This window comes from Chelonia mydas, chromosome 11, assembly GCF_015237465.2.
Source record: "Chelonia mydas isolate rCheMyd1 chromosome 11, rCheMyd1.pri.v2, whole genome shotgun sequence".
Classification (NCBI taxonomy): Eukaryota; Metazoa; Chordata; order Testudines; family Cheloniidae; genus Chelonia; species Chelonia mydas.
In genome coordinates this window covers 8528208-8672386 of record NC_051251.2, presented here as the reverse complement: position 1 = coordinate 8672386, position 144179 = coordinate 8528208, and the positions used below count along the sequence as shown (strand labels likewise).

Here is a 144179-nt window from a genome sequence, read left to right as displayed (position 1 = left end):
GCTGAACATAAAATATAAATCAATACAGGTGACTTAAAATCTTATTAATATATGTAGAATCTGTTTGGCCCACACAAGATTGCGCTTAGGTTTATGTGGCCCTCCTGTATAATAAATTGGGCACCTCAAAGGAATCCTGCACAAAACTTTCAAAAGACAAACCTGTAATTCATTACTCTGCTAGACACTAAAAGTCATGGACTGAACAGAAACAATGTATTTATGGTTTATTACTATGAAAATTTGTAATACACTAAGCCCCTCTTTTTGTTTTATGGCTGCAGAGGTGTTAAAGGGCCATTCTACCTTGAATGGTCCCTTAAAATATGTGCTAACTATTTATGCTAAACAATCTCTTGCACTTTGTTGTGATGCTGAGAGTACCTTCCCCCAACCTGAAGAAGAGCTCTGCATGGCTCGAGAGCTTGTCTCTCTCACCAATAGAAGTTGGTCCAATAGAAGATATTACCTCACCCACCTTGTCTCTCTAACATCCCGGCACCGACAGGGGCTCCAACTACAATGCATACTAATCAGGCAGTAAGGCAGTTAGCATGAAAGATGTGTTTTCAGGGCAAGTGAAACTTTTCTCTAGGGTTACCACTACATCTATCGGAGGACCCAACTGTCTTGTAAACAGTTGGGTTGCTGGCTTAATTAAATCTTGCTTCATGCACAAATTGTGAATGAGAAACTTTCCACTGGGAACTAGCTAAATGATGCACACAGACACAGGGAGGGAAAAATACATATGTTTCCAATAATGACGAATGTGAACCAACATCCCAGATCCAAAAACTCCCAGAACTTTGGCACAGCAGTTCAAAATCTGATCTGAATGTTTCTATTAACATTTTAGATTGAAGACACACACGCACACACACTCTAAGTCCCCATTCTTATCACTGTTTAGTACAACAGATAAACTTGAAAAGACAACATTTAGTGTTTTCCCAAGAGAAGAACGTGTTGTTGTGTTGGAGAAGATTATACTGTTATGTCTGCAAACTAGTAACCAGGCACTGGCGCAGACTTAGCAAAGTCCCCCAATCTTTTGCCTCAGATTCTGAGGTGCATTTTAACATGTTTCTACAATTGATGTCTGATCAGCTGCAGCCTATGTGGATTCCTGGCAGCAACCATACCAGGTGACCCATGTGGGAGCCTGTCTATTTCCCAGTCAGTAGGAGCCAAGCTAAACTTGTCTCAGCTGGAAATCTCTCCCTGTATGTAACATATGCATTTATTATATGCCAATTTCTAAGGTACCCTGATGGTACAGGGAAAGGTGCAGACAGACAGGCAGGTCTAAATGGCATCTGCCGTCTATGGATCTCAAAGCATTTTTCAAACATCAAGTCTCACAGCCTCCCTCTGAGGTAAGCCCTAGGTTCTACTGTTTTTAGTTACATTTTTCACAGACTTTATAATTCCACAGGGAGCCTTTTACAGAGCTGGAATAATGTGAGAATTGGTCTTCTGGAATTTCGGTCTTCTGGAATTTCAGTCTCTGGATGGTGAAAATACCATACGGCCCAATCTCCTGTTCTCTTTGGCCCCATGCAGGGTTCCCCAAGGCACTAAAAAAGCACCAACCCAAATGTCTACCAAGATTCAGGCTTTATATGGGTTTGCTCTGAATACCCTGTTTCAGCTTTATTTGAGTTCCCCCAGGAGCCAAGAACATTGCATTGCCAAGCTAGTTTTACAAATGGGGAAACTTAAGCACAGAGCAGTTAATGGATTTGCCCAAGGTCACAAAGGTAATCTGAGGCAGAGGCTGGTATCAAATCCAGTCCCCCACCACCACTCTGCTCTGTCACTAACACCAGCCTCAGTCCCCCCTTCATTTATGTATCTCACAAACATCTCTGTGCCTTCTCCCATGACTTCTCTTATCCTTGGAACACCCATCTAAAATCTAGTGACCAAGCATCACTCGTCACCTCAGACAAACCACTCCCGAGAAATCCCTTTGCCAGCAAATATTGAGGGCCAGATCCTCACATGGTATAAATAGGTGTAGCTCTACCCACTTCACTTGAGCTACACTGATTCACACCAGCTGAGGATCTGCCTTCTGCATTTACACAAACACAGAAGCCACCCAAGATATATATATACCTATGTCTAAACTCAGTGAGTATGTCTACAATGGAGTGGGGGAGTATGAATTAAAGCTAACTGAGACATACCCACACTAGCTCTGATTGAGCTAGCAAGCTAAAAATACAAGTGTAGCTGTGGCAGTGCAAATGGTGGGAGAGGCTAGCTGCCTTGAGTACATACCTATGGTCTCAGACAGGATCAGCTAGCCCCTCCAATACTCATACCACTGTGGCTTATGCTTCAACTTTTAGCATGCTAGCTTGATCAGTGCTAATGTAGGTATGTTGCTTTGAGTTGAATTAATACCTTCCAGCTCTCAGGTAGACATAACCTAGAGCCCTCCTTGCCCCTTAACCCATCATCTGGATCCCTCCTCTGCCCTTCCCATCCCTAGTGGCTATTATATCCTCTCTGTCTCAAGTCCATTATTTAGAAAGTAAGCAATCCGGGACACGGACCCAACCTCTGAGTGTATCCTGTGACATACCAGGAACATAGGCATTATGCAATAAAACATCAGTAATCCCAGTGGCCAGCTCAGAAAGCACAGTAATAGTTTCAGACAGAGTGACTAAAATCCTGCGAAGGCAAGAAAGCAAATGGAAACATTCTGTTTTGAAAATATGATGTCTGGGCATTTTCCCATGGTTGAACTTATTTTTCGAAAGGGTGTTTGTCTCAAAAGAAGTTAAGCTTTCTGAACCTTTCCCAAGAATAAAGAAAGCATATCAGTGCAGAATTCCAGACGTCAGTGAAACTTGTATTTTTTAATTCTATCCCTAGCCTGTCTGACCTCTTCCCTCAACTAAGCCAGTTTGTCCTCAGCTGAATCCTCTCCAGCAGTCCAGTCTGTAGAGATCAGAGGTACTCCATGGTCAAAGCTACTGTCGTAAACTCTGCACTGGATTTTTAAACATACCAAGAAATAAAGGATGGGTTCTTCATATTGGAAAAGTTAATACAAGGAATAATACAAAGTACTCTTCTCAGATTTTTCACTGTCCTTGGAGGAAGCATACAATGACATAATGTAGAAGTTCACCATCATTCTCAGCTAACCAAATGGAAGGCCTCAGCACTTCTATTTGTCTAGCACAAAGAAAACTAGAGAAAATGGGTCCAGTTCATCCCAGGTGTAACTCCTCTAAAGTGTGCTCCTGGAACAGAAATAATAATAATAAATGAGTAACTCACTAGAAATACAACAGGCTGACAATAGTTCTTTTACCTTATTGAAATACAATTTATTTTTTGCATTATTGCCTGAGTTCCCAACAGAGTTCAGAACCCTATGGTGCTCGGTGCTGTACAAATACAGAGAGGAAGGGACAGTCCTTACCCTGAAGAACTTACAATCTAAAGAAACAAGACAGACAAAGGGTGGGAGATAGGAAGTATTATTATTCCCTTGCTATATACAGTAGAACCTCAGAATTACGAACACCAGAGTTACAAACTGACCAGTCAACCATATACCTCATTTGGAACTGGAAGTACGCAATCAGGCCCAAAAAAGGCAAATACAGTACAGTACTATGTTAAATGTAAACTACCACAAAAATAAATGGAGAGTTTAAAAAAAAGATTTGCCAAAGTAAGGAAATGGTTTCTGTGCTTGTTCCCTTTAAATTAAGATGGTTAAAAGCACCATTTTCTTCTGCATAGTAAAGTTTCAAAGCTGCATTAAGTCAATGTTCAGTTGTAAACTTTTGAAAGAACCACCATAACATTTTGTTCAGAGTTACAAACAACCTTCATTCCCAAGACGTTCTACTGTATGTGGAACTGAGGCAAAGAGAGACTATGGATGTGTCTACACAGCCAGTGGCAGCAAGCCTCCAAGTTCAGGTCAACATACTCCTGTCTCACACTACAGCCCTAAAAATAGCTGTTTAGACATAGTGGCTCGCCCAAGCCACAATGTCTGCGCAGCTATTTTTAGCCTTGTAGCACAAGCCCCATGAGCCTGACTCTGTGAGGCCACAGGTTGTGTAGACCGACCTTAAGTGACTTGCCTCAAACATTTCCTGTGTGACCTGGAGCAAGTATTTGCACCATATGATTGGACCTGAAATTTTATTTCTGTGCTGTGACCTAATGATCTACACAAACTAAATTTGGTTTAATCATGAAATGAATACAAGTTTGATCAGAAGAAACAGACACATGATTGGAGCATTGCTATTGACAAGAGTTTGAATTTGAGCCTTCAAAAAAAAAACCACATTGTTACGCAGGACCACATAAACTTCACCAGAGATCTTAGAAACAGTGACACTTAGCTAATCATTTAACCAGCCCTTCTCTCAAGGTGCTAACTTTGGTCTCCAGAATCTCAACTTTCATTTTTTAAAAAGAGTTTATGGAAAAAACATGAACAGAGTGTACACAAATGCAGAGATGCCTACATAAGTCTGTAGAATCTGGAACCATACCTCCAAGAGGTGTGATCTATCCCATTTAACTCAGAGACTCGTTAAGTCAGATGCCCAGTGGTAATTAAATTTAAATGTCAACACTGTTAACGATTTCATTACGCATGTAGAAAGGAGAGGTTGGCTTGCAGATCTGCACAACTGGCGAGGGCATTTGGGTAGTGTTTGGGAGCTATCACCATTTATTTTTCCCACAATTTAAAAGGAGCCACACCCAAGGAGTCTAGAAGAACCCATAGGCATATTCAATCCAGACAGCCGACCTCAGGGAGGCCAGAGAGTGCACACAACCAGGCACTGTATTGCTCTTCTCATTAAAGCAATGAGAGCTTGTATTGAACAAGTTCACATTTTTAATTAAAGACCACCACAGAAACCAGAGCCCGCAGCTCATTCTCCATCTCTGCAGTCCAGGGCTGGCCTTCCAATATGGAGGGTGACCCTTCTGACCTCCGTAGCCATGCCTCCAGCCTTACATAAAACAGCTACTCCTTTACTAATGTACTGTGAGCCGCAGCTCATTTTGGCAACTCCTGTAGACTGAGCTTATTTTGCGGCTGGAACTAGAGTAAGAGTAACACCACCATTCTTTTCCCAAGTCTGACCCCTTCATTTAGTAGGTGATTCACCATTACAATTCCTATTGCAAGTGATGGCTAGTTCAGTAATTTCAGACCCATCCTGCTCTCTGCTGGACAACGGTCTTTGCTTGTGAGATCTATGCTGGCTGCATTAAACACTATTTGTAAACCAGTTTCCCAACACAGGTCCACAACCATTTCCACGACTGATGATCCTCAGGTATTTGCCTTGGCCATGGGCTCCTTGAGGCTATGTATATAAATGACCCAGGGCTGGCCTGAGCCAGCTAACTCAGGCTCATGGGGCTTGGGCTGCAGGGCTATAAACAGGTAGACTTTCGGGCCCAGGCTGGAGGCCTGGCGCTGAGACCCTTCATGGGCACAGGGTCCAAGAGCCCAGGCTCCACCCCAGGCCTGGATGTCTACACAGCCCTCAGCCCAAGCCCCACAAGCCTGAGTCAGCTGCCCCAGGCCCACTATGGCCTTGCCCCAGGTCTTTTTTCGCAGTGTAGATGTACCCTAAGATTAAGCAATGTAAGGCTGATGCTTGCTGACTCCTCCTGAAAGAATGTGCTAATCAAAGCAGAGTAAAGCAGCATGCAGAATGTAGAAGTGGCAGGGCTGCTGCAGCTGAAAGTGGACACCTGGCCTCTCCAAGCATGTGCATCAAAAGGTGGCAGATGTTTGCAGGGAAGGGAGGTAGGTGATCATGCAAGTTGTAAGTGCTAAAACCATAAAACAGCCTCCCTATGAATTAGCATGACGTGTCCAGTGACCTTGCTAGGGACAGACTGCCAGGGAAAGCAGCAACATTGGGATAGTTATATGAGGAGCAAACTTGGTGACCTTTGCAAATCTTTGTTCTGCTCTTCTCAGGTATGATTTGATTACCTCCAGAATGGGCCTGAGTCACAAATTTCAGATCCCGAATCAAGTCTCCATCTGAACACCACTAGCAACGAGAAGTGTGCTGATTTGGTGTTCCGACTCAGTCCATGACAGACATAGGTCTGAGTCATTATGTTCAGATGTGGATGGGAACCTTCCTCTAAGCTCTAACAGGAGAGTCAGATCTGGTGTTCCAGACTCAGCCCATTTCTAATTTCCTCAAGAAAAAGTAACAGCTCCAGAACAACCCAGTTAAGCCTGTCCTGCCTGATACACTATGCCCAATGCCAGCTTTCTGTGGCATGATTTGCAAACAATGCCTAATTCAAATGAGCCTAATTTAGTGCAGGAAGCCATAGGCTTGTGCTGATGTGTCAGCATGCCAAAGTGAAGGGCCCTGACTTACAGGAGGGAGAAGCAGATACTCATAAATGCTATGAATATTATACCAGCACACCCAGGATGCATCTAAGAATCTGAAGCTCTATTTAACACACGTCTGGGTGATTCTCCAATACCATCACTATAAAGCACATGAGAGCCTCTGACAAAGGAATGTCAAGTCACCCAAAGAACAGTACACACAAAAGAACAAAAAAAATCCACAACCATTGCTGATAATCTCTATTAATTCCATAATGTTTTTTCATTTCAAAGGCTCTTATATATCCATTACATGCAAAAAACCATTCAAAGAATATTACTGAAGTTGCAAAGCCAAGCACTCACAAGTTAGGAAGTGCCAGAATTAAGGCTGCCTGTACAACCTTAATTTAGCCCAGTCATGCATAATGCTTTGAGATACAGGTTTTAATAAATCTCATCATTCATCACTACAACTGAGTGAAATTTTTCAGCAAATAGTAAATTCACTGAAAAATGCAGTTTCAATACAATCAAAACTGTTCACGAATTTGGGAGAAATTTGGTGAATAGTTTCAGCCAAATAAAAAAATTAGGAATTTTTTTTTCAAAAAAATCAGAACGGTTCATTTTAAAAATGATGTTTTGTAGTGACATTTCATTTAGAAAATGTTGATTAGCTCGACCCAAACAAAATCTTTCAGGTTTTTGTTTCAACAAGAAAAAGAGGGAAAAAAACCAGTTTCAGTTCCAACAGAACTATTGTCCCTCCTATCCACTTTGGCCACCTAACTGGAAAAAAATAAAATCAATTATTCGCTCAGTTCTATTCAAAACTGAGATGCAACTACCTCTGGGGTGGAATGCAAAAACTATTTAACAGTGCACAGCAAGACTAAATGACTGTTTACAGAGGGAGAGAAGAAAACTGTATGTAACTGAAAATACAGAGGGAGTTTATAGCACATTGGCACTATACAGCTACCTAAACTGCAATGTGAATGGAAGCTTGAGATTGAAAATACACTTTCAGCAGTGTCTCCCCCCCCCTCCCCCCCAACACACACTTTGTAGTGGGGGAAAATCTGAAAGATGTAGAGATAAACCTAACTTCTTTGGACTCTCCTAGCAGAGATCTAGTGTCTTTGACTATGATTTTGAATAGTCACAGCTTTGCCAGCCCAAAGCATTCAACTATCATAAGTCAGGCCCTAAAAAATCATGAGATTGGCTTAAAATCATCAAACTTCAAAATAATTAATAGTGGGATCTTCTTCTTTACTTCCTGATATACGAACCTTTAGGATGAACTCTGGTCACATTTTCAAGCTTCTCTCCACAACTATGAGAGCTAGAAACTTACTTGTTTTAAATGAAAGCTGAGATTCTCGTGTAATATCATGTCAGGAGCTGACCCTTTGGGGAAAAAAAATGTTGTGACCCTAATAATTAATATAATGGGAGTTGGTAACATCGGAAAAAACAACCAGAAAAAGTTGTTCTATTTTCTAGTACGTTGTCCTATCTGATTTATATGCCTCCAGAGAAGGGATTTCTCCAACTTCCCGCAACAGACTGTGTCACAGTTATTTTGATTTCACTTTCAGAAAGCTTTTACTCTGGTTCTGGTTCTTCCCTATAGGACTGGTGCTAAATTTCAAGATCCAGAACTTCAACATCCTTCTTTGTTTACTTCCTTGTTTGTGCACCAACATCACTGAGTCTACTTAGCTACTGAGAGAGCGGTTCTTAATTAACTTATACTCCCTCTGCTGGAGAAAGGGTGGTGTAGCAAAAAACATTTAAATTGTTCTGGGTTCTTTTAAGTCTCTTCGCAAGTAAGTGGGGGGGTTTCTGAGTAGTAGTTCGGGTGGTGGGTTGTTTGTTTTGTTTTGTTCTCCCCTACCTCTCTAAGCAGAAAATTAGAATCCAGATGAGCTTCCTCATCAGATTTTAGCAAGTTCAAGTAAGGGCAAATTTTTAGACTGAAGCAACTGGACAGTGTCAGTGATGTACCTCTGTGTTTAATTACGTGTCCTGAACAAACCAAAGATAATTCATGGTTCTTGTAGTATCAGCATAATATATAACAGCAGACAGCTGCTCATTCTTCCCAGAGACCTTGATATCAGCAGCAGCTATGGATTGCACATATTCCAGCCTCGTTATATATACACTGTGTTGCACATTGCCTGATCTGGTATTATACAGATGAGTTCACTCTGTACCTAGGAGATGTTGTGGGGGAGGGGAGTTAAGGCTGTGCCTGAAACATTTGAGAAATTGTGAGGCATGAGGATTTCAGAGACTCCTAGAACTTGGGTATGAAAAACACCCATTAGGTCACCTGCTCCATACCTCTTTGCAAGATTTTTCACTGCAGCACATTTCCTAGTGTTTCTAGCCTGGCTTCAACATCCCACTTCTCCTGCGAGGTTATTCCTGAGTCCTAGACTGATTCCCCAATTGACAAGCTTTCAAGAGCTTGAATTTCTCTCTATTTCATCACATTTCCCCGAGATACACCTTCTCGTATCACACTGACCAGTTCCTCCCCACTAGATGTTCATGTGGAGAAGTTTGTCCCGCACTAGACAATGGTCAGCCACCTATTACCCAATTTTGCTCATTTCCATGTCTTCTCCTCTCTCTGTAAGCCTTCTGACTATGCATTCTTCCTTGATTCCCTCTTCTTTCTCCATTTAATTATAATCTGATATCCTACCGTGAGATGCTGTGATTCTCTAGAATTCCAATTAACAAATGAGACATGTGTGGCCCATTCCTAGTACAACACAGTTGTGATTCAGCCAGTGCTTTCAGGACATTTTGAATGAAACTGAGTGAACAGGGAAGAAAAAGGTTTCTATGGATATTTGTTTGAGTTTGAAGGTGAATTTCTGGTTCATCATGTTCCTGACTTCTCCTTCATTTTCTGTGAATATCTGAGCACTCATGCTTCATCCTTATGAATATTCTTGTGTCTGAAGCTTGAATGTACAAATGTTTGCCTGAAGTGAATTCCGGATTGTTTTTAATGTGCAGTGTTGGTTAGTTATATAAATCACATGGTATGTTTCTGTTCCCTCACTGGATACCATAATTAATTAACAAAACAAATTGCCAACTGCAAAAATTACAAATGTACAATTTGAAATTTATGTTGAAATTTATGTGGCTTAGTTGATGACAATAGTTATTTAAGTTACCACAAAGATTGCCTATGGCAAATGACCTACAGATCAAGAAATTATTCACTGAAGAAATTAGTGAATAATTTCAAATGACAAACATTAAAATTTCACAATTTGCCCCTGGACAATTCACAAAGAGATAAAAGGTAAAATATTAATTTAGTAAATTAATTATTTGTTGTGAATTAGCCAGTTGGAGCTGTGAGTCTTCATCACCTCTGAAAATCAAACTGTGTGTGTCTAAAAGAAACACTTCTCCCCCAGGCAAAGTGGGTCTACCTCAAACGTCAGATGTTTCTATTAGTTAGAAGGGTTGAGAATACAATTAAAGAAATGGGAGTAACAGAGCATGCTAGATGGGCTTTAGACAACTTGTGTTCACAGCTTGGTTTTGGAGGCTCTATATAGCATGTAAAAATAACATAACTGAAGGCTTGTAGAGCCAAAGAGTTCATATATAGAACCTCTGCATATAGACTAAGCCAATAACAAATGCAACTTCTCATCTTTAACCATAGCATTCTCAGGCCCCAATCCTGCAACGACTACTTACACAGGTAAAATTACACACATGCTTAAGTCTTTGCAGGATCCAGGCCAGGATCATGTCTTTGTTTAGCACCTAGAAGAGTGGGGCCTTGATTCTGTTGGTGCCTCTGGGTGCGACTGTAATCACTATTATTACTAAAGCCATGAGACAAAACAAATAAATGGAACTAACAAGGTTTATACATATCACTGCCCCAACAACTTGCTTGTACCAGTATTCCTTTCCCCCAGCCTTCAGCTGTATTTTGATTTACTAGACTTCAAGTTCGTCTGCTCAGAGACCATGCATTCCTTTAGGCACATTTTGGATGCTAACACACACATGTAACAGATCACTCACAATAAGATCCATGAGGTTTTCTGTACTGCACTACACAATTATGACCACAGCAACAGGTAGCCTTTGAACAGTGTTACATATCTAATGACATGTACCAGCTATGTGTCACGCAGCTGTATTTTTATCAGGAGGATTTGATGACATTATAAAGCACAAGAGAGTTAATACAGTGGCTTGTTTGCTCGTGTCAACAGAGCCCCAAGATAAGAAGCTACCAAGGCCTGACAATGTACACTTTGGGTGGTGTCCAGAACATGTGGGCAATGAAAGGCCAGCTGCTTCCTCCTGCTGAAGTGGCATTCCCTGGTTTCTCACCAGCACTAGGGTACCACTTGACTGTACAGTAACTACAATTCACTTGACGACAATACTCGTTTTCTAATATTTCCAGATGTGCCATTACTATTGGGAAAACACACATGATCCAAAGGTCTTTAAACCAGTTACATGACTGAACATCTTCACAACACAGCATGCTGCCCTAGCCAGGTACCTGCACATGCCTGGGGTGTATCGAGAGATATGGAGTCATCAGCACCTGAAACACTGTGGTTCTCCCAAACACCTGTATCTACACACCATGACGACAGCTGCTAAATATCTATAGGTAGGGGGACAAGAATAGGAAGGGTGCTGTGAAGGGTACTGAAAACAGAGAGGCAAGAAAATACAAGGAGAGCTTGAAACGATTCAGACAGCATAACTTAAAGAGAAGATGAATAAGCCGAGATATAGGTATATAAAATAATCACTGGTATAAAACATGTCATTCAGGCCCTCCTATTTGCCCTTTAAACCAAGACCGACTATCTTTCAGAGAGACAGACAACAGCTCAGACAAATTGTGGGCTTGGTGCAGAAATTACTAGGTGAGGAGGTCAGAACAAATGATCACAATGGTCCCTTTTGACCTTAAAATCTATTAGTTGGCCCTCTCATGTAACTACTAGAGCAAGAGGACAGAATAGTATTTGAAAGGCAGCACATTTAAAAGGAGAGGGTTAACATGGTAAAACAAAACACCCCTCCCCCCCCACACACACAAAGTTGACCAGTGGAACCCACTGCCACACAATGTTATTGAAGCCAAAATCTCACTAGGGTTCAAAAAAGGATTAGCCATTTACATGGCTAATAAAGATCTCCACAGACACATTATCCAGGATAAAGAAAGCACTAAAGGTTATGAAGTCATCATTCTTCAGGGCATAGGCCAGTTGCTAACTGTCTGGAGTTGGAAATAAATTTGTCTATGCCCATTATCAGATTTCTTGGACCTTCCTCAGAGGTGTTTAGTGCTGGGCACTGTTGGAGATAGGGATGTTGGACTGAATGGTTTCAGCTAGTTTGGCAGTTCTTCTTTTCTTATGGTCTGTATTATTCTATTTAGAAAATGGTGAGTAGTTTGTGTGAAAAGGAAGATTAAAGAATTTAAAATAATGTAATTTAGAGATGGAATCAGATTCCAGGAATCCAGCTAGTGCAGGATTGTTACCTATAGCATATCTGAATAATTCTAACCACATGGTTATTTCAGGTTTCAGAGTAGCAGCCGTGTTAGTCTGTATTCGCAAAAAGAAAAGGAGGACTTGTGGCACCTTAGAGACTAACAAATTTATTGGAGCATAAGCTTTCGTGAGCTACAGCTCACTTCATCGGATGCATCCAGTGGCTATGGTTATTGTCACTGAATTGCAAAGGTTGGAAATTTAACTAGATAATCAGATGCGTGCCTTCAGGCCAGCCCATTTTCTTACCCTGCACTATCTAAGCAATGGGAGCAGCACTGTGCAAGGCAGTGATTTACTTTGGATAGCATCATGTTTCCTTATCTTGTTTCTAGATTAATTTCCTGACCAAAGCACGTAAAACCAAGCTAGTTAGCCAACATGTGGCAGGAGCCACGTGCCCAGTTCAGACTTGAAAAAGAGAAAAGCCAAACTGACCTGGAGACTGGCTTGTTTTGTTTTGTTCCTACTTCTCTGGCTTCCCACCTTCAACCATGCCTGGATTAATGCATAGGCATAATAAACCTGTGCCTAGGGCCCCAGCTCTTGGATTCATGCCATTACACATCAGAATCTCTGTTTTCTTTCTTTGTTTTTAGTGCTTCTAGCCTTCATGGATGCAGAGAATGGATTGAACGTGCAACCCAAGTATATCTGGCACCTATCTGAATATGCAGATAGCCTAAAACAATAGGCTGAAACAATAGCTCCAATAGGTGTGAACTTACCTTAACTCTGAAACCTGTTGCCATCCCAAGAAGGGGCAAGGTCAAGGAATGAGGGAAAAGCCATGAGGACACCATGTGGGGTGTGCAGATGGCCGCAGGTTGCCTCCATCTCCAGTCCCCTTAGGAACGTTAACACTTTTTGGTGTGTGTGAAGGAAAAGGAAAAAAAGCAAAAATCTATCCCTGAGCCAGTTCTAGAAGGTACATCAGAAGAGACAAGAATTGAGATCACTGAAGGACTAGAACCAGAAGGAATAGTGTGACATAAACCAAACTAAAATGTCAGGTGAATATCCAGAAATGTCTCCTAATGGCTTGATAGTCTAGAGAGTAAGGTCTCGTGGTTAAGGCCTGGACTGGGACTCAGAAGATCAGAATTTTACCACCATCTCTCCCCAGACTTTCTGCATTGACCTTGAACAAGCCACAAGCTCTCTGTGCCTCAATTTACCTTCTGTAAAATGGGGCTAATAGTACTTAAGCCTGACTCTCCGCTGCCCTGCACCTTGTGTTGTATTTACACCTGTGCAAAGTGAGGGAAAACTGTTGCCATATCAAAAGTATGCTAATGATTTACACAAAGTTTGCACGGGAGTATATGACAACACAAGGCAGTGGAATATCAGGCCACGTGTTCTCACCTGCAAGGCTGTGCACAGCTCTGTTTCACCTAGATCTCTTTACTCCTCCACTCTACCTACTTCTCCTTCTTTGCAGATCCCTGCCTCTCCTGCACCACACAACTCCACTTTTCCCATGCTACTCTGTACATGGGGAGCGGCCTCCTTTTTCTAAGCAGACAGGGGCACCCCAACTCCTTCCTTCCAATCCCTCCTCAGAACCCCCGTTGCTTGGCTAGCTTTCCACTCCTGCTCTCTGTTCCGCTCTCTCCCAGGGCCTGACTTTCCTAAAGGAAGTCCAATTATACTATTTAATATAATGTTTAAAAGCCTCAGTGCCATGGTCTGGAATTCAACATATAGAACAGCTACAGATTGCTAGACCTTAGCCCCATGCATTAGGATCTCCCTGTGACATTGTCTCTGATATTCTCATTGTTCCCCATTACGTTTAGGTTCTGAACAACCTGGGACAAAAATCATGGGTGAAATCTTGGCCCCCTTGAAGCTGATGGGAAGTTTGCCACTGACTTCAGTGAGGCCAGGATTTCACCCTGTATCTTCTTGCTTGCAAATATGGTACCATGCACTCCGATTACACTCGTAACCATATATAACAACAATGAGCAGGGGCTAGCAAGAGATCAAGCTACAGCGGAGAATCTCTTGGCAATGGCTGAGAAGGTGGACAATCACTGAACTGAGCCACATCAAAAGAAATGCAATACATGAACTGCACTAAGCACAAAATGGAGAAAACCGATGGCTGGGACAGCCAGCAAGAGAGGGAAAAGCAAACTGCAAGCCTTTCCCACACCTATGCAATTACATCTGACCCAGCATAGAAAGCCTTACAGATCCCACAGCAGGACATTCACCCAGCAGTAGACTGACTGAGGCTATGCTTGAAATAAGTTCTATCATGGCCAACACCTGTTTACTGAAGAATATGGTGATATGTACAGAAAAAAACCCTGGCTCTCTATGGAAGTAGAACAGCTCCAATGTGCATCATAAACCTCATACAGTTAAAGCTCAAATAGCAGAGTTTTGAAAATGGAGGATCTGAGTTCTATCCCTGTTGTAGTCACGAATGTTCTGAGCTGCTATGGTCTGTAGCACAATGACAGCAATGAAGCCCTAGGCAGCCGTAAATTTGTTACAATTTTTACAGTGCCTAGAGGCTTTCATTGCCAACTCGACATATATAAAGAAACCAATAACGTTTTTTTCTTCTCAATAGCACCTCTATCTTCAGTACTGAATCAAAAGCCACATGATGGAGATGCCCCCTGAGAATTAGGAAAAAACATACCATCTAATCTTGCTCCTTGTGAAAATTCCTTTGAATTCTGCAACTATCTAATTTAGTTTGATTGGTGGTTTTTTTCCTTCCTTTTTCCCCCCTCATCTGTGCTGGCCAGAAACAGTTTGCAGGTGTTCCATTTTTTAAAAGTGATGATTTCTCAACATTTTCAGTGCAGTTCTTTCTCGTGTATCATGTTAACTTCTGATCGCCTTCACTTGAAGTCTTCTCCAGTTAATAGCTTACCAGGCATGCAAGCCCCCACTGTTTTGCGTTTGCACCTTGAATGCTATAACAATCCATAACTAAGGGGAGCTTAACCTTAAAACAGCATTTGGAAATACTGACAGTCTGAAACCCAGATCCAAGCAGAACTGCAGCAGAGACATAACAGAGATAATTTTGCTGCTAGCATTCTATCTAAGCAGAACAACAGTGGACAAGGGACAAAAACAGAATACTTATGTCTCAATATATCCAGCAGGACTTTTTAACCACCCCCCTCCTCCCCCCCTCCCCGCATCAGATAGGGCCATTGCTCATGCCATGGAAAACATATCAAGGGAGACAGTCAAAGGCCCAGAGAGAGAGCAGTTAGGCAGCAGCTTTGAATTTCTCCCCCAACATTCTTTATAAAACAGCAGCACCTAAGACTCCAATCAAGACTGAGCTTCCATTGCACTAGGCACTGTACAAACACATAGGCTGAGATTTTTAAAGCCACTAAGAATTTAGGCATATAACTTCCGTAATTTTCATGTGAGTTGGGCATCTAAATCCTCTAGTCATCTTTGAAAATTCCAACTATATTAAGGCCCTAGTCTATACTTTAAACTTAGGTCAACATAGTTATGGTGCTCCGGGGTGTGAAAAATCTGCATCCCTGAGTGCCATAACTATGCCAACCTAACCTGCAGTGTTGATGCAGCTGGGTCAACAGAATAATGCTTCCATCAACCTAGCTACTTGGGGAGGTGGAGTTCCTACAATTATGTACGAGCCCCTCCCACTGCTGTAAGAAGCATCTATACCCAGTGTGACCAAACTGTGGCTCACAAGCTGCATGTGGCTCTTTTACAGTTAAAGTGCAGCTCGCAGAGCTCCCCATCCTCCTACCATTCTCCACCTATCAAACTGTGGGGGGAGCTCAGGATCTCTGCCTTGCAGCGGGGTGGGGGGGTAGGGGCTTCTGCCCAGCCGGGAGGGGGGTCTCAGGGCATAAATAATTAGCACATATTCCAAAGGACCGTTCAACATGAAGTGGCCCGTTAATATTGCTGTTGTCATAGGAGAAAAATGTGGGTTAGTCGGTTACTTTGTGACAGGCCCAGTCCTGTGAACATGGGGGCTAACCTGACAATTCTGTTAAATTTGAATTTAAGCAGCATTAGTAAGAGTAGAGGACTGGAATCCAGGTTCCTGGGTTCTAGTCCCAGTTGGTTAAGTGACTCACTGTGCAATCTTCGATGAGTCACATCCTATCTGCAACCCACTCTCGCATAGAATGGTCATAATAAGATACTGACTTGAATATCAAGATGTATTCAAACAGGTGATAAATATTGACAGAGAAAAAAATAAACATCAATATTCACCAGAACAGGAAGTCAGTAAAGACCATCCTACATGAGAGTTAACTCACCCAAGTTAGAGTGATGGCTACCAATGAACACAGTACTGCTAAAAGAGAGCATTGGTCTTTCTCCCTTCCAACCTCGCCAGAACTGAGGATAAAAGTTAAATTAAGCACAAGACAAAGATGGAGATTTATCTGCATGAACAGTACAGCTCTGCCTTTTTATTCTCATCTGTGCTGGCCAGCAAGCAAAACCAGTTTTGCTTTCAGCCCTTAACTCATATTTCCTTCAATCCAGCAGGGACTGACTCCTCATGAAAAATATACTACTGACACCATTGTACGCTGCACTGTCTGGTACCATTACTGCACACCTTTGAATGGACAACATTTTCAGGGATGCAGAGTTTGTGTCTGATTAAACCTTTACAGCACATTTTATTTCCCCCTGCCAGTTTAGGTTTTTCAAACGTTCCCAGCAGTGGAGCAGCTGCTAAAGGAGGGAAAATGGACTCTCCATCTCCTGGAAACTGAGGCAACAACTGGTAAAACCAGCATTCCTGTCTTCCAGCATAGAATGAAGGGCTCCCTCCCTTTATACTAGTGGATTCTGAGTCTGGGGATGGAAGCACTAAAAAGCTGATCAAGAAAAAACACAAATGCAGCTAAAAAGGTTCTTTGGTCAGCCTTTTCAAGGCAGGGCCCAACCATTAGAGGCCAGGAATGGGAAGGTAGAGGGATGGAAATTGTCCCCTTATGGGAAGATTTATATTCTAGGAGTGTAAACACTTTCAGTGCCCTGAATTTGTGTTGTGCACATCACAGAGTACACACAGGTATGTGACAATATCATTTATATAACCTGAATGAAGTGGATGAGTCCAGTGGAGATGAAATAGACACATGGCCTGGCTTCCACTTTAGAAGTTCAGTTTCCCAAAGCACATGCTGTGTGAGAATTTCAGGGCCTATTCTATAATGCTGCATCAGCGCTCTGCATCACATTAAACTGAACTCCTTGTTTCAAGGTTCAGTTTTAGCTCCTGCCTGCCGCTCTACTGTTGTTTTGCCCTCGACCACATGTTCTGCAGTATTCTATTGTAATGGTCCAAAAGGCATCCTCTTCCTATAGTGATACTACACTGTGTCCTTCTCCCACTGTTGACTCCACATTTACTCCCATGTTTCCACAATTATAAAAAAAGGGGTTGTGGTTAAAATACTTGAGTGGGACTCAGGAGATCTGGAGCCAGTTCTCACTCACACCTCTGCTTACATGCAAAAGTTGCACTGAGTTAACTTAAATCAACTAAATCAACTAAGTAGTTTTTAAAACTACTGCAAGAGGCTCTGTGGGGTCTTATTTTGGTTTAAATCAGGCTTTTTTTTTTTTAATGTAGCTTAAACTCTTTTCCAGTTGACATTAGCAAAACTGAAATAAATCTGATTTAAACTGAAATAAGACTGTTCACACAGTCTTTTGCACTGATTTTTTTAAGTCACACCTCCAGTTAAAGTGGTGCAACTTTCTCCAGATGAAAAACCCTGTGATTTTGAGAAAGTCACTTCATTTCTCTGTGCCTCAGTTCCCCATCTTGAAAATGGGGCTAATATTACTTCCTTTCTCTCACTTTTTATCTACCTTATCTAGTGAGATTTTAAGCTCTTTTTCTGTGTAGGGGGCTGAACTAGATGACCTCTTGAAGTCGCTTCTCACCCTACGTTTCTATGATTCTATGTACAGGGGCCCTGACCTCAGTTGAGTCCTCTGTTCTCTATGTTAATACAATTAAATAATCACGACCACCGCCATTCTGAACTCTTTCCCTGACTTGATTCTGCTACTGCTTCTCTCCCTCCTTCTTCAAACACACTCCTTCAAAAGCACCTATAATCCCTACCATAGCTCTGCTCTCAAAAAAGAGTTCACAAAATACACCAGAGGAGAGAGAAGATAAAATAGAAACTCAAAACAAAAATTATGTAACTAACAAACTCCATGCTGGATTTTACCACTCAATCACTTTGTTTTTGGTTGCATCCCATTCCCCAAGCTTCATCTGCATGTTGACTGTAAGTTTTTGGAAGGGAGTGTGGCTGAAAACCTGATCTCACTGAAGTCAGTGGGAGTTTTGCTATTGACTTCAATAGGGCTGGGATTTTCACCCTTTGTCTTTATACGCGTCAATAAAGCATTTAGCACACCTTTGGCACCATATAAATGTTAATTAACTAATATTGGGATTAGGTCAACATTTTTTCAAATTTCAAAATTTGACAAAATTTTGTAATTCAGAAAAAGGAAATTGAGAAAAAACTGATAACATTTTAGTAATTTGATCCCCCAATCTGCTAAAATTTTGAGTATTTAACTGTGCAACCTTAATATTCTGCTAATTCAATTTTTCCCTATGGAATTACCAGGTTATTTTTAAAAAAGGAAAAAGACTGAACAAAGTAGAAAGTAGTTTCACTTTCCAGGACTGTGACGTACAGATTTGCAAAAAAGCCCATGTAAATTCCTGAATCTGAAGCAATCTCGCTAGACACCATCCGTCTGATTTCTCCTACATATCATAGGAAATCTGCCAGATAGAATCCCACTCCTGCTAACCTTAGGAGTTACACAGCGAAGGAAAAAGAAAAGGAGTACTTGTGGCACCTTAGAGACTAACAATTTTATTTGAGTATAAGCTTTCGTGAGCTACTGCTCACTTCATCGGATGCATGCAGTGGAAAATACAATGGGGAGATTTAGATACACAGAGAACATGAAACAATGGGTGTTACCATACACACTGTAACAAGAGTGATTAGGTAAGGTGAGCTATTACCAGCAGGAGAGTGGGGGGGGGGGACTTTTGCAGTGATAATCAAGGTGGGCCATTTCCAGCAATTGACAAGAACGTGTGAGGAACAGTGCGGTGGTGGGGGGCAAATAAACATGGGGAAATAGTTTTACTTTGTATAATGACACATCCACTCCTAGTCTTTATCCAAGCCTAAAACTATTTCCCCATGTTTATTTTCCCCCGCCCCCACTATTCTTCACACGTTCTTGTCAAGGTGCCACAAGTACTCCTTTTCTTTTTTGCGGATACAGACTAACACGGCTGCTACTCTGAAACACAGCTAAGGAAGACATTTGGAGGGAAGGTATTTATTATTTGTATTACACCACCACCCGGAAGTCTGAACCAATAACGAGGCCTCATTGTACTATATGTAGGGTTGCCAACTTTCTCATTGCTGAAAACTGAACACCCTTGCCCTGCCCCCATCCTGCCTCTGCCCCAAGGCCCTGCCTCTCCCCCGCCTCTTCCACCGAGGCCCCGCCCCCCACTCAGTCCTCTCCGCCTTCCCTCTGTTCCTTGCTCTCCACCCGCCCCCTCTCAGACTCCCCCCTCTTCTGGGACTCACCTGCAGAGCCAGGATGGGAGAGCTGACGCGGAGCCTGCCCGCCTGTCCAATCAGGGCACAGCGGGGGTCAGTCCCCGGAGCAGGGGGCTGGGAGGGTCGGTCCCCATAGTGAGGGGCCAGGGCAATCAGGGCACAGTGGGGGGGGGGGTCAGTACCCAGAGCAAGGGGCCAGGACGGGAAGGGATTGGTCCCCATAGCGATGGTGTAGGGCTGGGGCAATCAGGGCACGGTGGGGGCTGGTCCCCAGAGCAAGGGGCCAGGGTGGGGAGGGGTCAGACTGTTCCAAGGCCCAGAAGTTGCTCCCTGCCTGGGGTATCCTGTGAGCCCTGTGAACAGAGCCCATCAACTGCATGGTTTGGTCCTTGAGCCACACTGTAGCTGTCGCCATGGAGATGGGCCTAGCAGCCTAACCCAGCACACTGGAGACGTCTGCAGCCACTGGCCCAGCCCTGGGTGCATCCCCGGGGCCTGTCCATGAGAAGGCAGCTTGCAGACCCCTCATCCTGGGCTCAGGGCCTTGTCACTTCACCTGGGTGGCTGATATTTAAGTGGTTCAGGTTCTGTAGTTTCTGCATTGGAGTGTTGCTCTTTTAAGACTTCTGAAAGCATGCTCCACACCTCATCCCTCTCAGATTTTGGAAGGTACTTCAGGTTCTTAAACCTTGGGTCCAGTGCTGTAGCTATCTTTAGAAATCTCACTTTGGTACCTTCTTTGCGTTTTGTCAAAAATGCAGTGAAAGTGTTCTTAAATCAAACAACATGGGCTTGGTCATCATCTGAGACTGCTACAACATGAAATATATGGCAGAATGTGGGTAAAACAGAGCAGGGGACATACAGTTGTCCCCCAAGGAGTTCTGTCACAAATTTAATTAAAGCATTTTTTTTTAAACAAGCGTCATCAGCATGGAAGCATGTCCTCTGGAATGGTGGCTGAAGCATGAAGTGGCATACGAAAGTTTAGCATATCTGGCATGTAAATACCTTGCAATGCCAGTTACAGAAGTGCCATGTGAACGCTTGTTCTCACTTTCTGGTGACATTGTAAATAAAGAGGGCAGTATTACTTGTTTGTCTTAGCGACTGGCTGAACAAGAAGTAAGACTGAGTGGACTTGTAAGCTCTGAAGTTTTACATCATTTTCTTTTTGAGTGCAGTTATGTAACAAAAAAAATCTACATTTGCAAGTTACACTTTCACAATAAAGAGATTGAACTACAGTACTTGTATGAGGTGAATTGAAAAATACTATTTCTTTTGTTTATCATTTTTACAGTGCAAATATTTATAATAAAAATATACACTTTGATTTAAATTACAACACAGAATACAATATTTTTGAAAAGATAGAAAACATCCAAAAATATTTAATAAATTTCGGTTAGTATTCTATTGTTTAACAGTGCAATTAAAACTGCAATTAATCGTGATTAATTTTTTGAGTTAATCACATGAGTTAACTGAGATTAATCGACAGCCCTGCTCTGAGGTTCTACTGTAGTAGTATCCCCATTTTACTGGATAACCGAGAGACAAAGAAATTAAGTGTCTTGCCCATCATCACACAGGAAGTCTATGTAAGAGCAGGTACTTGAACTGAAAGGTATCTTGAAAGGTATCTTTCAGGTCCAGTCCTTCAATCACAAGACTCTCCTTACCCTCAAGATACTAGGCAAGTGCTAATTATTAAGTGCTAAACATTACTGGGAATATTGGAGGGGCACATGTAATATTCCCTCCCCAAATTGCTCCTGAGCTTGAGAGTAACTTTCCATTCTTGTGCAAGTCGTAGCCCCCTGTGTGGGCCTTAAGTAAACATTAGCGGATTTCTTTATCATTGCTGTGGTTTCTGTAAGTCTCCAATACAGGAGCTTTGTCAGGCTCTGGTGTTTGCCAGCAGGAACACAGTCAGTTCTCTAATCAGTTAAACCAGGTTTGGTGTGAGGGTGTTGGGGTTTTTTTTAGCATTCATAACTTCAAACTTTCTTCATTTTGCTCTCCTGTAGCTCCTTCAACCAAAGATCTGAAAGCAAGTGAATGAATTAAAACTTCCGATACCCCTGGGAGAGAAGTAAATCTGATTATTCCCATTTTAGAGATGGAAAAACTAAGGCACAGTAAGGGTTAAATGCTCAGTGTCCAAGTCCTGTCTCTTAGCCATTTCTACCGCCTGATGACAGCTTTTGAAGTGTAACATGTCAGACTGCTATCTTGGAATTACACATGCAACCGTCCTCCCTAATCTGTCTTCCCCGAACTCCTCCAATTGATGCCAGTTTTCCTCATTCCTTCAGAAAAATAAGAACAGCCGTATGCCATCAGAACAACAGACCCTCTAGCTTGGAATCCTATCTCCAATAGTGGCCTGTAGCAGATTCTTTAGAGGAAGGTATAAAAAAAAAAAAAAAACAGTAGTAGTCAATTATGCAATAACATGCCTATGGGGAGAGGCTGCTCAAATACATATTGCCCTAATTATACATACAAAAGCTTTCATCCCATCTGAGTATTTCTTTTCCATGATACTTTGGATTTTCACTGTATTGGAAAAATCATCGTGAATTGCATTGCTTTTACCATACTCTTACTACCATCAGATTATCCACTATCAAGATAATCCCTTTTCCCTCTTTTTAGACAGTCAAAGCATATAGTTTCCCTCATATTAAGTTTCAGAGTAGCAGCTGTGTTAGTCTGTATTCGCAAAAAGAAAAGGAGTACTTGTGGCACCTTAGAGACTAACAAATTTATTTGAGCATAAGCTTTCGTGAGCTCTAAGGTGCCACAAGTACTCCTTTTCTTTTTTCTCATATTAGGCTTGGGTCTCGTTACACTGGTGACAGACAGGAGTAATTCCAGTTGAGTCAAAACCAGTGGAAGACTAGTATAAGTGGGATTAGAATCAGGTCCCCTCTCTTTTAGCCCCTACATAGTTTGTTTGTTTTTTTTCCCTGCACAAGCACCAGTGCTTCAAGTTCATGGGGAATGGCTGTAATATTTCTATGTTATCCTGAGTGATGTGGCAAAAAGGTGATTACAGAGTCCAGGGAAGCTAAGCAACACTGTTGAAACAGTGAGTGGTCTAATGGCTTGAACACGTCCTGCGCACTTGTGTTCTAGTGGGAGTCCTCCAGACCCCCACTTTGCACCCTAGGTTATTTAACCGCTCTCTGCAACACTGGCCTTTTTGTCTGGGACATCTTGGCACCAGCATTGCATAGATATATCTGATTTCTTTCAGATGGTCTGCAAATAAACTTGCTCTTTATGAGTTTGTCATCAGTATCCACGAGGTTTCCGCCACTCTGTTTCAGACTTGAGCTTTATGCAGAAATATATTGAAGTTTGCAGGAGGACTTCTCCAAAGGCAGCTACTCCACCTCTACAGGCTTTTGCCCAATATAAAGCTAACTTGGGCTTCTCTCTAAGACCTACTTTTACAGTAAAGGAGCCATTTTCCATGTCTGATGTAGGGAAATACTTTGCCCCAGCACATCTGGTCTAGGCTCTCTAGAATCTATAGACCTTCAGCCAGAATTTAAAGCTGGCCTCCACTGGCAGACCCCTCATGGGAGTTCAGTAACCACACCATAGGTACAGTGGGCTGTATGTACAATTTTGTCAAAACAGAAATGGGAAACCTTTAAAAGGACAGGTCAGTTCTCTCAGTTCTATCACAGGTCAGTTCTATCACAGGGCTTGATTCCTGCTCCCACTGAAGTCAACATGAGCTACTGAGTACTCAGCACTTTTGAAAATCAGCCCACTTATTTAGGTGGCTAAATATGCACTTGGGGTCCATATGTTGTGCTGCGTTTTTTAAAATCTTGGCCTGTATGAATATAGTGATGTAGTAAACAGGGAAGCTTTTAGAGTGCTGAGTTTCCCCTGGTTGATTTTCAAGCTTCCGCTTCACCTAACTATATGGGACTCTGCTTGGAAATAGAATTGAGAGAGACTGTGGAGTAGGATTTTCTGACCTCATGTCCAGATCCCCACAAAACCTTGGCAGCATTTAAAATTAGATGGCGTAAAATCCCCATCACAGGCCCATGTCTCACTCAGAAACAAAACCCCAACCATCAAATTTGCCTAAAGGTCATTGCCCAGATAAAGAAATTACGAGGGTTTTAATTATTAATCTTTCAAGATCAAAAATTCCCTTCAGCACAGCACAGTGGGTTGCACTGGCGGTGTTCAGGGGAAAGTTTATCAGAGGCCAGTGAGCTGAATTTTGTAAGCATAGTACTACAGGCTCATTTCTACTCCCATTGAAATCAATGGCAAAAGTCCCAGCTTCCTTCAAAGATCAGACCTTGCTAAGTTTACTCCTGTGAGTCCCCCTTAAGTCAGCCACATAACTAAGAAAGGCAGGATTCAGCCCTTAAAGAGTTGCCAATGCCTAACAGTGCTGAAAAGCCTCTGAAATAATTCTGCTCATACAATGCATTGTATGTTTTCAGGGATGTGAGTGGATTTCTTGATTTAAGACTAGGGATATTTGCATGAAAACTGCATCTATCTGACTTAAAAGCTCACCTGCTCCTGCATCTGCTCATTATTATTCCTTGTCTGAGATCATATTATAGAGAGGAAGGACGATCCAGTGGTTAGTGTTAGCCTGGGACTTGGGAGATCTGGATACAATTCCCTGCTCTTCCAGACTCCGTGTGACCTTGGGCAAGTCACTTAGCCTCTCTGTGCCTCAGTTCCCCTTCTGTAAAACAGGGATAACCATACTTCTCTACCTCACAAAGGTGTTGTGAGGATAATTACATTACAGATTGTGTGGTGCTCAGATACCACACTAATGAGAACCATATAAAGAACCAAAAATAGAGCAAAACTCCCTTCCTGTGATATGGAATCTAGAGTGGCCCAAGACCTGCCAAATCATCTAATTCTTTTCCCTGCCCTTGGAATATTGTTGTTGAAGTCACTAGCATTTGGGTATCCCTCCACATTCCTTGAGGACAGAGTGAAGCAAATAATTCACAAAATTATTTATCTGAGGACTTCTACCTCCTTTTCTGCTCCTGGGCAGATTGCGATTCCTCTTCATTCGTCGTATTTATTTGACAAATTCCTACAGTTTGATCAGCACATGTTTTGCTGCAAGTATTTAAAATGTTGGTTTTGTACATCCCATGGAATGGGTTCTGTTGCCTTAACCAGGTGAGCCCACGGGCACTCCTAACATGAGGACGCTCAAATGCAAATTTTAAATTCATTAGATAAACCGTTCATTGCAAATTGCTGAGCTTCAACAGAAGATGCTGATACAGAGATGGCACTCATCAACCACCGCCCAATAGGCCAGGTCTAGATTCCCTTCAGTCATAGAAGCAGGGGACATATTCTGACCCAAGGAACTCAGAATCATAGAATCCAGAGATGGAAAAGACCTAGAGGGCCATTTAAGTCCATTCTCTTCACAGGGCAGTGTTGTACACATTCCTGTTTCAGCCAAATACCCCCAGTTAAAATAACAGAGAAAGAGAAATACAGATGACGATCCATCAGCACTGCAGAACACATTTGAGTGAGAGAGAGAGAGGGAGAGAGAGAGAGAGAGAGAGTTTCAGCATGGTCTATGAAACGCTGTTGAGTCTTTCCAGAAATGTACTCTCCCTTCCTGCTATGTACCCTACTCTAATTCCAGTTTAAAAGCTTTTTGATTCAAAGGAAAATGGATAACAGGATTTAGAAACAGATACAAATAGTAAAAGTAGGGCTTTGTACAGTCCCATAGCTACAGGGGATGGGATTGTCCAAACATAGGCTCTACTAATCCACCAAGAAAATGTCCTTAAAACCTGTTCAGAGTCAGGCTTAAACTCATAAAATCCAGGAAATTCAGGGCTAAGCCTGGATATCTGGACTGATGTTCTATCCTCAGTTCACCTTAGTGGGCAAATGCTGATTAATTCATTCATTAATTCCCTGTTATGCCTGCACTGAAATATCAACAATCAGATTTTATAGGAAGAGGAGAGATTATTTTTCTCTTCTAGTTGTGGTAGGGTCACTCAGTATCATTAGCTCCTTTTCCTGGTAATGGTTTATCACCCTATGCAGTAGTTCCTTTCAGATCTCTAAATCTAGCAAGCAGCTGCCTTGTCAGTCTTTGGATAAGAGACCTCTAGGGAAACTCCAAGCTATTACAGGAAGTGAGGTTGGTTATCAATAGGTGGCAGCCTGTCCACTGCATCAGTATTGAACTAATGTCCCAGTGTAAAACAAGCATCATCTTGTGCTTCTAGGACTTCCAGGGACAAGAGGATGAGACTAAGGGCCATATTTCTAAAGGTACTTAGACACCGAATTTCCATCAATTTCCATGGAGGTTAGGCACCTAAATACCTTTAAAAATCTGGCCCTAGATCCCCTAGTTAGAAGCTGCAGATCAGGCACACGAAACACATACAGAGCCATGAGTTAGACCAGCTTGGTGTTATTAGAGGGCACTGTGCTACTAGAGTTGCCATCTTTTGGATGAAACATTAAACCACTTCTATGTAATTTAGGTACTTATACGACCCCCCATTACCATAGTATTTGAGTGGCGCTCAACCTGTAATATATTTATCTTCAATACAATATTTATCTTCACCACCCCTGGAGGTCACCATTATCCCTATTTCACAGATGGTACAAAGAGGCAGAGAAACTATGTGACTTGAGCCATGGTCCCACAGGAAGTCTTTAACAGAACAAGGAATTGAGTCCAGGTCTCCAAAGTCTCAGGCTACTGCCCTAACCACTGGACCATCCTTCTTATCTTCTGGTAATTGAAGTTCCTAGGGTACTTTACAAGCAGGACAGCCTATTAACCCCAGCATCTTGGCCAAATTCCAGTTTGGGTAAATACATTCCACTCGGCAGCGGTTTCCAATGGATACAGTGGTTCTTACTTCTAGTTCTAAACTATTTTGCAGGGCAGCTGTTTCATCCTGGTGATGACTGCACTTCAGTGAGTGAAGGGACCTGATGGGCAAAATAAATTAGGTCCCAGCAACACTAGAAACCCCATCTCCATCTCTGAACCACCAAGATAACTGCATTCCTCTGAGACACACAAAGCCCAAATGTGCAGACACACAAATGCAGCTCACAAAGCCGAGGTCAAAGCAGACCAGAATGAAGCACAAAGCATTCTCAATCAAGAGGATCTGTTTGTGGAATGAATTTCCAGCAGAGATTAGATGGATCCACAATCTGCCCATGCTTAGAAACCTGCAAAACCTTCCTATTTGATAAAGCTTTTCCACCATACCCAAGATGATACTCACAGGATCAACCATTCCTTTCTCTCCACCACCAGAATAAACAAAACATCAACAAATGCAGCCCAAGCAGCACTTTCTATAATCTGAGAAGGCAGAGGAGCCATAGAGCTTGCTACTGCCAACCTACAGCGATGAGCAGCAGTACAAAACCTCAAGAAAGATAAGACTCAAACTACTTATATCCAGATTCATCACTGGTGAAATTGACACAATTCCACTGAAATCAGTAGAGTTGCACCAGCATACACCAGCTGTGAATTTAGCCCATGGCTCTTAAACTGCGTAAAGGACTTCAGAAAGAAAGGTGCTATATTTAGGAATCGTAGTATTGCTGTGTAGATATTTTCATAACCCCTAATTATGCGGGGGGGGGGGGGGGGAATTGCAAGCTCTGTAGTATTAACTAGATTGGATACATATATAATTAGAGAATGTTTCAACATGTAGACTCTTGACACTGGAGGCTTTATCAGCTCTTCCTACCTTCCTGATCTGTTTTGTTTTGATTTTAAAGCTGTTTCTGTCAATCATGGCAAGATTTACTAAGAGCACCTATGGCCACTGTACATACTAGCATAAAATGTACAAGTAACAAACTTGTGTTCAAATCATCCTTATACTACCGGAAAGAGAACTTTACGTTGTTGTTATTATTGTTATATAACACCCAACACATGCTAGGAGCTAAACTGATCAGACAAAAGCAACTGATCAGACAAGGTCACTGCCTAAATTGCTTATAGACTAAAGCCCTCTCCCCCACAGGGCCTCCATGAGCTCATGTCTGCAGGTGGGAAAGGGTTCAGACGGGGACTTCCTTCCCCAAACTCTCTCTCTCTCTCTGCAGAGTAGAAGACCCCTGAACCAAAGGCACCAGCTCCTGCAGAAGTGGGATTAGGCAGAAGTGCTGAGCCATGGGTCATTAGAATAGATGCCCGTTCTTTCCTGTAGATCACCAAGATGCACAAGTATCTTAGAAGATCTGTGGATTTATGGAAGATGTTCCTTAAGGTGCCAGTGGCAGGATGTATCAGGCCCTAAAACAAACTAGAGTTGGCTAATGTTTGTTGGCTAAACAAAAGTGGAGGGATTGCCTTTTGGAGGGGCAAAGGGAGAATATTTCATTTTTTGTCAAAAATTCCATATATCACTGAAGTTAGAAAAAATATTCAACCAGCTTTCTTAATAACTCATTTTTAAAAACCATGCAACTCTAGGATTTGCATTTCATTTCTGTGTATTGCTGAAGTGATTAATTCGTATTACTATCTATTGCCTGCAAAATAAAGATTTTTTTATTTTACTTGGGGGGATGGGGGCATTCTTTCCTACTCAGAGATAACCAAATGGATTTAATTGCCAGATTCTGATTTTAAAAAGCTTTTGTGGACCCAGTCTTCTCATGCCAATTTCTAGACCAATGAGAATGTTAAGGACTGGAGTATGGGTATAGGCACCCCAAAACATGAGTTAATAATAGAAAGAGACAAGCGTGTTGGTATAGTGAAATGATATGGCTATTCTAATAGTCTTGTAACCAAACCACTATTGTGGCATGATTCATAATACCCAGTGCCATGGACATCATAGAATCATAGAATATTAGGGTCTGAAGAGACCTCAGGAGGTCATCTAGTCCAATCCCCTGCTCAAAGCAGGACTAACACTAATTAAATCATCCCAGCCAGGGCTTTGTCAAGCCAGGCCTTAAAGATATTAAAAGATATTACAGAATAGACCAATAGCAGCTATCTCTGGAGATGTAGATATAAAGGAACATAATACAAGGAACCCTCGTGCTGACTGATTTAAAATAGGGTTCTTGCCTTCAAGCTAATGGGATAAATTCACACCTGGTTTAACTGGGTGCCACTCAATTGAGGATAATGGAGCTGCAGCCTCTGAAACTGCCCGAAAATATTATAGGCCTTGTTCTCCAATATCTTGCACTTTGTGCAGTCATGTACAATTGTACAAAATGGGTGTAAAATGCCTGCATGCCATGCCAGTCACATCCCCCTCCCAGCTACATGACGTGCAGACACCAGTAATTACAAGATTGCTGCATGGTGGCCACTGCTTGTGTGTGCAGCTTAGAGGGAATGTAGGTGCAGGGAAGAAAAAAAATGGCACATTTTCACCAGCAACTAGCAAAGCACTACAAAATCCACCCTGGACAGTTAAAAACCAGCCAGGTGTCAACCTTACCAGCATCCCCTGGCATCGGAAACATGACTAGGTAAGAGGTTGTGAGGCCAAAGCACCACTGTACTCTGGATATTCTCAGTCATTGCAACAGCCCCTTGGGATTATAGGCACCTAGAGAGAATATAGGACAGCCTTGGGGTTGCTCTACCCTGTCCTAGAGACTAAACCAAACCCTGACTCATCATAAAATGAGGGATAAGCAAAGGTGGTTTGCCTTCCTCTTTGGGTGCTGAGCTGACTGGAGCTCAGCCACACTTGAAAATTCATCCCATTGCCATCTCTTTAGCTATTTTATGGGCACGTACACATTATATATATATAGTGTTACAGGGGAGTACTCAAGAGTCAAGAAATGCCCCCTTGTGCAAAACCTATTATAATATTGTCACTGAAGAGAAGATCCTATGATGGCTACCACAGCATACAATATACTTTGTTCTTATAGAGACCCATACACTCTTCAAGGTACTGTCTCTATAAACATTAACTAATTTATGTATATGTGTGTTTATATACACAAACACACCATCTAGAACAACTGAAGTGAAGATCAAGCAAAATACACAAACCCACACCCATCTAAAATACAAACACAGATTCTCATGAGTCATTATTAACCACCTCATAAATTACAGGGTTTTACAAAATATTATTACTGGAGATGATTCACTCCAATGGACCTGAACTGCACATACATAACTCCCATTAGTAGTGATAAGAGTTGTTTGCTTTGCCTTCACATGACACTGGAATCCCAAGGCCTGGATTTACAGAAATGCTGAGCGCCCACGGCCCTGCCCAACTAGAGTCCGGGGAGCTTTGGGTGCACGGCACCTCTGGAAAAAAAATCCAATCCAAAGATTAGCTGGGGAGGACTAAAACATGGTTACAATATGCAGTCTGAGTAACAGGGGGTGGGGGGGCTGCTGAGGAGCGCCTCATGGCATAAGGGGTTCAAGAATCCATTTCTACTGCCATACCACAGGGATGAGAGAGCCACCCCCTGGGTTGCAGGTAACACTTACGATTCCTGTATCACTGCTCCTGGAGGGAATGACTACTTGAGCTATGCAGTTCAGGCCCCACTGTCCCCTCCCATGTTGCCCCACCAGTCTCAAAACTCCCCCTTCCCCCATACCTGACCTGGGATATAATGAGCCCCTGAGGCAATTAGTTTCTTGGCACTAAGTGAACATAGTCTTAACTGCCCTGATTCTGTGCTCAGCGTAAATACTGCTCCCTGACATGGGGAAGGATTAGCACATTTCCACAGATACCAATGAAACAAAACTCATAGGCAATGGGCTCAAACCTGCACTCTCTACTTAGGAAAAATGCTAACAGGATGCAAGAGTGGGCCCATCTGACTGATGTAAGTTCTACACAAGGTGCTGGCTTCCTTAGGCATATGTATAAGTTTGCTTTTCTGCAGTGTCTTCTTTTCCCTCTAATGAATTAGTCACCTTCATGGCACTTTATAACACATTTTGCTGCAATATGGTGTTGGACAATTCTCCTCAGAACCAGAAAATAAAACCTAGGGGCAAGGCTACTTACCAGCTGGAAGGAAGCAAGAAATGTGCAGCCAGCAGCAGCTAATTACAAAATGGCCATTTTAGGGCTGCAGCTGCCTCATCCTGCCATATTTGAAAAGCCTATTCCTCAGAAAGGCATGCTGGGGAAAAGAGGGAAGCCCTACAGTAAGATGAGGCAGTGGGGACCGGACAGTTGCTAAGAAAAGCCTTGCATCAGTGTATCTTACTGTGGCATTACAGTATTATAATTATTTATAAAGTCTGCCTGTGAAGCGTACATGGGTCATAGATGTATTTTTACATTACATTGTTTCAGTTGGGGCTGGGTTGTGCAAGGCATAAAGCATCCTGAACTTCCATGAGGTGCTCAGCGCCTTGCAGGAGTGAGCCCTTAATTGGGAGATGCAGCATGCTTCAGGCCACATAGAACAGGACTGAGACTTTGAAGCTCTGGGCTGTTGTCCCAGATGTTCTGCTAGTCTGTGTGAGCCAAAGGACGTCACATTGCCTCTCTGTGCACCAATTTCCCATTCTACCTGTCGTCTGTGTTTATGTATTTAGATTGTAAACATTTCAGGGCAGGGATGGTCTCTTACCATGAGTATGTGCAGTGCCTAGCACAATGGGGCCCTGATCTCTGCTTGAGCCTGTTGACACTACCATCATACAAATACTTCACAATAACAGCTGTGCCCTAATCCTGCATGGGCAGACCCCTGTACCCCCACTGAGCTCATTGCAGGATTCAACCCTACAACTACAAAGTATACACTCTTACCACCAGTCACTCGGGCCCAGACCCTGAAAAGTATTTAGGTACCCTAACTCCCATTGTACACCCCACACTGGAGCTCGTGCCACTGCATCTTTACTGCTATTTTTAGCTGTGCCAGCTAGATTAAAGCTAGCACAGCTATGCTTACCGGAGCTGCTATCACAACTCCAATTCCAGTAGAGATTTAGCCTTAGTCTATGAATCGGATTGATGTTTTGCCTTTAAATTTTGAGCGGTGGATAAAATATAGACAACAAAACACAGGAAATCAGCTTTAATATAAGGCTGCCGTGTGCATACATCAGGATTTTGATGGCACCACAGAGTTCTCAGCCACTGCTGCTTGTGTTTGCCATGATACCATAAAGCTTTAGCTCATCACTTTGCAAAGGGAATCCCAGTGACAACTGGGTACATTCAAAGAGGGTTCTTGCTGGATAGAAGTGGCGAAACCAGAGTAAAATAAGAAATATGTAAGATTGAGCCTGCAAGCCCTCTGCACACAGACATTCTATTGAAGACAACAGGAGTTCTGTGCATGTGATCAGGCCCTAGATTTGATATTGAAAAAAACAGGCTACAGCTCATGTCTCACAACGATTTTAAAATATGGCATGTTACACAGAGTGGTTATGTGAGTCCAAGTAATCACACCAATTATGTAATTTCATTTAATTGTGGTAATTACTGAAATACACAACAGCTTACTAAAAGTTATTCCAAAAGCTACGCCCGAAGACCATGATAGAGCCTAATTCTGTTTTCACCTATTCTGGCACAACTCAGGGATAACTCCACTGAAATCAATAGAGTTATACTGATGTAAAAGTGGTTGCTACAATTGTGAGACCAGGGAAATCCATCATTTGACTAGAGATCTTGACCACTTGAGATAATTAAAGATCCTGTGGTACTTTGCTCAAGAGGCAGGTGCTAGTTCTTGGCCAAACACCAAGGCATGTAAGTAAATAGCCCCTGTATATTCAACCTTCACTGCTTAGTTCTAAACTGATGTGTAAAGTTGTTGTACTCAGTTAAGCAGTTGCTGATTCCAAACCAAAAGGGTGGATGCATTTTAATGGTGTACAGAGTATATATATATAGAGAGAGAGAGAGACTGAGACAGAATCTGTGCTTACTTGCACTAGAGTGTATCAGTGGAATTACTCCAAGCTGACACCGTTAGTGAAAGCAGAAACTGCTCTCAGAGAAAAATCTTTTGCTTTATGAAAGAATCTTGAAATATTTTGTAAAGTGCTTCACAATCTTTTGAGCAGAAAGTCACTGTCCAAATGTAAGTTAGTTTTAAGAATAATAAATTCATTAAGCATAAAAACTGGGATTTTCAAAGGACCGTAGGGGAATTGGGTACCTTATTCCTGTTGGCACCTTTGCAAAATCCAAGCCTAAATCCTCAGTACTTAGGCACAACTGTGCTTTTTTTTTTTTTTTTTTTAACTAATATTATAGATCTGTAGCCAGTTGTGGCAAAGTATATGAAGTTTAACCCTTGTTTTTCATGATCTGTCTGTACTGACTTTCATTTTCATATGTCATTGCTGCGTGAACAGACTATACAACAAATACATTGTTAATTTCCAGTTCTGACTTCTCCTCTCTCACAAGTGACAAAGCAAAGCAGGTTAGTCTTGGATGATTTCTGAGCTATTATCTATTACCAGTGGAAATGCACAGTGTGCAAAGTCAAACCATCGTGTGTTCTGTTGGTGCACCATATTGTGACATGCCTTTCACAGAACGCTCATTAACACCAGTAGGAGTTCCATGTAGGGAACTTAGTTTTTACTTCTGTTAGAATATTTTAAATGAGGAAGGAGCATGGATTTCCAGCTCCAGAACCTCAGTGCACCAGCAGGACTGAATAATAATATGTAGCATTTACAAGGCCTAAGCCGAAGCCCACTGAAGTCAATGTGAAAGACTCCCATTGATTTCAATGGGCTTTGGATCTGGCCCACTGTGCACTTTTGCAAACATTAACTAACCTTCACAACACCTGCTGTGACCTGCGACCTTTGCAACAGCTGCAGATAAGTGCTATTCCCATGTTATAGAGAGGGCAACCTGAAGCAAAAAGATGAAGGCCAACATTTCCAAAAGTGGCCTATCATTTTGGGTGCTTCTTTTTCTGGGTGTTCAATTTGAGATACGTGGGGCCTGCTGTTGAGATGTGCTGAGCCCCTACAACTCCAGCACCTCTGAAAACTAAGCCCATAGTGCCTCAAATTGGCACTCAAAATCAGAGCCCACTTTTGAACATGTTGGTCTAAGTGATCCCTGGGCTGGGTCATTGTCAGACCCAGGATTAGATCTCATGATTTATTAGCCCCCAGCTTTGTGCTAAGACCAATAACTCATTCCACACCTAAGAGCAACAGACTTTGCCCAGACATTGGGTAAAATGTTAAAAAGTGCTTACATGACTTGGGAGCCTAAATCTTATTTTCAAAAGTGACCTAGGCCCAGATCCTCAAAGGTACATAGGTGCTTAACTCCCACTGATTTAAATTTAGATGCCTAAATAGCTTTGAGGATCTGAGCCCAAGTCATTTTTGTATGCCGTAATTATAGAACCTGCTTGCTTAACAACTGACTTTTGACTGTCCCTTAAGTGGTGCTTGAAGACAGATTTCATGACATACAAAAAAAACCACATGAACTGAAAATACTTCTTTGACAACTGTTCAGGTGCCTGTAAAGCTGGAAAAGCATAATATACGATTTTCAGGCCAGGATCGGGGCCTGACACCAGACTTTGCTGTGGTGAGCAATGTTAATACAGTCTAGGGTTGCCAAACCTCCAGGATTGTCCTGGAGCCTCCAGGAATTAAAGGTTAATCTTTAATTAAAGATTATGTCATGTGAGGAAACCTCCAGGAATACATCCAACCAAAATTGGCAACCCTTACAGTAGTCTCATGCTCCATCTTACCCACCCTCCTCACCCTTAATCCTGAGAGCTGTAAATTATATGTAACCAAGCTTCCCAGGAGGTGACATGCATAAAAGCTCATCCAGTTTTCAATCTTTTTATTTACTTAATCTGTACACAAATGCAAAATACTTCAACAGCAAATCTAAGTGAAACTTGTTTGGTTTTAAATTACTATGGAACAGAACCTAAAAGGAACTTTATTAAATAAACATAAAAAATGGATTTAAAGGATGTACATATTGTAATGTATTCTAGAACAGTCATTTTTTCACGCTACGTTCCATGTGCGTACGGTATAGAAAAGACATTGAATAGAACAAACAATCCATTTTGTACCCTGAAAGAATCGGTAGGCCTTGTGAGGGATTGCTCAGTACAACTACATGATATACGATGGCTTTGCCATCTCATAAAAATTATAACTAATACGTTGGCCTCTTTGGTTCCAAAATTTATGTATAATACATTTAAATGTATTCATTTTTGCTGCTATAAAAATAACATTTTTTTTTTCAAATGGCAGGTTTTTGACTAATCATGCAACTAAATCAGTGCAAACATTAAAAGCAATCATTCGCTTTAAAAAAGAAGCAAAAGATTTAATTTCAAGTATAAAAAAATATAAAAAAGTCATATCATAAGTCCAGTTTTGTCTAGTATGGGTCAACACTTTAAATTGCATAGCTCATGCGGCACCTGTTTACCTAGATAGTGAGCAAAGATAAGTGCACTATCAAGTACCACTTTTCAAGGCATTGAAATCTGCAAGTGCTATAATATGTGCATTCAAGCAGTTTGCAAGTGCTATGCTGTATCTTTATTTTCGGATCTTTATGGCCATCCTTGACACTTCCTGGTAAAGAAATTGAAAGCACTCTCCTCTCTCCTCCTTTCCAAGACTTGTTAAAATGTTCTTCACCTTTTATTAAATGCACAGCATTTTTCAGAGTGTCTCCACCATGTTACTGTAATTCCTTTTAGGGTTCATTGGTTTAGTTGTGGTAGCATTTGTTTTTGTTTGTTTGTTTTTTCTCCCACATTACATGTCCTTGTGGAGTCTCCTGCTGAAACACACAGATTGCAACTTTGATTTTTTGTTCTTAAAACAGCGAGATGCTAATGGTCAGCACAATCCAGATATGACAGAAAAGCCCCTTTTCAATGGCACAACAGACATAGCCGTCCATGGATTTCTAGCAGTCAGTTAAAGCATCAAATAATGCCAACCAAACGCGATTTAGAAGAATACAGCAAGTCTCAGAATTACAGTAGCTGCTTAGGTGTATCTCTCCCTCTCTCTCATGTTATCATGTGATATTCCTTACTGGAAGTGCTGTCGGAAGATAAGGATATGTGTGGTGTTTATATTAGGAGATTTTAAATTAAGAGGAAGTGATCACCTGCGTAGGCAGGTGGACTGCGGCTTCCCTTTGGACCTAAGAGGTGATGGTCATTTTTAAGTTTGGTGATTTTGACACCTGCGTGCAAGAATATATTATGTTCTCTCTTTTTTGTGTTCTTTTGTATGAGCACATAGAGCTCATTTCAGTCTGACTTTCCAGGCAGGTGGGGAAACAGCTGTTTAGCCATTCACTTGTACTGGCAGGCATTTTAGTTATGTTGTCACTGGTGATTGACTTCCTGTTACTTGTATCTCTTTTTCGTGTGTGTGTGTGTGTGGGTGTAGGTGTGTTTAAAGTATTTCATAGCATTAGTTTACAAGTGGTAGAATATTTAAATATCCAAGATCCACAAACTGCCACTGTCCTGACACCGATGTGAAACTTTTTTTTTTTGCCAGACTTTTCCACAGTGACTTAACACCGATGCCTGGATACACAGTGAAACTTCCTCCAACACCATCTAGTATGGGAATGTTCTCTTTCTCCCCCCCGAAACACACCTTAAATCAAGCACAACCACATTCTTCCACAATCATATTAGGAACGTCCCTTTTCACAATGTTGTATTCATCGTCAAAGTACAGCATTGACATTGTGCTAAGTTTGGTTGGAATGCAACAGGAGTTCACGGTGCCTGGGTTCAGCCCTCGCATGCGGTACTGATTCACTACCGCAGTGTGAAAAGAGGAAGCTGATCCTGGGACTCCAGCCAAGTAGGCTGGGCAGCTCCCTTCACAGTAATTCCCATAGTAACCTGATGGCGCTATGATCCAGTCATTCCACCCAATGAGTCTAAAGTCAATGTAAAACTGTTGCCTGCAACATAGATTGGTCCTGCCATCACACTCCAGGCCTCTTTTCCGGATCCTGTGTTTGTTATCAGCTAACCGGGCTTGCACTACTAAAAAAGGACGGTGGGATTCCTCCCCAGGGTCCACATAAATTGGCAGCACTGAATACTCTTCACAGCCCTCACACTGAACATCCAGGTTCAGTCTCCTTTCTCCTTTCTCAAACAGAGCCTGGATCACCTCGGTCATGGGAAAAGTGTGCCAACCACTTCTTTTGAGATCAACTTTCTTTTCGACCACATTCCACTTGTTGCTAGTGTCCAGGTCTTGGAAATAGATTTTGACTTTTACTTTTCGCCTGCTGCCTTTCTCTAAGACATACGGAAGCAGCTTCAAGTAAAGCCACAGGCTGGCTTGAACGACAAACAAGTTCTGGTTCCCTTCATTTGAGATGAAGAAATAGAGGCGGACTCTAGACGAGGCCATATCATCTGCAAGAGAAGGAGAGACCAGCAACATTAAGTCAAGAAGAAAATGCACTATTTGAGCAATTCTGGATTCAGAAAAATGCTAGAACATAACTGATCAAAACTGCTGGGAGAATTTATTAGCCAGGAATAATGCACTGAATTAGAGATCCAGAATTTGTATTAGAAATACATTAAAAAGTGACTTCCCAGAGCAAAAATCTAACCAGGCCATAGCTGAACATGTCAGATCCAAAGAAAGCAAGATAAATTATTCAGAGGAATGGCTGTGAAGAGCCAGAGAGATTCAAGCGGGTATAAGAGTACCCTGAAAAATACAGCATTTGTACCTTGATATCTACTAATTAGCTTAGGAAAAGGTTCAGCCTTCAGATACCTTTTGGATTTTACAGGAAAGGCTTTTTAACAACCAGTGAAGCTTCAGTGACTAACGAAGGATTTTGTTACAATTTCCCATATGCTAATCTTAACAGATAGCATCCAAAACACCAGGGAAAGTGTTCTTAAAAGCATGTCCACTCATACAAAGGGTTAAACTAATCTATATCTACTCTTCCTAAGTAGCAGGGTATCACCCATCAGATTTTGATCTCTGCCTTTCCCCCGCCCATAAATGCTAAAAAGAGGTCAAATGAAGCAGCCGTGGTCATTGTAATATCCTTCTCATTGACTGGTCTTAATGTATTTCTTAACGTCAGAATTAAATGAGTGAAACTATCACTGATATTCCACCCAATGTCTAGCTTTAATACATTATTTGCAACCAAAAGTGTTCACCGCATGAAAGGTACCAGAACTACTTGTATCTGCTGGAATCATGTGCTATGAGCATCACACAGCTATGCTTTAGGTGATAAATGTCCAGTCTAGCCTTTTTAGTGTGCATTTAATCCACATGTTCTAATTACATTCTCCTGACTGCTATTTAAAATTATTGGATGGACAGGTATTTCTAATCTGTTACAATCTGTTTGATTGTGTTCTGTATATTGCCAGGCTCAGATTTGTATCCCTTTCGGTTGCCCAGGAACCTTTCTTCTTTTTGTCCACCTATATATCTTTCGGGGGTTTTGTAAAGTCAGAGTCTTAGTGTGTCACCCCAGATCCCTTCAAAATATGTCTGTTAGGCCCAGGCAGTGCATATAATGTTTCTGGTGCCTTATCATGTTTGCTGTGTCTATGTATGTTTTATATAAAACAGATTTGGAAGGTGTTGAAAAAATAAGTGATTGTCAATTGAGTACTGAATAGAACTGCAACCCCAGCAGTGATGTCATAGCATTAGACTTTTAAGAAAATGGTAAAAAAAAAATCCTATTACTTGTCAACACACAACTTTTCTATAAACTGTGATCACAGTTTATAAAGGAAATCAACAGCATAGTGTCATTATATCAGTACAAAAATGCATATTACCTATGGTAGAAGAGCACCTAAGAGAAACATATTCATATGTAATATATAAACCTATAAATATTGATGTGATTATAAACAGACAAGCATGTATCTATTTTGTTTATACACAAAAGATACTGTAAATGTATGCTTTTGATAGATAGCTGCGTAGATGCTGTAGATAGATGGGCAGTATACATACAAATAGATTTTGTAGATGGGTGGGTAGTCAGATACCCCAGAGAAATAAAAATAAATTTAGTGATACAGCAGATTGATTGAGGGATACAGCAGAAAGACAGGCATGTACTTATGGTGGATTGACAGTGTAGATGGATATGTAAAGGACATAGATCCAGTGGATGAATGGAAGGATGGATAGATACTGCAGGTTAGATAGATAGATACAGTGAATGGATCAGATGGATGAACAGGACTGATATGGTTGATGGACAGGTATTGTGGGTGGATGGATACAGTGAACATGCGGCTGGATGGATGGACAGCCAGAGCAGATGGACAAACATTGTACGTAAAAGGCTGAACATAGTAGAAGATGGATACGTTAAGTGGAAAGACGGACTGACAGAGTGAGTGGATAGATCAATAAAGTGTGTGGATGGGTGAATGCACTAGGTAGCTGGCTGGATAGGTAACATAGGTGCAGGTGAACTATGGATAGATGGGGTGGGTAGGCAGATGGATGGGTACAGTGAATGGGTACAGTGGATACATGGGTACACTGGAGGGATGCAACAGAGGAGGCTGAAAGACATACAGAGATGGGATGATGGAACAGACAGGGCTGTAAGGCATGCGAGTGGTGTGTGGATGGATGGAGCGAGCTGAGGGCATATGGAGGGAGGAGGTGAATGGATATAGCAGTGAGGCTGGAGGGTGTGGGTGGATAGATGGATGGATGAGTATAGCAAAGAGGTGGAGGATATGGTGGTTAGATGGGTAAAATGGATGTGGTGAATGGATGGGTGGGTGTAGCAGAGGAATTAGAGGGTATAGAGAGATGGATGGAGTTGATAAGTGAGGGTTGCAGAGATTGCTGAAGAACAAGTGGAAATGGACGGGTGGATGGATGGATCTGTCAGTCAGGCAGAGGTGATGGATGGGTGACTGGGTATAGCAGAGGGGGTTGGATGGCATGGGTAAAGGAATGGCTGTAAAAGAGGAGTGGGGAATGGAGGTAGCAGAGGGAGTTGAATGGCATGTGAATAGAGGAAAAGAGGATGGATAGATGTATATATGGATGGAATAGCTTGGCAGAGGAGTGGATGCAATGGTGTAGTAGAGGGATGGATGGCATGAGGCGGGTGGATGTGATGATGTAGCAGAGAGATGGACAGCATGGGGCGAGCAGATGGAATATTGTAACAGAGGGGTGGATGGCATGGGATGGGCAGATGGTGTGGTGTAGCAGAGGGTGGATGGTGGGGCAGGTGGATGGCATAGGGTGGGCAGCTGGAATGATGTAGCAGAGGAATGGATGGCATGGGGTGGGCGGATGGATGGATAGATGGAGAAGAGGGGTGGGTGGACAGATGGATGTATAGATGGATTGATGGGTGAAGCAGAGGGGTGACTGTCATGGGATGAATGACTGGGTGAAGAATAGAGGTGGCAGGCATGGGATGGATGGAGGAATGGGTGAAGCAGAGCTGTGAATGGATGGATGGATGCATGCATGGATGAATAGGTGTGTGGGCGGGCGGGTGAAGCAGATGGGTGGCTGCCATGGGGTGGATGCATGGATGGATGTGGGAAGCAGAGGGGTGGATGGACAAATGGATGGATGGGTGAAGCAGAGAGTTGTCTGCCATGGGATGGATGAATGGATTGATGAAGCAGAGGAGTGTCTGGCATATGGGAAATGGATGGATGGACAGATGGGTGAAACAGAGGGGTGGCTGGGATGGGATGGACAAATGGATGGGTGAAGCAGAGGAGAGGATGCATGGATGGCCAAAGCGGAGGGTGGCTGGCCTTGGATGGGTGGATAGATGGACAGATGGGTGAAGCACAGGAGTGGCTGTCATGGGATGGATAGATGAAGCAAAGGGGTGGATGGACAGATGGGTGAAGCAAAGGAGTGGCTGGCCTGGGGTGGATGGACAGATGAAGCAGAGGGGTAGCTGGCATGGGATGGACAGATGGATGGGTGAAGCGGAGGGGTGACTGGGATGGTTAGATGAATGGATGGGTAAAGCAGAGGGGTGGCCGGTATGGTTTGAATGGATGGGTGGGTGAACAGAAGGGGTAGCTGGCATGGTGTGGATGGACAGATCAGTGAGGCAGAGGAGAGGCTGGGGGCGGATGGACAGGTGGGTGGGTGAAGCAGAGATGGCTGGCCTAGGGTGGATGGACGGATGATTGGGTGGCATGGAGTGGATGGATCATTGAACAAGTATGTGAAGCCGAGGGGTGTCTGGAATGGATAGATGGACGAACAGAAGGATGGGTGGCTAGGTGAAGCGGAAAGGTGGCTGGGTGGGATGGATGGGTAGGTGACACGGAGGGGTGACTGGCGTGGTGTGGACAAATAGGTGGGTGAAGCAGAAGGGTGGCTGGGATGGGGTGACTAGTGTGGGGTGGATGGATGATTGGATGGATGAGTGAAGTGGAAGGGGTGGCTGGCATGGGATAGATAGGTGAATGGATGGATAAGGCAGAGGAATGGCTGGGTGGGACGTATGGATAGGTGACACGGAATGGTGACTGGCATGTGGTGGATGGACAGATGGGTGGGTGATGCAGAGGAGTGGCTGGCGTGAGATGGTTGGACAGATAGGTGGGTGGGATGGACGAACAGGTGGGTGACACAGAGGGATGGCTGGGATGGACGGACAGGTGGGTGGGTGATATAGAGAGGTGGCTGGCCTGGGGTGGACAGGCAGATGGGTGAAGCAGAGGGGTGGCTAAGTGGGTGAAGAAGAGAGGTGGCAGGCATGGGGTGGGTGGGTGGGTAGATGGATGGATGGATGGATGAAGTGGAGGGGTAGCTGGGACAGATGGATGAAAGGATGAGTGAAGCAAAGGCGTGGCTGGGATGAATGGGTGAAGCAGCGGGATGGCTGGGTGGATGGATGGACAGGTGGTTGACGTGGAATGGTGGCAGGCATGGGGTGGATGGACAGAAGGAGGGTGACACTGAGGGGTGGCTGAGATGGATGGCCCGGGGAATGGGGTGGCTGGGTGGACCGACGGACAGATGGTTGATGCGAAGGGGTGGTTGGAAGGGGGATGACATGGTGGGAGGGCTGAGACAGATGGCTGGGTGATGGGTTGGCTGGGAAGGGCCAACGGACGGGTGGATGACACAGGGTGAATGGATGGAAGGGGTGACACAGAGGGGTGGCTGCGACAGGGAGGATGTATGGAAGGGGGTGAAGCAGAGGGGTGACTGGCATGGGGAGGGCAGATGGAAGGGGGTGGGATGGGGTGACTGGGACAAGGTGGACGGATGTAAGGGGGTTGACACATGGAAGGGGGTTGACGCAGAGGGGTGGCTGGGACGGATGGCCGGGGAGCGTGGTGAGATGGGGTGTCTGGGATGGACTGACAGACAGCTGGGTGATACAGAGATGATACAGAGGTGGGACAGATGATCGGGTGATGGGATAGGGTGGCTGGCATGGACCCATGGACGGATGGAAGGGGGTGACACAGAGGGGTGGCTGTGGGGGATGGGATGCAGTGGCTGGCACGGGGCGGACTAATGGAAGCGGGTAACGTGGAGGGTTCGCTGGCCAGGGGTGGGATGGTGTGGCTGGCACGGGGAGGACAGGTGGAAAGGGGTAATGTGGAAAGGTGGCTGGGACGGATGGCCAGGGGTGGGATGGGGTGGTTGACACAGGGTGGACGGATGGAAGGGGGTAACGCGGAAGCGTGGCTGGGACAGATGGCCGGAGGGACGGGGTGGCTGGCACAGGGCGGACAGGTAGAAGGGAGTGACACGGAGGAGCTGGGACAGGGCGGATGGATGGAAGGGGGTGACTCGGAGAGGTGGCTGGGATGGACGGCCGGGGGTGGGATGGGGTGGCTGGCACAGGGCGGACAGGTGGAAGGGGGTAATGCAGTAGGGTGGCTCAGACGGATGGCCGGGGGGACGGATGGAAAGGGGTAACGTGGAGAGGTGGCTGGGACGGATGACCGGGGGGAGAGGGTGGCTGGCCCAGGATGGACGGGTGGAAGCAGATAACGTGGAGGGGTTGCTGGGACAGGCCGTATGGGTGGAAGGGGTAACGCGGAGGGGTGGCTGGGACGAATGGCTGGGGTCACGGGGTGGCTGGGCAGGTGGGTGGAAGGAGGTGACGCGGAGCAGCTGGGACAGATGGCTGGGGGGACGGGGTGGCTGGGACGAATGGCCGGGGTCACGGGGTGGTTGGGCGGATGGGTGGAAGGGGGGGACGCAGAGCGGCTGGGACAGATGGCTGTGGGGACGGGGTGGCTGGCACAGGGCGGACGGGGGAAAGGGGATAATGCAGAGGCTTAGCTGAGATGGATGGCCGGGTGGCTGGGACGGACCGACGGGCGGGTGGGTGAGGCACAGCGGTGGGGGGAACGCGGAACCCACCTGTCTCGGCGAAGCTGATGATCTCGGACACTTGCTCGTGCAGCGGGGGCCCGCCGCTCGCCTGCCCGTCCAGGCTGGGGATCTCCACCCGGCCGTCCTCCCGCACCTTGCCGGCGTGCAGCTTGCGCAGCGCCGTGACCATGGCCGCCTTGGGCACGGCGTGGGTGATGTTGGGCCGGTCCCGCAGCTGCAGCCGGCTCAGGATGTGCCGCTTCACCGCCTCCAGGAAATCCCCGTCCACCTTGCCCGGCTCCTCTGGCCGCCGGAAGCCGCAGGACGTGCAGGTGTCCTGGGGGGCGCCCCCCGCGGTGGGTGGCGGCGTCGGGGAGCCCCCGGCGCCCATCGCCAGCCAGCAAGCCACCAGCGCGGCCAGGACCCCGCTCCAAGCCGGCCCGTCCATGGCGGGCAGCGGGCGCTGTGGCGGGGGGCAGAGCTGGGGGCCGTCCCGATCCGCTGCTGGGAGTCCGGCTAAGTCCCGGCCGCCGGCAGCTCCGCTCAGGTCGCTCCCCGGCAGCAGCGCCCAGGGCAGGGGGGCGGTGGCAGCCAAGCTGGGATGGGGAGGGGTAGCAGCGCCACTAGGGGGGCGGGAGCCAAATTGGGGGGCAGCGGAGCGTAGAGGCGGGGAACTGAGGTCTAAAGTAGGGGCAGCAGACTGGGGACAGGAGGTGCCGGGGAGCCCGGTTAGGGGGCGGCAGGCTGGGGGGGGAGAGGGTGCCAGGGGAGCCCCGGTTAGGGGGCAGCAGGCTGGGGGGGAGAGGGTGCCAGGGGAGCCCGGTTAGGGGGCGGCAGGCTGGGGGGGAGAGGGTGCCAGGGGAGCCCGGTTAGGGGGCGGCAGGCTGGGGGGGAGAGGGTGCCAGGGGAGCCCGGTTAGGGGGCGGCAGGCTGGGGGGGAGAGGGTGCCAGGGGAGCCCGGTTAGGGGGCGGCAGGCGGGGGGGGGAGAGGGTGCCAGGGGAGCCCGGTTAGGGGGCGGCAGGCTGGGGGGGGAGAGGGTGCCAGGGGAGCCCGGTTAGGGGGCGGCAGGCTGGGGGGGAGAGGGTGCCAAGGGAGGCCAGCTGGGGATAGAGATGCCAGGGGAGCCCGGGTAGGGGCAGAAGCAGCAGGCAGGTTGCAGGGGGCGCGGGTCGAGGAGGAGGGAGGCTGTAGGGGACAGCAGCAGCTGCCCCCGGGGCGGCAGACGGAGCTCCAAGCACAGGGCAGGCGGCTCACTCCCCAGCGGACATCCCCAGGGAGAGCCGTGCGGCTGCCTGTCCCTTCGCGGCGGCTCTCAGCTCCCCAGGTCCCGCCGAGCCGGGGGCAAGCTCTCAGTCTGGCGTCATCGGGGCTGAGGGGGGAGAGGGACCCGGCCGGGTTACGTGCAATCCAGCGGATACCCGGCGGGAAGGAAACCAGGCTGGTGCCCCACACCCCGCCCGGCAAAGCCACGCCAGGGGCGCTGGGTGCAGGGCGGCTCCGCTCGGTCCTCTCGCTGGGCAGCTCCCCTGCCGCCAGCTCCCGGGAGTGGGAAGTCAGCTCCACACATGCAACCCCTTCCCCTCCCTGCTGTCGGTCCCGGCTCGGCGCTAGCGTCCTGCCAGGCTGCCCTTCCCTCGGGCCCCAGGGGCAGGGAACGCGAGCCGAGCAACTCCACGGGCTCAGCGCCGCGCCGCTGCGCGCTGCTCCGGCCGCCTCTCGCGCGTCTCCATGCTCAGCGCGGCGCCCTGGCGGCGGGTGAAGCTCCGGCCCCGCGTGCGCTGCGCTCTGCCTGGCCCGTGGGGCTGGGTGGCTTTTAACGCGCCTGACGGTCCGGCTCCGAGCCGCAGCCTGCGGGGGCGGGGGGGGAGGAAAGGCTGGTGGGGGGAAGCGGCTCGCTGCTCACTTATCTGCCGCTGGTCTCCGCCTGCGCATCCCCCCTCCCGCGCCCCCCGCAAAATCACGACACTGGGCCACTTTCGCCTGAAACTTTTATACAGGCGTGAAAGCCACGTGGGGACTTCAGCGCGCCCCCGGGACGCCACAGGCTCCTCGCTCGGGAGCAGCTGGAGCCTTCGGCCGCCTAGGCTATTGCAGCCACTTCCTGGTGTGGAAATATTCGCTTTGCCGGTTCTCTAAGCACACACACACACACACACACACACACACGTCAAGCCGTGGCCAGAGTCAAAGCGGCGTCCGACCAGCCCCCCCAATGGCCAGTTTGCTGCAGTTAACACCCCCCCACCCCCCCCAGGAGCTAGGTGGGTCTGAGCCCGGGGCTCGTCTCCCTTTAACACCCGGAGTTGCGGGGAGTTTGCGGGTGGGGGTACATCCGAAGCTGCGAGCTCCTGGCCCACAAATGGGGACCGAGGGCGAGCGGAGAAGAGCCGGACGCAGCGTGGTGGGTGGTGGTCACACGGGCTGGGCTCCGGGGGCCGGCGATAAGGGGGACCCCGTGGCGGGCAAGTGTCAGGCAGCCAGCGCTGCGGAGCTCTGGGCGGGTGAAGAACGGCAACCCGGTCACCTAGCCCTGCTCAGCTCCCCGGAGAGAGCCCGGCGCTGCCTGCTGCAGCCGCCCGCCTCCCCTCGCCCCGCTGGGGCTGCGCTCCTACGGAGCGAGTCTCCTCGGGGAAGCCCCTGGCTTCGGTCTCCGCCTGGCACCCCGGAGAGCAGGACGGGGACCGCTCGGGCTGCAATGCACAGAGACTCCCCGCCAACTCTCAGCACCGGGCACAAACTCGGGTCCCACTAGCTGGGGGTGCACAGGGCGGCTGGGAGGAGGCTAGACGCAGAGGGTCTCTCCTCCGACTCAGCCAAGGGGACCCACCAGCCAGCAGATCACGCAGCAACAGGCGCTCTACGGAACTCGGCACCAAGCCGAGCGCACGCACACGACTATTAGCCCCCTACCGCGTCCACACAGCGAAACAAACCCAGCCCTCGCTCGCCAGCTCAAAGCGGCCCCACAAGCCCAAAGCCCGTGCGAATGACACACCGCGCACACTGCCCGCCACCCTCACCGACATAAGCTCCCCCCCCCCCCGCGTGTACAAAGGCCGGCACGCTGCACACTTTCACAGCCACACAACTCCCCCCAAGCCACACAAACAGGCGCACGGCATGTACTCTCACAGGAAAAACAACACAACGTGCACACCAGAGCTACGCTCCCAGCACAGCTCCACACCTGAGTCACGCCCCGCACCCGCGCGCTCCACACCACACTGCTGACCTTGGGCGGCGCAATCCTAGCGCATCCGCCAAGGGCTCACCTGCGGTGGGCAGGGCAGGTGCTTTTCCCGCGCTGGCTGCTGCCCGGTGGGTTTCACGCCGTGCCAGGGCGGGGCGAGGGCTTGGTGGAGCAGGTGAAAGCAGCGCTGCTGGGCACGGGCACGGGCACCTCCAGGGTATGGGGCAGGCAGCAGCCTCCGGCGTGGGAACGCTGGGGAAAGGGCGCCGCCTGTCGCTCGCGGCTGGAAACGGGCCAGCTGGCCCAAGGCAGCTTTCTGCTTAGCAGCTTTGTGACAGTGCTCAGGTTGCATCAAGGGGACAGAGGGTGATGATGATAAATAATAACAGCACCCAGTAAGTGTTACATTTCAATTAATTAGTGTCTTGCTCCTAGCTCATCCTTCACTTGGCCAATTAGCGCTGTTCATCTAAAGGGCTCAAAACAATTATTTTTCCAGATGAAGAAACTGAAATACAGAGGAGGGGAGGCGAGGGAAGGCTTCCCCCTCCCAGGTCCAGAAGTGGTCTCTCAATGTGGATGATCAATTTAATTTTGAGACACCTGGGGTCTGTACAGGAGGGAGCCTCTTGCAAGCCTGTCCCATGGTGGGGAAGAATCCATCTAATATTTAAAGGCTGGGAAATAGCAGCACACCCTAGGGCAGATTTTTTCTTCACCAAAGGAGCTTTGTTGTCATTTTGCCAGTGATCCAAGAAATGCCAGGTATGTGTCATGAGGTAATTGGGTCAAGTGCAGTTGCCCTCCCTGTTACAATCTGGGCTAATCTCTGCCCAGCACTGAGTCTGCTCAGTTGACAAAAACATATTAGATCACATCTAAACACCATTCTCATTGCCAGGGGATGGGCGTTGGGGCTCTCATAATGCTTACATATTACTGCATGGACAGCTAACCCCTGCAGGTTCTAATCTAGTTAATGACCACAAACCTTTTGTTTTAATTCTATAGTGTGTTTCTGGGGGATTTGGGAATATTTTGCCCAACATCTTCTTAAGTATTAACAAAATCAATAACTTGATCATCTCCTTTGCAGTTCATATTACAAATGCAAATGTTGATGTTTTAGTCCACATTTTTTTTTAATACCTGGACTGGCAAAATACTGACTTACTACACACTATTAATATTTTAAACTATAAGGAGGAAGGGTAGTCTTGTCATTAAAGAAAGAGCTGATCAGGACTTTTTCAATTCAACTTTTTTCAAAATGCCATTTAATCAAAACAAACCTTTCAGGGAAATGTATCCATTTTGACAACATTTTCATCCAGTATGTCTCTCACATCTGCAGTGGAATTTCTGGTCAGAGAGAGTCATCTCAGTGGTTTTGGCACTCACCTGAATTGTGGGAGATCTAGATTCAAGTCCCAGCTCCCTGATTGATTCAGAGCACTTAAGTCTCCCACATTCCAGGCAAATGCCCTAACCACTGGGTCTGAGAGAGAGTCTCTCTTTCAATCTCTCCTGGTGGAACTGTTCTGCTTTGAATAAATAATTATATATCAAGTAGGCCAGACAAAGTCCCAGATTTGGAGCAGGGATTTGACCCAGGTCTCTCATATGAATGCCTTCACCACTGAGCTACTGCCTAGTCTAGATTCTTGCTTTGTTTGAAAAACATTTGGAAATGTCTATAGTTCCAATACAGAACAAAAACAAATGTCAAATCTGCAACATTGTTCACAAAGTGGAATACTTGTTTGTCAGCCAGCCCTAGATTCAAGCACAGCACTGGGACACATGAGAGCTGAGTTCATGACTCTGCCACAGGTTTCCTGTGTGACCTTGGGCAAGTCACTTAAACTTGTTGTGCCTCATTTGTAAAGGGGGAGTAACAAAACTTCCTTTGTATGTCTTGAGTATTCCGGGCAGGAACTGTTTACTATGTACAATGCACAACAGTGCCATATCTGGGGCTGGTTAGAGGGCCCATATGCTACTGTATACAATTATAACAATTTTTTAGAATTTAGGGGATAAATATTGTTGTTGCAACACATGCTTTCTGCTTGTTGTTCTATGCCATAAATTAAGAGAATGAATTATAGAATCAAGTCTGACTCATATTGCAACCCTGACCACTTTGTTCATCATGTATTTAATGTTAATATAGTCTGATTTCACTCAGAGGATTGAAAACTAGGAATAAATCCATCAACAGAACTGGAATTACACCAGTGTAAAATTGGTGTGAGATCCAAATCAGGAGTCTCCTTCCCACCCCATCAATTTTTGAATGGAAAACCTAGAATGTAAAAAAAGAAATAATGTTAAAAATCCAATCACTTTAACAGCCTGTAAACTAATAAGAGAAAATGAATGCAATAAGCTTAGTCCTTCTGCTGTCAAATTAATTACAGTGGAGCTAAGGAGAAAACAACAGATCCAGCAGTAATGGCTGGTTCACAGAGATAGTTTTCAAATGTAAAATGTGTAAACATTTTTAGAAGGGTCCATTTCACATTTGCAATAGTTGAAGGTTGGAACTACAATCCCTCACAGTTTGAAAACTTACTATTGTCATTGGCCTAAGTGGAAGTGAGATGCAAAAAAGGAAAACTATATCTTCAGTGGAAATAATGAAATTCAAAGGTATGATCTCTGTCACCTTAGTGGTGTGTGATGGTGTTTGTTGTTTGCTTGTTTTATCAGTTGAGGATATTTTGCTTATTTTAATATTGAAAAGGTCCATGTTATATCGGAATTACTTTCTATATATTAATAAACAATATAAACATTTAAAATATGTTGAACAATAAATAATCTTGAATATGGGGCCTTGAACAATCAACATCCTCTGGGTTTCCTTCTAGATAAGAATGTAATTGAATCATGGATACACTCAGTCACATGATTGAAGAAAACCCTACGGGGAAGCAATCGGGGTTATAGAAAGAAAAGTGTTATTAGACTCCTAATCCCACTCAGAGAGCAATGCCTACTAATTGATTCATAAAGCTCTGTTAATTTCAAGTCTTCTTAGTTTTCAGCACTTTCCCTTGGGCATAAACTTGTTGCATATGCACAGAAGCTGAACTATCAGTAGCATGGTTTCTTCACACTGCTGAGTTCTCTCTCTCTTTATATGCTATTTGTTCTGAGCTCATCTGAACAAGGATGAATTTTCACACACACCTTCTCAAACTGGCTTGTATCCAGCTTATTCAGAGTCATGCTTTCCCATACATTAAATGCTGATTGTAATGCAAGAAAACATTAACAAAAAAGGAAAAGGATTAGATTTGTGCCGCATGGGGAAATTTGTATTTAATGAGGGAAACCTACCTTGAGAGGGTAAAATGCGTTGTTCTATGAAAGGACACTTTTTGTGGGGATTTCAAGATCACAGGTGGATCTTAGTTCCTATATACTGCTGATGATTACGGACTGGCTCCTCAGTGGGTACAAATCAATACTGATGTCAGTGGAACCATGTTGATTTACATCTGTGGAAGATCTGTCTCTATGGCAGTAAGTGACTAGTGATGTATTTTGATAGCCTGCATATGAATCAGTAAATGGACATTTTCCTCAGGCAGTGGCAAACATAAAAATCACATTTATAAAGGCTGATTAAATGCCCAGGTATCAAGAATTTCTGATATGAGGTGGGTCAAAGGACCAACTTGATACTGGATGCAAATCTGGAGCCCTCCCCCTTAAGTTTCATTCCTGGTTATACTCCTGATAACTGGAGGTTACCTGGTAACAGGGCAGCGTGATTCCAATGTGCAGCTTTAGTCACTAAAAAATGAATCCTGCGAAAATGGAAAAGTCAATTCCCACCAAACATTGATGCCTGGCTCAGTGCTATGGTTGACCTTGCAGCTAGTGAACACCTGGCAATCCACAGGCGGGGAATGACCAAACAACTGAAAGCAATTTGGGCTGACTTTTTATAGGTCTGATTAATGTAGCTCCTGAAGAGAGAAATATGGCTTCCCCTCCCCACCCTTTATCCTAACCTTCTTTACTTACTTTGTGCATGATGCTGAATCTGGTATTTTAATCTATTCATTGTATTTGGGAAAACATACAAAATATATAAATAAAGGCAGATTAAGGGCAATTCTTCACCTTTCTGAATCAGTAGGAGGTTCAGAGAACAGATACCATCACAGGGGAGCTCCTCAGGCTGCGTGAAATTGCCATAGCTAAAATTGTAGAGTTGTGACAATTCACAGCAAGTGAGAATCTGCTCCATGTAGTCTTAGCATACCTTTCATGCCAAGGCTCTCAAAGCACTAATATTCATTAATTGACTCTCCTAACTCCCCTTTGAAGTAGGTGTTTAACTCATTGTACAGGTGGGTAAACTGAGGCACAGAGGTTAAGAATGGATAATGCTTCATACTATTGCAGGCCTTGTTTACACTGGGGAAGCTATAGCTATACCCAGTATAGCTATACCCTCAGCTTATACAGGCAAAAAAAGTGTTCTTGCAGGTATCATTTTTTTCTGAATGAAATAAACTATGTTTTCAAAAGCACCTTTTTGCTGGTATAACTGCATCTATGTTAGGGATTTTACAAGTATAGAAATGTCACAGAAAAGAAGTTATGCTCCTAACTGACATTATTATTATACTGGCAAAAGCTTCTAGTGTAGAGCGGAGCTTAAAGCATTTAACCAAGATGGTTATGATGATCTTGCTGTACAGTTGAGAAACTGAGGTGGCAGAGGGGCTGGTGGTGTTCCATGGTACCTAGGAGAGGAGGGCAGCTTGATCCCTTCTCTCTCCTCACATGAAATTGTATACTTAGCCATCAGCCTTCTGATCCCCAATTGCACAGAGCCCTTTAAAAAGCAACACTGGTGGGATTTTCTAAACTGAAGCATCTGAGTGATTTAGGAGCATGAGCCACATTGAAAATCATTGAGGCACTTCTGAAAATGCCACCCTAAATGACCTGGGAATTTTCTGATTGGTCAGAGAGAACTGAATGACAAACAGATAATAAAGGCACAGGGGCCTCCTCAGTGTGACAGTGCAGCTCTCAGGGGATTCCAACAGCAACACAGACATTCCTTTCTTGCGAAAGGAGGCATCAAATCCCGAACATCTTACTTCAAAGATGAGCAACAGAAAGTGGTAACAGAAACCCAAGAGATAAAAAGGGGAATGTCTTCACTGCAGCTAAGAACAAGCAGGTGTAATGAGACTGACTCATGGGGAAGAAAGGCCAAGGGGAAACACTCTTAATTCTATTTCAGAGTAGCAGCCATGTTAGTCTGTATCCGCAAAAAGAAAAGGAGGACTTGTGGCACCTTAGAAACTAACAAAATTTATTTGAGCATGAGCTTTCGTGAGCTACAGCAATGAAGTGAGCCGTAGCTCACGAAAGTTTATGCTCAAATAAATTTTGTTAGTCTCTAAGGTGCCACAAGTCCTCCTTTTCTTTTTACTCTTAATTCTGGGCATTCCTGAGTTTTGAGAAGGTAAACATACCCTCACTTTTCTTTGGCAAGTGCTCTGAGTTAGACTAGAATCACAGCTCCCTGTGTTTGCTATAGACGGCTTGATCCTGTTATTGCTCAGAAAAAAAACCCCTCAGTGAAGTAAATAGGTGTTTGGACTAAGTAAACAGGGCAGCAGCGAGCCCTACTTTCTGCCTTGACAGGGAGACTGGACTCATTGATCTGTTAGGATCCCTAAATGACTGGGATTGTTACCCTTGTGAATGCTTCTGGACAGCTGCCATTTATGACACTCAAAAAAGCAGCCATTCCCCCACCCTTGCCTGGTTTTGTGGATGGGCCACGTATCACATTTGGAATATGGGCCAAAGACACAATCAATTTTCAATCTGATTTCCTCCCCCCAAACAGCAGCACCAGGCCTCCAGTAGGTCAAGGAGATGACTCAGATGGCGTGAGAAGCTGTGCATGCTGTATGTTAGAAGAGCTTGCTTGGTAAATACACGGTCAAAGGACAGGGTGGTAGTATTAGTCCAGGTTCACGGGAAATGCTTCAAGGGGAAGTGAAGAGGGATAATCTGCATTTAAGCGCTAAGCACACAAGCTAAACTTGCCCTTGTGTAATTTAAACACTACTTGCTGGGGGGATTATTAAAAATGCAACCCCGCTATACTTTAGCTACACTGAGACTATGACACAGCTAACAAGTCAAGAAATTCAACAGTAGGGCTGATGGTTCAGTGTTAACATTAATTGTCTTGAACGGAATGGATGATTCTGGGAAGTGGAAGCAGGATACAGCGCTTCTCTCCTTTAATTTCAAAGCCAGCCCACCTCAGAAGAAACTAACAATTGCTACCATCTCTGCAAAGGTTTATGTGAAATGCATTGGTAAGTCCCGATGGACAGCTGTCAAAAACTGACACCTAGTCTCAGCAGAAAGGACTGAACGAACCAGGGAGACTGAACTATCCTCTCTTCTCTAAATTTCTATCTCCAGGCAAAGGCTGAGGAAGTGTTTTGGTGGGGGATCCTGCACTGCTGCTGCATGTATGTATTGTGTGGCCAGATGACCTGTAGCCACTGCTGCATTCCCCCTCTCTGTGCCTCAGTTTCCCCATCCATAATGTGGGGGTGATACTAGAATTGTGTGAATAGCTGATTTGCCAGTTCATTGGCTGTTCTACAAAATTAGGGGGGAGGGAGATGGTCATTTCAAGTCAACCCAAAACAAAAGTTTTTCAAATTTTTCATTATACCAAAAATATATAGATATATATCATTTTTGGTACAGACAACACATTTAGCTGAATCTGAAACAAAATGTTTTGTTTCAGTTTTGAATTTTTTTACAATATATTTTAAAAATTATTTTTAAATAAAAGTGAAGTACAGTTTGAAGTAAAAAGTCATTTTGAAGAGAAAAATCAAAATGTTTCATTTCAAAAGAGTTTAATTTTTTTTTCAGGTTTCTCTTGACTGAAACAATTGGACGAATCTGTGAAATTTTTGATCAACCTGCATTTTTATTTTTTGACGAAAAAAGTTTCCACCAAAAAATTTCACCCAGCTTTAAATGATATTGACATCCTTGGTAAAGCAATTTGAAATCTACCGATGAAATGCACTACATAAGAGCTAGATAGTCTTAATTAGCGTTCACACACAAATTTTACTCTCTTCTTCCCCTACTAACTGATATGTCATGCATCCCTAACATAGTTCATGCTCTTTTTCACATTTTAAATTTCCCTATTTTATTTGTTTTACATCAGGTCAAAACTATTCTACACATCAGGTACTTAGGCAAAGGCTTTTTAGTACCATAAGGCAACAGATCTAACACAATGTATTTTAGTAATGTGTTCATTATTGGAGACAGAAGTACATGTAGAGAGAGCCTACCAGATGGCCTTTGGTTAGGTTGGGTTATCTGAATACAGTCATGCTCAAATCAGTCACTTTAAATGGGTACAAATTACAGAGATATAGGCGCCATATCCTCTGCTAGTGCAAAGCAGCATAGCTCTATTGCAGTCAATGCAGTTATGCCAATTTATACTAGCTAAAGATCTGGTACATATGATTTAGTAGACACTTGTCTGACCCTGTTTTGTCATGTTTAATTTCTAGCAAGTATGTTTAACCTACCTCACCCTTCCTATTTTCTACATCCAGATTAGCTACAAGCAAATTTTTCTACCACCACCCATCACTAACATTCCCATACCACTAAATCATGTCAAATGGTTTATTAATAGTGTTTGGAAATGCCTTTTGCCCTGTACTATGTATATGATTTATACACCAGAACTATTTGCCCCCCTTTCCTCCAGCCTTATGAGGAATTAACCAGAATACACAGTGGGATTAAAAACCAAATTGCAGACTGTATATGATGAGTGCTGAAATCTACCATGTGTTGCTAAGTACCAAAAACCTACATTATCATACATGCCCCACCCTTGGCTGTCCGTTTAACTGAAAAGGTCCTCAAAGATGTGTTGTAAAAATTGTATGAGTTTTGCAATCTCCAAGTGACAGCTGGTTCTTCTTGTTCTATTTACCTGGCTTTTATCTACTCAGTGCTGGATTGGTTAATTAATCTAGGAAGAACCCCAAAAACTCCCTGCAATATTTCAAAGTAATGGTCTAAATCTTAAAATAGCGTTCTTGCAATGGTTTGGATCATTACTATAGTATTTAAAAGGGTAAATAGTAGTATTTAAGACCATTACTATGAAATACTGTAGCATTATGCTGTTGTAGCTGAAAACAAACTAAGGCCCTGATTGGCCAACACTTACATACATGGCTAACATTATGCTCGTGCATAGTCTGATTAGGTAGGCATGTATTTAAGTACTGGCAGGATCAGGGCCCTAAAGACGTGCATTGCAGTAGTTTGGTTGCCTCGAGGGTGAAGATGAGTGTGATTGCCTTTGGGAGGGGACCACATGAGAACTATAAAGGGCATGTTTGACATTTTTTGATTACTTCAGATGGGTTTTTCTCACTTCAAAGGCCTGGAAGACTTTAAATGATTAAAGTAGCCAAGCCATGAGGAAAATTATGCTTAAACATACTAGACCTCAGTGTTTGGGTAGGAGGAGGCTGGGAAGCTGCCTGGCTTCCAGGTAAGTTGCATTTACTATTGTTCGTGTAGGAGGAGGCTGGGAAGCTGCCTGGCTTCCAGGTAAGTTGCATTTACTATTGTTCGTGTAAGTTAAATCGTTTGCCCAAAAAGCAAATCAACACAATGCACTTTTTTTTTTGGTTGGTTGGTTTCTTTTCTACAGAAAAGAACATTCCTATATTCTGCAATAATGGTCCAAAACATTAATGCGTATTCTTAAAAAAAGCTATAGTGCATCGACTCACATGAGTAAAAAGGTGAGAGGAGCAGATCCTATGTTTACATCAGGCAGTGAAGGAGTGGGATTGTTTTTAGTTTACTAGCTAGAAAAAAATTTTTTTTTAAATATCCTTATAACTCCTCTGGCTTTCTCAGTTAGATGTGGTATGTTTTTCTTTTCTTAAATCATAGCAATTCTTTTTCAATAACCATCGGGCAGGGAAGGGTGTGTGGACAAGCAGATAAAGATGATTAAAACATACGAGGACTGTGGAGTGGGTCCATGAAGTGATATAATCCCTGACTCCTCTCTGCCTCAACGTGTTAATGCATCAACTTTAGTACAGTGATACTTTCAGCCGTAGGTGGAAATTCACACATGAGAAAGAGGTGGTGGAGGATTTCCAGATGGTCAGACCTCAGGGAGGGAGGAAGAGGGGGGAAATTGCTGGAGGGAAAGCGGACCTGGTCATGTCAGTAATTTCCAGCTGAAAATGAAAATGGCATATAAAAATGATCCAATACTATAACCAGGTGCATTCAAGCTTTTGGACATTATGTATGACAAATCCTCACCATTTCTGGTCATTAAGAGATCCCAGGGTTATGATGATTTGTTTATTTGTAACAATAAAGGTGTGAGCTCTGTTTTCTTGGCCAGATTCCAACATGGGTATCCCACCTCAGATCCAATTAGTGACATGATTCCTCACTTCCCCTCTGTACAATAACTAGGGCAAGTACCCATTCTGCAGTGAGCACTACACATATTGCACCCCAGCAGATGCTGGATTTGGGTGTTGTGTGAAATAATGCACGCTGCAAAATGCACTGTCCCTCTGGCAGCAGCAAAGGCATTGAGGTGGAGTAAGTGTAGGATTGTGGCCACTGGTTCCCCATAATACCATTAGCCAGGCCCGTACTTCCCCTATTACACAGCTGGGCTTCTCCAAATAGGCCTCATTTATGGCAGCCTTGTGCAGGGAACTGGGATATAGTCCATGGTCTAGAGTTCATGGAGGTCTGGTCCTTCAGGATGAGAGGTGCTAGGGCTGTGTAAAGAATTAGTCTTAGATGGCACTTTCCACAGCCATAGCATATTCCGTCTGTGACTGTCAGAGGAGCTTTAAAATCATCAATGTCTTCAGCATCCCAGCACTGTTTCCCACTTTATTATCCTCCCCCCTTTACATATGAGGAAACTAAGCTGAAGAGACTTGCCCACGGTCACAGCACAAAGCTGTAGCAGAGTCCAAGAGCAGACCAAGTCCTGGGCTTTAGCCACTAGACCACACTGCTTCTCCCTGCTAACTCAGGAGCGACTAGATGCTCTGACAAACCCTTACCAATGCAGAGCCTAATCCTAGTCACATGGACTCACCCATTGACATCAACAGTGTGATTAAGGCAAGCACAAGTTGGTTCATACTGTATTTCCAAAGGGTTCCTCTGCATTTAACTTACTCCTCAGCATAGTGCATTTCCCATGGTACTACTGATGTCACCCCAATACGGACACTGAAGAGTGCAAGTGGTAAGGCAGACATGGGAGAATATACTGAGTAGCTTCTGAAGAAGTGGTGTAATACGCGTATTACCTTCATCTTCAGGAAGGTGAGATGCTCCATAGCAGCTGAGTGTGAGGTCTCACCTCATTCCAGACTAGCCTCATGAAAGTCTAGGTGATTATGTACTGTTCTCACTGTCAAATGTGTGCCAAGGTGGATCCCCCTGTCACACACAATTTCCAGTATAAACTCTCTGAGGGGTACCAATCAGGAATAAACTTGGGGAAACAAAAGTCTCTTTCTTCCCCTTCAAAACTATTTGCACATCTTAAGCTCCAAATTGTGAGAATCACTGTTTTCAGTTGATGCTGAAGGTCCATATGTTATGAATTAAATATGCTTTTTAAAAAATCTCTAGCACCAAAAACTAAGGCTCTTTTTCTGCTTTCAATACAAGTTCTCTAACAAACTACAGCCACAGTTATTTTGCATAACAGCAGACTGAGCTCCTCTGGTATCTAAATAGCTCTGTAATCATTTATACCACCATCAGCATTAATTTGTACCTGCCTACAGGTGCTCAGGTGGCAAGCATGTGTCAGGGTTGAAAACTCCCACTAAGAAGTAATGGGGAGTTGGAGGTACTTGGCACCTTGCAGGATTGAACCTTGGGGCAAAATTCAGCCGACATAACTCCCTTAGCTAGAGTATATGCACCAGGGCTGAATTTGTCCCTCACATTCAGTGGCTGTTAAAGGGCAAAAGAAGGCCAAACAGGATTAAATGTATGGTGTATTTACACATGGCATGTGATCACAAATCAGAGTTATTTAGACTGGAAAGGAAACCAGAGATAGGAGGGGAGTTGATGGAGGCATTTCCCACAATGGAAGGAGAAAAATGTTAAAGAGAGGAGGGAAAAGGTAGGATAATTTCAACTGCTAACAATGACTGTAACTATTTAACATAGAATGATAAGGAGTAATCCAATTGCATACTTCAGAGCATAAATTAATTGCCGGCACTGGTCAGGCTGGAATTCTGCCCTTCACATACCCCTTTGCATCAAGAAAAGGCCATTGCTGGACCGTAATCCAGCAGTGCAGATAAAAGCTCATAGTGAGAAGAGAATTAACGTCCAGAAACTATAAGTAAACGGGATCACGGCTCAACATATTCTGCCCTAGACAGTCTGTAGCTGGGGATATTAATGGCACCAGGGCAACCCCTACTTTGGGGTTGCCTTGCTTAGGTAAGTTATGGTCAAGATTTTCAAAAGTGACTACTGATTTTTGGTGCTTAATTTGAGACCATTAGAAAGGACTTTAATTTCAAGAAGTGCAAGGTGTCTCAAACCGGGCACCCAAAATCTTCTCCTCCCCCCAAAAATTGATATTTCCAATTGTGCACGAGGCCCTTTACAGGCAAGTATAAACATCAAGATCTCTGCCAAAGGGAACTTGTGATCTAAACAGAAAACAAGAGTGTCTAGAGATGAAATAAGGGAGTGAGTGAGTGTCCAGCATGCCTCTCATTAGTTCTACTTTTACTTTGATTAGCACTTTGTGCAAAAGGGAGGGGCTATAGGAAGGTGTGTGGTTGGAAGTGGGCCTAGACAGGGAGAGAGTCTTCCCTCATTAGTTTTACAAGGGTGAGGAGAGGGCTCCAAGCCCACTCTGGTTTTTATATCAAGGCAGGTGGACTGATTCCACAGAGATTCTTGTTACAAAGTCATGCTACGTGTTCAAAGAAAGCATTCCCCCCAGTACTGCTTATTTACTGGCAGTTGGAACACTTCAAACCTAATTTAATACACTTGGCTTTACTATATTTTGGCATGATAACAGTTATTTCCTCTCTCTGCCCCAAAAAAGTCACCATGACATAGTTCTAACTTGCTGTTGCATCAACATTCACCCCACCCAGTACAGTGTAAACAACCTGACTTGGAAAGCTCATGTAAAAAACGTGAAATGTAATCTTTACTCAGTTCTTGTTCTGCATAATCCAGAGGAGACAAGGAACAACAAGGCAAGACACGTCTCAGCTACAAGTGTGAACTTGATCCCGAAGCCACAGCCTTTTCCATGCCTGCTCAGAGGTGGGTTGGCAATACGAAGGTAGGTTACAGGTAACAAGATTAAGAACATAAAAAAACCCTGTTATTAAACCAGGTGTAAAGTCTCTAGAAAGTTCATCACAGCAGCAGAATTCAGCTCTGGACATTAAGCCCGCTTCCAGTGATCACTTGGAAGTTAACATATGTTAACTTTAGAATATCCAGTTAACTAAAGGTAGAGAAAAGTCAATAGCAGCTAACCTCACTTTCACCTCCCAGGCAACAGCCAGAATTAGACTCTATATCATTGACTTGTTACAGGTTTTCACTTTATAAGGAAAAGCACAGACTTTGATTTAATCAGAGGCCAACACAAGGTGCAGCTGAAGGGCTAAACACAACCCCCTGCTACCCTCTCGTTGTAACCACTGGGGGAGAGGAGCGCTGATGAACTGCAGGGTGCAGAAGCTGGTGCACTCAAGCACTGAGCTACTTCTGTTTGCGGCTCATGGGAGCAATGTGTGCAAACATCAGTGTGGTGCATTTGATTAAAAATGTGCAAATTTATCAAGAAATAAAGCGCATGCCTCGGGCTCCTGGCAAAGTGCTAAGGCAGCCATTGGGACTGCCAATGCAGGATTTCACTTCAGTGTTTTTAATCCTCAGGACTCCAAGGGCAAGGATATCTATCCAGAGAAAATGGGACCAGAGCATTCTGGGTACCCTAGATTTCCCCACCACCACCACCACTTTACCAACTCCCATGATATTTGGTGGTTTTATTTATAAATAAATTTGATGCTGGAATAAAGAGACTGCATGAGAATCTCCACTTTCACTTTAAAAAGTTTCTAGCCCTCATGGTTGCACAGAAAAGTTTAGAAACATGAAGCAGATGTACCCAAAAAGCTTAGAAATCAGAAGAAAAAGCAAAAGAACTCCAAAATCATTCTTAGGAACTTAACTCATGCTTTTGAAGTCGGCAACAATGCAAATGTGACCTGTATCTCTTGCCAGTAGTCCCACCCATGAGTCCTCTCATGCTTTGACTGTTCCTGTTTGAAGAAGTCACACCAGAACTTCAATAGGCAGCCTACCTCACCACCTGCTCACTGAGGACATCCTCCTCTGTAGAATGGAGCTTCGGGTAAAGATGCAGCTCTCACTGAGGGGTTAGACAGTTCAGACTTCCCCAAGTCACTAATAAGGCATGGCTGGGTAACTTCCTTCCAGCAGTCTGATCAAGTATTCAGCTTTCACTCTCATGCAGCCCAAATGGCTGGAGTTGAGGGTGCCAGCTACATCTTGACAAGTGAATGGTGTCCTCTTTGTCTTTCCATGTGATTTTGTCCCTACTATCCGACAGTCTGATTAGGGATTGGCTGTCCAAGTCACAAATCTGACAGAAATGCCAGTCACAAAGACAAGAGGGGCTAAGTCCTAACAAAGCTATTTGAAACTAAGCAGAATGTGAGAGTATAGCTAGAGTCACAGAACTAAGGCAACATATTACACCATGGCTTAAATGAAATCTGGGATGCAATGGCTTTAGAGGGTTCTGAACCCGTGTAGTTATCCTTCACACATCATCTGCGAGGGCTTTAAAGCAATTCACTGCTACTCCACAAAATGCTTTCAACATTCAAACAACTAATATTTTAAATACAAATGTAAGCTGTCCTTCTTGTTCCTTAAGATGCAAATACTATCCCTCCACAAGGATCAGCCAGAAGTCCCTTTCAAGTGTGGAAACTGTTTACAGTACAAGTCTGTCCTTCCATTTCTAATCCCAGGACCAAACGTGCATTCCTTACTCACTAGAGTAGTCCCACTGATTCCAGCAGCATGCAACTCATGTGGAGTAAGGAAAGCAGGAACCTTCATCCACAGCTGCTCTTTTGGGACAAAACCACCAAATTCTCAAAGTGCTTTTGCGACTGCTGACACCAGGGATTGAACCAGAGACGTCCAGAGCTGAAAGAATGAGTTGCTTCAGCTGAAGCGGCAGGCTTTGTAGGAAGGGCCATACACTAACATCCTCTGTGGATGGAGCTGAGCACTGGCTTACACACTTCCCCTGGACAGAGAAAGCTTGTCCCAAATGTTTCAGGTCCACAGTAGTTTGGATCAATCCTCTAGAGGACAGCTGTTCTTAACAGAATGAGAAGTCAAATTGAGATTTAATATTTTACACCCAACCCCCACCTCTTTGGCCTCAGCACTCTACAAGGTGGCATGTGGTATTGATTAATGAATAGATCCTCACTGCTTGAGGACCTTCCATGCATTGAAGTGAGGGAAACTTCCCCTTTAATCTGTGTAAGAAATAAAAATAAGTAAAAGTCTAACTTTTGGTTTGGATACCAAAAAGCTCTGAACCACATTCCAGAAACTGAACTATCACCACCTTTATTTGTAACATAACTCACTGACAAGGCAAAGATCATCAGGGTCTTTTTGTGTGTGGGTAAATAAATCTGGGTCCTATCCAAAGAGAGATCTATTCTATCACATCATCTTCCACTGTGTTGAGGGCACACACAAATACATGCAAGTTTCTGTGCATCCAGAATTTATAGGCCAATAAACACCAGTATTTACACTGATTTGTTAAATAAACAGCCTTCAGTAGTGAGTGCTTTTATGAGCTATTAAAAGCAACCCATGAATGAAAATTGCCTACACAAAAATAGAACTTTCAATCCCCAAAGAACAGTCCATTCAATGAAGGAGCTATATAGTGGATTCTTGAAGTCAAACTGGCTTTATCAGAACAAAAGCAAATCCCAGAGCAGATGGCCTCAATTTCACCCCAACATTCTGCCTCCAGTCCTCTAGAGTTAAAAATCTCAGGGCCATTAGCTGCCATTTCCTTGCTGCTCTTTGCTACAAGAATGGTACCTGATAGTTCTTAAACGGAAGATACCATCATCCCCACCACTTAGGTTTTTATATGGTGAATTAAAATCAGCACCTTGAATTACCCCTAGAAACAAATGTTTGTGAAATATTGCAGAGTCCTATTGAACATACTTCCCTCTTCACAGACGTGCAAATCCATCGGTGCTCAGTAAGCAGCACCAGTTTCCACTTTGCCATACAAACTAGTTTAATGCCATAGAAATCTTACTAAAGCCACTATCCTCATGAGAATCTGGAGATTCTGTTGCACACTGAAATACTTCAGCAGGAATTCAGTTTAGTGTTTGTATGAAAAAGGAAACTTTTAAATTGGAACAAGGACTTTTACTGCATAAGAGTCACCATAGCGCAGAACAACCAGAATAAAAAGAATCCCATTTGTATGGCTCTTTATGGATGATTCAGATAACAGATTATATACACACCTGTTATGCTCACAAGAGCAATTTCAAATAGTCTCTCTCCATGGTATTTACACATCCAAGTTCTCCTTTGAGGCCACAAGGTGGAGCCAGCTTTTTTCAGGAACTGTAGACTAGAGTGTAGACTAGAGTGTTTCCTACAGTACCACAGAAATAGACAGCACTTTGCATGCAGGAAAAATAATCACACAACAGAATACAATGTTAAAGTTGGGACAGAATACAGTACAAATAGGAAGGCTGGGGCCAGGATAAGTGGAAGATACAACAGGGCATATGAAGTGTTCATAAGGTTTTGCTCTGTTGTGCCTAGCTTACAGAAGACATTCCTAAATGTGAAGGGAGGTAGATGTATAGCAGAGATTTCTGCTATCTACTTTGTGTACAGATTAGAACTTTATATGACTCAAACCCACATACTGTATACACAGCTGGTCTATGTAGCTGGGTGTTCCTGTTCCCAGTGTCCACCCTCCCTCGTTTCCTCCAATTGTTTGACACTCAATCAGAAATGTAAGGCTGCAAAGGACCTTGAGAAGTCATCAAGTTCAGCCCCCCGTGCAGTGGCAGGACCAAGAAAACCTAGAGCATCCGTGACAGGTGTCTGTCCAACCTATTCTTAAAAAACTTTCAGTGACAGGGATTCCACAACCTCCCTTGGAATGCTATTCCAGAGCTTAACTGTCCTTACAGTTACAAAGTTTGTCTTAACATCTAACCCAAGTCTCCCTTGCTGCAGACTCAGCATATTACTTTTTGTCCTACCTTCAGTGGACACAGAGAACAATTGATCACCATCCTCTTTATAACAGCCCTTAGCATATCTGAAGACTTGTCAGGTCCTCAGTCTTCTTTTATCAAGACTGAACGTGCCCCGTTTCTTTTAACCTTCCATCATCTGTCAGGTTTTCTAAACCCTTTTTATCATTTTTGCTGTTGTCCTCCGGACTGTTCAACCCTGTCCACATCTTTCCTAACGTGAATCCAAAATTGGACACAGTCGCATCTCATCTTGGCTTGTAAACTCTAGAATTATACCACGTGTCTGGACAGTACCTAGGGCGACAGGGCCTTGGTCCTGGCTGAGGCTCTGGACACCATTGCAATGCTAATACCAGGTTCCCCTCTCACTCCCTCCTGAAGGCCTCATATTCTGATTGTCACATCTATACTGCTAGGTCAACAGACGTTTTTCTTCAATTAAGGATGACATTTGTTTAATCCACTAGGAAAAAGCCACTTTGCAGACCAGACAGGACTCTGAGCAAAGCTCAGATAAATAGGCTGTGTGCTAGTGAAATCCACAGGGACTGGAATCCAACCCATGAAGAAAGCAGAGCTGCTTTATGGCCACTACTGCAGTGTCACAACTGTGGTAGCCTCTGTGGTTAGTGTGCTGCCCTGCCTCTCCCCAGGGAACCTGCTATCCAGTCCCACCATCAGGGACCCCCTCCAGTGCCTGCTCTAGTATCTAGGAAGTCCTCATCCCCAGCATTAACAAAAGCCCAAACAGGAGATTAACTTAAATTTCTCTGCAAGGGGCAGAGTTTGGAATGAAACCTCATCCCCTCCTGACTCTCCAACCCATGCCCTATGTTGTCTTCATCAATTGCTTTTTAAACTGTTCAGCTTGTCTTTGCAGTACTTTGGCCAAAGACCCACACTACAGCCCTTTGGTCAACAAATGGCACCCACAGTTTTTGAGGCCCTGTACTTTAGGATAGACTCAAGAGGATTCTTGGAAGACCAGAGAGGAATGTCTCCACAAGTTCCTATTGTGCCACTAGTTTACTTAATCAACAGTTGCTTTTAGCCAGGTTACTATGGGAAAAAATGGTCTTGAAAGACTCTAGCCTAGGGCAAGCTAACTAGATTGATAATTGTGGGATAAGTGTTTGCCAAGGTAACTGTAAACACAGTTACATAGTTCTGTGACCTTATGGTCCAATAATGATGAGTGAAGGCAGTACACTAATACCAATAACCATCAAAACAAGCACAAAATACAGAGTATTGTACCTATTTCTCTCTTTTTTATTAACAATAGTAATACAAATCAGGTGGATTAGCAGGATAATGAATACAAAATGGCTAAAATACATTTTTATGAACAAGAAATGTTTGTGCAACATTTGAGAGCAAAGCTTTTCTTGATCTACAGAAGAAAAGTAGAACTTACACTGTGTAGCACAACATACATACTTTAAAAAGGCAATTTCTTTTTAATCCTTCCTGTCATTAGTATCACTTCATTATGGTAAACATAGTTCTTGGGGCTCCACTGAAAAGGACATTCACTTTCCTTTTTCATCCCAAAATTAACTCCTGCTATTCCTGTGCAGTCTGAAGATTACAGTGGAAGTGCTATTAGAATGAACCATAGGCCTGAACCTTGATTTAAAAGCCTAGACAACCTATGTAACAGAATCAAGTCCCATATGTCAATTGCTATTATAAAACCACTTTCCTCACCACTTTAATGTGTTGGATAGCCATTCAGGGAGGGTAGGAGGAAGTTAGGCATTGTAATTCTGTTGGCTTTTCTCAAAACCACTAACTCATAATTTTGTTTAACTTTCTTTTTAAAATGGATTTAACATGATGGTGTGTTGTGTAGTTTGGTATGACAAGGAATTACCCTCTATTACATTTGAAAGAAGATTCATGTTTTGCAATTTTAATACCCAAGGTTATTTTGATTCTATTCTAAAATGCATAGCAAACAACTTTACAGGGTAGAATGGGAACTTTTATTGGCTGCCATTGAAGTCATATCAACATATAATGCCCAGTAAATATGTAGGTGTGCTTCTTCCCACAGACTCAAACAAACCTCACGTGAATTTGTCCAGGGTGCTCTCAGATGTTAGATTAACATATCCAATATACATCCCTCCACAGAACAAGTATGTAATGGATAGCAACAGTGAAAGCTTCTCTCCACACTGTTTTATCAATGTATCAACCTGACCTGGAGAGATCCCCTCCAAGGATGAGAGGTCAGGTCAGTTTCCACATACATTTAATCCTTGGCACCTTTCAGAGACAGGATCCAAGGGTGCTGGTAGGTTGCCCTGTGGATAACTGTCTACACAGACTAGAAATGAAACCTCTGACATGGTAGACAGCCTTCAGAGTGTAACCACACTCTCTACTGAAGTGGACTATATTGGGACCATCAGCAAAGGAAAGAGATTGTGTAACCCCATTCCCATGCCATCCAGTTACCCCCCAATTTTAATATTTAAAATCACATTTTGCAATAGTAATATACTCAAGTTCTTCTGGCATTCTTCTCCTGCATGACTATCAGGCTTCCATCGATTTCACAAATACTTGTTCTATGCATCCATATTTTAAGGAGTGCAGATAATCATTGGAAAGCTCTGCCATTCTAATCTGATGGGAGAGTTTTTTCCTGTGATCCCAACCCTGCTTTAACCTGACCTTCAAAACCTGCAGGTGTATAACCTTCAATTGCTTTAATTCACACGGGTAGGAGGATACACTTGTTTGCTAGCCTACCAAGTTCTCTTCACTTTCCACACTTGAATTATGATTGCTCATCTAAACTTGGAACAGTTCAGAAATTAAAGTTTCCTTCAGCCCCTTCTTAAAGCCCCACGACAAGAAGCCATATTTCTTTCCTCCACCCCTTAATTACTACTGAAGTCTCAACAATCCTCTGTAGAGCTAATGTACCTCCAGCCAAGCAGAACTGGAAATCACTTTGAGGCCACTCTGGTACTCCCTCTGCTTGGGAAGGCAGAGAACAGCTGAAGTGTAAGGCACGTCCCAAGACAAGGGGTTGAATGCATCACCTCCATGCAACTTCCAGGCCAGGGGTACACTTTATTGCTTGGTATATTAAAATCAGACTAGTAGTTCTTCACACAAGTATTTCCAAAGAGAAATGTTGCTCACTTATGTAATTTTGTTTGAATCAAGGTAGCTACCTTGTTCACAGCCACTGAACTAAGAGACTTCCACGAAAGTTTTCTTTTCTGCATTTGTCATAACTGACAGCTAAAACTGAAAAGCTGCCGTGTCAAGTTCTTAAGTGACTTTTCGGTTTTGGAAAAGAGAGAACACACTGAAAGCTCTAACAGAATGTGCTCTTAAGCCTTCTGCCCCACTGATGCAAATGCTGTGATGTTTAGAAAAAAGCGTTAACGAGTAAAGAACATAAACCTGCTAAGCATCTTCCTCAGAAGCAAATCTAACTCAAAAGGACAAAATCATTTCTTACTACTGTTGAGAGTCAGCGTCCTCATTCTACGTTAAGAATAAGTGCTACTCTCTCTCCAGTAAGTCTGATGGGGGATTACAACACACTGGTATGCCTTGTGCAAGAACAACTCATCTGTTTTGTTTTTAAAACTCTCTCTTATCAAATACTGCAAAATTTCTAAAAAGATTAATGGGATCTTTGGGTATTAGCTCAACATACATACTCGTTTCTACATCAGTTCTAAGTGAGCTGCCTGTTTGAGACCCTTGCCGAGTGCACTCTGATTTGTGAGCAACTTGAATCACTTTCTAATTAAATCTTACACTCCAGTAAACCTTGATTTAGGCATATTTTATGTGCTTGTTTCTCCTCTCGATGCTATTAAAGAAAACCAGAGGTCAGCATGATAGTTGCACTTAGACTTGTAAGAATGTAAGATTTTAAAGTGAGGTTAGGAAGAGAGATTTGGACCAAAAATACATACGTTACTTAAACAACTTACCAATACCTGTGTTCCCATCAATCTTTCTAAAACTCCAGTGAGAACAGTTTCTTCCAAGAATGAAGCTTTACATGCTATATTTTCAGTACAAACACTGAAGCATTGTGCTTACCCATGAGAATTTGAAAGGGACTTGTATAGAGAGACTATAAACAGAAGTAAAACTGACTAGACTATATTCATTTTTCAGATCAAGAAATGCAAAGAGTGGACAGTCAATGAAAAAGTCAGACTATTAGAAATGAAAAGTTTAAGCATTTAACACACTATGAGTGACACTGTAAAGAAACGTGTTATAACATCTCACCCAACTGCATCCCTTTAAGTTATATAACATCTAACTACACCCAGTGCTCTTGCACAGGGTTTAGATAAAAAAAACAATAACCTTGTTTACAGATATTTTAAGAGCCAAATGGCTCCTACATTTTCATGTTTCTATGCTCTATAATCAAGCTAGCTTTGTAGTGCCATTCTGACCCTTACTGTCCAGTTCTAAAGGCTAACATTTTCAAACTTTTATGGGTAGAAAAAATGGCCTGCCTAGAACTATACAGGAATTTAACCTGACAATAAAACAGATTACAGCACCCTTGATTTAATACATGATTCTCCCACGCCGATATGTCGCTTGACAAATAGTAAAATCAAGATGTGGACGACAATGAATTAATGGGATAGGAAACGCAGAAGTCCACGCAAGACCTCAGTCTCATAAGGTCCACTCCATATTGAACTTTATTTTCCTTTTCAAATCTCCAAGTGGAATGCACAAGAGCAGCAATCTAGCAAATCTGATAATAAGAACAGGTTTCAGTAATCCTAGATGTTAGCTATGTTCAGGCTTGGAAGAATTAGATTTTTATTGGTAAGTGTTGATGTCACGACACAAGCACAAACAAATGAAAAAATATTTCCATTGATGATCATCAAAATCTACAGAGAGGCAGACAAAGAAAAATGCTGCTTGAGAACTTATCAGAATGTGACATAAGGATATTTATTTTGTAAATTTTAACATGTGATGTTGACAATTTGTGTCTGGTTAAAAAACTAACTTTTTTGAATCTCAGTGTCACTAAATAATTAGTGCCTGACCCGCTCCCCATAAATTCCAGCAACTGTGAACATTTAAAATAAATAAAAAATGCTTAAAAATAATTGATATGTCAAAATTATAAAAAAAGAATCAAATTCTGCCAAGCCTAGATACTTGATTAAATTTTGAATTAAGCCCTTCCTGCCTGAAACGATACTAGTTTGTTTAGTGCTTAGATACCCTTCACTACACTGCTCCTTTCCACATCTTACTCCTTTCTCATTGTAGCTGTATATGAAGTCACAAATCAGATGACAAGTTGAAAAATGATTGGTTTTCAGATAATATATTTGTCTACTTTTTTAAAATTCAAACAGGAGTTTTTCTATGATTCATTGGGAAACTGTACAAAATGTATTCCAGAAGCAGGGTAATTATAAAGGTTGACAATCTCTGCTACAGCAACGAGATGGAAATACATATTTTTGGCAACAGAACTTGATTGACACCATTAAGTTGCAAAAGGTATTTAAGTGAAATACATCTGACACAGAGACAAGAACTGCTAAATATGTTTCCCATATATTTCCCCTGTTTCTATTCTAATGTAGCTGATCATTTAGGACTAACTTCAACTGCAGCTTTAACAGCGAAACTCAGCAAAAATGTCTTCATATTTTAGATAAATGTGCAGAAGAACAGTACAGTAAAAATTAACGGCAAGTAACATAATATAGGACAGTTGCCTAACTTCATTTCAGCTTTGTTTCTGACATTTAGCAACTTACTTACTAGCCAAGTAACTGTGTCGAATTGCGAGGTAGCATAAAAGCCTCACACTGGTTCCACTTGCACAGTTTTGTGATCGGTGGCCTATGTCCTTTCCGAAAAAGAAAAAAAAAGTTTCTCTTAAACAAAACAGAAAGCAGAGATGCAGTAGTTTTCACATCTCCATGACATGAATACATGTATTACAATGTAACAAAATAGACAATCTGCACTTTAAACAGTTAAGATAATGATTTTGAGGGAAAGGGGAGTAAAGAGCAGATGAAATAGAAGCGACTGTATGAGTCTAGCCTCAATACAGAATGCTACAAATTTTCGGGTTTGTTTTTTTAAATCAGTGCCAATTTGTTTCCTTTCTAAAAAAAAATAAACACTATTGTTTTAGGTCACTTACCCACCCAACAAATAATTGCTTTTTGTTTTGTTCTGTTTTTTTAAAAAAAAACATGAGAGGAAACGAGTCAATTGGGAAGACAACTAACCAGTATTTAAATACTAAATGTTACATTACCAAACAAAGTCCGATTTCAGTCAGTAGGCTCAATTCATGAATACTGCATTGACTCATAATCAAACAGACACAGCTAATTTGCTTTTGAATGACAACTCCCAAATCTTCAAATGTTGGCATTCAAGTAGACTTCTGATAGTCTGAGAAAATATCAACAGCCACTTAAAGACTGTGAGAACCTCAAAGTCTTGCCAGGTATTGGTTTGTCTATAATTATTATTAATACAAAAATGACTTAAAGTCAGCGAGTGCACAGACACTGAAAAATGTGGCTGAACTTAAAAAGACAGCCAGAGATGTTTGGTGAGGCTAATACAGGTTGGGGGAGGGAGAGATCAGATCTGAAAAGACATCAAGAAGCTACTTGACATGACATGGGATTATTTCCTGCAATCAGACAGAAATAAAAATGCCCAAAGAACCATATTTGCTGGTAAAATTCTAGCTTTGAAAGTTGCTGGCAAGGTGAGCCCATTTCAGTGTACATGGGCTCAAATTTCTGTTGACTAATGGTTCACAAATTAATTTTTTTCATTTTAAAAAGGCGGTAAGTGAATAAAAATAGCATAGAAAGTCAATACAAACTTCCTTTCATGAATCCAGCCCTATATCCTTAGTAGCAAGTCTTATTTGTTCCATCTGTAGATATTTACAGGTCCTAAGGATCACAGTAAACAACATCTTTCTTTAAAACTTTTCTTGCTCTTGCCACTTTTCTTCCCATTCTTGTCTTTGTTTTCTGACATTTTCTTTGCTCTGATTTCCCTCATTAGATCAAAGAATACCTGGAAAGTTAAACATATGGGAGATTAAAACAACAGTTCAGCCAGCAGAAAATAAACTGGTATATTGATGCATAAACTAGAGTATTTGGCAAACAAAAATGTAACACAAGAACAAAGCACCTAATAAAATAAAAAATGAGTAGTCTAAACATAGATCCCAATGCTACAAATTCAACACCTGTGTTTATGCAGTACATGAATCAGGGGAAGGGAGAAGGACTTACCTAGCTACTAAGTCATTCGGCAGCCTGTTTCAAAATGATAAAAGCCTTTTTTAATGAGTTTCACTATTAACTGTAGCAAAGCAATATGCAGTGGCATGCACGGTTTTTATAGGGATCTATGAGATTTATACTAATCATAGGAGAACGTTTACAATTAACTCATGAAAAATGAAAACACATTAATGAATTAATACAACATCACCAGGAAATATTAACCTTATTTTATGGAAGGAAGAACTTAGGTGCAGAGAATTTAAGTGAACAAACAAAGGTCACATGGTCAAGTAGAATCCACTTCTCCCAACCCCTAAGCCAGTGGTTCCCAAACTGGGGTTCGCGAAATGTTACAGGGGGTTCTCGGGAAAAAATTCCCTAATGGTGGACAGAGCTGTCCCTAGGGACACTGGGCAGCAAGGGACCAGAAGCCCGGAGCCCCTGGACTTCCAAGAGCTAAGCAGATCAAAGCAAGCATATCTATCACACTGAGTAGATTTAAACTTCAAAACTCCTTATAAGAAATGGAAAGGGAGATGGATTTTTTTGCTGTTTTTAAAATTAAATAGGCAGCTAGTATTGTTTTTAAAGTTATTATGAAGAACAAGTTTAAGTTCTGTTGTAACGCGCGTTGTTTGCCTGGACTGCTCAAGACCTGAATGCTTGCGTAGGAGGAAGTCTTTGAGTTGGCTTCTTAAATGCCTTCATGCTGTTCCACATCTGATACTCCTCGATGAAACATAGGAGCCTTGTCTTATAACAGGCTCATTCAAAGTGATACAAGCTACGAAAGTGAGATCTTGGAAAAGTGTTGCTGTTTTCATAATGTAATAAAAATACTGTAATGATAAATAATAATAGTGTGTAATAAGCATGTCACAAAAACAAATTTTATATTCCCCAGATCACTGCTTTTATAATTTATACTCAGGTAAAGGAGAAAATCCCTGGAAATATTCATTTTTAGGAGGGGGTTCACGAGACTTGACATTTTAGTGAAAGGGGTTCACAGGTTGTTAAAGTTTGGGAACCACTGCCCTAAGCCCATATGGTATCCGGAAAAAAACATCTTTCCTCAACTAAAAATCAGAACACAGAAGGGAAAAACAACAACATTTTAAAAGACTGCCAGGGTCAAACTTGTTTTTTCCCCCTACCCTGTGTACTAAAAATTCTAGACACAAGAATATGATTTTTAATAAAGTGTAATTTTACTCAATTTCAATGTTTAGATGGACAATAAAAATACCAGCTGAACTGTTAAAACCTGGTCTATGACTAGTCTATAGTTTATAGCTAGGAAAATGGAATTCTCAGGATTATAGAAGTCTATTGGAATAATCCTTTTAATCCTTAAGAGTTAAGATTTGTGTGACAGCTAGCTCTTGTCGTTCCCCAAGAAGCAGATATTTTATTGGATTTAATAGACAAGGAACAAAGTAATTGAGACACAGCAAAAACAAGGCCTTCAGATACCGCATTTGGAAAGCACATGTATAAGGTCATCCCTAAAAGAAGAAGAAAATGCTTCACACTGCTCCAGACAAGGAGGTGTAAAATAAGACCTACTGATTCCTAACTTGCACATGTGTTGCCACTGACACATTTCAAAGATGTTCTTTATGTGGCAAATATAAAACTCTGTTTAAATTTAAGCCACTGCCGCTGCAGGAGTGCCCCTAATTTGAATGGATTTGGGCTGTCTGCACAGACATCAGTTTCCATGTAGGGAGAGTATAGTAACAATAGAGTGTAGTAACAAGTAATATGGCCAATACATGCCTATTTTCAGACTATACAAATGCCGAAAGTTAAGACTTAAAAATCAAGATCCAGGGTGAATTTACAAGGCAAGTGCAGTGTGCTAGGCACTTTCCAAACAGATGAGTCTCTGACCCAAACCACTTAAAATCTGCGATATTAACTCATTTTACAGATTAGAAAACTGAGACACACAGGTCATGCTGCAAGTCAGAGCTGGTCTTAGAATCCAGATCTCTTGGCTTGCTTTCCCATGCTCTAACTGTACTGCTGCCTTGATAACTAGACCATTGTCAAACCCAACTAGGAAGATATGGGTTATTTTAGCTTGCTCATCAAGAAACCTGACAACATTTCCTAGTGAGTGTATATGTATTTGGATGGGAATGTTAATTTAGTCTAAAAAGCTGCAGTACAGACATTGCCACAGTGAATGCGCCTCATGATTTATATGGACTTTCTAACAGACTGAACAAGGAAACACTTTACTGAGCATAAAAGTCAAAACTAGCCCTCAGATATAGTGAAGCTTCAAAACGTTCACCCCTAGAAGAAGAGCCCGAAAAGTTTTGTTCTCAGACTGTAGATGGTAAGCAATTCAACTAAGATTCAAACACTGTGGATCCACTAAGTGCCCTTTATTATTTGTTCAAACTTCTCCCAACATTGCAAGTCTTCTTCTGTGGATGTGTAAGAGGGTGTATTTTCATATTCTCCACAGAAAAAGGAAGAGAACCCTGATATCTAAGACACTTCAGGAAGCACATATGTACGTCCACTTGCTAGAAGGGTTATGAGAATCCATCTGTTCAGAAACTGAAAAGCAATTTCAATCCAAAAATGTGACAAGTGACATCAAGCTGGAGAATACAGAGTCTTAGGAAAGGCAGGTATGGAGGGCATGGGGAATCACGTTACAGGATAGGTATGCAGTAAAAAATGTGTATCTATTTTTCAGAAACTGCAGATAGTCTCAGTGATCAGAAAGTAAAGAACTGAGAGTTTGTCAGTGTTTTGGCAGATATTTAACAAAATATCAGCTGCACCACATGTGAGTTGAGGAGATAAAAGAGGGAAGAACCAAACTTCAGAAGTGCTGAAATTATCCTCATTTTAATTGTTTTATGATGGGCTGAACTACAGTTAGTATATATCATTATTAAGCATTTCAAGCTATAATTTAAATGAAACCCTGCACTTCAGTGAATTCTCAGAGCTAATAAATCTACTATACTTCAAACCATCATCTGAAAATTTGCCATTGTATAAGGGCTCACCACACTTGTATCTATATAAAGTAAGTTAATGGGATTTTCTTGACATGTTACATAGACAGCAACAAAAACCAAACGTTTGCTTTAATTTGCAAGGTATTCATTAACTGAAACATTCAAACATTACAAGTGTAGACTATGGTAAGAGGAACAAAAACCCAACCATGAATTGTGCGTGTCCCAGAAAGTAGTAAGAATTAGTCAGTCATTCTCAGTACTGAAGGACTGTGATTCTACTACTGTAAAAATGTAAGCTAGTTGCCTTACCTTATCTACATTTGCTCTAGTTTTGGCAGAAGTTTCTACATACTGCACACCCCACTCCTCTGCTTTACTTCTGGCCTCCTCTACAGGCACCTGCCTCCGCTCTTCCAGGTCAGATTTATTTCCCACCACAAGCAACGGGATTTTGTCCTCTTCAGCCTTCACACGCAGGATCTGTTCCCTAATTCATCAGATATTAAAAACAGAACAGCTGAGTTAGCTTCCTGAGAGCATCAAAAATAAAGCACTTGACACCAGGAATAAGCAAGCAGCCTTCACACTGTGCCAAGGAGTATCATACTGTACTTCGAAAAAGCCATTTCAGGATGGCCTCATGCCATCACTAATGGGTAAAGGATTCCAAATTTAGAGTGGTAACATTGCAAGCTCAGAGCCAGTACTGCCCAGTGAAGATAGGAACCCAAACTGTAAGTTACAGGAAATGGAGGTAGGTTACTTGTAACTGGAATTTCTTTCAGATATGTGATCCCAATGTGTATTCCATATGCGGGATATGCATGTGCACTCCATGACTGATACTGGAAATTCTTGCAAGTATTGTCTGTTTGTCCGTGCCTGTGCCCTGGATTGTCTTCTGCTCAGTACCAAGGGTGTAAGGGGAGATGCAGATTGACAGCATCTCTACTTCCTTCTCTACCACAAATCCAGTCATGAGGCAAACCAGAGGGGAAGGTGGTCGGGTAGCAGAATTCAGATAGGGACAACACATCTCAAAGAATCTTGTTACAGATAAGTAACTTCCATTACTACTTTGAGTTCTAGTCCTTGTGTGCATTCCACATATGGGTGAATGTCAAGCAGCGATCAAATGGGGGTGGTGGTGGTGGTGGATTTGAGGATGCAGGTGGTATAGATCTCTAACACTGCAATTCCAAAGGCTGTGTTGACAGACGAGACTTGGACTGAAGCATAGCGCTTCATGAAAATACAGATAGTGCTCCAGGTTGCCATCTTACAAAGTGTCCAGCATAGGCACTTCCTGAAGAGATGCTACTGAGGTTGCCAGTGCTCTAGCAGAATGGGCCCTCACCCCATCCGGGGGAGGGAAATACACTAACGGATAGCAAAGGAGGATATAGCCAAGAATCCACTTAGAGAGGCTGAGCACATATTGCTTGTCCCCATGCTTGCTCCACATAGCGACAAATAGTCTGGGTGATTTTCTAAATGGTTTCATTCTTAGATGAGCATTGCCATTCTACCTTCAGACGTCAACAGAGTGTAGTTTCCTCTTCTTGCTGGAGGCAGGAGACTCCGGAAAGAACCTGGAGCGAATAAGTGCACAGTAAGTGAATTGAAAAGGAGTACTTGTGGCACCTTAGAGACTAACCAATTTATTTGAGCATGAGCTTTCGTGAGCTACAGCTCACCTCATCGGATGCATACTGTGGAAATTGGCTTATGTAGAATGTGGAAGATACCTCTGCGATGAACTTTGGGTCGAGTGAAGGGATACCTTCTCTTTATGAAATGTAGCATATGGTGAGTCTGCCACAAAGGCTTTTCCTTCACCCACCTTCCTGGCCAACGTAACGGCAACCAGGAAGACGGCCTTCATGGACAAATGAGACATTGAGCACATGGCGAATGGTTCAAAAGGTGGCCCCATAATGTTGAAAGTATGAGGATTAAGGTCTCACTGTGGTGTTGACTTTGCTACTAGTGGGAAGGTCCTAGTCAGACCACTTACAAAACTGGTTGTTACTGGGTGAACAACAGAATAGCCATCTACCAGAAGGTGGAACACACTGATTGCTGCTAGGTGGACCTACAGAGAGCTACTAGAAAGACCTGATGTCTTGAGAGTCAGGAGGTAAGTCTAAAGTAGCAGGAATACCTGCTAGTCCTGATAACTGAGGCGCCCAGGTAAAGAAATGCCTCCATTTGACTACTTAACATTTTCTGGTAGAATCTTTCCTGCTGTGATTAAGAATAGTTTGAATGGCCTCTGAACATGAACGCTCTAGGTCTGACACCCATCCAAATACCCAGGCATGAGGTAAAGCGAGTCCAGGCTGGGATGCGTGATCCTGCCAGTCTCCTAAATTAGCAGTTCTGGGAAGGACCGAATGCTGACAGGCTGCTGGGTTGAACTTTGTAGGAGGGTCCAGAAACCAGAATTGTCTGGGCTAATTGAGTCAGATGAGAATGACTTGTGTTTTGTTTTGACAAATCTTCTATAGAATCTAGGGTAATAGTGGGATTGGAGGGAAGGCGTATCTCATGTGGCCTGTCCAGAACAGGAGAAGGGCATCGCCCCTGGAGTCCAGACCTTGAACTGCTCTGGTACAACATACATTGAGCTTCTTGTTTTTCTGGGAGGCAAACAGCTCCCAAGATGGTGTTCCCAACTGAGGGAAAATGCTGCCCAGCACTGAATTGTGTAAATCCCACCCATGATTGCTGGAAAAGTGTTTGAGCACTGAGTTCTGAGCACCAGGTAGGTACATTACAGTGATTTTGGATACACCAATTCCAAAAGTTGACCACCCCTATATACAGTGGGAGGAGCCTTGCCCCACCTTGTTTATTTATATAGAAGACAGTCGTGATCTACATTATCCAAACATTAGAGAGAGAAGGTGGGTGAGAAGATCCTCCTCCTTCCAGTAGTATCCTCTTCTGGGGTTAGAACGTTCCTCAGAAGAACTGGGTCTGAAAGTAAAGGAGATTGTGGGTCTGGGAAGGGGAAGATATCCTTTGGGGTAGTATATGTCTCAGTCTGTCCCAGATTATGAGGGGTCCCGGTTATTGGTTATGCCGGATTCTGTGCCACAATAACTTAGTTGTTGGCAGATCCTTGCAGATCCTTATGGGGCCAGGCCAGTGTCATTAGAGAATGTCCTTCCTGGAGCTTTTGGCTGGCAATGGTGGATGCTGATCCTTCGCCTTGCTAGAAATCCTAGTCAGCACTGGTGTTAGTATGGGGGCCGGAACTGTTGGAACTTTGCTCCTACATGCTCTCTGCTTTCTTTTTGTGGTCAGGAGGGTTAGATAGACCTAAGTCCTTGGAGCTTGTATGTGAAGACTCACCCAACTTGGAAGGCATCAGAGGGGGAAACCTTCTCTTGGAAGCAGACTTAAAGGGGAATCAGTTTGTGTGTCTATGAGAGTGTGCCTTACTCTCAAGAGAAGCCAGAGGTAATGGGTCTTTGTCTCCTCTGGCCTCTGCTCCAGAGCTTGTGCTCACAGACATGCTGCTAGAGGATTGCGACCAGTATACAAGAGGGTCTCCCAGCTTTCTCCATGATGTATTTTCTCAGTCAGAGCTCTCATCCGTCTTGGGTCTGGGGTGAGAAGGAGTGACAAATACTGCACTTTGCAGGGATATGCACCTCCCCAAGGCAGTAAAGGCAGCACTGGTGTCACTGCTGACTGAGAAGGAGTGAGGACAGGAGATGTAGTGTTTAAATCCTGGAATTCTAGGCAGTCATTGTGGACAGAGATGGTCCCTGGGGTGGAGAAATTAAGCTAACTCTGCAGATGCTATAAAAACACTATGAAACACTAAAACCATATACAATTATATTTACAGAGATGAAAACAATACAGGGATAACTCCAGACACAGAGGATTCCAACTCAGCACATGCGATGGCAAGAAGGAACTGGTGAGGCAGTCAGTCCGCACCTCCTTATATACGCTCGGTAGTGAGCGCAAGGCGATCCAGAGCACAGGAGTGGACCAATGGACACTATTTGCAAGAATTTCCAGGCTCAGTTTCATGGTGCACGTGAACCCTCACATGTGGAATATGCATAGGAAGCAGCACTTGGAAAAGGTTACATTTTGCGGTGTGTGGCTGAACACCATATCTGTCTCTTCATCTGACTCCAATAAAGGAGAGCTTCTATAGTGGAGTACAAATGGCCTTTGAAACAAAAGTCTTGTACCATATATTTATGGTTGATAAGTCTTTATGGTGATAAACTCATTTGGTTGATAAATCTAAGGGCTCTTCCACACAACAACTCAATGCGCAGCAGACTAGAGCGCTGCAAATTTACACCCAACCTTCCCTGCACTGTCTCTGTACAGTCAGGTGCTAAACAGAAAAGCTGTGATAGTATTAATAAGATCTGTCAGACATCTAATGTATATTTTTATTTATCCATACTCCACAAATGGAAAATAAATTTCTATAGCACCTTCCTCTGGAGGATCTCAGAGGGCTTTATAAATAGGTACATATCCCTCTAAATTGGAGAGTAGTATCTCCATTTTACAGAAGGGAAAACAGAGGGAGGGAAAAGTTCAAGGATTTGTGGAAGGTCACATTGACACAAAGCAAAACCCTGCTCCCTGGCTCCAGGACCTGTGACCTAACCACACAGATGTCCCTTCCTCCACGAGGAAGTATGTTTGCTTCTACTAAAAGACTGACTAGAGCACTTTAAGGCTCAATGAAATAAGTTTGGAAGGTTACAGTTCGATAACTGAAGGCATCTTTTATTACCCCTTCAAGTTGATTTACTTTAAGAAAAACAACCTTTTTAATCAATAAAAATAAGAGTTTAAGACAATAGCCAGCAGCATAATTTTCAAAGGTATTGTCTAAACATCGAGGAAGCTAGTGAAAGTTATGAGTTCCTGCCAAAACTAGGAAATCTTGTGTTAGCAGCATATGCTGGAGTCAACTTGTAGTTTCTTTATTCCTATAAGAAATGAAGTGTATCGTTCTTTTTAGCTCATTTTTCATATCTTTTCATTATGTGATGAAACAATATATAATAAACACCCACAACTGTGTTTTTTCATGCAACCAAATTAATACAATATCTCATCTATCAAGATTAGGCAGAGAAGCTAGTACAAGTAGCTGCTTGCAGTTTATTTTCCATTAATAGCTGATTGTATTTAACAGATGCTCCAATTAGGGTCACTTCAAGTGCACGTTATACAAAACTGAAAAATTATGCACTTGAACACAACCAGCTATTAGAATCACAAGATACTAACAGTTAGCTTTTCAGAGTCGCATAGGCAGGTAAAATGACAAAACAGCAAATATACATATTAACTATCAAAATCTGGATATCAGCAGGATTTCTAGCCTGACTTGAAATAAAGCTATGATAAAGAATCTGATCACAGAAAATCTAATAATCATTTACATGAATTTTGTCATGTCAGTGCTTTTCTATACAATTTTCAAAAACTCAAAAGATTAAAGAAGTGGTTGTCAGCATAAGATTTAAATTAGTGTTTTGTCCAGTGAGATGGGTAGGTAATCCTTCTTTTCAATGGTGAAAGGGGAAAATTTTCACCATATTTTCAAATTGAGGGAGTGTAGGGCAAGGTTGCGGAAGATTGGCGAGGAGCTAAGTGGTGGACTGAGTATGTGACTGGATGTAAGCGGAGGATGCAGGCAGTTTCAATGAACTTTGTCCAACAGACCCTGCCAAAAGACATTGTAGCATAGCTCAGCATATTTTGCCTGTAAACGAGTCAGTTTATATAATAAGCATAAATCGTACATATAAGAATGTAGCCAGCTGTTGACCCCATGTAACCCCGCGATAAGCGCGGAGAATATAGCGCCGCAGAGGACTCCCCCCTAGCGGAGTCCTGCCTGGTCAGCTGTCCTGAACGACCAGAGTCCCCTGCAGCCCCTCCGCGCGTCCTAAAGGCTCCCCGCACAGATTAGAGCGTAAGTTCTTCCTTACTTCAATAAAGCACAGTTTACTATTCTTAGGCCTGAGTGTCCTCCTTTTGCCGGTATCTTCCCCCACCCAGCCCTTGCGGGCACAGGGAGGTATCAAAATCTTTGAATTACCAGCCCAAACACACACTACCATTAGCTAAATTCATAATCTGCCTTATTCAACTCCTATTGAAATCAATGGGTTTCCTGATCACATTTGATAGAACATGTTGTCTCTGGGTCTTGTCTCTCATCTCCAACCCTGTTGTTTACCCTTAATCCTGTCCCCAAGACTCCACAATTAAAGCAGCCCTTTCTCTGACTGAGACGAAGCCTGGATGCATCTCCTCCAAAAGTGCAGAGTCTTTAGTCGGATGGAGAGGTCTCTCTCTGTTGCACCTAAGGAGCTTGTCAAAATTTTACCTATCCCCTAAGACAAGAAATGCACTGCCTGAACAATGTTCCCAAAGTGCTGGGTCATGGAGCAAGTACAAGGAACAATTGGAAAGAGGTGCAACAGAAAAAAAGAACCAATTGTCTTTCCTGCCTCAGAGCTCATTAAAGAAAGGACCATAAGCAAATCTGAATGACAGCAATTCCACTTGGAGACTTCCCTGTAGCGGAATTCCAACAACGCTGAATGCTGTCTGGATAGATGAATCCTTTAAGTTCCCTCAAGGTATCCATCTCATTGCTGGGCATCTTCCTTCTAACTTGAAAAGCAGGAGGGTACAGGGGTTGTAGGTTCTCTTGAATATGGATTAATTCCAAGTTTAAAGCATCCATTTCTCTTTCCCCAGGAAACACAGGGGAAAGGACAGATTAAACAAAAAAAAATTAAAAATGAAAAAAAAAAAAAAAAAAAAAAAACAAAGAGCCCCATTTTTATTATAGGTTGATGAGGTAGTCAAATTTCCTTGTTTGTCATCAGAATGCACAAGAGTTTTACTACTAACTGGATGCAGAGCTAGTGTTTTGATTTATTTCTTTATACTGGACTGTTGATGCAACAACTGCAAAAAAAAATCACAGTAGGATGGCACGCTTTGTGAGGGGCTACATTTGATGTTTTATTCAGGGCTTGTCTACATGTACAGTGGCACAGCTGCACTGCTTTAGTGAAGACACCAATATGCCAATGGGAGAGCTTCTCCTGTTGGGGTAGTTAATCCACCTCTGCAAGAGGCAGTAGCTATGTCAACAGGACAAGCTCTCCTGTTGATATAGTGCTGTCTACACCAGGGGTTAGATCAGAGTAACTATGTTGCTCAGGGGTGTGGATCTTTTTTTAATCCTCTGAGCAAGGTGTAGATGTTACACCAGTGTAAGTTTCTAGCGTAGACCTGACCTCAGAGAGCAGATTCAGTATTTCTGTAGTTCTCAAATATTTTTATTCATTGTTAAGAATCAAAGGGTCCTGTATCTTATTCCAAGTTATTGGTACTTTATTGCATATATGTACACAATTCCCATTACAGATTGTTAATATTGTTATCCACAAGGCTTTTTTATTATACACAATATAAGTATTGGTTTTCAGCTGTCTTATTTGCTGCAGAAATACCACTTTGAGCTGTAGGCAGTTATTTTTAAGCAACTATTTGAGAGAACCAAAAAATAAGATTCTGTTCTCTTTCCTGGCTCAGCAATCAAAGCTATTGTCATTTCAAAATATCTGGTGTTAAGACTATAAATTGAAGATGCTCAATAAAAGTGAGAGAAACTCTGGGGGTGATGTTCCAATGGAAGACAAAGGTCAGATCAATATCAAAATATACCACAGGCATTTTAAAGGCAAGGCAAAAATACTAACAGCTGAAGCATTTAAAGGATCATTTTTACCAAACAAGAAAAAATGAACTGACCAATTCTCTAGCAAAAATTTACCAAGGAGCACTGTCAAGGTTTCAGACCAAGAAGCATAAATTATTAGCTCCAAACTAGAAAACAGACTTTTTGTTTTCCTTCTCAGTTAGGAATATTTAAGTGACACTCCAACTTCTGAAAGCCTCAGAAGAAATAACGGGTCCACACACCTTAAAGCAATGCTGGCATCAGTGTTTCTTATGCATAGACTAAAAGGTTTTGCCATACAGTATGTTGCTACACAAGACAAAATTATCTATGTTAAATAGGAACATTTTGGGATTTGCAGCCACTCTCAGATGATCTACACCAGTCCAGATGCTTGTGTTTCAGATAGAGATCGCCCATCTTAGTCGTTCATCTGCTCGTTGAGAAGACGACTTGGTGGGCCACTTTTGTTCATGAACATTAGCCAACAACTTAGACCCAAATATTCCCATTCCTTCTTTCCACCTGAACCCAACCCCCAATGAATCCACTGGGTCAAACATGCTTTCCATTTCTCAAGTGCTTCTTCGGCCTCAAATCAATTCTTTATCCCATTTTGGAATCTGCTTGGCTTTTTCTTGGTCCTTAGCATATGAGGAACAGTCTCTAAAAGCCAAGTTTTGCCACTCTTTTTAGGTGAGCTCCTAGTGCCATGTAGGCATCCAAGCAACTAGGTCTATGCTCCTTTGCAGTTTCTGGGCACTGGACGGAAAGCGGGCAGGGCAACTTTCCATTCTACAATGGAAAACAGGTATCATCCTTGGAGTGACGTCTGGAAAGGTTCTTAAGAACAAACTTCATCCTTATGGAAAATCATATAAAGCTCTCTCTCTAAGAGCACCTTTCACTCTTCAAGCCTTCTGGCCAATCATTTTGTGATGAAAAACAAATTCTGTAATAATAATAATGCAACATAATCCTTCTCCTAGGCTCAGCTGGAAGGGGTGAAAGAGCACTGAACACCAAGATCGAAGTCCCAAGCAGGAACAAGGGCAGAAGATGGTGTTGCCCTCATGGGCTCAGATCTCCATGGCTTTCAGAAACCTCAGTATCCCATGAGGTATTGAATTTACCTTTTCTCTGAATTCTGTGACTTTGGTTTAGTTGGTACAGTTAGCCCAGCCTGAAAATATTCCAGGATACTAGGACCAAAAGTCTACCTTTGCCTTATCACACCCAAGAGAGAAGGCTCTCCAAGTCTTCAAGTACTCTCGTGAAACTAATTATTGCCAAGATTATAATATAGCTGGTATCTTTCTCTGCCAGACCTCTTCTTCAGGCTCATGCACACAACTGTCAGGCTGTAAGGGTAAATCCTACTGTGTTGTCAATACTGTTGATAACAGCTGAACTGGACTGTCCCTGGACATGTTCAATAATCATGGCCTCCTCTTTGATGTGATCTTCTGGGCCCGCACAGCACATCCCAGGGTGGGAACACAAGAAAGTTCACAGATCTATGGTATGGTCTGGGTGCCCTCTTAACTCAGCACTCCAAGGGTGGAGTGATTACTTTGGCTGGATGCTTGGACCATGAGTGATTCAGGGATGATGGACACTAGTTGAAACAAAATGACCTATTAACAGGACTTTAGATCAAGACAGTGAGAATTTTCAGAGCAAAATGAAGTGTCAGAATGAAGATTAACTGTAACTACTGTGGCATATAAACTGTCAAAGATGAGTATCTGTAGATTGTTAATAGGATAGGCAGATGTAGTAGAAAGAGGGCCTACACACACCCAGCTGAATTGCATGAATGCTCTCTAAGCCACTCATGAATAATATACAGGGAGATTCTAGCCAATTCTCCCCAACCTGTTTGTCAGAAGCTGGGAGTGGGCAACAGGTGATGGATCACTTGATGATTACCTGTTCTGTTCATTCCCTCTGGGGCACGTGGCATTGGCCACTGTCGGAAGACAGGATACCGGGCTAGATGGATCTTTGGTTTGACCCAGTATGGCCATTCTATGTTCTTGCACTCTAGTAACGTACCATCTTGCACTGCTCAAGATGTTCTCTTGAGCAATACAAGCTCATTAATTAGTTCGCCACTTCGTCAAAGAATAGTGAACATGCACCAAGCCTTTGTAATCTGAGCAGTTTAGACAAGAAGTTTAGACAAACTCAGCGGTAAGGATAAAATATTAAAATAAGTTTATTAACTACAGATTGATTTTAAGTGATAATAAGTGTTAGGCACAGAGGTCAAAATTGGTTACATAATAAAAATAAAATTGCATTCTAAATCCTAAATTTATCAGACTGAGTAAGGGTATGTCTATACTTGCAGAGTTTTTGCACTGTAAGTTTCACCGGTGATAGGGAACCGGTGAAAGAAAAGCGGTGGTTTGGGTACTCAATTCCTCAGGCGCCAGAGAGAGTGTTTACACTAGCAGCACTTCATCACGGATGAGAGCAGTGCTGCAGGGCAGCTATCCCACAGTGCAGCTCTCTCGATAGGTCCTGTGGGAAGGGTGAGCAGAAGGCATTCTGGGTCCCTGCTCAGTGCCCCGTGATGCACTACTTCATGTCCCAGCAGCCCCATTACTTCCCTGTTTCTTTTGTGGCATTTTTTTTTTTTTTAAATCCCCTGCTATCTGGCTACTTTCCCCACCACATCTACAAGCAAAGGGAAAGGGAGTTTCAAACTTCCAGGGGTTTACGTGGGGAAGGGCGGACAGCCATTTACCTGGCGTCAGAGCTGTGGAGATGCTAGCCAGAGTGGTTACTTTTGGGACTGTGGGATATCCTCTGGAGGCCAAAAGGTGTTTACACAGGTAGAAGGTGTCTTCACTTTCACAACAGCGCAAAAAGAACAGCGGAACGAACTGTATGCCTCTCGTGAAGGTGGTTTTCTTTTGCAGTAAAACTTCTGAGTTTCACCGCAAAAAGTCATTTACAAGTGTAGAGGCTTCCACAGTTTTAGCACAAAAAAGGGACATTTTGCACTCTAAAATGGCAGGTGTAGACATAGCCTAAGATTTGAATCAAACAGTTTTTCTCAACCCACAAGATGTTCCAGGCAGTTTACAGTTCTTAATACACAGGCTGAATCCTCTTCTCAGCTTGGGACCAATCTCCCCAGTTCACAGTCTGTCTCTTCCAAATGATCTTCCAGGTGTTGACATGGGGAGGAGAGAGGCCACGTGGTGAGGTCACTGTCCCTCTTTTATACTTTCTTCCAGCTGCTAGAAAGATCCTTGCTGTGTCACAGGGGTAAGGCTGCCTCCATTGTGTAAGTGCCCTCTGAGGAGTCTCTGAGAGGGCCACTGGGAGAGTTGGATTCTCCTTAATGGGCCATCAATGCCTGTCTAGCCAATCTTGATGTAAATCTGTTTTGTCAGCGTTAGTTGCTCTGTTGTTGCCACTGAATGGCTGGCTGTGGGTGTTTCCCACTTACCACATATTTCAATAACAAATATATAGTAATACTTCATAACTTCACATACAATGATAGTGCATATAATTCAACAGGATATTAATGTTCAATAGATCAAGACTTTTTAAATGATACCTCACAAGGCATGCATTGTTCAAAACATATCATAATCATATCACAGTGGTGAATATATTTTGAGGTACAGAGTGTCAATGTGTATGTATATTTTGCAGGTCCATGGATCAGAGGAACTTGCTTGAATTCACTACTTGTTAATGGACTTGCAAGCAAGCCAGGGCAAGAAAACAAGCAGACAGACTAAGAGGGATAAATAAGATGTCAATGACTTGAACACTGAAGGATAAGAGTAGCTGATTGTTCGGAGAGGGAGAGCCAAGTACCAAAAACCAGAGACAGTGGATAGGGAGGAGTTAGGAGGGCTACCATGGATGCATGGGGGTGAGAGAGTTAAGAGTCTGAAGGAGTGTTGTTCAAAGGAGGAATGGAAAAAATGCTTGAAAGTGGCATGAAGAGTTCTTCCTGGGAATGATACTATGGCTGACCTCTTGCCTTGGATGGACTCCTCAAGGAAAGCCCCTTCTTCAGAGTCTACAGCACTACAGTTTGTGGAAAAAGTGCCAGGCCCCAATGCCTCTGAGCGGGCCTATCCCAGCATGGGACCCAGCTCAACCTCTTGACAAGGCCACTGGCATTTCATGCAAGCTGTTACAATCATAGAATATCAGGGTTGGAAGGGACCTCAGGAGGTCATCTAGTCCAAACCCCTGCTCAAAGCAGGACCAATCCCCAACTAAATCATCCCAGAGAGGGCGCTGGGACATGTGCAAGGACTACTAGGCCTGTTTTGCTTTCCTTTCAGCAGCGTGCCTTTGGGATACAACTGAAATCAGAGATGGCTATACCTCCTTTGTAGTGTGTGTATGTGGGAAATGGGGAAGAGAGTGGCAAATAGAGACTGAACCATCTGCTAGCTGTGAAAAACTTGCGCAAGTATCTGAACTAGTACAGAAGACAAAAGAAAAACATTTTCAAGCTACTTGGCAGGGAAAAATGGAGAATTATACAAACCAAAATTAAAGAATTGTGAAGAGTTGCTTACTGTCCTAATATATAAACTGAAGTTAAATAGGGAAAATGGGTTAGCTCAGATACAAGATTTCTGATGTCTTACACTCAATGTTCTGTTTGCTTATGCAACTCAGGAGCAGTAAGTTTACCTTTTTATCCTTTACCCATTACTGAACTACAAAACACACAAACACAATTCCATATTCATGTTATCAAACCTACTCAGATCTATGTAAATACACGCAAAATATCAAAAAGCAGCTTGCGGAATTGAATCTTTTTTCCCCCCTCCATCCAACTACACTGCTTACCTTAACTCTGCTGTTGCTGTAAAGGATTCGTATTCGGTTATTGAGAAGACAAGGAGAAATCCCTCCCCACTGCGGAAGTAGTTGTCTCGAATAGCTGCATAATCCTCCTGTCCCGCTGTATCCAGAATGTCTATCTGGAATTCATCCCCATCCAGAACTACTTTCTTTCTATAACTGTCAGCCTTCGTAGGTTCATAGTCTTCTACAAACTGAGGAACATAAGAAGGGGGAAATCATAATAATCTACAGTACCTCTGACTTTTTCAGATGTGGCACTCCTCCCTTTGGATATTTGCTTCAGCACATTCCTCTCCACTTTTAATGGCCATTGTACGATGTATATATACTCCTGAAAGACCTTTTTATTTTAATCATTGTCAACTATTTCATGCCAGTTTTATGGCTTTAGTATTTTTTAACTATGAGAGAGAGAGGTTCTGACCTTCTCTCTCAGATGTAGACCTTGGTACTGTTATTGTCTTTGTCACCTCAGTTAGAATGCTGAACTGCCCTCTGCATGGAGATACACCTTAAATCAATTCAGAAGCTGAAGCAGGTGCAGAACACAGTAGCTCAACTATTAAGTGATGCATATTGTTTTGAGTACATACACTAGTGCTCTATAATCTACACTAAACGGCTAATGAATTCTAGGTGAGGTTTATGGTACTGGTTCCGACCTACACAAACATAAGTGACACAGATACTCAGTGCCAGGCAACCATACTGTTCCAGGCACATCTTTGTACCAACTGTGGTCTGAGGTGCTCCAGCAGGGGTCCCTACACATTAAGAAAGAGAAAGAGTTGCCACCAGAACGTTTACTATGAGAGCAGCTTGATTCTGGAACTTACTCCGCCAACTTGGTAAAAAATAGTCCACATTTGTTGATCTTTAGGACAGACTCCAAAGACCATCCATTGATATACCTCTTGGGGTTTCTTAGTTGGGTGTATTTTAGTGTGTTTTTTTCCTTTGTAATGACTGTTATTATCACAAACAGTTGTCAGAGTGACTAGAGTAGAGGCATAGGCTATTTAAAACAGAACTAGAGATTGCATTTTTCACCTATTCATTGAAGTTGTGATCCTGCCGTTTAACAGATGCACATGCCTCCCTGAGTACACCTTGCAAAATTAGCTACAGAACTTAAACTGATTTACAAGACATGCATCTGCAAACTGAAAGCAGGCTTGAGCCCAGTATATTAGTACTAAAGAACTAGCATAAAGGAAGCCTGCAATCTTCTTTGCATTGTTTCTTCATCAACATCTGCCTCAAAAATAGATAATAAGAGTGTTTACTTCTACTTGAATCGTAACTTGTCTCAAAAAACCTCACAGTTTAACTGCACCAACAACACTTGAGACAGTGTGGTGGACTGAAACATCTCTAGAATAATTTTACTGATTGCACTAGGAAAATCCAGCAGAATGACTGTCAATTATTCATGGAGCGTAATAAGCAATTTGTGCTAACTCTTCTTACCTCATCATACATGAACTGAAGTGTAAGTGCTGATTTGCCCACGCCTCCACTGCCAACCATGATTACTTTGTGCAGGGCCATAGAACTCTGGTTCTTGTTCTTGCTGGCAGCCATCGTCTTGGTTATCTACAGTTGTCAAGTGCCAACAAACAGCTAATTTAAGAGCTGCAGGAAAAAAAGAGAAGTAGTCACACAGATGAAGTATACAATCTTTTGTAAGTCTGTACATGGAATATAACAGTATCCTTGGTGCTAAACACCTCTAGCAATCAACAAAAAAAATCACATTGGAAGAGTCTGCACATGGTATGGCTGAACCAGTTTGCATGTTTTCTTGCCATTTATTGTAAGCATACTTTTTAACTGTTAGCGTTGTCAGAAATAGGAACCAGTATTATAGGCCTGTTGATAACAAATAAACTCGAAGTCTGAAAAGAACAACTTTCAAGAAGTGGTGATTAAGTCTCAATTCACAAGAGTTTAATCAAAAAACTTATCTTCTGGACAGGGACTACATATGAGAAATTTTCTGTGGAGAGGAGACTTCTGCCTCTTCCCCTTCCACCTAAAAGGTAGAAGAATGGTCAAGATCATGCTTAAAATAAACTATAAAGATACCATTATGACATTATTAACACCTTCCTAAAATATTTCTTTTCAATGTTTTGCTCCTTAAAACCTAAAATCTGACAGTAGTGTTATGCCTTAGATCTCCTTAAAAATAATGGGATTACTTTTGCTGTTATTGCCTACAGACAAATTGAAAACAGACAAAGATCAATAGCAAGTCTTGGCAGACAACACAGAAAAATACATTTAACTGAACATCTCTATTAGTTATGACATAACACTGTTTGTTTTATGTAGTTCTGCCTTTTCTTTTTGACAATCTCTTTGCTTCTTTGATGTTGCAAGTCTAGTTCTTCATTCCCAGGTCTCTCTTGTAAGCCCAAGGAGGAAGTGTCAATCACAATTTCCCTTCCTCCTCTAAAGTGGTTGGCTAAAATAAACCCATAACAAACCTTCATACTTGAACATGGAAAAAGTTACCCCCAGACACAAAACTACAAGCAAAGTCCATATTGTGTGTAGTGCAAACTGGACGTTTAAGACTTTCACTTGTGACAGATGTTCTTTCAATTAATCCTATTCTATCACAGACTATCTGGAAGGAAGGGAAGAAACTAAGCCCCACTATCTCCTGACTCAGATGTTGCCAGAAGGAGGGGGGGAGGTGAAGGAGAAGAGATAAGGTTTAGTGGCTACATTTTCTTAAACAGGATGTAACCAACATCATCAGCTTCATGAAAATGCAGGGACCTGATGGTAGGCTCAATGATAGCGTGCAGATACAGCTCAGAGAAAATCCTAGATATTTCTGGCACTGGCTGTCAGCCTGTGGAGGTAAGCATCTCATAAGTCTGTGGACAGAATCACAGTTCTGATAGACTCCACTTTTGAACCATTTGGGAGACAGGGACATGCTGATTTAGAGTCCAGGATGAATAAGCTGCTCCCAAACAAGGAACCACAGGTTAATGGAATAAATATTTACACGGTCCAATAGACATATACAGTGCAATATAGATATACAAGGACAACAGGGTCTTTAAGATTAAGGGCTTGATCCTTGAAGTCAACGAAATCACACACTGAGTAGTGGCTGCAGGACCAGGCCCTAAGTCAAAAGACATAAGCAATGCCACACCATGGAAGAAGGGAAGGAGAAAAGAATATTAACAGAGAAGGGAGATTTCAACGGAAAGTAGCTCCACCAAAATGAGGCTGGTGTAGCCAACTTCATTCCGAGAAGTTTGGAAACACTGCTTTTGTAAGAAGTGGGACAAATCTCCAAACAGATAAAAGTCACTAACCAAACAATTTCAGAATGGCATATCCAAGACTGTAGAATAATGAGTTCTAATAAGACCAGCATGCAGCAAAACAGCATGTAAAGGGACAGACTATTAAACTTTATGTTCATGCAATAAGAAATCTAGATTAATTGTTAAATTTCAAGGCATTTTCATTGTTATAAAACACTCAGGGATGTCCTGCTATGTGATCAAATTGCTGGACAGACTGAAAAACTCTAAACTTAGAAGAAGGGGTACGTTATTCCATGCCATAAAGCCAACTGTCTGTATGTTGTTTAAGAAACTGACGATAAGTCTTGCTTTTAATTAAACAATTAGTTTGTATATCAGTTCCCTTATAAAACTGTACAACATGTAGTGTCTTGAAGACACTCTAGATTCACTTTAGAATGGGACAGCTTGTAGTGACTCCATACTGTGTATTCCACTAACATCCTATTCATTGTACTGTTATGGTATTGTTTGGTACAACAGAAATGAAGTCACTAGAAGAGAAGTCTGTTCCAGGGGAAACATCTTAGTTTCCATTCACCAGCAGAAGACACCCTGCAACATCACCATTTTCCTTTCATAGTCTTTACAGCAACATGTTCAAAACAGAACAGCATATCTTTACAAACAGCCAGACCCCGGAACTTGTGGAAGGCCCAGGACGCAGCAAAGACAGGACTCGGGGGAGAGAAGATGTAGGCAAGTGAATCAAGGCACTCACTATCCCATCATGCTCTTCTGGTCTCCCTCCTACCCTGTATACAGGGCATTTTGAGACACAGTCCGTGAATTCACAGCTATTTGGAACCAACAGCCATTGACTAACAGAAGAAGCTGATGGAGGACACAGTAGCTAACAGTGGCTCAGCTCTGCATGAAAACGTTGACATTTCCTTGGGGTACTCAGGACTTTTTACTCCCTTGCCTCCAAAGAAAGGAAAATCTGCTTGTGTTTCACTTGGTGTCAGCTCCCAACAGCAGCAGTCTGTTTGCTACCCACACAATCTCCTCTGTGCTCTGCCAGCCCTTATTTTGCCTTGCAGGACAACAATAGGTGCACCCCAATCCCTGAGCTGCCTTGAAGCATTCCCCTGCAGTGTCAAGACCTTAACCATTGATCACTCACAGAAATTACAAGGTAAGCTGTCCCAAAAGGAACAGTGCATACACCAGCTTGTTTGAGTCAACTGAAGATTAGCTCCAATATAACATCACAGCCCTGAGATATATTTATAGTGAAAACAATCATAAGATCATCATCAAAAACTAAGATTTAAGAGACTGTGAATAAGGATAATGATAGGAACAAATTCTTACATATAAACCAAAAAAGTATAAAGTACTTCCCAGAATCTAAAACTTTAACATGCTAAAACCTTTGTCTAAAATAGTTTCTTGCCTAAAGCAGTCACCCAGAGTCTCCAAACAACAAGGCTAGGATCCCTCTTACTGCATTCGTGAAATGCTTTTTGCTTCCTTGGTGAAGCATAGAGAGGTGTTCTTTTGCCACATTGTATCCCCAGAGTTAGTTGTTTTGTCCCTAAGGTCAAGGAGACCCCCTGCCCCAGTTTATTCCTCGATGTGCTGACCAGTGTTCCCTCTAATTTTCCCACACACACAGGAGTAATTAATTTAGTTATGTGCACCAATGTAGAGGTGATGTGACACATCACCTTCATATTAGTGCACATAACAAAATTCATGTGGTGGGAATGGGGCCGAGGGATTCAGCCTCCGGGGTGGGGCTGGGAATGAGGGGCTCAGGGCTGGGGTGCTGGCTCTGGGGTGGGGCCAGGGATGAGGGGTTTGGGGAGCAGGCTGCCCCAGGGCTGAGATGGGGAGAGAGGACTTCCCCCCAGCTCTCTCTCTCTGCAGCAGCACCTGGGCTTGGGGGGGTGTGCGGGGAGAGGGGAAGGGGAGAAGAGGTGCCTCTCCCACAGCAGCAGCTCTGGGGTTGGGGCCCTGGGAGAGGCGCATCTTCCCCTGGCTGTGGCAGGTCCAGGTCAGGGCTGGATTCAGGCTGAGGGAGGGGCGCCCTGGCCGTGGCAGATCCAGGCCATGGCTGGGTTTGGGATGCCCCTTCCCCGGTAGGTCCCAGCCAGGCAGGTTCCCCGAGTGTCTGCGCAGTTCTAAATAGGCTGCTGCACGGCCGCGCAGCTTACAGGGAACATAGCTGCTGACTTCATATCTTCATGCTGACGTCATATGCAAATAGGCTTACAATGCTTATTTTACATGTGAACCAAGGCAGTAGCTTGTTTAGATGTTTTTACATATACCTACATTAGATCTGAGGAAGAAAGAAGCTAGCTGTACAGTGTGTGCTAGAAAACAGGAAAGAATGGGCAGTAAACAATGGCCTTTATTTGAAAGTACTCAAACAGAAGTAGTCTTAAAGAATTCCCTTTTGCCTAATTACAGGAGTTTAATTAGGGTTTCGATAAATACTGGATACTAGAAAGGAAGGTGGCTTTTATTAAAGGAAAAAAAGCCTCATTTTTAATCAGAGTTTTAACATACAATCACTAACACGAGAGACTGACAAATTCCAGCGCACCTGTGCTATTTCTGCAGTAAGGTACCACACATTATGTCCTTATAGAAATATACATTTTTTTAAGTTGCTCAGCATTAGAGAAGAGTCCTTCTCCGCACAAAACTAAAAATACAACCCTGCTTAAATATTAAATGAAAATTTAATGCTCAATCATGTAAGAGCAGGGTTCATTAAAATGTTTGCTCAATTAACTTAGCAATTTATGCTAAGAAAAGTGTCAAATAAGGTTTTGGATTTCATACATCCTCTCAACATATCTGATGCACACTCCAAAATCCAGTACATGCAGCTTCAAGTCAGGGCAGCGTGAGCCAGGAAGATACATCATATTAAAGCTTCATAAATAGAGATCTATAACTAAATCCCTACTATCCCTGCCTGCCCATCTCAAGCAAGACACTCAGGCTTTTAAGAATTGGATTCCTACTCTGTGCATGGAATTTCTACAGCTGTGCATGTAAACTGGGTGATTACAAGTGGCCAGTAAGATGAGTAACTGGTTATTTACAATCAAAATCAATGTATTTATTGCCACAGACATTTGGACAGTGCACACATCTGCCACACAATTATATGCATGTTATTTAAGAAAGCCAATTATTAGGAACCAGTGTATGTATGGCTCTTTACAGCTAAATATGAATACTGGGTCCTTCCCCACAGGGCTTAGACCGCCAGAAAGACATACAAAAGTGGGAACATTGCTCTTTCTGCAGAAAACTACTCCCAAAGAAGACAGCAAACATTGTTTGCTTTGCAGTTTCCTCTTTTTAATGCGATCCATCATTTTGTTACACCCTCAATAAACTGTCCATCCCAAACGGCAGATTAATGTTGAAAGGCTTAGCAGAATTCACAATGCCACAGACACAGTGACAGCACATGTGCAGAGTCAGTTAAAAAAAGACTGCACAGCACACTGCAAGTTGTACGACAGGGAGCCATCCTTTAGTGGACAGGAGTCTGAACGGTTTTCTCCTCAACCCTCTTTAATTTGTCTGGGGCAAGTTATTTTGTTTCAAAATCTCTACCCACTTTATCATTTGGTTGAAGTGTTGGGGAATGTCAGCAGCCTCCCTCACGAGAAACATTTGTACTTACAGACAAGATCTTCAGATTGCCATCTTTAAAACTTGCTTGATTCTTTAGGTTAAGGCCATAAGAATTAGCAAAAGCAGATTTTGAACTCCTTTCTAAAAGAAAATTAAACCTCCAATTCTCTGTTTTAATAAGAAACGTTTGCTATGGAATTAGGTTCACTAATCTTGTTTTTGTAACACCTAGAGTAGACAGCTTAAAGAGACCTTTGCCTGAAGCAGTCTAACACATTGCCCACCCTGCATGGTTATCACAAAGTCTAGCATTAACCTCTTGTGCTATGAGTGCAATTTCTCCCCAATACTGTTAAATTTCTAATCTAACATCATACAAACAGATTTTGCTTTGTTAAAGAGTAAAAACAAACATACTAAAAGCATTTTTAAAATATTTTAAAAAGGGAAGAAAGAGAACCCGGGGAACTATAGACCGGTCAGCCTCACTTCGGTCCCCAGCAAAATCATGGAGCATGTCCGCAAGGAATCCATTTTGAAGCACTTAGAGGAGAGGAAGATGATCAGAAACAGTCAGCATGGATTCACCAAGGGCAAGTCATGCCTGACCAACCTGAGTGCCTTCTGTGATGAGATAACTGGCTCGGTGGACATGGGGAAAGCGGTGGATGTGATATATCTTAACTTTAGCAAAGCTTTTGATATGGTCTCCCACAGTATTCTTGCCAGCAAGTTAAAAAAGTATGGATTGGATGAATGGACTATAAGGTGGATAGAAAGCTGGCTAGATTGTCGGGCTCAACGGGTAGTGATCAACAGCTCGATGTCTAGTTGGCAGCTGGTATCAAGCGGAGTGCCCCAGGGGTCAGTCCTGGGGCTGGTTTTGTTCAACATCTTTATTACTGATCTGGATGATGGGATTAATTGTACCCTCAGCAAGTTCACAGATGACACTAAGATGGGGGGAGAGGTAGATACGCCAGAGGGTAGGGATAGGGTCCAGAGTAACCTACACAAATTGGAGGACTGGGACAAAATAAATCTGATGAGGTTCAACAAGGACAAGTACAGAGTCCTGCACTTAAGAAGGAAGAATCCCATGCACCACTACAGGCTGGGGACCGACTGGCTAAACAGCAGTTCTGCAGAAGAGGACCTGGGGATTACAGTGGACGAGAATGAGTATGGATATGAGCCAGCAGTGTGCCCCTGTTGCCAAGAAGGCCAGCGACATATTGGGCTGTATTAGTAGGAGCATTGCCAGCAGATCGAGGGATGTCATCGTTCCCATCTATTTGGCACTGGTAAGGCCACACCTGGAGTACTGCATCCAGTTTTGGTCCCCCCACTACAGAGGGATGTGGACAAATTGGAGAGCGTCCAGTGGAGGGCAATGAAAATGATCAGGGGGCTGGAGCACATAACTTATGAGGAGAGGCTGAGGGAACTGGGCTTATTTAGTCTACAGAAGAGAAGAGAGTGAGGGGAGATTTGATAGCAGCCTGCAACTACCTGAAGGGGGTGGGAGGGTTCCAAAGGGGATGGAGCTAGGCTCTTCTCAGTGGTGGCAGATGACAGAAAAAGAAGCAGTGGTCTCAAGTTGCAGTGCAAGAGGTCTAGGTTGGATATCAGGAAACACTATTTCACTAGGAGGGTGGTGAAGCACTGGAATGGGTTACCTGGAGAGGTGGTGGAATCTTCATGCTTAGAGGTTTTTAAGGCCCGACTTGACAAAGCCCTGGCTGGGATGATTTTGTGGGTGTTGGTTGATTTGAGCAGGGGATTGGACTGGATGACCTCCTGAGGTCTCTTCCAACCCTAATCTTCTTTGATTTATTACAGTAACAGGGTTTCTGAGGTGCTTACACTCCAAAATGACAACACCTTAGAAAAAAGATAAATGAAGTCATAGGAACTAAATCAGATACAAGGTACAGATGCAAGAGCCATTTCATGAAACAATATACGAATCAGTGAAAAGCAGCGTACTCTAAAACAGACACGTTATTCTGAAAAGCATTTAAGTCAACCTCCCCTAGAAGAGAGGGAAATCAACACAGCATCCTTCAGGAAGCACTTGCGTTGGTCCTGAATCTTGCAGTTAAAGTCATCTGCCAAGAAACTTGCCTGGCCAACAGCGTGAAGAATGGCATTAAGGGCACTGTTCTGAAGGAGTATTCCCACAAACCATCTCCTAGTGAGAACAAATCCCGTCACCCCTTGCTGGGTTGGATAGTACCTACCAGCCATGTTTTCCCATAAGCAAATGATGGTTCCTTTAATGACAGGTGAGTAGAGGACTAGTCTTATGGGTATATCTGTCCTTTGATTTGGGGACAGCTAACTAAGTATATTGTGAAGTATGGACCACTAAATAAGTGAGTCTCTGATAGACCCAAAGGTACTTAAGAGAAACTTAAGTTAACTGCAAGTGCAAGTTCATTTCAGGTTGATCTCAGTTTACCCTTAACCCAATGCTCTGAAACAGAGCAAATGACATGTAGAGCTTAAATTGCACACAAAGAGGAAAACCTCTTTGAATAACCAATTGTTAGGTAGGGAAAGACTAGCCATCTGTGAGCAGAAGTAACTAGGCAGGTAGAAATTTTTTCTATGATGATCTGAAGCTTTTCATTTGAAAAAACTCTGATTAGATTACAGTAGGTGGCACAAACAAGACTTTGCCCAGAAAAGGGACCCCGAGGGGCCTCTCCCACTTGCTTCCCTGCTCTGAAAATAAAAAAAGCTATTCAAACAAAAGACCATCAAAGGGACTGCTGGTCCATAGGGGACATTATATTCTCACATGAAACTTAGGGCTTGTCTATATTTCTGGCTAAATTGGCACTGCTGCGATGAACACAGCGGTGTCGATTTAGCGAATCTGGTGAAGACAAACTAAGTCGATGGCAGAATGCTCTCCTGTCGATGTCTGTAGTCCACCTCCCTGAGAGGTGGAAGGTAAGTCGGCAAGAGAGCATCTCCCATTATCATAGCACAGTATAGACACCGCTGTAAGTCGACCTAAGTTATGTTGACCTCAGTTACGTAACTTTCGTAAATGAACTGGCATAATTTAGGTTGTCTTACAGCTTTAGTGCAGAGCAGCCCGTAGTGCTTGCTGCACAAGATCTACTGAATTCCATTACTGGTCTTCCAAAAACGCTTGCCAAATAACTTTTTTTAAATGTAAGTTAAACCAACTGGGCAATCAATGGGAGGTTAATATTCCAAGACTGCTCACAGGAGTTTCCTAACTAAACCCAACCCTAAGGAGTAAAAAACAAACAAACAAAAAACAAACTACAAATCAGAGAATTACCATGACATTTGCAAACCATCCCTCTGCACATAAAGTACACCCCTTTCTGCTACCCTTTGTCTTGTCTATTTGGATTGCAAACTCTTCAGGGTAAGGCCAGTCTATTACTCATCTTTGTACAGTGCCTAGCACAACAGGGCTCCATTCTAAGTTGCCTCCTAAGAACTACTGTAATACAAACAACAGCAAAAAGAAAAAAAGAGGGCAGTTATGGGAGTAAGGCCTTTTACAACAGTTGTTGGAACACCAGATCTGCAGACTAGAGAACAAGTCTCCCTGCCCTTTCTCCAAAATGATTGAACAGCTTTAGGGTGGTTCTTGGAATGTGAGGCACAGCATTCAGTTCAGCTCCTACTGCATAGATCTGCAGAGGCCATTTTGTGAGCGCCTACATTTTGAGCCAGATTTTAACTTGCAGCATCCCTTTTAGTTTATCTTTACTAAAAGACTCATGTTCCATGAGTTCCATAATGTTCCATAAACATTAAAAACCTTCCAGAAATACAAAAGTTTCTCTTTTCACCAGAAGCGTTCACAATACAACTGCAAAATATTTTCTTCCCAAATACTTAGAAGAAAATAAGATGAGTACAAAAAAGGATACTGCAAGCATCAGCAAATGTTACCGTAACTTCCCTATGTTTTACTGGGTAAGGAATTTACACCACAGACCATTTTAAACAAGTTTATAGCCTGGCTAAAATAAATCTTAGCTTTTATGCATTTTAACTTTTCTTTTTGTACTCCTTTTCTTTTTGCGAATATAGACTAACACGGCTGTTACTCTGAAACTTTTCTTTTGTAACTCATAAGTCCATACATTCATATAAATACACCTAAATAGTTTGAACAGACAAGAAAAAAAAAACCTTAGAATTTTGCAAGTAGAACAAAAACTTGGGTACAGCTCTAAAATTCTACTTTTAGTCTCTGAATGCAGTGGAAGAAACTATCAAGATTAATCTTGTTTCTTGTTTTCTTGCTGTGCAACTGATATCCTTGAATGTTTCCTTTTGTTGCTACCCTGCCTCTGAAAGCAGCTATTCTATGGGTTGTTTTTTTTAAATGCGAATCCGAAATTGACTGGCCAATGATTGAACAGAAGTGCTTTGTTAAATCCTTCCAATACCTGCATCTCCTATTTGAAGATACAATGTTTAACCCATTAGCTCCAAGAATCAAGATTTCATGACATCAAAAGCAATTGCAGCAAGAAACCCCCACTGTCCACTACTACAATGTTTCAGTGATCACACCTCTGCAGCAACTATAATACTTAGGCCCTGCCTACACTGGCAAGTTTCTGTGCAGTACAGCAGCTTTCTGCGCTGTAACTCCCGAGGCGTACCCACTGCCAAGCCACGTAGCGCACAGAAACTGTGCATTTGTAGCGCTTTTAAAAAAAAAAAAAAACCACACCCACCCCAACGAGAGGTGTAGAGCTTTCTGCCCCGGGGCTACTGCACTGCGGTGCTAGTGTAGACACTGTGGTCGATTACAGCGCTGCAGCTGGCCTCCGGGAGGTGTCCCACAGTGCCTGTTCTCACCTCTCTGGTCATCGGTTTGAACTCTACTGCCCTGCCCTCAGGTGACCAACCCTCATCCCCACCCTGTAAATTCCTTTGGAATTTTGAAAGTCCCCTAACTGTTTACTTGGTGATGCCTGCAGTGGTGTCAGCGCATCTTTCTGGGTAGCCATGCCTACTCTACGCATGAAGCGATCCCCCGCTTGGAACAATCCTGAGTTGCTAGACCTCATCAGCATTTGGGTAGAAGAGGCTGTCCAGTCCCAGCTGCGCTCCAGCTGTAGGAGCAGGATACAATTAATGACCCTGCTGACTTCCGTCAACCTGAGTCCAACGGTAGACTTTCCCACTCCGAACTGGTTAGCGACCGATCGGTAGCAGTCTGGAGTAGGCAGCTTCCACAGTGCAATCGCCACGCACTTCTCCAAGGGCAGGACAGCTCTCATTCTTGTGTCCTTGTGCCTGCCGCAGGGCTGGGGTGAGCTTATCACACAGTCCTATGAATGTGGCTTTCCTCATCTGAAAGTTCTGCAGCCACTGCTCGTCATGCCAGACGTGCATCACGATGTGATCCCACCACTCAGTGCTTGTTTCCCAAGCCCAAAAGCGGAGTTCCACTGTGGTCAGCACCTCCGTGAATGCCCCAAGAAATCTCGTGGCGTAGCTATTACGCATGGTGAGATCCATGTCGCACTCCTCTTGCCTTTGTAGTTTAAGGAATAACTCCACTGCTACTTGTGACATGTTGGTCAGAGCGAGCAGCATACTGGTCAACAGTTCAGGATCCATTCGTGCAGCCCAAAGAGGCTGGGAGCGCAGTACACAAACCGTTGAAAGATGACACCAAATGCGGACGGAAGCACAGGGATTGCTGGGATGCAAAGCAATGCATCACGGGGCATTGGGACAGAACCCAGGATACCCCGCGACCCCCTCTGCCTTCCCACAACTCTTAGTGGCAGAAGAGAAAGAGGTGCTCTGGGGGATAGCTGCCCAGAGTGCACTGCTCCGAATACCGTTGCAAGTGCCACAAGTGTGAACATGCTATTGCGCAGGCAGCTGACAGTGTGAACCCACAACTGCAGTTTCCCTTCAACGCTCTCTGAGAGGTGCTGTAACTCCTGGTGCTGTAACTCTGCCAGTGTAGACATGCCCTTAGTTACATTAGAGTAATCAGACTCTGTAGTACCTTCAGTTGGTGGGTCATTCACAGGTTAAGTGTGCCAAAAGTTGTAACTTAATACACACTCTTAATGAGAGACACACAAGTCTTGACTTTGCATGAAGCACAAGGCCAAAGCTGAAATGCCTCTACCATACAAGAATTATCTACATGCCCTGCAATCACAAGGTACAGTGCATTCTAAAGCAGTTTTAGAACATGCCTGAAGAAGTTAACTTTACATGTTAGACAGATATCTTTTATACCATGAGACATTGTTTATAGCAGAAGGATAGAACATCTAAACTATAGCTTTCTGACAGTATGTGACTTATGCATTAATCAACGTAGTTCATTTAAGCAGGTGCCAGTCCAGGAGGAAGAATTATTTTTAAAATGTCACCATTAAGGGAAAGTATCAGCACAGCCCAAGTTAAAGTATTCACTCTCTCTTTTTTCTTTTTGTAAAAAAGAGAAAAACAAAAGCTAGAGTACATTAATACTTTTAAAATATTTTATATAAGTTTATGATCTTTCACTATAGTGGTCTCACTATGATCACATGGGATTATCTCTGTTCTATCTTTGAAAACTCATGGCGATCGGGGGAAGTCCCGGATGTCTGGAAAAAGGCTAATGTAGTGCCCATCTTTAAAAAAGGGACGGAGGAGGATCCTGGGAACTACAGGCCAGTCAGCCTCACCTCAGTCCCTGGAAAAATCATGGAGCAGGTCCTCAAGGAATCTATTCTGAAGCACTTAGAGGAGAGGAAAGTGATCAGGAACAGTCAGCATGGATTCACCAAGGGCAAGTCATGCCTGACTAACCTAATTGCCTTCTATGACGAGATAACTGCTTCTGTGGATGAAGGGAAAGCAGTGGACGTGTTGTTCCTTGACTTTAGCATAGCTTTTGACACTGTATTCTTGCCAGCAAGTTAAAGAAATATGGGGTGGATAAATGGACTATAAGGTGGATAGAAAGCTGGCTAGATTGTCAGGCTCAATGGGTAGTGATCAATGGCTCCATGTCTAGTTGGCAGCCGGTATCAAGGGGAGTGCCCCAAGGGTCGGTCCTGGGGCTGGTTTTGTTCAATATCTTCATTAATGATCTGGAGGATGGTGTGGATTGCACCCTCAGCAAGTTTGCAGATGACACTAAACTGGGAGGAGAGGTAGATACGCTGGAGGGTAGGGATAGGACACAGAGGGACCTAGACAAATTGGAGGATTGGGCCAAAAGAAATCTGATGAGGTTCAACAAGGACAAGTGCAGAGTTCTGCACTTAGGACGGAAGAATCCCATGCACCGCTACAGACCAGGGACCGAATGGCTCGGCAGCAGTTCTGCAGAAAAGGACCTAGGGGTTACAGTGGACGAGAAGCTGGATATGAGTCAACAGTGTGCCCTTGTTGCCAAGAAGGCCAATGGCATTTTGGGCTGTATAAGTAGGGGCACTGCCAGCAGATCGAGGGATGTGATTGTTCCCCTCTATTCGATGTTGGTGAGGCCTCATCTGGAGTACTGTGTCCAGTTTTGGGCCCCACACTACAAGAAGGATGTGGAGAAATTGGAAAGAGTCCAGCGGAGGGCAACAAAAATGATGAGGGGACTGGAACACACGACTTATGAGGAGAGGCTGAGGGAACTGGGGATGTTTAGTCTACGGAAGAGAAGAATGAGGGGGGATTTGACAGCTGCTTTCAACTACCTGAAAGGGGGTTCCAAAGAGGATGGCTCTAGACTGTTCTCAGTGGTAGCAGATGACAGAACAAGGAGTAATGGTCTCAAGTTGCAGAGGGGGAGATTTAGGTTGGATATTAGGAAAAACTTTTTCACTAGGAGGGTGGTGAAACACTGGAATGCGTTACCTAGGGAGGTGGTGGAATCTCCTTCCTTAGAAGTTTTTAAGGTCAGGCTTGACAAAGTCCTAGGCTGGGATGATTTAATTGGGCATCGGCCCTGCTTTGAGCAGGGGGTTGGACTAGATGACCTCCTGAGGTCCCTTCCAACCCTGATATTCTATGATTCTATCTTGCTGTCCTGCAGACTGCATTTTATAGATATCTATTTTTTAATTTATCTACATATATTCCATCAGTGATTTGGAATCTTAAGCAAATATACAGAAATTAGTACACCTTTAAGGGTGAACTCAATCTCCTGTGTTGGACCCTAGAACTAACATCTTTGTAAGACAGTCAACGAGATGCACTCTGTTGTCTAACAGCTGGATGGCATCCAGTTTCCCTTTCCATAATATTATTGATACTAAATCAGCTGGGAATCCTTCAGAGACAGCCTCTATCAAAAGACTCCCCACTAACACCAATATATGTCCTGCTCAATGGCAAATATGCAAGTTAAATCAGTTATCCTCAGGGCCCTTGTCCCCACACCTATATTTTAACAACAGTTTAAGTATACAGTAGGAGATAGTAAGTTCCATTACTTTTTTATAGCAATGTAACAACTGTGACAGTTCCAGATGACTATGGATTCAAAGAAGCTGCATTCCTTATATCTTATTCCACTTCAGATTGTTATATTGGCAGCTATCTCTTTGATAATTATGATATTTGAAAGACTTATGAAGATGTAGTCATTTAATCTTCCACAAAAAGTGTCATTAAATGGATACAACAGATAATCTTAAAACTACAACAACGAGGAGTCCTTTTGGCACCTTAGAGACTAACAAATTTATTTGGACACAAGCTTTCATGGGCTTCTAGCCCATATAAATTTGTTAGTCTCTAAGATGCCACAAGGACTCCTCGTGGTTTTTGCGGATACAGACTAACATGGCTACCACTCTGAAACCAGATAATCTTAGTCAGCCAACATGGATCCCCAAATTTGGGTCATGAAAGAAAACCACCTGTAAGTACAGGCATTAAAATGCTGGGATATGTAGGTAACATCTACCCTTGACAGACTGAAAGTAAATTTTCTTTATCTACACAAGAAATTTACAGCACAGTTAATTAATTTGACTACATTGTTTTTACCCAGCAGTACTCTTGAATTTTACTGGAACTATTTAAATCCAGTTACTTAACATTCCACGATTGCGCCCCAAAATAGACCAGTTAGTTATTTTACACTTTCTGCATTAAACTGTAGCATTAAAAAGCACACAATATATATTCAGTCAGTGCATTTCTCCACCCTGAATGCGAGCCAGATTTCTTTAGAAATCATATGCTGAAATACAGATGACTGAATCTTTCTCTACACAGGAGTGCCATAAAAATTCAACAAAATATAGCACTGATAACAGCAGGCATTTACTTATGAAAACAGATTAATAAGGTATCAAAACATTAGAAAATCGCCCATTCCCTCTGTCATAATAATCATCCAAGACATCAAAAAAATAGATGTGACTTTAAGTTCTGAACAGCAGTTTCAGAGTATAATCTTGAAAGTAAATTACAACAGCCTATGAAAACTACAATCATACAAAGTATCCAAAAGAGATTTGATACAGGTCTGAACGAAGCGGCAAAGAGTCCTTTGGCACCTTATAGACTAACAGATGTATTGGAGAATAAGCTTTTGTGGGTGAATACCCACTTCATCGGATGCAACGAGGGTTCCATATTTAAGCAACAATTGAGACTCTGTTAGCATCGTCACCAGAGGTATTTTTAGGATCTGTTTATCATCTCACGTGGTCTTTAAAATGAGCAATTCTAAGTTGCTGTTCTTTGATCTGCTTTCTTGAATCTGGAAGTGAATCTTTATGTTGTATGCATTATATAACAGATGCACATACATCCTTTTGTAATCTTCAAGATTCACATCTGAGGAATGTTTGAATTCAATACTACTAAACTTTCATAGAGCTTCTCACCCAGAGACGTTAAAGTCATTACAAAAGGAGGGCAAGTACAATTAGCCCTATTTTACAGATGGAGAAACTTGATCTCCTGACCACCTCCCATAAGTTCTCCTTGCTGAAGTTCTCCCTCTCCACACTCATTCTTCAGTGCAGGTGATAGAATTGATGTTGCACACTTCCCTTTTGGAACAGCAATGAAGCCAGATTTCCAGCACCAAGTATTCCAGGTGATGTGCATAGGACCATGTGCTTGGAGGCTCTGTGCCTTGACATCAATTCCTGAACCCCCTTCCTCCTTACTGTTCCCTAGCAACACAGCCACAATGGAGCCTTGTTACCACTGACTCCACAAATTATAGATGTACTAGACTGGTGCTATGAGAAATTCGTGTGTACTTCAAAGATGTGGTTTTAATCAAACACAAACTTTTATAAAGTCTCTTGGAATTTCACTTTAACACCCCTATACCTGTATGTTCACATCATTAGAGTAATTTGTTTTCATTAGCTTAAAAAGCCCTAAGCTGTGTGTTGGTGAGTTTTAGATTTTCTACATGTATTCCTATTATAACATAAGTTGAGTTGAGAATATAGTTGCAGATGTCATTTCAGTGGATTGTATGTCTGTAAGAAGCACTAGGACATTGTCATTAACATTTTGACTAACCACAATTTACCAGGTTACTCCAAATTCAGTTACATTTTTCCCCACCCACACAAGTTACAAAACAAAATTTAATGACTGATATTCGGCAATTACTCTTCCAAGTACAGTTAATTTATCACTGTCTCAGTAAACAGAGCTGTCTTTAATTTACAAGTCAAGAATTGGTGATTAGCAGCCTTAACACTTGATGATTACCTGTTCTGTTCATTCCCTCTGGGGCACCTGGTATTGGCCACTGTTGGAAGACAGGATACTGGGCTAGATGAACCTTTGGTCTGACCCAGAATGGTTGCCCTTATCACTTAAATAGAAATGAGAGACACCCTAGTTTTTGAAGTGTAACATTTCTGGTTTAACATGTTGTACTGTGATTATTCAACATATATACTTATAGAGAAAGCTACTAAAATTACTATATGCCTTTTCCTTCTTCCATGGCGGTCTTGATGCCCCCATTGTTTTAACATGTGAGGGATTCTGGTATTGATCCCAATTTGTTTAAACCTTATTTTAGTGAATGACTATTTAGAGAAGTTCAACGGCTATTAGCCAAGATAGTTAGCGACAACCCCATGCTCTGGGAACCCCTAAACCTCCAACTGCCAAATGCTGCGACTGAACAGGAGATGGATCACTCCATAATTGCCCTGTTCTGTTCATTTCCTCCAAAGCATTTGGCACCAGCCACTGCTGGAAGACATGATACTGAGCTACACTCATAGAATATCAGGGTTGGAAGGACCTCAGGAGGTCATCTAGTCCAATCCCCTGCTCAAAGCAGGGCCGATGCCCAATTAAATCATCCCAGCCTAGGACTTTGTCAAGCCTGACCTTAAAAACTTCTAAGGAAGGAGATTCCACCACCTCCCTAGGTAACACATTCCAGTGTTTCACCACCCTCCTAGTGAAAAACTTTTTCCTAATATCCAACCTAAACCTCCCCCTCTGCAACTTGAGACCATTACTCCTTGTTCTGTCATCTGCTACCACTGAGAACAGTCTAGAGCCATCCTCTTTGGAACCCCCTTTCAGGTAGTTGAAAGCAGCTATCAAATCCCCCCTCATTCTTCTCTTCCGTAGACTAAACATCCCCAGTTCCCTCAGCCTCTCCTCATAAGTCGTGTGTTCCAGTCCCCTCATCATTTTTGTTGCCCTCCGCTGGACTCTTTCCAATTTCTCCACATCCTTCTTGTAGTGTGGGGCCCAAAACTGGACACAGTACTCCAGATGAGGCCTCACCAACATCGAATAGAGGGGAACAATCACATCCCTCGATCTGCTGGCAATGCCCCTACTTATACAGCTCAAAATGCCATTGGCCTTCTTGGCAACAAGGGCACACTGTTGACTCATATCCAGCTTCTCGTCCACTGTAACCCCTAGGTCCTTTTCTGCAGAACTGCTGCCGAGCCATTCGGTCCCTGGTCTGTAGCGGTGCATGGGATTCTTCCGTCCTAAGTGCAGGACTCTGCACTTGTCCTTGTTGAACCTCATCAGATTTCTTTTGGCCCAATCCTCCAATTTGTCTAGGTCCCTCTGTGTCCTATCCCTACCCTCCAGCGTATCTACCTCTCCTCCCAGTTTAGTGTCATCTGCAAACTTGCTGAGGGTGCAATCCACACCATCCTCCAGATCATTAATGAAGATATTGAACAAAACCGGCCCCAGGACCAACCCTGGCAATCAGTCTGACCCAGTATCGCCATTTTTATGTTCTTAGACAAGTTAGATGTCTTCAAGTCACCACGGCCAGATAAAAACATCCTAGAATACTCAAGGAGCTGACTGAGCCATTAGCGATTATCTTTGAAAAGTCACGTATGGCGGCAGAGATTCCAGAAGCCTGAGAAAGGGAAAATATAGTGCCCATCTATAAAAAGGGAAATAAGGACAACCTGGGAAACTACAGACCAGTCAGCTTAACTTTAATACCAGGGAAGATAATGCAGCAAATAATTAAGCAATCAGTTTGCAAACACTTAGAAGATAAAGTGATAAGTAACAGCATGAATTTGTCAAGAACAAATCACATCAAACCAACTTAATAGTTCTCTTTGACAAGGTAACAAGCCTTGTGGATAAGGGGGGGAAGCAGTAGATGTGGTATATCTTGACTTTAGTAAGACTTTTGATACTGTCTCGCATAACCCTCTCATAAACAAACTAGGGTAATACAACCTAGATGCAGCTACTATAAGGTGGATGTACACCTGGTTGGAAAACCATTCCTAGAAAATAGTTTTCCATGGTTCACAGTCAAGTTGGAAGGGCATATCAAGTGGGGTCCTGAGGGATCAGTTCTGGGTCCGGTTCTGTTCAACGTCTTTCTTAATTATTTACATAATAGGATAGAGAGTACACTTATAAAGTTTGTGGACAATATCAAGTTGCGCTTGGAGGATAGGATAAAATTCTAAATGATCTGGAGAAACTGGAGAAATGGTCTGAAAAAACCAGGATGAAATTCAATAAGGACAAATGCAAAGCACTCCACTTAGGAATGAACAATTAATTGCACACATACAAAACGGGAAACGACTGCCTAGGAAGGAGTACTGCAGGAAGGGATCTGGGGGTCATAGTGTATCACAAGCTAAATATGAGGCAACAATGTAACACTGTCAAAAAAAACCCCATCATTCTGGGATATATTAGCGGGAGTGTTGTAAGCAAGACACAGGAAGTAATTTTTCCACTCTACTCCGCGCTGATTCAGACTCAACTGGAGTCTTGTGTTCAGTTCTGGGAGCCACATTTCAGGAAAGATGTGGACAAACTGCAAAAAGTCTAGAGAAGAGCAACAAAAATTAATCAAGGTCGATAAAACATGACCTATGAGGGAAGATTGAAAAAACTGGGTTTGTTAGTCTGGAGAAGAGAAGACAGAGGGCACATGATAACAGTTTTCAAGTACATAAAAGGTTGTTACAAGAAGGAGGGAGAAAAATTAGTCTCCTTAACCTCTGAGGATAGGACAAGAAGCAATGGGCTTAAATTGCAGCAAGGGTGGTTTAGGTTGGACATTAAGAAAAAACTTCCTGCCAGGGTGGATAAGCACTGGAATAAATTGCTCAGGGAGGTTGTGGAATCTGTATCATTGGACATTTTTAAGAGCAGGTTAGACAAACACCTCTCAGGGATAGCCTAGATAATACTTAGTTCTGTCATGAGTGCAGGGGACTGGACTAGATGACATTTTGAGGTTCCTTCAAGTCTTACAATTCTATGATTCTAATAATAGTTTTGTGATTGGACTTATTCTAGAGGTATTCGGTTCATTCACATAAGTTCTCTCTCAATTCCATTATATTTATCAACATTATATGACTTGAGCATGATTGACTCATTCTACTACTGACTGTGGGACTTGAGACAAATCACAGTGTCTACCTCAGTCCCCCTATCTGTGAAACAGAGATAACAGAGGTGATGCAAGAATTGTTGGTGATTATTTTACAGGCCTTGAACCACAAGTTGCACTAGTATTATGGGGCAAGATTCTCTAGTTCACTCTAGAAGTAAAAAGGGACCAGAAAGCAGCTATCTGGAGCATGCTAAGAATTCCTCTGGCATAGCGGAGAATTCTGCTGACAGTGCCAGCACACCAGGTTTCTACATCACCCTCCGCCCCACCCCCTCGGTCCTGGGTTCAACACAAGGAACATTTTGGAGTGGCAGGAGCACACTACTGTCTGGGTATCCTCAACTGGCACAGTACCCTGGGGACCACTACCAGCTGGCATAGCTTACACCCACAAGTCTGCCCTAAGAATCACAGTGGGACCAAGCTCCCCGATGGGCCTATCTCCCGCACCACTGCGTCAAGCAGAAACTCAGTGCAGTATCAAATGCTGGCTATCATGTTACTCTGCAGATGAAACTGGATTTATTTTTCTTCCAACCAATGCAAAGGCAACACTTTCATGTACATGTTCTAAACTAAAAAACCAAACATTAATGTTCAATATTAACCAATATCTACATTCAATCTGTCACTTTATTTGGCTCCAATGTTTTTTAAGTTCTCCGTTCAGGAGCATATTAAAAGGAACAGTGGGAACTGCTTTTAAACAGTTCAGGAACACTCTTAAACACCTACTCAGACCTACCTATTGCATGGAACTTTCATTTTTTTTAGTCCCACCATCCAGTGGCAATATCTATTCATGCTGTGTATTTCCAAGCTATTGCTTCTCTATTACTTTCCAGGAGAACATGATCATGGAAAACTGAATTTTTCCACTTTTTAAAATGCAGATGTTGGGAGCTAGGGTTTTTGCCTATTACATCTGTCACTTGATATATATCTTCTTCAGATAATCAAGTTTGTAAATTGAGTAAATTATTTAAAGCTAAATTGAACAAATGCATTTGAAATCTCATTTTTCTACCTTGGAAGTTGCCCAACTTAATTGACTCCTATTTATTTTATGGGAAGTAAAGTATTAAGATTTCTAGTTTGAATATTGCTACAAAAGTATCAAGATTACTTAAGAGATAGTATCAGTGAAATATAAGATCATCACAGGATAACAGTCTCCTGCTGCTAAAGAAAACCAAGAGTGATTTATTTGGAGTCATTTCAGTTTCACAGTAAATACACATCATGTATTTAGGTCAGCACTCATTGCATTGCATTGCATTAGTTAAATACATATTTTGGGGTATGCACTCTTTTGGAAATGCTGCTGTTTTAAACCTTAAAGGCTCTGACACATTTTTATTAAGAAGAAAAGGAGTACTTGTGGCACCTTAGAGACTAACAAATTTGAGCTTAAGCTTTCGTGAACTATAGCTCACAAAAGCTTACGCTCAAATAAATTTGTTATTCTCTAAGGTGCCACAAGTACTCCTTTTCTTTTTGCGAATACAGACTAACACGGCTGTTACTCTGAATCCTTTTCTTCTTGCGAATACAGACTAACATGGCTGCTACTCTGAAACCTATTTTTATTAAGGTATCCTGTGGGGAAAAAAATCAATTTTTAACAAAACTAAAGATCACTGGATTAATGTTTAGGCAATAAAAATTAATAAATTCATACATACCTTATTTGTATTAAATGCATTTTTGGAAGTGGGCTGTTGGTGTACTTGGGGTGCATGGAAAGTGGGAGGGAGGGGTTCATTCAAAAAATAGCTAAAGGTAGTCTTCAAAGCTTTTATCTAAGTTTCTACACAGAGCAATATTTTACATCAGTGTTAGATTTCCAAAAAGTAACATGCATGGTTATAATATTAAAAATCCCAAACTAATGCATCATGACCAACATTATTCTAATAAAGACACTTAGAACATATGTGGCACTTTGGAGGTAAAAAAGTTTGGAACTGATGTTCCTACAAAGTTTCACAGATTGTAACTCAATACTTCTACCCGCACAGTACAATGGCTTTGTGACAGTAATCCAATGAGATACAATATTAATCAAGGAAGACTAGATACCTCAAGTAGAGATCTTCCATTAAAATCAACCACTGCATGACAATAATATCTTAATAGAAGTTACTTCATAATTTCTCTATCCTTCCAAGCAAAATTATAAGGGCACATACCACTGTGGTTTCCTTACACTAAATTTCTCATGTAACCAAGGTCAAAATGTGGGACAACCAACTGAAGCAGCTTTTAATTACTAGTATTTTTTCTACTAGATTTCAGAGTTGATTAAGCATTTGATCTGTACCTGAAAAGCCATAAGAGGAAAGGTTCCCAAGATGCTATGAGAAGGGCACGAAGATGAAGGGCAAAAAACTCTGCTCACTTTACTCACACGATTGTCCAAAGGTGATCAATGGGACTATTCATGCAAGTAAAGTGAGCAGCATTAGGCCTAAATTGTGCTCCCATAAGCACAAACCTTCTAGCTAATAGTCTCCACGCTACTTAGTCCCCTAAAGTTTTCCCCCATCCATACAAGCTTGAAAGTTGTATATTTTGTTAGAAAATCTAGTTTGGTCAAAAGGCAGTCTGAAACAAACAGGAGAAATCAGATGGAGCATAGTGCCTTAGAGTGGAAGAGGAAAACAAAGTAATGCCCCATCAATATTATGCTTTTGGGAGACATTTCTGGTAATCCCATAAGGATACATATTCAGCAAAAGCATTTTACTATAATTAAACAGGAGGAGTGAAGCTGTTGGGAGAGTCAACTAACCACCAAAAAGTCCTGTTGTCAGGAGTATCTGGATAAGTGTCGGCTCTTGCAGTAAGTGAAAAGTTTAGCAGCAAAACAGGACAGTGGGGAAGAGTCTCTTGCTGTAGCAGAAATACTCATAGGAAGCCAGTTTTAAAAGAGATGGGAGGATGGACATATTTCCAAAGGGTTTCGTTATAAAAAATTTGTTAAAATAACCAGAAAGGATGTTATCTATGTCCATCATCACAATGAAGTGACATTATTGAAATCTTGATTTCTTGTTAGCGTAAATGGTCACGTCAGATCACATTGTACACTGACATCCCATGTAATGCCACTGCAGCCTGCACTTTACAGAGTTTTCCCTTAGGGTGGCAGATTCCACCTACTTATACTTTCTAATCCCATCCCTGAAAGTTAATCCCACCTTTCAATTTGGTCTGAAATAGCAGCAGATAAATATAATAAAACAAAAAAACAAAATAGTCATTTTTATGATTCTCCACCAAATCCTGCTTTATCTCTATCCTTCCTTAAAATCTTGGAGGAAGCTCCTTCTTCAGATCGCTGGAAGTGAGTGTTTAAAGTCACAGAAGTACACTGAATTACACTGTATTTTGATGAATAATCTGTTTTCAAACTGACAGGCTTATTCTGATTTACATCAGAGGCATTTAGCCCCATGTTTTTCAATTTAACACCACCTGCGGGTCAACCGTGTAATAATTTAATCAGTGGAGACTGATATGATACTATGTACTGTACATATGTTCATTTTAGAAGGTTACTGAAAGCCCAACCTGGGACCTAAAATCTGTAATAAATAATCAATGCACTTTTTGTTTCCCCCCTCAACCGCCAAAATATTCCATCACCCACTAACCTGAATCCTGAAAACGGTATTGGGGCTGTGACCTCCATTATACAATATAAAATCCTGGTTTACTGCAACACACGAGTGTGGAGTTTAAAGCAAGATTAAGATTAAATTGGTGCGGTTATACTGGATAGCTGCTAAACCCTAGTTATGTTTGGAAATCAGTTATATTTTTAATCAATATCAAAGGCACATAAAGGTTGTGTATCCATGTGCTCTTGACATTTAAATCCAAATAAAAATACTCAACACTCATTTAATACCAGAATTATTTCTGTCACTTATGTACTGTACTTCTATAGTTTTGATCTTTGAGTTACTAGCTTTTATGGATCATGGTTCAGATACAATGTTCTCAACCACACACTAGAGGGGATTTTTTGGGTTTGTTTTGGTAATATTCCCTAACATAGACATTTCCCTTAGATAGGGAGGAACTTTCCTGTATTTAGCATAAGTAGTTTTCAATTTACTGCTGTTTACAAGCGTTTCATTCACTACCACTCCATCCTCCCTGTATTCCATTTCTTTAACCTTGCCAAATCCAAAGGCGTATAAGAGAACAGATATTTGAGGAGGATCACAAGTTGACACACAAACTGGTTTGATGAAATTTAGTTATTAGGCAATCATTTATTAGTTTCAAAAGCACCTCTATCTGGCCTTTGTTAGTACAAGTCTAGCTCTGCCCTTAGCATGTAGGGCACAACAACAGTTGTCAACAACAACAGTTAGTCAAAACAAGCAATCTGAGAATCACTGGAGAAATCTGAGTAACTCAGTAATGCTGTTACATTTAAGGATCCAAAAAAAGTCTTTATTGAAACCCTAATATTTAGGAGATTACTATTCTGCAACACTTGGTCCAAAATTCAGTAGAGCCAGCACAAGAACTGTCTGAAATGCTTTGATTCTATTATATTATGTTTTGAACTACCATCCCGAATTTCCTTTAATTCAGAGATGAGGTGGACTGGTTTTAGCACACTTACCTGTGGACAGGTGTTCCCATTCAAAAGCCATCTCAACTGGCACTCTTGTTCTCAGATTCACGTGTGCCAGGATCTGAATGGATGTGGAACCTGAACTACGCTTTCACTCCTGGAGGCTGTTCTTACTCGTCAAGTTTGAGGCACAATAACAAAATTCTAGTATTTAGCATTTAGTGCTCAAAAATGTTTACAACCCTTCTCTAATTTAATTCACAACACCCATTTGAAATAGATGTTGTTATTCCCATTTAACGGTAGTGAAATATCATGTGGTTCACAAATGCCACAGAGGATATTAGAACCAGGATTAGAATTCTATTCCCAGTCTTTTTCAATTATTAGGCCACTCAGTGTCCTGTTTGCATAGCATCTCCTCTGCACTGCCTGACTAGAGTGTAAGACTCACAAGGAAGGGACAATTTTTATGCAGCATTTCACATAGCAACGAGCCCACAGACTCCCAAACAAATGATTGCACCATATTGCTTTCATTTGAAAGACCGGTCTCTCTTCTCAAAGCTAAAGTACAATGTAGATGGCAGATTCAATATTTCAGCCATGAAATGCCACTTATGTACATATAAGTAGTCATCCCTTGAGATATACCAGTTCATTACTGCCTTGCACAGAACTGAAGTGCCGATAGCTGACTGTTCTTTTATGCAGACACTCAGTACATCTGAACTGATGTTAAAAATCTGACATATCAATTAGCAAATGGAATACTCAAAAAAGGGTACTGTCAGGTCAAATTATGCTCCAAACTGGGGTTTTGTAAAAATAATCTTTTACAAAAACCAAGACAAGTAGAAATGCAGAATTTTTATTCCCATAGAATAGATTTTAAAAAAATCCCGCTGTATGCATGAAACAAACATGCTATTGTATGAGAAACTGAAATTGAAGTTGATAAGATAATACTTAGAGGGAAAAGTGGGAAACTCACCTATTTTCATTGTATAAGAGGAGAAATGTTTACAATATTAAAAACTAATAATAAAAGGGTAAATTAGATTTAATTAGTTTAAATAATCCAAGGTATTATTTGTAATACAGGTAAGTAAATATTCAGTCAACTCATTAAATATTTAAAACTAGAAGAGGAGGCAAGCAACTGTCTTTACAGGAATTTACGTTATAAATGCCTTGTTTGTGCTGACAACTCCCTTTATGACTGTGATAGATGATCATGATTCAGGATTACAAGTTTTGTTTACATCAACGCTGTCCTTGACCAATCCAGCACAAATGAATAAAGTGGAAAGTAACTATGCTAATACCATATAGAAGACAATAAGTAAAACAGATTTGGAATTGTTGGACTTCAGTCTTCTAACACCATTATTCAGGGATGGTCCACAGTAACGCTGTAGATCTATCTAAGTTATGCTAGTTCCAGGGTGGATAAAAATCAATGATTTTTTTAAATTGGATTTTTTTGATAAAATGCTTTTTGGGGAAAAAAGCATTCTAAAGATAGTTTTAAATAAGATTTAATTAATCTTTATAGCTCAAAGATATCTCATCATGGAATAGGGATTGTAAATTCTAATTCTATAGTTATGAGACAATATATTCATGTAATGTTTAAGAAAAGTTTTTAAACAAGTTCCAATAGCTCATGGATTAGGGACCCAATCTTATGAGGTTGCAGGGGCTTCTGTATAGATTATTTAGGTTAATCTTTCTATCTACCCAATGGGACTCAGTGCTCAGTTTAGAAGATACCATCAGAGATGCTTAGTTCTGCAGTTCTCAAACTGTGGATTTGTGTCTCCAGAGATAACATGCTTGTTAACAGCAAAAATGTTTTTAAAGAAAGAAAGAATATATAGAGGTGAGAAATAACAGACCTCAACCCTATCATCCCTCTGCAAATTTGTGTACACAGAGTCAATCCCTTACCTCTCTTTAAAAATGCAAAGTTTCAAAAAGTTCAATGAATAGAAGATTGTTGGGGGCAGAATAGATCTGGACAAGGAGAAGAAGTCTGGAGATAAATGTGAGAAGGTAGGGACAGGCAGTAGTAACAAAAGTGAAACTGTCTGAGCAGCATATTGCAGAAGTCTTGAGGTCTTTCTGAGTGTAGCCTTCATGATTTGAGATCTACCAATACCATTCTTTCACTAGAAGGGAAAACCTATAATGGCAGCAGGCCGTAAAAGAGACCCAGTTTGGGAATAAGAACCATTCAAGAAATATATGTTTGCTGATGATGTTTTAAAGAAAGTCACACCAGTGACCTCGTGGAAGTCACTTAAGCACTTGGATTCAGAGACTGTTGAAGTGATAATCTCACTTTTAACAGCAGTAGCTTCTTCTGCTGGTGTAGAAAAAATATTTTCTTCCTTTGGATTAATTCATTCAAAATTGAGAAATCATTTGAGACCTGAAAAAGCAGGAAAGCTTGTTTTCCTTTTCCAGATTATGAACAGGAAAATGAAGGTGAAGATGACTGAGTTAGCTGCAGAATCCAATATTTTAAGTTTCTCATGTTGACCAGGCTGACATAGTCTATTTTTTTTTTAAATATTTCATTTAACTATTTTAGTTAAAAACAATTTAAACAAAAACAAACCTGATTTTAAAAAACTTGTATGTTTAACTAAATTCAAAAATTCATACACTTGTTTTGTTAAAATACTATATGTTTGCTATTGAAGAAAAAAAATCCAGAATACATAACGTTGTTGTTTTAGTGAAATAAAACAGTTTAAATGTCTGTCTGGTGATGTTCTCCTCCTAATACAGCATGGCAAGAAAATTCTCCAAATATGAATGATTAACCTGTTGAATTGGCGATAGTTCATCTCCCAATGACTTCATAAATAACTGCTTCAATTACCGAACAATCATTCATTTTCTGATAAAGCTGTAAAATTAATCTGAAAAGTTTTCAAAAGAAATCACTTTAAAAACGTATAGTGTATACCTTCTAAAAATGAAACCTACATCTATCTCTGAGTTGTGAAGAATATGTATTAAGATTATAACAACCAACAAGAAAGCACTTTTATGAAGAAATCCATGATTAAATCGAGTGTTCCTGACTAGTGATTTAAATCATGATTTAAATCAAATACACCCCAGCTAGTTCACTTACATAAATTACATAACTGAAGTCCATGTAATTTAGCACAGTGTAGACACTGCTGTAAGTTGACCTATACTGATGGGAGACACTCTCCCATCAACGTAGCTTCTGCCTCTCAGGGAAGTGGCGTATGGACATCTACAGGAGAGCACTCTCATAGACTTAGCTTGTAATGCCCATTTAGCCGGTAATGTAGATATGGCCTCATTTATCAGCAAAGCCGGGCAGTCAATCCATCTACAGAAATATCTACAATCACAATCCAGTCTGCACCTCTTAGTCCCTCCTACAGCTTTAACTACTGATATGTTGAACATTTAAGAGACCATCAGACAGTGTGCATTCTGAATACAGTCAACCACCAAAATTTCAGAATACTAGTCACGCAACTTCCCAATCTTCTCGTGAAGGGGGAAAAAAAAAAAAATCAGGTCTTTCTCACAGTAGCAGATGCTTAAGGAGCAGAAAATATTAAATATTTCAAAGGTTTTTATTAAACCCCCCCCCCATGCTACGTTTGTGCATATTTGCAATAAGGATCTAAAATCTGGGCTTTAAATTAGAAAAAGCAGGGATGGTCCTAAACACTTGTTGAATCTGTATGCCTCCCTTCCACCACCCAAACATACATGACACAAAAAGGAAGCAGGGCACAGATGCCAATTTTCCGAAGTTCCAGGGTGTGCTTGACCCCTGGCTCTGCCCCCGCCCCCACCTCTTCCCCCAAGGCCCCCCCCCACCTTTTATTGCCCCCAGTCCACCCCGCCCCGCCTCTTCCCGCCCAGTTCTGCCCCCTCCTCAGAATGTGCTGCATCCTCACTACTCCCCCAGTGAATTGCAGCAGGTGGGAGGCGTGGGGAGGTGCTGATCTGCAGGGCCTGCTGGTGGGTGGGAGGTGCTGGGGGGGGGGGGGGGGTTCAGCAACCACCATTTTTCCCCCATGGATGCTCCAGCCCCAGAGCACCCACAGAGTCGGTGCCTATGAAGCAGGGCTTGACTATATCTGTTTTAATTCTTGCAAGTGGCCTCACAGGACCTCAGGTCCCACCCCTTGGAAAAATGGCAAAATCTAGCCTAACCTCCCCCTTAAATTGCATAATTTGGCTGGTTAGTTTGCCCCACATCTCACCTTCCCCTTCTAAAGTAACACTATATTTGGGCACTGCCTTTTCCTCTTTCAACATCTATACCAGTAAGGTTTCAGGGAGAAAGAAAGCATCTTTACAGATCTGCAACAGGTAAAGAGAACCCAGCCATGTAAGATAAGGTCCTTCAGGCGATGTCCAACTCAGGTAAGGACGATACCATCTCAAACTCCCACACCATCTTGCCCAGTTTTCTGAGGTGTTTTCTCGTGCCTACCCACAGTAGTTTGGGAAAAATAAAGATCTCTGCACACATGGGAGTGGCAGCCTAAAACACAATCCACAATTCCCAGGGGACTCAAAGGAAGCAGCATCACTTATCAAAGCAAGCGTAGCATTCAGAAACATATGGCAGCAAGACAACCTTGCCCCAAATTCTGAATTTCATACAGGCCGAAGGGATACAAGTTCTCTGACTTAAACCGGGGGGGGGGGGGGGGGGGGGGGGGGGGGAACCTCCCATACATGCCCAAAGGTCATCCCCACATCCCCGAAGAACAGGGACATCCCCAAACACACCTGCCAGGGGAGGGATTTCCAGCCAAGGACCTCTCCAAAGGCGGCCTGCGATATACAGGAGATAGATGACCACGATGGTCCCTTCGGGCGCTGGACTCTAGGAGGCTGAGAGTCTCCTGAAGCACCCCCTGACCTACAGCCAACCCCGCCCGCAACTCCACCTGGCTGGGCGGGGCGCAGCCCCGCACTCCCACACCGGGCTGCCGCAATACTCCTCCCAGCCAGGGATCCCCGCTCTGCTGAGGGGGGTCCGCCTTGGGCCCGGACCCCAGCGCACAGCCGGGGCAGGGAAAGCCGGCCTCCCCGGGGGGCAAGGGGCGACCCCCTCCTGCGGGAAGCCAGCGAGAGGCGGTGGCGGGCTCAGAAGCTCTGTGTGAGAGGGAGCTGGACCAACAGACCCCCCCCCCCACTGGAGAGGGGGGCCTGGGCCAGACCCGGCAAGTGGGGGGATCCCCCCCCATCCCTCGCGGGGAGAAGCCGCGGGGTCCGGGGCTCCCAGCCGCTCGGGAGTGACAGGGTCCCGGACCCCCCGGGAAGCCCTGGCTCGGTCCCAGGGGCGGGGGGACAGTCCTGACCCGCCCCTTACCTGGGGCGGACACCCGGCTCCTGGCCCCGCTCCGCCGCGGCTCGGGGCGCCTCCCCTCCCAGAGGGGCTCCCGTGCATTGGGGTTCCGCTGCGCGCTCCCGCCGCGGGGCACTTCCGGCCGCGCGCAGCCCCCTCCCGTCACGGTCACGCCGCACACCCGCCCAGGGCGCGGAGGCGGGCCCGCTTCCGGGTCACGTGCCGCGCTCCGGTCAATCGTAATGCAGCTGCTGGAAGGGGCGGGGCCTGGCGCGGGCTCGGGAGAACCGCGGAAAGAGGCGAGGAGGAGGTGAGGCGGGGAGGGGCGGTGTTAGGAAGGGGAGGGTTGGGACGGCAGGGGGAAGGGTGAGGGAGGCTGGTGTTGGGCTGGCAGGGGGAGGGGTTGGAGGGGGTGGTGTAGGGATGGGAGGGGGAAGGGTAGGGGTGGTGCTGGGATAGATGGGGGAGGGGTGGTGCTGGGATGGGAGGGGAAAGGGGAGGTTTGGTGCTGGGATAGGTGAGGGAGGGTTGGGAGGGGTGGGGGAGGCTGGTGTTGGGATGGCAGGGGGAGGGGTGGTGCTGGGATAGGTGGGGGAGGGGTGGTGTTGGGATGGGAGGGGAAAGGGGAGGTTTGGTGCAGGGATAGGTGGGGGAGGGTTGGGAGAGGCTGGTGTTAGGATGGCAGGGGGAGGGGTTGGAGAGGGGTAGTGTTGGGATGGGAGGGGGAAGGGGAGGTTTGGTGCTGGGATAGGTGAGGGAGGGTTGGGAGGGGTGAGGGAGGCTGGTGTTGGGATGGCAAGGGGAGGGGTGGTGCTGGGATAGGTGGGGGAGGGTTGGGAGGGGTGGGGGAGGCTGGTGTTAGGATGGCAGGGGGAGGGGTTGGAGAGGGGTAGTGTTGGGATGAGAGGGGGAAGGGGAGGTTTGGTGCTGGGATAGGTGGGGGAGGGTTGGGAGGGGTGGGGGAGGCTGGTGTTAGGATGGCAGGGGGAGGGGTTGGAGAGGGGTGTTGTTGGGATGGGAGGGGGAAGGGGAGGTTTGGTGAGGGATAGGTGAGGGATGGCAGGGGGAAGCTGGTGTTGGGATGGCAGGGGGAGGGGTGGTGTTGGGATGGGACGGGGAAGGGGAGGTTTGGTGCTGGGATAGGTGAGGGATGGCAGGGGGAGGGGTGGTGCTGGGATAGATGGGGGAGGGGTGGTGTTGGGATGGGAGGGGGAAGGGGAGGTTTGGTGCTGGGATAGGTGAAGGAGGATTGGGAGGGGTGGGGGAGGCTGGTGTTGGGATGGCAGGGGGAGGGGTGGTGTTGGGATGGGACGGGGAAGGGGAGGTTTGGTGCTGGGATAGGTGAGGGATGGCAGGGGGAGGGGTGGTGCTGGGATAGATGGGGGAGGGGTGGTGTTGGGATGGGAGGGGGAAGGGGAGGTTTGGTGCTGGGATAGGTGAAGGAGGATTGGGAGGGGTGGGGGAGGCTGGTGTTGGGATGGCAGGGGAAGGGTTGGGGAGGGGTGGTGCTGGAATGACAGGGGCAGGGCTTGTGTTGGGAGGGGGTGTGGAAGGGTTGGTATTGGTATGGGAGGATTGTATAGGGAGGTGGCTGAGGGAGGGCTGGTGTTGGGAAAGGGAAGGAGTTGGCAAGAAGAAGGAGGGGAAGGTGGTTTTTGGCTCCATCATGCTAGAGATTAAAATCCAGAAATACTTCAGCATCCGAGATCTCAAGGAGTGCGACACAAACGCTCCCTCAGAGGAAGAAAAATGTGCTCAGGAGGGAGGGCAGAGAAAGATGGCAGCAATACCACTGCTCAGTATAGCAGCCAGCTGCCCATCAGGTTTGGACACAGGGGGATCAAACACTCAATAAGCTGTGGGGCCTTGTCTTGGGCCAATGCTGGATGCTGCTGACATGCATTCAGAGTTTCTCTGTCTCTCTCTCTCTCTCATACATCGTAAGATGACAAAGTATATTTTATTTGAATTGGGGTAGTAAGAGGATAGGGATGGATGGGTGATGGGATGGGAGGAGATGGTTTTGTTGTGAGGGGACAGAGTTGCTAAAGGTCCAAAGTGCTCTTTTTAGGAGTGCCATCCTCACCTAATGAATCAGATAAGCAGCCAAAGAGCAGCTTGCAAAGTTTTTCAATGCAGTCTACAACTGCCTGCACATTTAATCTAAAGAAGTAGCCTATGGAGATAGTTGTCAGCATGTCACACTGGCTTAAACTGAGCATCGCCGGCCTTGTGGAGACTTCGGGTATGTCTGCACTCCAGCTGGGATCAAGTCTTCCAGACTGGGTAGACTCAGGCTAGCTGCTAAAAATATTAGTGTGGACATTGCAGCTTTGGCAGCAGCTTAGGCTCTCAAGCCCACCCAACCGCTGGGGTGTTGGTGACTAGCCCCACTCTCCATCAGAGCTGCAACATCCACGCTGCTATTTTTACATGCTAACGTGACCCTCAACCACATCTATCCTCTATTTATTGGACACGGGTGAAGGGGAAATCTACACTTGTAAAGTAATCCAGGCATGTCAAAGAATATTGTTTGATATATTGATTTGAATCAGTATGCGCTGTGACGAGTATAATGTGCATGGTTACCATAGGTATTATAGAGTGTATTTTTGCCTCAGTACTTTGGGAAGGAATTTTACACAACAATTTAGAGGAGAATAAGTTCCTTTGTATTATTATTTGCATTGCACCAACTGTATCCCAAATGCTTTACAGACAGTAAGACAATGAATTCCCTGCCTCAGAGTGGTTAAAATCATAGATAACATTCAAACAGATGGAGGTTTATTTATCTCCAACTGTTCTCTCTTGTCATATGTTTAGATTGTGAGTTCCTTGTGGCAGGGACTGTATTTCTTATAGGTACATACAATATCTAGCACAATGGGAACCTGACTGGGTGCTTTTTGTGCTACAGCAATAATTATTATTAACAATATCCTGTGTGAGTCAGCAGTAAAAGGTTTTTTTCATTTTTTTTTAATTAAAGGAAGAGTAAGATATATAGATGTTTTATAAATGTAAATAAACTAAAATCTGGGGAGAATGTCAACGGGCATGAAGGTACTTAGAAATCATGGTGATGAACATGATAGGTAAGTTAGATTTGCTAGTGGTGAAATGAGTTGACCAAAAGAAGTAGGTTTTAAGTAAGGATTTGAAGGCAAGATTGGGTGGCACATGGGTTCAGGGAGGATGTCCCGGGTGGAGGAGGCAAAATGAGAAGAGACAATATATTGAGCCTGATTCTCCACTGCCTTACTCTCCCCACCCAGTGTTGTCATTTACACTTGCAGAAAATGGCATGAAATTTCAGCACCTGTGTGAATGGAAAATTCTGATTTGGCAATGTTTTACACCCCTTTGGCCCTCACTTTGGACAAGTGCAAATGACTACAGAAGGAGCCAGTAAGTGGAGAATCAAGTCCTTTGGCTTCAATAGGCGTGCCACCCAGTCATACCAGTTCTCAGTTTGGGCCATTGTGTTTAATACAGAACTCCTTGCATGCAGAGTTTAATGATAATGTTCCATGAATGCCCTTCAGTCTCATTCCAGTTTCTCTTCGTTAGCTGGGATCATCTGGAATTATCCCTTATAGTGGAATACTGGCAATACTGAGTATTGGTTGGGTGGATCAATGCTGCAAGATCCCTCAGAAAACTTCCTTCCATATTTCCATTTCTTGCATTAGTTTATTGCTGTCGCTGACATATTTTAAAAGCCATTATTAGTTTTTGGTTTGTGAGCCTGAGATTTTGTAACAGCTCATATGACATTTTGAAGAGAGCATGTTCATACCAAGGGCTTCCACCTGGAAAGTTTGGAAACAACTGTCCTTCCAGGTGTTAAATTCTTGAGTGCCACATATAGGTATTGGAGTTTTCCTGACATTCTTGGCTTGGATCTAAACTTCATTCTGAAGCTCCAGCTCAGGCAAAAATTCCATTGATGTTTGTAGGGGTTTGCCAACATAAGGGCTTCAGGATTCATCCCTGTTTGATTTTGAATCATAAATACTTGTTTTACTGATATGAACAAGTTTTCGCCACTGTTTCAACTGAAGATTATACAAGTTAGGAAGAATGAGTTTGTAATCATCCTTGCCTTGAGTATCATCAGTGTAGTTGTCAGCTAAACAGCAACTGCCAAACCTTTATAATTGAGGAAGTTTGATTTGCAGAGGCTAGTTGTAGTTTGTGGCACCGGCAGTTAGAAAAATAGGGCAAGATTCTTTCCTCTGCTGAGAGCTGCAAGGGACAGCAGAGTGTGGGAGCCAGTTTCAACTCCCTGATTCTCTGCCCTGCACAACTCCAGCCCCAACCCTGGCATAGGGTAGAATGACCATGGGGCTGCTCTTACCTATGCTAGCTGGCAACAATTCGTAAGGTACTACAGGACATCTGAGAAGTGAAGGAACACAGCTAGCTGTGATCCGTCTACATTCCCAGGATGTCCTCTACACTGGAGTAGGGGTGTGGGTGAGGGGGTGTTGGCTACACCTGCACAGAGTTTACCTCCACTCACTGAGGGTATTCACAACTGGCCATGTGTGGTCAATGTTCTGCAGTACCTGAGTCGCACAAAGGGGTGGATCAGGGGAGAGAATCAAGCCCATCACTTTTTATTTATTAATTTAGCAAAAGTCATAGCCTGATTCTGATCCCATATACAGGATAATTTAATTAACACGGCTGTAAGTCAAGGAAGTTACACTGGTATAGAACTGGTGAGATCAGAATGAGGCGGATTGATAAAGAATACATTGGGATGCCATTTATTTTTTAGCAGAATCACTTTTCACAATAGAACTGTGCTGCATGTGGGTATGAAGCTTTGATGCCCTTTGTTTTCAGAGTATTAGATCTTACATTTAAAAGCACGCCCCCCATGTGCAGAGTTTATCAGCCAGTTTATTCTCAGATACCCTGACGGAAGAGACACACACACAGTGTGTTCACTCACGCAGACTTTTGTTCTTTCTTACTTTGTTGTTCTCTCAATGTAAAACAACACAAAGATCTGTTTGGTCTTTGTGCATGGAGAAGCATAATAAAGATGGACTACAAGCCGTCAGGAACAGTATTCCTGATAATGTCATGGCAAACCTGGTGGCTGAAGTTTGTGACTTTGTCCTCACCCATAATTATTTCACATTTGGGGACAATGTGTACCTTCAAATCAGCGGCACTGCTATGGGTACCCGCATTGCCCCACAGTATGCCAACATTTTTATGGCTGACTTAGAACAACGCTTCCTCAGCTCTCGTCCCCTAACGCCCCTACTCTACTTGCGCTATATTGATGACATCTTCATCATCTGGACCCATGGAAAAGAAGCCCTTGAGGAATTTCCACTATGATTTCAACAATTTCCATCCCACCATCAACCTCAGCCTGGACCAGTCCACACAAGAGATCCACTTCCTGGACACTACAGTGCTAATAAGTGATGGTCACATAAACACCACCCTATACCGGAAACCTACTGACCGCTATTCCTACCTACATACCTCCAGCTTTCACCCAGACCACACCACACGATCCATCGTCTACAGCCAAGCTCTATGATACAACCGCATTTGCTCCAACCCTTCAGACAGAGACAAACACCTACAAGATCTCTATCAAGCATTCGTACAACTACAATACCCACCTGCTGAAGTGAAGAAACAAATTGACAGAGCCAGAAGAGTACCCAGAAGTCACCTACTACAGGACAGGCCCAACAAAGATAACAACAAAACGCCACTAGCCATCACCTTCAGCCCCCAACTAAAACCTCTCCAACGCATCATCAAGGATCTACAACCTATCCTGAAGGATGACCCATCACTCTCACAGATCTTGGGAGACAGATCAGTCCTTGCTTATAGACAGCCCCCCAAATACTCACGAGCAACCACACACCACACAACAAAAACACTAACCCAGGAACCTATCCTTGCAACAAAGCCTGTTGCCAACTGTGTCCACATATCTATTCAGGGGACGCCATCATAGGGCCTAATCACATCAGCCACACTATCAGAGGCTCGTTCACCTGCACATCTACCAGTGCGATATATGCCATCATGTGCCAGCAATGCCCCTCTGCCATGTACGTTGGCCAAACTGGACAGTCTCTACATAAAAGAATAAATGGACACAAATCAGATGTCAAGAATTATAACATCCATAAACCAGTTGGTGAACACTTCAATTTCTTTGGTCACTCGATTACAGACCTAAAGGTCGCAATATTACAACAAAAAGACTTCAAAAACAGACTCCAACGAGAGACTGCTGAATTGGAATTAATTTGCAAACTGGATACAATTAATTTAGGCTTGAATAGAGACTGGGAGTGGATGTGTCATTACACAAAGTAAAACTATTCCCCCCCCCCCCCCCACTGTTCCTCAGACGTTCCTGTTAACTACTGGAAATGGCCCACCTTGATTATCACTACAAAAGGTTCCCCTCCCCCTCTCCCCCCGCTCTCCTGCTGGTAATAGCTCATCTTAAGTGATCACTCTCCTTACAGTGTATATGATAACACCCATTTTTTCATGTTCTGTGTGTATATAAACCTCCTCACTGTATTTTCCACTGAATGCATCCGATGAAGTGAGCTGTAGCTCACGAAAGCTTATGCTCAGATAAATTGGTTAGTCTCTAAGGTGCCACTAGTACTCCTTTTTACCAACCACACTGTAAAGATGATTTTGGACCTTTAAAAGATTGGGACTGGCTCTGTCATGCTCTGCGAACTTCAGGATTCAAAAAACCCAGGAGGAGTAAACTGAAATAGTGGCAACATGTGGAAAACAACTCATAGTATATGAAATATAACTGTTTTTGGCCTCTGAGGAGTTAATGGCAGTTTGATTTCCTCAGCCATTTCCTCTTTGCTACAGACAGCAGAAGACATCACAGTGAAACAGACTTTCAATGGAAAATCATCTTGCAGCTTCAGCTAAAGCGGAGATTTGTGACAGGATAAAACCCCAAGGTAATTTGTAAAAGGAAGATTCTTAATGACCTCTCCCAGCTTTCAGAGTAACAGCCATGTTAGTCTGTATTCGCAAAAAGAAAAGGAGTACTTGTGGCACCTTAGAGACTAACCAATTTATTTGAGCATAAGCTTTCGTGAGCTACAGCTCACTTCATCGGATGCATACTGTGGAAAGTGTAGAAGATCTTTTATACACACAAAGCATGAAAAAATACCTTCCCCCCACCCCACTCTCCTGCTGGTAATAGCTTATCTAAAGTGATCACTCTCCTTACAATGTGTATGATAATCAAGTTGGGCCATTTCCAGCACAAATCCAGGTTTTCTCCCCCCCCCCCCCCCCGCCCCCACACAAACCCACTCTCCTGCTGGTAATAGCTTATCTAAAGTGACCACTCTCCTTACAATGTGTATGATAATCAAGGTGGGAGGCCTTGCCTGTAGCTCACGAAAGCTTATGCTCAAATAAATTGGTTAGTCTCTAAGGTGCCACAAGTCCTCCTTTTCTCTCCCAGCTTGTGAGGCAAGGGATTTCACATTCCAAGTGGTTTAAGAGTCTTGCACCTGCAGGACAGCATAGTAATCAGTAGCATGATAAATTTAGGGCTGGATCTTGCAAACTCATATGAGCTATCTTTACTCATGCTTGCAGTCCCTCTGAGCCTCATCCTAACCCCCTTACTCAGGGCCTGATCCTGATCCCATTGAAGCCAAATATCGTTTTGCTATCGATTTCCATGAAAATGGGGCTTGCTTAGGAAAAACTCCTATAGAACGCAGGGAGAATTTTCCCTCAGTAACAGTGGACAGACGATATTGAGAATGTGGCTTACTGAGTTAATTGGTATGATTCAGTTGCGTAAGGGATGTAGGATAGAGATTTGAACCAGTATGGAAAATGTTGCATGCTGGGAGAGGATCAAATCTCAATTGTGTCACTTATTCAGAAGGAACTCAAATTAAATTTTCCAGATCACATTATTGATATATGTATCAGTTAATAACATGAGTAACTGGATGTGATAGCAACCAGACATCTAATATGAGGTGATGAATATTTCAAAATGAAGCCTTGTCAATGCAAAATACATTAAGAAATCTCAGAATATCTTTTTCTGTATATATAGTGTCTAATTAAACTGATTTATTCTCTTACAAAGAGACGACGTCAATATCCTCTTCTAGAAATAAAAACCATAGCTTGTTATGCATTAAAAAGAGACCTGCATATTTGGCTTTAATGTCATTATTTATGTTTAATGCAGGTTTTTCTTTTTAATTTTATAAACAGGTATTGCAAATATTGTGAGGCATGGAGACCTTCTATCCAATTAAACCTAGTAGGACTTTTTTCCAAGCACTGTATTTTACACAAGATAGATTTTTGGATGTAAATTTAGTTAGTTTCTTTCATTGTATTAGTCACGTCTCATTACAATACTTCACAGAGTTACTCTGACAGTGACTGAAAGCCTGTGTGATATATACAACTCTTTTTAAAAGTCAAAAGGAAGCAATAGCTTTCACTGCACCTGCAACAATACCCCTCTGGACTATGATATTATTAAATCTCCCAGTCTAAGGATTGGTCAATACTTGACTGGGGAAGCTCCCCTGAAAACCCAGATGCTGCAGGAAGTGATTGTGGTGATTAAGTAAATGATGTGCTTTTCTCTAAGTCATTCTGAATCATTGTCCCAACAAGGTTTCAAGAAAGCACCATACTCCCAACTATGCAGCCTTCTGCATGAGCTATGAATCCAAGTACCAGTAAGCTGTAGTCCTTAAATATCCTATGGCACTTTTTCCAAGAGTAAAAGTGTTAACCCATGTGAATTGAGCAAATTCAAGTTTGTATTGTTATATTTTGCATACTTAAATTCTTCCTGTAAATTCGCTTTGGTGTAGATTCTTCCCCTCATAAGCTTGTGTAATGTGTTGTGCACTGTTAATCAGCAGTTGCATTTCACCCCAGAGGTGACAGCCCTTCAGCAGTGGGTAAAGTAGTTCCTTTCTGTAGTTTTTCCAATTAGTAAAGTTGATAAAGGGATCCAAGTAGCCAAAAGGTGCTACATAAATATAGTACCATTGTGACATGATTTCTATTCATCTTAAATCATTCAGTTGTTCAAAGTAATACTGGAGAAACAACCTGCATGGTAATCTTCTGGGCTTCAGAACATCTTTACTACAGAGGGGGCATTTACCAGTAATGCTGTTCAGTGTTCATATGTTCATTTACACAGTATTCTTCTATAGAAACAACATGTTTCTTTTGGTGGGGAAGCCAATATACCCACAAACAACTTCTCATTTCCCTTTGACTAAAATGATTAAAAAGTATGATATACTTTAGGCTTGATGATTATGGAAAATGATTTAAAAATGAATGTACCTTGTACCACAACAGTATAGTATAACAGCTCCTCTAATGTCCCTATCTTCTCAATCAACTGTAGCCTACGGTTAAAGGCTTGTCAAAAGGAGTTGAAATTAACTTTTCATGACAACCCTAACTGCTAGAAGCTAATTATGTTAGTATAAATTACTAGTGCTCGTCCTGCTTATACAGGCCTTACTCATCCTATTAATTAGCTCAGATAATGACTGAATATTTAAGTGCCTATAGAAACAAAATATATATCTTCTAAGTGACATCCCTTATTTTCTGCTTTATTCCTCTGATGTATGTCCTGCTACTATATTGAGATGCCATTAAAACTCAGGGATGATATTCCTTTAAAAAAGCATGGAATGGATTATTGAACTTCTATGTAACAGTCCTCAGCCTCCATGTGGCATGGAAATAAAAAATAATTTGAGTACAGCAGGACTCTCTCTCTCTTTCCAGTCCTGAACTTTAATGCTTTCCAGATTTCCGTGATGGATTTCTCTTTCTTTTTTTTTTGCATAAACATAAAAATGTAAAGCACAAAAGCATAAAATTCTACATTAAAATACTATTGAAGGAGGAACAATTAACAAGAGCCAGGAAATTCTCAGTAAGGACTTATTAAACCATAAATGATTCTTAGCCCAGGGCTAGTGCATAATGTTACACACAACATACAGTGTGATTCTTAGGCACCAAAGGAGGAGTCAAGAACCTTCATTCTAGATAATATGTCTGTATTTTGCATTGAATAGGGTTCTATATTTGATTTAGTGAGGGCGGTAAGTTTTATTAGGAAACTAATTAATACCCAAGTTAACTAGAACAGAAATATGCTGACAAGTTATTTCAAACAACACTTTAAATTGAAGTAGAGGTGCCCAATCTTTGCAAACCTGAGGACTGCTGATGGGGTTCACCTAACTTGTATGCACTGTACTGCGTAGGGCCAGTTCTTTAGCTGGTGTAATTCAGCATAGCATCATTGACTTCAGTGGAGCTACATTGATTTACAGCAGCTGAGGATCTGACTTTATATGTTAACAATTTTTTTCAAAAATAAATGCCAGTAAACCTAAATTTGTCTGATTTGTAGCATAACAGATCCGGCCTTGCAGATTTAGTCCTATCCCTTGGATTAACATTTTAGGACTGCCCAGCATTCCTGGGCGTCTTTGGCCATTCTTTGATCAACCCAAGTTTAAAGTCTTGATGCTAACCCTGGGCCAGAATCCAATCTCAGTTTTAGCCCATTGACATTACTGCAGATTTACACAAGTATAACTGAGGCCAGAATCTGGCCCCATGTATCTGTACTGAAGACTGCCAACAAATTCCTTTAAGGGGGTGCTGTCCGTTCACCAAATGGAAAAAAATGTGCCCAAGACTCATCTGTACCTGTTAAGAGGCTTGAGAACTATGATTTTACTTTAATCGTACAATAACCTTTGTACAACTTTGGGATCATGTTTATTAGGTAGCTTTACACAAGCTTTTAGGGGACAATTAATCAAAATTTGACATTTCTGATTGTAAACTGCTCAAATCTATTCAGACCTGAAATTCATCCTCAAGCCAGATTTTGTGAAGGACAACACTGGAAACTTTGGCTTCATTTTTCTGATCAGACTATTAATACCAGAACATTAATGCATCTGAACTGTCACATATAGCTACATTCCTTTCATAATCCAAAGCCAAGCATCTGAACACACAAGACCTGTGTTTCTGCTGCCTTGCATCTTTTGTAGTCTTTTATATCTGTAGAAAGTGGATGTAAAATGCTACCAAATCAAAATTACACTTTGTACTGGTGAAAATGACATAGAAAATGCAAGACAGTGGGGAATTGGGGCCATAATGTATGCATGAAGCTCTACAGACTGATCCAAAGTTCATTAAAATCAGGCCAGAAAATGCAAATGTAGTCCAGAAGTGGTTAATTAATGTGCAGCATCCAAACACTTCCATATTAGTGAGTGTGCTAGATTTTCAGTCAGTTTTACTTGCTGTAATCTGTGTTTACACCTCATTCTCATGTGCTGGTATCTTCTGACAATCAAATCGGCATTACTTTTCCGATCAAAAATGAGTGAAAGGGTACCTCTCTTCAAAAGTGGAATAATGGCTCAGGAAGGAGAATCTAGAGGTCTTCAACACTAGCTGATAAAACTGAACCCAGCACAGTAGTGACCAAAAATCATTACCAATAGATGTTTGGTGGCACATAGCAAATGCTGGTCTCAGTCTGCTTCCCATGGGAAGCTTAGTGGGGATATGAATAGGGGCAGATATTCCAGGCATACTGGATGGCTCAGAAGCACGTACATAGTTGGGAAATGGCAAAAGAGGCAGATAGGTAGACGCATATTTTAAAAGATGGATTTTTTATTTATATGTGTATTAACTCCTGAAGTTACTCCCTTGTAAATTCAGAAAGGGTCTTTAAATAAAACAAGCCTGAGAGCTTATTGTAGAGTGGAGGCAGCTGTCACTTCCCTGCAAAGTGTGTCCTCCCATGCACTTTGGAAACCAAGTTTTTGCCAACGTGGCATAAGACATGCAGGCAGATGCTAAATGCATCCATGCAAACCCACCTTTTTCACTTTCTCTTTGCAGAGCCTAAACCATGTCCATCTCCCCAACTTGATGCAATCCCACCTTTTTAAATTTCTCTTTGCAGAGCCTAAGCAGCATGACCACTTGCTGCTGCATCTCTCTTTTGATTAGCTCGTGAAGAATGCTTTGCTTGAATCAGCTGGGGATCATCAGAGTCCTCCAGACAAAAGACTCAGCAGTGATTGTGGTTTACTTAAAACTTCTCAGGGGATTTTTTGCAGAGGTTTCAATTCAGCAGGAAATTGATATAAATTCAGTTGAATTTTTCTAAAAATGAGTTTGTATTTTATTCATCTGTGGCTGATATTAGCACAGATGGGCCTGAGCTATCATGTTCCAGTATGATCTTTCTTATATTGTGACGGGAAGGGGTGCAGACCCAGTGTTTTGGTTCTGCCCATTACAAAAATAGGGTCCATTTGCAAAATGCAAACTTCCGTAAAGATCAGGGCTGTTCAGATCTGAGAGTATGCCTCACACTCATCTTAGCTATTTAGTTGACATTGAGTTGATATTTACAATTCTTTCCAGAATGCTTTGTTCAGGGAGACTCCTAGTTCTTACTAACTTCTTCACTATATGAATAAATCATATTCAGGTTCTCACACTCTCTGCTTTCAAGCATCATCTTGCTGCAAACTTTGTTTAAAAAAAATAAAAGGCCAATACGCTACATTGCATGAAAGTTAAAAGTAAAAGCATAACATTTTGGAAGAAACAGAAAAGTAAAACATTTTGGAAGAAACAAAAATAAAACAATAACATTTTGGAAGAAACAGAAAAACCTTAGGATTTGAAAACTGAAATATGGAGAATTTTTTGGCAATGGAAATAAAAAGTTTGAGCCTCTTGTCTATAGCTGGGACTCTTTTGTGCACCCCCAAAAATCATCTGTATACATTAAAATATAAACATTTTATAAATTCTTGAATCTGTATTGGTCATGCATTCTTATTACAATTCCAGCATGTGTGTCCTGACACAACCTCAGTTATGCTACTGTGTTTTGGTTAAATGAGAATGAGATTTATTTCCTAGCTGTGGGAAACAAACTCTCCTCTACCTCCAGAGCTTGCCAAGTTGATTTAAAGCTGTCTGCATTCTCATGCAGTTATTGCACATGCAACAAGTTCACTGTACCTCATGATTGAACTGTTGATCCTTGAGACAGCTATCACATGGCACAGGTGAACTTTCTTGTAATTACTGGGTCTTGTTTCCCTGTAGCAGGTATAAATTAAAAGGAATGTGTCCTGTCAGTTCACAGAAGCTCCAAGTGTAAAAACAAGTAGACATGATTGATGTGTTTTTGCCCTTAATTGCTGTACCTACAACCTACCGCATCAGTTTCACCAATTTCTTTCTTCCTCCTCCAGTAGAGAAATCCCCAAGCTGCAGAATAAGCTCTTTCCTTCACCTCCTCACCTCACCTCCTCTTGCGAGAGCTGATAGCAAGAAGGCCAAGCAAAGGCAATTGTAATAAATCTTTGGCTATAAAGACTTCAGTCATAAGCAGGCACCACATGGCCTCATGGGCATCAAGGTCACAAACTGGGGATGGGGGTGGGCAGGGCAATAGACAGTGTGAGATTTCTCTCCAAGAGACCGGCCCCTTACCACCTGAGCTAAAAATATGCCTCTACTGGCTGCAGGATTAATAGTAAGGCTTATTATTTACAGACCGGCCACTAGAGGGTGCAACACATTTCATGCAGTAAAGGGCCGTGCAGTGCTTCAAGTGTGGGGTGCGGGGAGAGAGGGAGGGGAAAGTGCTGCAAGGGATCAGAGACCCAGCAAAAAAAATTTACTGGGAGCCAGGTTGCTAAGGGGCACACTTTAAGCACTGTCTTACTGAAGCTGCTGCTCCCAGATTATGACAGACCCTCACTTTTTTCAGACCGGCACCGGACCATGCTGCACAAATACACCAATCTGAACATTACAGACTAATTCATATCTGTCCCTTCTTTTCTATCTACATAACCCCACCTCACCAAGGGAAATTCCAACAGCCATGCTGCTCTTCCCCTGCAGATTTGGAGGGGTAGCTCCCAGATCACAGTCATGCTCTGCAACAGCTACTACAGTTGATGTGAAATGCATTCTCCCAGACCCATGAGGTGCTCCCAGCTGGACAGCAAGACATATGAGGTGACACCATCCCTCTGGCTACTACTATGCAATATGGACCAGTCCATCAGTGAAGCGGTTATGGGCTGGGTTCTGGTTCAAACCTAGCCTAGGACAGTAGTGGCTGGAAGTTTGTTACCATCACAAAAACTACAAATGCAACTGACACCTTAGCAGTCTCAGCAGAGGCAAAGGATTGAATGGGCTCTGGAAACTGAGCAACGCTCTCTGCTCTCAGGTCAGAATTAAAGCATATTGGCATAGCATAGTGGGGGAAGTTTACACTGCTACCGCCTGTTCTGTGGATAAATATAGGCCTTCAGTTTCCAAGCACTGCCACCTGTAACCAAAACTCAATATACTTCAAATTAACTAACAAAATGCAGCAGCTGTTTAACAGTGGGCAAAAACACGCTGCTATACCTCTCTAGAAAAGGAAGTAAGGACTAACTTCTTCAGTTGAGGAATTTTGTGGAGGCAGGACGATAATTATGCAAGTTGGAATTTGCCCAGGACACCCTGGCTAACTACCCTGTACCTGCAAAAAGTATGATGGGATCTCTGATGAACCTCAGAGTGGTCAGTTTTGCATCTCCTCTGAATATATGAGCAATTCCCAGTGGATTAGAGCAAAGCGAGAAAGGTGCATTGCACATCTTTTTATAACAGAGCACTGCTTCCATTTTCTGGCAGGTGCTGCCCACGCCTAGCTCAATGAGCACTTTTTCCACAACGAATGCTAGCCTCGCCTTGCTGATTGATTAGCTTGAGTGGGCAGGATGCCCACTCTTTCCTATGGAATAGCTATGAAGCAACAGGAAGCACTTTCTTCCTTCCCTTGTCTCAGCTTGCTGCCTCCACAGCAACCCCTGCCTTTGCTGACAAGATATCCCAACCAAATTCCAGTGCAAGCAATTACACTCTGCCTGCCTGAAAATTCCCCTGTGGTTTCAGATGGATAGAGTCATCTTACTACTTCCCTCTCATAAGCTGTTGTGTAGTGCTGTTAAACAACTGCCATGTTTCATCCCAGCAGTGGATGCGTTTCAGTTGTGGGAGAAGTGATCACCATATAATTTTATTACATTGGTGATGATTATGGCACATAAGATTGCTGGGCACTTATATTAGTTAGTTTGTAAAGTGCTATGGCACCTTTTGGCTTGGAAGGAGCTATGTTAATGCAAGATATTTTCTTAATTTTCATTACTAACATGATATGTGCTTACAATTTTGGGGTTTTTTTTTAAAATCCCAATTGTGACACTTGTACATGTCTGGCCCCTATAGCTATGGACATTTTCCCCTACTGACTAAGAGAAAATGGAGTCTTCACCCACCCTTTTACAAACTCTAAACATTGCTATTAGGTGAGAAACATGCATGTTCCTTACGCAGGACAATTCTTAGCACCATACTGCAGGAGGCAGTATAGAGGCAGCGTAGTCTAATGGACTGAACACCAGACTAGGAGCCTGCAGTATTCATTCTGGTTCTGACAATGACTCCCTCTGTGGCCTCACTTAGCATTCAACAACTCACTTCTCCATCTGTAAAATGAGGATAGTGTTTACCTTTCTATTTCACAGGGTGTTGTCCCAATTATTTAATATTTGTACAGCACTTCTAAGATATAAAATGCTAAGTATTATTACAATAGGCAAATACATATGGCAAAGAGGGCATTACTGTGTTTGCCATTAGCATTTTCTCTATATCGTGACTCATGGTCACATTCTGCTCTGGATGTACACCTGTATAACCCAAGAGCAGAATTTGCCAGCTGTTCCTGTAAGGCTCATTTGCGTTAACATAAGAACGTAAGAATGGCCCTACTGGGTCAGACCAAAGGTCTGTCTAGCCCAGTATCCTGTCTTCCGAAAATGGCCAGTGCCAGGTGCCCCAGAGGGAATGAACAGAACAGGTAATGATCAAGTGATCCATTTGCTCATTCCCAGCTTCTGGCAAACAGAGGCTAGGGTCACCATTCCTGCCCATCCTGGCTAATAGCCATTGATGGACCTAGCCTCCATTGTAAGGGAGCTTTTTTGTTTCCTGCTTCATTTGTATTGATTTACATCAAATCATAGACATGCATGGTGCCTAGAGGTGCATAAAAACACACGGCCCTTCCCTGTGAAGATTACAATAAAAAATGAATAAATGCACAGTAAAAAGAACAGCGGATGCCAATTAGCAAGGGAATCCAGCCCAGGGAGTATGCTTTTCCAAAGACCTGATTGAACATGCATTAATAACTCATCATCTGTAACTGGACAGAGTTAAGTTTGTTTTTTTTTTAAGAAGTAGATAGCAACTCCGGGTGGATAAGCACAGAAATGCTTTATAGGAGAAATGCATTTTAAGGAGGGATTTAAATGAAGACAGAAAGGTGTATTTGTTCAGAAAGACTTCTCCGTAAAGATTTACACCAGATAAAATAACTCACACTCTTTTACACCAAACGTTACTTCCTGAGGAATGAGAGTATAAGAAATAAAGCAGCTTTTCCTAGAGTATATTTTTATTATTATTATTAAAGAGTGCCCTTACACACAGCGCCTGGAGTGACATTAGCAAACTCTGGCTGCACTTTCATTACAGGATTACCTTCAGAAAATCCCCTGCCATTATCAGACACGCTGACAAAACCAGAAATGTGTGCTTCGTCCAAAGAGGAAAAATGTAATTATCTCCCGTCCATCTAAGTAAGGAGGTGAACTTCATAACTGAGAGCTTTTGTAGCTTTCCACTGTGTGTTAACTGTCTGCCTGCATTAAAACTGAGCCAGGGATGAATCCAGTATCAGTTGTGCTTAAGCAGGAGTTTCAGCTGAAACTTACATCCATCTCAATCAGTTAACAAAAGAGTTTCCCTGAAGATAAAGTAATTGTTTCAACTTGTATTTCTGTGACTGTGTTCAGTTTGGTAATTTATACCTAAATCGTAATAAGATTTACACTGCTACTTCAATTAAGATTCTTCTCAACGACTCTTAATTTTTGGACTAGCTCAGGATGTGCAGTAATTTATACCTGATCCTGGTCCAAGTGGCATCAATGAGAGCTTTGCCATAAATTTCAATGGGAATAAGCTCTAGCCTTGCTCACCTTCTCTCCCCACTGCTCAGCCTCTATTATCAACAGTACATAAGGCCCAAACTACCAAACCCATTGAAGCTGATGAGATTATTCATACAAGTAAAAGGTTTGCAGAATCAGTCCATAGTCTGATCCTGCAGACCATGCACGTGCAAGATTTCCATTTATTTTAATGGGAGCTGTGCACTCATAATTACTGCAGTTGTGTGTGGAAAGCAGCTACATGCACATGAATACGTCTAAACAAAGGGTATGCTGCAGATTTTGTTTTCTCACTGCGTGATATTGAATGGAAGAGTAATTTTATTAACTAAAAGTCTAGGGTGGGATTTTCAAAAGCAGTTAGCATTGGCCTAATTATTCCCACTGACTGCAGATTCAGGGAACAGATTTAGGCCAATATTTGAAAATCCCATCCCAAATTACTACACAAGGGTTTTATTCTAACCCCAATCTTTATGCAAGCTTCCCATCACCAGTGGGAAATCTACTGTTGGTAGAGGAGCCTACAGGAGCCTAGCTTTGTAATGTTGACCCACAGGCAATAATAAAAATTTTATTGGCTCTTGCCCAGAATGGGTTAACACCCATGGTCTACGTGATGCTGGAGCTCTTGGCCTCCAGTAGAAACCAACAGAGATCAGTGAGAACTGTCTGAAGATTTGTAATGCAAACTCTTAATCCGGCAATTAAATTTACTCAGTTATCTTATTCCTCAGTTATCAGAAGAAATTGAATTTGTTATTATGACTCTTTATATGCTAAAACATAGGTCAAGCAGCCGGAGCACAGACCTAGAAGCCAGGAACTGAAATCCAGTATTAGCACTGCTGATTATTTACACCGTGGGCATGTCTACAATTGAAATGCTACAGCTGCAGTGGTGCAGCTGTAGCGTTTCAGTATAGACACTCCCTATGCTGATGGGAGGGGTTCAGGTAGGTGAACCACCTCCCCAAAAAAATCTTCCGTCGACCTAGCACTGTCTACACCAGGGGTTAGTCGGCTTATCTACGTCATTCAGAAGTGTAGATTTTTCATGTCCGAGTGATGTAGATAGGTTGACCTAACTTTTTAGAGTATATTAGGCCTGTCACTTAACCTCTCAGTTTATCCATCTATAGGAAGGGGATAATATTTTTTTACCTAATCCTCAGGGATCTTGTGAGGATTCATGAATTAATGGTTTACTGGAATGGAATGGGTTACCTGGAGGAGGTGGTGGAATGGGTTACCTAGGGACGTGGTGGAATCTCCATCCTTAGAGGTTTTTAAGGCCAGACTTGACAAAGCCCTGCTGGGATGATTTAGTTGGGCTTGGTCCTGCTTTGAGCAGGGGGTTGGACTAGATGATCTCCTGAGGTCTCTTCCAACCCTAACCTTCTATGATTCTATGGTTGTAGAGCGCTATGGAGAAATAAAGCTCTCTATAACTACTTAGTATTATTACTAATAATAGACTTGCCACCTTTCTAATTGCTGGTAACTGGACCCCTGAGGCCTGCCCCTGCTCCACCTCTTCCCCAAGGCCCCGCCCCCTTCTCTACCTCTACCTCCACCCCCATTGCATGCACTCCTCCCCTTGTTGATTGCTGGATCATCTCAAGGAGCCTGCCTGCAGTTAGGAGGCAGCCTTGGCTGAGCAGGGGCTAGGGCAGGTTAATAAACCGGGATCTCATACTGCCCTGCAGTCACCTGACTTTTGATTCAAGTTCCATTTTGGGTGGTCAGGTCCCCTTTTCGACCAGACTTTCCAGTCGAAAACTGGGCACCTGGCAACCCTAAATGTCACCCGGACAGAGAAGCCAAAACCCGGACTGTCTCAGTAAAACCCAGACGGGTGGCAACCCTAACTAATAGACATATCTCCATATCTGCCATGGCTAAACATAAAGAAATATATTAACACTACTAATAGTGTTATTGGATGTATAGAATGTGTCTCGGTTTATTGCCATGACGACTGTCTTCCCTTAAACATTCCTTGATACTGCCAGAATATCTGCTAATTCAGAGAGAAAGGTTAATTAAACACATCCACCTATTAAAGCAAGGTGCAAACACTGCTCTGTGGCCCAAAGCTAGTCTTCTAAACTGTCATTGTTGAAACCCAGCCATAGTTGGAAACAGAAGCTAGTCCTTAAGCAAAATAGTTTCCAATGAAACTCATTTCTGCAACAAACACAAAAGGCTTTCCCCTAAGATTAATAGTTTCATCTTGTATTTGTCTAACTGAACCCAGTTTCTGCAAGAAACATTCCTATTGGTATTTGTATGTTGAAAGAGCCAAGATATTTTAAAAACTTTCCTTATGGTGCTATGATTAGCACACGAAGATGGAATACTGGGGGAAATTTTTACCTTGCCTACCTTGCAAACACCACGTTAGATCATTAATATAATTTAAGATAATGAGATAATTCATTTTTCAACATCTATTCTGTTTGTTTACTTTGTGCCTTTTATTCAACTTGCACAGTGAAAACAGACCAGTCAATTCACTTTCATTTATTCTCTGTTTCTTCTCAATTTCAAAAAGAAAAGGAGTACTTGTGGCACCTTAGAGACTAAAACAAATTTATTTGAGCATAAGCTTTCGTGAGCTACAGCTCACTTCATCGGATGCATTCAGTGGATCCACTGAATGCATCCAATGAAGTGAGCTGTAGCTCACGAAAGTTTATGCTCAAATAAAGATGTTAGTCTCTAAGGTGCCACAAGTACTCCTTTTCTTTTTGTGAATACAGACTAACACGGCTGCTACTCTGAAACTTCTCAATTTCACTTTCTGTTTTTGATGCACTAGCAAAACAGTGTTGCATTTGCATTCTTAATTCTGCAGGGAGAGTTCAAGGACCCTTTCTACAAGCCTTGCATGATGAATACTTTGGCTTACCTTCTCTGAGCAAAGATGTGGCTGTACCTCAGTTTCTTGCTCACTCTCTGACAGGGGAAAAGGGATCTCTTTTGTATCCTTTTCCCAGCATGCCCTGCTGGCATGTCTACAACTCCCATCACTTCTAGGAACTACTATCCCCAGAATGTGCTGAAACAATATAACAAGACCGTTCAGGACCTATTTTAAAACATTAACTAGTAATGGGATGAGCTACGTGAGTAAAGATTACTCGAGTTTTCACTGTACGTTTTTAAAATAAATTTGAGGCTTAAAGTGAAGTGACATGATGTCGTCTTAGTCATACAAGCTTGTAGGTTATCTGCTCCCGAACTCTCTTCCCCAAAAGATGAGAATATCCATAAGTCCCACTGCCTCCAGGATAAAATTGTGAGCCCCATCTCTTTGCCAGGGCTTTATCCACCTAATAATAATAAATTAAACACTCTTCCTTCTCATTCAGACTGTCCATGGGCAATTTTCTCAAATTCATTCATTATTCAAAGATATTTGCGGAATAGTTTCTGTGAATATATTTCTTAATCTATAGACTCTTCATGCATAGCTCTTTGTTGACAACTGAATATTCACATTCTAGCTGTTCTCATTAGTTTTTATCAGGCACATTGGCCACATATTGTTTCAATTTCTGGATTAGATGAGTAACTCAGACCTGGGTTTCTGTCAGAATACTCACATTTATGATTCCCAAGTTTGCTTTACACAAATATTCTCAAGTGTTTGATTAAAATTTGCAGTTTCCACAAACATTCCTGCTGGTAAACTTGATTGCTATATTGCTCATAGCAACTGTACACAAAGGGAGCATAGTGAATATTCATGGACTTTTTTAAAAGTTATTTATTCAGCTTTATTTGCATCTGATCGAAAATCCACTAAAGTCAGAAGGAGTCTTTCCATTGACTTCAATGGGCTTTGGATCAGGCCATTAAATACCATCTGCCCAGTAATGAGTATTAGATAAAGAGCCCATCGTCTCCAAAAGACAGAACCTCTAACCACTGTTAGATGCACATCTCTGTGGAACTGCCTTGCGTACTGTCATCATTTGGCATCAGACCATTTTCTAGATTCTCATTCAACACTGAAATCTGTGAAAAGACTCCCCTGGACTTTAATGGTAGCTTGACAGGTTCAAGTACTGTACCGGAGTCCGGTGATTTTCTCACCAAAGGTGAGTGCTGTTGACTGAGCCATAATGATGCATGCAGAATATGCTCATTGTTAAAATTTGAAAGACCAGGTAAAACCATTCAGAAAAAAAAAAAAGAGAGTGGGTTAGTTATGTTAACTCAAAGGAGGAGACAGAATAACATTAGCTTTCTGATGTAACTTCCCCTCACCAGAACTGAATGAACCATTTGAATGCTGCTTGGCTTTACCTAACCTCCTATACATGGGATAAAATACACTTGCACTTCTGCATTATTTTCATAATATGGTGAGTTCCTTTTGAATTGCCTATATACCATGGAATGCCAACCCTTAAAAGAACATCTCTGAATGCTACCACCACACAGGATTTAAATTGCGTTCAGTGGTGAAGAAGCTATACTTTTTGTTTATTTTTCTGATTTACTTACAATTAGTTTAGCAGGTTGTTTACAAATCCTTGCGCTGTATGTGTGATGTTATATACAGCTTTTTGGGGGGAAGTCAAGAGGTAGTTTGGCTTCTATTGGTGTCCTGTAGGCAGTGATGAGCTGCCAAAAGCTGAAGAACCAGTTTCTTCAGTCGCTCCGGGTCTTCAACGGCACTGAAGGACCTGCCGCCGAAGTTCCGCCAAAGACCGGGAGCGAGTGAAGGACCGGCTGTTGAAGTGCCGCCGAAGACCTGGAGCACCGCTGGGTGAGTAAAAATTAAAAAGGGATTCTCAGCGGAGCCTCCCCAGCTGCGAGCTCAGGCGGGCCGAACAGGACGGTCTCACGAGCCAGATGTGGCCCGCAGGCTGGAGTTTGCCCATCCCTTTAACAACCGGTTCTAAACCGGCTTCAGAGTTTAAGAACCGGTTCGCATGAACCGCTGCGAACCAGCTCCAGCTCACCACTGCCTGTAGGTCAACACAACTGTTGTTGATAACACCCTTGGTGCCATCTGCCTTGCACTGAATTCCACATCACAGGCATGCCTCCTGATACTCAATGCTATGCAGGGCCATTGATTTACACCAGTGTAACTGAAAGTAGAGTCCTATACCTAGTAAGACATGTGCTTGGTACTTAATATTAACTGAGCAACGAAAGGATTCAAATTAGTTCTGATTTGGGCATGCATGTTCAGTCTAACGGCTTCCACAGTCTCTGGGGCTTGGGAGAATGCCAAGATGACACGATTCCCTCCCCGCACCCCAACCTAAACATGTTTTTGGCGCATTCATTCTTCCCACAATTAGACAACAAAGTGAAGTATGTAATCCCTTGTTAGCAGTGCGATAGGAAAGTCTATGGATCACATGAACCCAGACAAATAAGCAGAGTATGCTCAGTACATCTATCAAACTTGTTGTGGCTTGCTATAAGCCTGTACCTAGGCAGTATTAATTTAAACCTGTTTTCAGTGATCGTATCTCTTTGTGCACTGTTTTATTCAGAGATGACACCACACACAATACAGAATTGCACATCCAAGCAGATACTTCTTAAAGATGCAATTATTCTCATGTGCCGAAGGCAACATTTTCGTTTAGAGAGGAGAACGTAGCCAGCAGCAAGATCTTTTAGGCTCCAGGGGACAATAACATTGTTATGCTCTATTTGCTAAAGTTATGTGCGTTACTATGTGTAACTGCCACAGAGCATGAAAAAGGGCATTGAAACATTGTCAATAAAGAGACCAAAATGTGTTTTAAGTGTATGCCTTGTTTTTCAGCAGAGATCTCTTTAAGAATAGTTATCTGGGGACGGTCAGTTTTACTATGAGCAAAATATAGCAAACTGGTAAGTAGAAATGACTCCTTAACTGAGCAAACAAAAACCAAAACACTAACCAACCATGTTGCTAAAATTTCTCCTTACTTAGGAGAAATTAAAATATAATAATCAAGCATGCAATTTCAAAACAATTGTTTTCATCGTCTTAGAGATCTATCTTGAGCTATCTAGGGGATAAGTGTGGTCTGTTGAGTAGAGCACAGGACAGGGAGATGAGACTGGATTCCAATTGCAGCTCTGGCACTGACTCACGGTGTGATGTTGGGCAAATCTTAATTGTACCTCACTTTTCCCATGCCACTCTGTAAAACTGGGTAGGGGGAAATGATACTGACCTACCTCACAAGTTCTTTGTGAGACTTAATTAATTAAAGTTTGTGACACACTTATAGGTTCTTGGATGGAAGGCACTGCAGAAATTATTAAACACAGAGATGAACATGATATTATAGGTCACACCAGCATGGCTTCTGTCAAAGAATGTCAGGTCTATCCAATCTATTAGACAATAACATAGTGTACAACAGGAGAACCGGTCAACAAAGGCTCTCAGAAAAGGCTAGTTAAAGAAATGTGGCAGTCATGGCTAGGCTATAGCAAATAGAGGAAGGATGAGTGATCAAATCTTCTGTATGGCAAAATATTATAAGAAGGTAAAATGTGTTGTCCTCTCTAGTTATTCAGAAATAAGGTGATATCCAATGCAATTGAAAGGCATCAAGTTTAAATCTGGTAATATGAAATTGAAAGTTTTTATCAAAATCATAATCTTTGGAACTCATAGTCACAAGGTTACTGGCCTTGTGGACAGGGGAGAAGCAGTAGACGTCATATATCTCAATTTTAGTAAGGCTTTTGACGTAGTCTCCACATGACATTCTCATAAGCAAATTAGGGAAATGCATTCTACATGAATTTACTATAAGGTGGATGCACAGCCGGTTCAAAGACCATACTTAGAGAGTTGTTATCAATGGTTTGCTGTCAAACTGAGAGGGAGGATCTAGAGGTGTCCCGCAGGCGTCAGTCCCGGGTCCGATACTAGTCAATATTTTCATTAATGCCTTGGATAATGGAGTGGAGAGTATTCGTATAAAGTTTACAGATGACCAAACTGGGAGGGGTTGCAAGCATTTCGGAGGACAGGATTAGACTTAACAAGGACCATGACAAATTAGATAATTGGTCTGAATTCAATTAGATGAAATTCAATAAAGATAAGAGCCAAGTACTTAACTTAGGAAGGAAAAATCAAACGTACAACTACAAAATGGTGAATAAAGGGCTAGGTAGTGGTGCTGTTGAAAAGCATCTGGAGGTTATAGGGAATCACAAAAATGTGATGCAGTTGCAAAAAACGCTAAATATTCTGGGGTGTATAATCAGGCATGTTGTATGTAAGACACGGGAGGAAACTGTCCTGCTCTGCTTAGCACTGGTGAGGCCTTAGCTGGAGTAGTGTGTTCAATTCTGGGTGCCACACTTCAGGAAAGATGTGGACAAACTGGAGAGTGTCCAAAGGACAGCAACAAAAATCATAAAAGATTTAGAAAACCTGACCTATGAGGAAAGGCCAAGAAAACTGGGCATGGTTAGTCTTGAGAAAAGAAGATTGGTAACAGTCTTTAAATATGTTAAGGGCTGCTATAAAGACAACTGTGATCAATTGTTCTCCATGTCCACTGAAGGTAGGACAGGAAGTAATGAGCTTAATCTGCAGCAAGGCAGATTTAGGTTAGCTATTAGGAAAAGCTTTCTAACTATGAGGATAGTTAAATACCGGAGTATGTTACCAAGGGAGGTTTGGAATCCCTATCATTGGAGGGTTTGAAGAACAGGTTGGACAAACACCTGTCAGGGATGGTCTAAGTTTACTTGGTCCTGCCTCGGTGCAAGGGGCTGGAGATGACGACTTCTCAAGGTCCCTTCCACTCCTACATTTCTATGATTCTGTGATAAGATATCACTGAGACCAAGACTCCCCTGTCCACTAGGCCAGTAACCTAGGATTCAAAAAAGGGATTGAACATTTATATGGTAATGAGAATATCCACAGTTACATCAGATGAGATAAAAGAGAAATAAACCCTCGCGTTTCAGGACATAAGTCAGCCATTAACACATGGATATTAGACAGAAGATTCCCCTATGAACAATTTATTCCATACACTTTCCACTACAGGATTTCTTGCATCTTCCTCTGAAGATCCGATACAGGATTCTGCACTAGGTGGACCACTGATTTGATCTGGTACAACAACTCTTATATTCCTAAATCTAGATCCAGCAGCACATAGGAGGATATTAGACCGACATCATGGAACTGGAGGCACCGTGCTCCCACATCTTTACCAGCATGCTTTGTTTCATGAAAAGAAGTCTTTTTTTTTTCCTCCTGGGTTGCTTTCCACTGGTATCCTAGCTGCACTGGAGAAGCAGACTTTTCTAAGTGAGGAACAAGCATGTAAGAGGCTTCCCTCACCTTCTAGATCTGAGTGGAACTATCAAAATGGAGGAGGAGCCAGAAAAACAACTGTTTGCAATGGATGAGTGTCCAGTAGTCAGCTGCCTTTAACTTCCAGACAATTCTAAACTCTTTACCTTCTGAGTCTTCACTGGAAAACTCACAAGACAGATGAGATGACAGTAGACAAAGATGATCCTCTCTACTGTTCTCCTGCTCAGGCGCCTCTATAAATGAGCTGATAAAACTGCAGTAAGAGAAAAGATGGATAAGAAGCACAACAGGAAGGTAGAGGAGGATGCACTCAGGCACCACATAATGAAAAACGTGCAGCTCCTGCTAAACTCTGATAGGCTAAACTATGCCTATATTGTTAGCAAGTCAAGCCACAATTATTGGCCCCTCCCTTTCATTCACAAAAATATCACCATGCGATCTGTAGGTCCGACTCAAAATGAAGCGCATGCATGTACACCACAGACAGAGGCGGCTACTGGCTTTGTGTGTGTCTTATAGAAAGTATAGCAAGACTCAGACTGGCATTTGCTACTATAACAGCACATCTTTTGCAAGCAGGTAGGAAGGGGGTTGCTTCATGAACTAGATATGGGGGATTGATTTGAGTGTTTTATATGGCAGTTATAAATTTTATACTGAATGTTGATATTTTAAATCTTGTGAAGTGTATGAGTGACATAAAATCTAAGGGCAATATTCTGCCATTCTTATCAAGTAGTACCTTATTCTGCGAGCAGTCCCATTAAAGTCAGAATAAAGTAATAATGTGAGTAAAGAGTGGCAGAATCTGGCCCTATGTTTAAGAGACTGTTAAAGTAAGTGAAATGTGAAATTGGACAGTATCCTTTTAAAATAAATCAGCTTTCTGTGTTAATGAATAACTTAGCTTGTATCTACAGAACCACATTGCAGAAGGCAAGCTGAAGATTTCTCTTCACTATAAAATTCCTTATGCTGGAAGTGGCTGCACATTGTACTTCTAAGATATTCTAGCATTACACAGACATCTAACACAAGAAGGTCCAGTCCTTGCACCACCAAGAATGGTAGAACTATTTACATTTAGATCTTCCTTTACTCTAAATTACAGAGCTAGAAACAGATATAGATTAATGCAGAAGGAGCAAGAACATTTGGTAGTTATGCTAAGGAGTGTCAATGACTCACTCTTGGTAAGTTTGCTCAGTCTGTGAGCTTTAGGGATGAACCAAAATTAGCAGAGGAAAATGGCCTTTTGATTCCCTTTATATTAAGTTTACTGCCATCTAGTACTGTGAAGCTCATTTAAGTCAAAGGAGATGCAACAAAAGTAAGAGGTGCTTGTCATACAACGTTATTGCAGTGTCAAGTTTTCATTCAGTCACATCTAAACAAAGTAGTAGTTTTTGTTCTTGTATCTCCACAGCGAGTGCTACATTGCTTCATACAGTGAATATGCCTCATTCCTCCCCTGCCACTGGCACCCACCAATGATCTAATTTCTGTACACTAGACAGCCCATCCACTGCCCCTTTCACTCCAGCTATGTCAGGAAACTCAGCTGTTCCTTGTTTGCTTCACTGATGGAAAGTGAAAGTGGGGTGTTGTCCTTTGGCTTTTATTAACTGTCTAGGGTGCGCACACAGTTTTCTTGATACAGCTTTCTGATTTAGAGAAATTGTTGGCTTAATTAGCTGATACTCACTGTGCTCAGAAGGGCTGTTAGTCTTCTAGCTGGTATTTCTTAGAGAGCATGCATGAAGCAGGCAGTCAGTGGCAAAAGCAGTCCCACACAATCAGCTACAGCGTTCCAGGCCAGTTCACACAGTGACTGCGGCTGGACTCCTCCTAGTGCTTCACAGGGCAAGGAGAAAGGGGAAGGGCTCAGGATATGATATCATACACTCGTTCTAAACACCAGGAAACAGAGAGAACTGAAATGTCAACTCTTCTGAGCCACGGGATGGACAATATCTCTGGCCGCCTCTCAATAAAAGTTAAAATAAACAGACATGACTACTTATAAGACAATATTTAAGATATCACCAGGCTCAGCCTGAAAGCAACATCATGGACTTGCTGCTAAGGTCTTTGTCCTTCTTTCCTGCTTCCTTTATTTGTTCCCCTCATTCATCATTTAATGAGTAGGAGGCCCTGATCTTGCGATGAGATCTGTGCAGGGAGATCCTTATACCTGCA

General features: G+C 42.7%; 2 protein-coding genes across 7 annotated transcripts; both read right to left on the bottom strand.

The window, feature by feature from the left end:
• Positions 1-36047: 36047 nt before the first annotated feature.
• Positions 36048-43914, bottom strand: INHBB (inhibin subunit beta B). Its single transcript, XM_037913067.2, has 2 exons — positions 43042-43914; positions 36048-37064 (listed from the first exon to the last, which is right to left on the bottom strand). Exons 1-2 carry the CDS (start codon positions 43439-43441, stop codon positions 36289-36291), a joined length of 1176 nt encoding a protein of 391 aa, XP_037768995.1. The 5' UTR covers positions 43442-43914; the 3' UTR covers positions 36048-36288.
• Positions 43915-63937: 20023 nt separating this feature from the next.
• Positions 63938-143853, bottom strand: RALB (RAS like proto-oncogene B). Of its 6 annotated transcripts, none has more exons than XM_043524932.1 (6): positions 143686-143820; positions 129582-129662; positions 87100-87264; positions 85612-85820; positions 73311-73488; positions 63938-69790 (listed from the first exon to the last, which is right to left on the bottom strand). In XM_043524932.1, the coding sequence occupies exons 3-6, from the start codon at positions 87211-87213 to the stop codon at positions 69671-69673; spliced, it is 621 nt and encodes a 206-aa protein (XP_043380867.1). In that variant the 5' UTR covers positions 87214-87264; positions 129582-129662; positions 143686-143820; the 3' UTR covers positions 63938-69670. The 6 variants fall into 6 exon arrangements, with proteins under 6 accessions (XP_043380867.1, XP_037769076.1, XP_027679526.1 ...); XM_037913148.2 differs by lacking the exons at positions 129582-129662; positions 143686-143820 and adding exons at positions 115868-115912; positions 116454-116635; XM_037913150.2 differs by lacking the exons at positions 129582-129662; positions 143686-143820 and adding exons at positions 70015-70038; positions 116454-116637 and having other exon boundaries at positions 69705-69790.
• Positions 143854-144179: the final 326 nt, after the last annotated feature.

Bases quoted from the DNA above. Each gene is read 5' to 3' on its own strand.
- INHBB (XM_037913067.2), bottom strand. From the start codon at position 43,441: ATGGACGGGCCGGCTTGGAGCGGGGTCCTGGCCGCGCTGGTGGCTTGC. The intron at 37,065-43,041 runs GTGGGTTCCGCG...CTTCTCTTGCAG, and splicing joins CATCAGCTTCGCCGAGACAG to ATGATATGGCCTCGTCTAGA.
- RALB (XM_027823725.3), bottom strand. From the start codon at position 87,213: ATGGCTGCCAGCAAGAACAAGAACCAGAGTTCTATGGCCCTGCACAAA. The intron at 73,489-85,611 runs GTAAGCAGTGTA...CTGATGAATTAG, and splicing joins ACAGCAACAGCAGAGTTAAG to GGAACAGATCCTGCGTGTGA. The intron at 69,791-73,310 runs GTAAGGCAACTA...TTAACTTTCCAG, and splicing joins CTAGAGCAAATGTAGATAAG to GTATTCTTTGATCTAATGAG.